The 144179-nt window shown below is 42.8% G+C and overlaps 2 protein-coding genes across 4 annotated transcripts; both read right to left on the bottom strand.

The window, feature by feature from the left end:
* Nucleotides 1-94566: 94566 nt before the first annotated feature.
* On the bottom strand, nt 94567-121190 carry MAPK9 (mitogen-activated protein kinase 9). 3 transcript variants are annotated; one of them, XM_041397407.1, is made up of 12 exons: nt 121105-121190; nt 116961-117135; nt 112979-113108; nt 111778-111836; nt 110636-110774; nt 110254-110419; nt 108934-109005; nt 104962-105144; nt 104330-104454; nt 103741-103804; nt 102165-102236; nt 94567-101432 (listed from the first exon to the last, which is right to left on the bottom strand). In XM_041397407.1, exons 2-12 carry the CDS (start codon nt 117080-117082, stop codon nt 101416-101418), a joined length of 1149 nt encoding a protein of 382 aa, XP_041253341.1. In that variant the 5' UTR covers nt 117083-117135; nt 121105-121190; the 3' UTR covers nt 94567-101415. The 3 variants fall into 3 exon arrangements, with proteins under 3 accessions (XP_041253341.1, XP_041253340.1, XP_041253342.1); XM_041397406.1 differs by having other exon boundaries at nt 94567-101427; XM_041397408.1 differs by lacking the exon at nt 121105-121190 and adding an exon at nt 116304-116538 and having other exon boundaries at nt 94567-101427; nt 116961-117071.
* Nucleotides 121191-122617: 1427 nt separating this feature from the next.
* GFPT2 (glutamine-fructose-6-phosphate transaminase 2) lies at nt 122618-139501 on the bottom strand. The gene is made up of 19 exons (XM_041397972.1): nt 139432-139501; nt 134841-134948; nt 134149-134247; nt 133341-133466; nt 132721-132779; nt 132079-132213; nt 130615-130676; nt 129316-129395; nt 128922-129039; nt 128056-128219; nt 127433-127528; nt 127237-127334; nt 126773-126893; nt 126441-126598; nt 126196-126310; nt 125459-125586; nt 124662-124829; nt 124071-124232; nt 122618-123476 (listed from the first exon to the last, which is right to left on the bottom strand). Exons 1-19 carry the CDS (start codon nt 139436-139438, stop codon nt 123432-123434), a joined length of 2049 nt encoding a protein of 682 aa, XP_041253906.1. The 5' UTR covers nt 139439-139501; the 3' UTR covers nt 122618-123431.
* Between the last annotated feature and the right edge of the window lie 4678 nt (nt 139502-144179).

Genomic DNA, 144179 nt, shown 5'->3' with positions numbered 1-144179 from the left:
CCATTATTAAAGGTAGATGGTTGAGATCTGGCTCCACCTTGTTCCTCAGATATTCCAGGATAATCTTCTTCAAGCTTTGCCCTTTTCTGTGTACTTTTTGTTTCTGTGCCCCTCTGCAAATAGGTAGATGTTGTTTCCTGAAAGCATTGTCCTTGTATTTTTCCTGGAAGCAGAAAACAGGGAAACTTACAGTAAAATTCAACCAGTAACAAGTCAATAATTGATTCTATTCTTTATTTCATCCCATTTTTAGAATAAATGTTTTCTTAATAGGAACAAGGTAACATAACTGTTTGATCTTGAGCAAATAAGAACAATGCCTTTTTCCCCAGTACAAGGCACCTGTCCAGCATTTTATTAACTTTGCTAATTGCATAAAGCATCCTGCAGTGCTGAACAGCCATCAGCTGCTAAATCCCAGATCACTATAGTTGGGCTGCCTGTCAAATGAGAAAAAAAAAAGAAAAAGACATTTTAGACCCAGAGTAGTAACCAAATAATCATACAGTTCTGAATTCTGCTCAGCTCCTCACAGTGATCATATTTTATGAACTACTGGAAGATGGTGTTAGGATTCACACAATAAATATGAGCTGTAAGGGTACTAGTGAGACTGATTAATAGATCTCACATGTTCAGACATTTCTACAAACAAGAAAAATTAGATTTATCTATGTGAATATTTTATGCAGATTTTTATGTAGATAATTTGTACCTGCTCTTTCATTTTGTTACCTGTAGTATTACATGTGAACATAATAATAATAATAATCTAAATTTACATACACAAATTACTGGAAGGTCTGGATCTGGCACACTGGGGAATAATTTCTGGCTTGAAACATTAGCAGTGTGATAACTATTTAGACAACTATATGAAATGAAATAAGCACTTGTCAAAGGAAAAATGCATTGTTATGAAAACTGGAATTGGTGTAGTCTCAAATAAAAATGGAGCTTGTGAAAACGAGTTAATCAGAAATTCTCTCCTGCCACTCCCCTGCCTTACTGCTTGTTCTGTTTCTTTCCTCCTTTTGTTGGGGTGAAATCCTGCAGAGCAGAGAGCTGGGGAGGCAGGAGCAGCCAGACCATTGTGAAGATGTGGAACAGCATAAATCCTGGCTCGCAGCAGAGGGCTGGCAGGATCCCTCAGCCCAGGCTGGTGGCTCTGCCTGCAGGGATCAAACATGCCTGTGCCAGAGGGGGACCTGCCCCACACACAGGGACTGCTGCTGCACTCACAGCACATTTGACATGGGAAATCTCGGCCTTAATTTTGGTCCTGATGGTGGTTCAAGACCTGAATTCTGCTCAGGATCTAACCAGAGAAGCAGCAAGGTTAGAGAGGACAGACAGAAGAAGCTGCAGCTGTCCTGCAGGCACTGACAGGGAGTGGGTTCCAGCTGAACTGCTTCCATTTTTAAGAAGCACAAGGGCATTTCAACCATAGCTTTGTGAAAGTAATATTATTTCTGCCTTTCCTTATTTGTTCACCAGGAAACCCATTCTACAGCCAAACAGAACAAAACTGTGTGGAAGGAAGCAGGGGGAAAAAAAAGATAAATGAAAGAAAAAGCCAGTCAAGCTATTGCTAATCATATTAATTTATATATGTTGTATATAATTAGCATTTTTTAAGCATTTATTTTCTTTCTTCAATAAAGAGCACATCTCTCCAGGACCCTCACCATGTCCATGGTTTTTATGACAGGCAGTAGAGATAGGTACCATTTACTTGGCTCTTATTTAGTGAGTATTCCAAAGTACTTTGATGTAGCAGCATTGTAAATTCTCTGTAGCAGCTAATTGTCTCATTTTAATTCATTTTTAATGAGACACCTGGGAGAGTGAAGAAACATCACAAAACCACAAAAATCCCAGAATATTTTTGAATTGGTCTCCCAATCTCTCCTTATTTCTGCCTTCCTACAAAAGGACTTTTTGGTACTAGCACATAAAGGTGCAGCTTCACTCAGCTGTGTGACAGCATTGCTCCCTGTCACATCATAACCTTCTCCCACAGGTGAGGGAGGATGGAGGTAGAATCTACAAAACACCATGGCAAAAATCCAGAGACAAGTCTCTGGTCTTCAGATGTTCTACATCTTCATCACTGCTGTGTCTCTAGACAGCTGAGCCACATCTGCTCTGCTGCCAGATAGAAGTGCAGGGTTCTGAAGGAAGGGCGGGCTTCTCGCTCATCATTTTGCCATGCAGATGTGACTCTCAGATAAAAAGAAAAAAGGTGGCAAAGAGGTATATTTTCTTCATCAGCAGCTGATTCATTGCATGCTTTTTTGTGAAAGGAAAGATGTGTCCTCTGACAGTCACCAGCATGGCTTCCTCAGTTAAGAAACCCTCTCAGTTCTCACTCATGTGGCTCAGAGTTACACTCTGTGCTAACTTCAACATCCACATTTTATTGGCTCAACAGGGGAATTAATTCCAGTAAGACAGAACTGCCCAAAACTCTTTCAGCAGCTTGGCTTCAGCAAGTCCCTGTCACAGCATCCCTGATTTCTGCTGCTGTGGTGGCTGGAGGGAGATGGAGCAAACTCCAAGGCAGCCTTTAACCAAATCACATGAGGAGCTCCTAGATCAAAAGCAGCACTGCAAATGGAGAAAGAACACTGGACATTGAGAAATGTATGTGGGATGTTGCCACTTTAATCAGAAAGGTGTCTGTGGTGGCAGATTGATGATGTTTCCACTGAGGGATTTACCATAAATTGAAGGTACACCCAGTGAGCTGTGTGGTTTCACTAAGACATTCCCCTCTCAATTTTGGTAATTAGCTGTGCTCTTTCGTTAGTGCTGTGATAATTTTTACCAGGTGAGGCCCATAGGCAGCCACAGGGCGGTGTGGCTGTCCACAGCCACCACAGCAGTTATCATCCCTGGAGCAGAGTCCCACCTGCCCCCAGGGTCAAGGTCTGGAGCACCTGGTGGTGACTAAGCCCTATCCTCGCCCCACATTTTACCTGACATTCCTCATCTTTGGCTCTGACACCGTAATGAGGATCTGGCGAGTGGTCAGGGCTGTGGGAAAGCCCACAGGTTCCAGCCGTGGCTGGAAAGCAGCTGTGGATGCTGATTCTGTGGCTGAGGACTCCCAGCCAGGCACAGCCAGCAGATGTGCCCCTCTGGATAGTGCTGGCCCGCCCAGATGTCACAGCCTGCAGTCACTGACTGCTTTCAGCAAGGGAGAACTCTGGTCCACGCTCAGTTCCTTTGATCTCTAACTGCATAATGACATTTAATACTGTTAGCATGCCAAAAAACTGGCTGCTTCTTTTGTCTACATTTTAGCTGCTTTAATGCATAAAGGAGCCTTGCACATTTGGAGTACTGGGACAAGGGGCTTGTTGATTCCAGCAGAAGAGCTCTCAAGCCTTTGCTAGGGGCATGGTGGAGTAGGCAGCTCAAACACTCCAGGGTTTTATCCTCCTCAGCTGCAAAACTCCCCTGCCATTTTGCTGCTTCTGGGAACTGAGGAAGGGTAAGGTGAGCTGGCCCCTTGCACAGAAGGCTGCCAAGCTGCTGGATTTGTTTGCAGCGAGGGACTGGGGGTCATGTTGTGACCATACGGTCAGGGAGAGCACCACTTTTGGGAAGGAGCATTCATGTATTGAATCTACTGTTACAGGAAAAAAACCCCTGAAAATCCCACAGCATTTAAGAACTCTTTGTTGATGAAGATTATTTTGACAAGAACTCCAGGAAACTTTCTTTCCCACTGAAAACCTATTTTCAGGCTATTTTTGTCTTTACTGTATTTCATCTCCTTTTCTAAGATGGATTTTTTTTTCGCCACAGATGAGATCCCAATTTCTTTTCAGACTTGGACAATGGTGCAGTTGAAGAGGGTGACAACAACAAGCTGCTTCTCAAACTATCACACAAAAGACTTCAGTCAGGATATTTACAATAAATACAGGCACCAAGTGTGAGGGCTCCTGTTTCCTGGCAGCATTGCTTGACCAGTTTTTTCTCTGGAAGGAATCTATTACATCAGTGGCCTCGGGAATGTATATTGAGATGGTTTAATCAGAGTTGAAAATCACAGCACAGAAAGGGGCTTCAGTTCTCCTGGCTGGACACGATGTCCTCAGTTTGGGAGCTGCTGAGGAATGTCTCTGATATCACAAAATCCTTAGCTCCTCTCTGTCCAGTGTTAAAGTGGCTGGTGGCAGCATTATGGCCCTGATTCAGCAAAGCACTGAAGCACATGCTAAACTTTAATTTCTTCAATTAGACTTAAATACATGCTTAGGGCTGAGGATATGCCACAATACCCACAGAGATCACAGCGCTGTTCAACAGGTAATTTGTTTTGGCCAGTGAATGCCTCTGTAGATAAAGGTTTTGTCAACTTTCCTGTGCTCCTGTCTGTGGCTTGAATCTCCCTGTTGCCTTTATCCTTACATTGCCAGGCAGTTTTTCAAGACACACCACTTCCTCCTCATTATATATTCATACAACATCAAGTATAAATAGGGCTGTAGTTTCTATAGCTCTCATAACACCAATAATTACAACAGGAATGGATTTAAGCATGGGCTTTATTGTCCTCCTAAATGGAGGTTTATATTTAGAGGCCTTATCTTTCTTGTGTTTTCCTCCATGTGTGAAATGGGTCTTTACTCAATCCAGCTTGCTTTAGATCCCCACGAGGCAAGTGTCTGTGGGTGGAATGACATCTATTTGAAGGGAACAATATTATGTGAGGAGTAAAGATTAAAAGGTCTGGAAAACTTCTAAGACTCCAGCTGACATATTGAGTAATGCCAAGGCTGTGGCCAAGTTCCTCTGTGGCTTGGAAGCTATGGAAATGCAGAATGTTTCTGCAGTACGTTAATCTGCTGATAAGAACCTGAAACAGAGTTAATTACAGAGCAGGTTCAAGGGAAAGCTCGGCTGAGCCTCCAGAGTTATTGCATCAGTGACACAGCCTGGGGTTTGGGAAGCAGCACAGGGCACAGGCAGCCTGGGAGAGATGGCCAGGGCCCACTCTGCTCCAGCAGGGTCGAATGATTGTCAGCAGGAGCAGATCCAGGCTGGAAACTCTCTGGGAGTTCCAAGGAGTGCTGGAATCAGCTGCCTAATTGTGTGAGAGCTGTGAGGGAATGACAAAGGTGGATCTAACTCATCATCCAGGGGCAAGTTCTAACACTGCTGGACAAACATTTTGCTGAAGGGTCTTTCTTAGCTATCAGGTTTTAATCTGAATTCTGTCGACTGCATTCCTTGGAGGAGGAAAAAAGCCTGCAAGGGCAAACCCTCACCCAGACAATAGTATCTGTTTGATTGACAGTCATGTACTTTTTTGTTTGAAATTAGATTTTTCAAAGGAGTAGGGTCAAGGGCTTTTTCTTGCAGAAGATCAAAGGTTACATCCTTTGCTCATCTAAACCAACTTGGCTTCAGTGACTCCTTTGTTGATTTGTAGCAGCTGGGTGATTCTACCAAAAATACAGCCCAGACATGGAATCAGCAGCACACCCATGCCTGCTTTCCAACTATGAAATAAAACATGATTCATACCCCAAGCACAGAAGTGGAATGCAAAAAGCAAACAGAACACAAGGTGAAAAGTAATTATATTCCCTTAATTGCAGATTAAAAAAAAAAGTATAACACCAAAAATTGCTCATGAAATTCTTTTCTTTTAAAAACCTGTAAAACATGAAGGCAGCCTCTTTATTGAATCCTGGGTTTTGCTAGAAAAATAAATATTGTTGTAGGGATTATTGGAGCATACATCTGATTAAAATCTTCAAAAAATGCACTGTAAATGGAAGAGCTATTATGTTGGGCTGAAATATATAGATGATATTTAAGCTGAAAGGAGGTAAATAATCCATTGCTATAATATGATTGCCATTGGCAGAAAATAAAATAATGTGGAATTATGATAAATAGTGCAGCCAGTAATGGAAGCCATGGCCAGCATTCCCAAAGGAGGCACCACCCACAAATGGCAAGTAAAGAAAGAAGTAAAGTAAATAAAATAGTGGCAAGACCGGATGTACAAACTCTATTTTATAAACCACAGGTTTGAATGTGGAGAGAGTTCTGTTTTGATGGCTGAAATCACAGCACAGAGTAGCAGTGTGGTAGCAGAACTTCCTCTAAGTTGACATTCTGATTTGATTCTGAAATTTTTACCATTTCCTCCTGCTGTGTGACAGGCAGGGGACTGAAGGGGTGTGTGTACATTGGGGCAAAGACTATTCTCTACTTCAACCCAGCCTGGAAGGTGATGGTTTGCTTTAATTAGTTTTAACTGTTTCAAATTATGTAAACATTGATTTTCACACTTACAGGTTGAGTAAGTAGATACTGTCAAAAGAAAAATTAAAAGAAAAATGAGTGCTTAAGGGTAAAAAGGGCTGAGCAGCAGAGAGGAGAAGAAAACTTTGAAGAGCTCTGTGCAATGAGCACAGCAGCCACCTTCATCAGGTATTGCCCCATTTTCTCAGTGAGAAGAGAAAGTGATTTTGATTTTTGCCACAGAAGACATTTAGGCTCAATGTCTGTGATGGAGTCTGCGTGACTTGAGAACCAGCAGAATAATACTGTGTGTGTCCAATATCATAAAAAACAATTTATTTGCTTTTTCCATCAGAACACACTATGTTCCTGTGGGGGCATAATTTTGGAGCTCAACTCTCATGCTGGCTCTGAAAGCTTCTATTAAGACAGAAATCTCCCAGATAATAGAAAACTGTCTCAGGCCCATTCTCTTGCACATCAGGCTCTGTCTGTCCATTCGGGAGTTTATAGCAAGCTCATCTTTGCAATAATAGAGACTTTAAAAAAGGTCTTCAAAGGCCAATGATTTCCAGCAGCATCCCTGTTTCCTTCCTCTGCTGTTGTCTCTTTTTCCTCCTCTCTCTGACAATCTCTTGTCAGTGGTGGCAGAGAGAGGGATATTGCACTGGGTTTGGAGGGGGGCAGGATTATTCAGTGGGGAGACTAAACTCAGGGTCCTGAGCAAAGCCCACTCTGTCAGCAAAGCTGAAACTGCCAGGAGCAGCATTCTGTACCTCCACATCTCCCCAAAAGCAGCCAGGCTTTCCCCAGAGGGGAACCTACTCCTGCTTTTCCCAGAGGAGGGGATCACAGACCCTGGGCTCTTTTACAGAAAGATAAATAAATGAAAGAGGAAAGAGGAACACAGCAGACAGCCTCATTTCATTACTTTTTGATTTAGTCATCCAGAGTTAAAAAGTGATAGTAAACACTGTTATCTCTGTGTTCTGGGTGGGTGTGAAACATAGCTTTAAGGACACACTCAAAGCTGTTAGTGGCTCACTTTGTGCTCTAGACTTTTCTAATAGAGCTGAATTAACTTCTCAGTACTGTATCACAGAAGGAGACCAGTTTTATTTAATATCTGAAAATATTGGCCCAAACAGGTGGCAATACTGCCCTCCATCAGCCAGTGGAGAGGAAAAATACAGCCCAGTTTTTTTAGTCTATTATTAGTTTTAACATTTTTCATACCCAGCATTCAATTAGTCAGCAAGGTTAATCTTTAGCCAGAGCTCGGTGAAGGACTGTGTTTCTTTCCTCCTTTCTGCTGGAGTTCCTTGTGCACAGAGCCCTTAGTTTGTACATCCATACAGGCAGGGACTGACCTGGGGAAAATGCAAAGCTGTGCCCTTGTCCCCCAGATTGTCCCTGAGCAGGTAAGGTGAGGCTGCCTTAGCACATCCCCTCTGTCATTGCATTTCCCACTGACCCAAGCCTAGCCCAAAACAACAGCAGCCCCAGCCAAACCACCAATGATGTTACATTTCCTCCTAAATATCAAGCTGAGGAATTTGCCCCAGTCATGTCACTTCCTGTGCTGAAATCGAATTTCAGCAGCCTCACTGTCTGCACCAGGCAGATCTGGCTCGTGGTGCAGTTCTGAGTGGGTTTATTGCGGCTCAAAGCTGTGGGGAGAGGCAGAGCAGAGACACTTCAGGAAAAAAAAAAAAAAGGAAAAAGTAATAAACAGCACTCATACTTCATGCATGAACTCATTATTTTTTCTGAAAAAGAAAAAAAGCTTGCTAAGCCTCAGAAGAAAGACTCCAGATTGTGAACTTCAGATCTCTTCCCAGCAGAGCTCCTTTATCTTGCCCCAGACTGAAACTCAGGCGTGAGAGCCCAGCAGAGCTGAGATGGGATCGCTCCTTCTCCTTTTGCTATGCGGAAGTTCAGGGAAGACCAAGCCAGGAGAGATGATTTGCCGGTGCACGAGTCAGCCAAGGAACTCGTCCTCTTGCAAAACAAAACCACTACCAACAATAATTCAGGCTCTCCAAGGACCATGCCAGGGAATGTAAAGGCTGGAGACCAAAAGGAAAGCTGGGAGGAGGGGGAATACTTTCCTCCCTTTGACATGAGCGAAACATTCACATCACTCACCCCACAGGGCACCGTGTCCAGGTCATGAGAAACCTCTGAGCAAGGCTGCACGGGGCTGGGCAGAGGGGCTAAAGCACCTCAGGCCAGAGCTGTACTAACCCCAGCACCTGGAAACTAAAATCAGGTGAGATAACAACACCGTTCTTGATTGCACCACAGGGACCTGTGCCTTTGTATTTCAGAAATGTATTTGGGAGTTTATATTTCTTGACATGTCAGAAAAATAAGCCCTGCATGACATTGTTGGTTACATACAGATGCAAAACATTGAGCAATGGGAGAGGATTTTGAAAAGCTCTTTACAGGAATTTGTTACAGGTGCTCTAAGCAAGGAGGATAACTGGACTATCAAATAACTTGTCAGTACAAAAGGATGCAGAGTGGCCAAAATCCTAGCAATGGATTTTTATCCATCCAGGAAAACCAGAAAGCACCATCAGGGAAAATTAGATTGGAAGTCTTTGGGTTTGGTGCTGAATCATGTTTTTAGAGCTAAAGCATATCCTGGAATGACGTTGTACAAAATTTAATCAAGCAGTACAGGGGCCAGACTGAAGTTGGACAGAAGGGGCAGAACTATGTACAGGCTAGAGAGATTTTAAAGGCAAACTGCACCAACAGAGAAAAACAACCCTCTGAAAGGCAGGCAGGCAGGCAAGATAGTTTTCCAAAGAACATTATCCTGCTATCAATCTAGCCATGATGTTATTTATTCCCAACAACATCCAAAACTTTTATCTGCATTCTTTACAAAGTCCACAGCTATTTGGTAAACAGAACTTAAGAAGTGTCAGCTGTAAGGGGCTCCTGCTTTGAAGACAAATAGACAAGCAGACAAAGAGTCAAGGAAGGGCTCCAGTGTTTCAGCTGCGTGGCCGAGAGCCACTTCTTTGTAGCATATGGCACACACTAACAGGTTTATTTTCCCGGAGGAGGATGTATAAACTGTCTGCAACTGCTCTTCACACTTGTCACTCTAAGTCAATGATTTTCCCAAGGTCTCCTGCCGAAACAGCCCCCCACCTGAAGATGAGCAAAGAATTTGTGGGCGCCTTGCAGGTTCGGGGGGCGAAGGGCTCTGGCTGCACAAGGGTGTGATGAAGCACACGGGGAAGTGTGGCAGGGACGCCGACAGAGATTCCAAATGGGAGCAATTAAATGAGGAGGGGCAGGGCTGGAGGGGGGGCACTGCTGGGAAGCGGAGTTAAATTCGGGTCAGCGAAGAGAAGCAGCAAGTGGCAGCGTGTCTGCAGCTGTCCCAGCCCCGCCGGGTCCCGTCTGTGCCGGCAGCCCTGGGGCTCTCTGCCTGCGCCAGGCTGCGAGGGCTGGCCAGCACCTGCTGCCAGCCCCACCGAGCTGCAGCCTGCCCCGGGGCCCATTACACACCGTGATTAATATGCAGAGACCAGAGCGACTGGCAAAGATAATTACACAGCGAGTCAATTGGCTGGCAAAGTTAATTACGCGGGGAGTCAAATGAGTGGCAAACCGAGTGACTGAGGCAGAATAAAGAAACATTTGGCAGTGACAAATGGCAAAACAAGTTGCTCGGACCGGGGGGTCAAGCGGGCTGGACACTGGATGCGCTCCCCGGCAGCAGAAGCTGGCGCGGTGTCAGCGGTGTCGCTGCCGGGCACCGAGCCCGGCCGGGCAGGGCAGGGCAGGGCAGCCCCGGCTCCAGCGGCACCCGCAGCCTCCGCTGCAATCACCCCGAGCCCCGAGGCGCCCAACTTCCCTGCGCCTCAGGACTGAGCGCTGTCCCCACTGCGCCACACGAGGAAGTGTTTTGCATTCTCTCCAGCCGAATATTAAGCAGATGCATCGACCTGGAGAGCAGAAATATGAACTGACCCGGAGCGAGCTGGGTGCGCACCAGCGGTGCCCTCGCAGCGCGCTCGGGAGCTACAGGGAAAGGAAAGGTTTTCCTGCTGCCATTACCAGTCCAAAGCAGGAAAACCCTACTGACTCAGAGAGATTTCTACTACGACGGACTAACAAGCCACATTTTATCTGGAACCAGCTAGATCTTCTTTTCCTGACTGTGAGCAAATGTGTGTTTTTCAAGGACTTAGTGAAAGAAGATGGCACAGAGCTTTGAGATCTCTTTGGGAAATGTTACATACATTCTATTCTATTCTATTCTATTCTATTCTATTCTATTCTATTCTATTCTATTCTATTCTATTCTATTCTATTCTATTCTATTCTTAGTAAGACCCCTGAAGTGACCTGTAAAGGGCCAAAGGTGAGCACATAGCTCTGACCTTTTTGTTCCTTACTAGGTATAACCAATCCCCACAACTGATATCCTGGATGTTTGGGATGGTTCCTTGCTTTCTTCTGCAATAGTAAACTTACATGAATGTCAGAGCCAGAGTTCCCAAAAATTATGTTATGCCTAGAAGTTACTGAAACAAACCACTGAAGGAAAAAGAATGTTTAATCCTTACATCTGCAATAGTTTTGGTTTGTTAGCATCTACTTCATTCTGCTGGCCAGTTGGCATGGTGGGACAATGAAGGGCTTTGAGACCACACCTGCTAGGAAAGCGCAGGGGTCTATAATTCACATTTACATAAAAGTTCTCCAGTAAACTGAAAGAAATGAAAGTCAACTTTTGTTAATTGCTTACAAAAACAGTTTTCCCAAACTATATCTAGTGATTGCCAGATAAATTCTGTTCTTTATGTGCAACACTTTCATATCTGACTCCAGCATTTTATTTGAAACCAATGTATTTCTTCTGAGTTGTGCTACTACAATCATGAGGAAAAAAAAAGGGAAATAAAAAGAAGGAGAGGCAACTCCAAAACACCAGGCAGTTTAAAACAAAGAAGAACAAATAACAATAGCTATGCAGAGAGTCAACGTGGTACATGAAAAATAAGTCCTTTCTAGGTCACGCTTAAATTTGCATTAATGGCCTTCTTGTCAAATTATCTCAGGGGAACTTCAGATTAGCATGCAAAAGAAGCAGGATACAAACTAGAGCAGTAATACTTGTTTTATTTACCAGACCATTTTTTCCAAAGGAACTAACTAAATATTAGAATTTTGAGGGATCTGACTTTCATCTTTTAAAAAGGAAGCACAGCCAGGAAGAGCTCACCGTAATTAGCAGCTAGTCAAATAACATATAATTCCTCTCTGTATTTACTCAGCAGTGTGTACTTTAATCATGGCAAATATTAAACTGACCCTAGCCACCTCCTTCTATAGACTGGCTCAGAAGCCCATTTGTTCAGTTATTGGATAAGCTTTTAAGAAAACAAATGTTACCAAGTGCATTTAAAAGTAAACACAGGGTATTCCCAAATCCATGTCTGAAAACTCATTTGATAAATAAGATAGAGAGTGGAGCAAAAAAAAAGAAGTCATAAGCATTTAATCTGCCAGTCCAATAGAGATGTAATAGAGGTGAGGAGGCCACCTAAGGGTTGTTGCTGTTGTTTTGGAGGAGCAGGGCAGTCTATTGGCAAGATTTAGGAATCAGTGGAGATCCTGGCTTTTTTTATTGTCTGGTGTGCCAGTGAACAGTGAGGAACCTCAAATTCCTGCTGCTTCAGCAGATCGTGTGGGACCCTCCCCCGTCGGGCTTCGGCTCACACACCCATCAGCATCCAGGGAGACATTTGGGCCTCTCTGTGTCCCCTTCAGCAACTGAGCAGGAAGCATTTACTGAGGATGCTCCACGTCTCCAGCGCTGGCAGGAGGTGGAATCTGGAGATGGTTTCATGCTGCAGCCTCACACCGGGAGGGCCAGGGTACCACACATCAACTCGCTGCTATGGTTTGCTACAAAACCAACCTACTCTTGCACAAAGGCAGCCTGGAGATAACAAATGGACTTCTGCACCCAGCGCTGAAGGGTGTGTGGGCACACAGACACAAAAGCTGTCTGACCTCTAAAGGGAGTATCACTCATGTCATCAAATCTCTGCTGTCAGAGCAGGGAACCGCACCAGAAAACCTTTCCTGAAATGCTGAAATCTCAACACTGGCCTAGCAATGTACCAGATACAAGAACAGTGCCATTATCATTTACTTCAGGACGAGAAAAGTGAAACAAATCTTTTGAATTAACACTCAACTTTACAAATAGCCCAGAGCAGTTAAGTTCTGGGACTTTCTTGAAACTCTTCTGATTTTTAAAGCTCATCAAGACTTTGCAGCTGGAATGGGAGTAGATAATGCAGCCCAGACGCTGCTATGGGAAAGAAACTCAACAGGGTGAGACAAGAAACTGCAGCTGGCAGAAACTATTTACACCCACTTTATGGAGTCACCAATTGCTACCGGGGGCACAAGGTACTGGAAAAATCATGCATTTAAGGCACCTAGGGCAAGAGACAAGCAAGCTGCTAAAATAATTTTTTTATAGATGGTGCCTACAGTGAATACACAGTTACCTGTTTGCATCCTGGTATATTCAAATGCTGATTTTCAGAATTACAAGACCCACAAATTAACGTGGTTTGATCAGCAGTTTTACACTGCTCAGCCGCGGCTGCTTTCATTATCTGCCACCCATCTGTACTGTTGGTATGCTTGGCTCTTTTACAGTGTTGATCATGTCTGATTTAACATGCCAGGTTACATTAACAGCTCTGAAACCCAAATGGCCACACAAGTCCTGGAAAAGCGGTTGGGCTGCTTTGCTGCTGTTACACATTACATTCCCCTCCTCATTGTCACTAAATCCAACCCGAGAAGCACTTCTAGGGGGAGAGACCATTAGCCACCAAACACCCCAGGGCATCACAGCAGTCCGCAAAGCTGATACTTTCTGCCAGCAGCTCTAAAATGTGCAGAGCTTGTCAGGTTTCTGGGCACCCCTCCTCCCCCCAATTAGTCATACCAGTGATTTCTCTGTGCAAGGAATTAGGAAGAGGGAGGAAAAAAAAAGAGCTTTTCCTCTGGCTTCCAGTTTAATGAAAGGCTTAAAAGTTCAGTGAATCCAGAGAATGTAACCTTTGGGGTTCTCATGAAGAACAATGAAAATAATAAAAAAAATCTAGTGTTTCTTAAGCAAGTATATATCTTAAAACTCTTACAAATCTTAGCCTTTTTGGTGGAAAAAACTTAAACCAGAGGCAGATCAGAGTCGTGTCAGCCTGCTATAAGATTAAATAGTCTATTAATCAAAAATCAGATTAACAATACTTTGTTAAAACTAATTATGTGAGGAAAGCCAGCTTCTTGTTGCATTGCCAAAATATTGGATATATATTTTTTTTTATTCATTGCATCATTTTAGACCAAATGTTTTGGCAGCTTAATTAGAGGCAGGTGGTGCCATTGCCATAATTACACAGAATTCCTCACATTTTGTCATCATGCTTATTAGAGCCCTTGATTCAGCATGAAAGGGAAGCATCCTGGCCAACCAAATATTGCAGCAGTTTTTATGGGAAATGCAATGCACCTTTATATGAGAGCAGCCTTGCTTAGAGGATGCCAAATATTTATTTCAGCTGTGGGACAATAGTGCCTTTTCCAGTAGGAAACAGTTAAATGAGACCAAAAGCTCTCAACCCCAAATGAAACCCAAACTCACTGCAGTCAGTGGCAGCATTCCCATTGACTTAATTGGGACCAAAACCCAGCTGGCCTTGCTGAGCAGGGTAAGACTGATTTATATAGGATGGATGTGGGACAAGTCCACAAACACAACTGAGATCAGAACTTGGCTCGTTCATCTCTCGGGAGTTGGTCTGGCTGTGGCCTGGGAAAGCAGAGCTGGATTTGGCTTTCAGGACAGCTCAGGATCACAGACAGCCCTCAGCCCACTCAGTTCCAAAAGGTGATAATGCTTTTTTCCCGTGGTCCTGATAAGGTTTATGCTGAGGCTGTAAAGAGAGTGGTCGTGTTCAGTTCAAGGTCACAGAGTCATTTCCTTTACCTACACATCTGAAAAAATGATAAAACTTCAACTGCTACTGCCACCTTCACAGACTCCTGCAGTTAGAACAGCCCTGGGACTTGCACTGCACCAGCTGGCACAAAGGGGGAATTCAGATCTCATGCCAGGCACAGGACTGATTTTTCAGAGTGACAGAGCACGTGTAGATGGCAAAGTTACAGTCTGTGCATCCCTGGGAGTCAGATGACCTCTCAGCCTTGGATGGTCCTTCTGGGCCAGGGAAATTGTGCCATGGCACACAAAGGAGGGGTGCAATCTGTATCACCTCATGGTTTTCAGCATCCCAGATGCAAGTCCATTCCAAGTCCCAGGTTAACAACCCAGACTGGCACCTCTGAACACACAGCATGCACCACAGCTGAGCCTCACTGAAATGGAGCTAAAAGATAATCTATATCTGCATTTTTGGCACCTTTGTCCCCTTTCCCATTTCTACCATCTTATTTTTTCCAACCACACAAATTATTTTAGGATTGTGCCCCTTAGAGTGAGCTCTGAGGTCTCGGTGTAGCTCATGTGTGGAGCTCCCTCTGATCTGGATATGATGCTTCCAGCATGAGAGAGCTATTAATCAAAATCAATGCTACAGAATGTGAGCAATAAAGTTCTTTAGGCACGACATTTCCCTTAAGTCTTCTCATTTATCCCTGAGATCTTACACTGCCTGTTCAAAGTTAGAGATAGGACTGAAGTTCTCATCTGTTCTAGCCAATTTCTTGTTGATCTTAAAGGTTTTAGACCATTCAATCCATGCTCTTCTACAAGGAATGGGGCCAAGACAAAATATATCTCAAAGAGCAAACCAGGAAATTCACTGGGGGAAAACAAAGATTTCCCCATGCCTGGTTGGCCATTTGGGAATCAGCTTGAGGAAATCAGTGCTGTACTTTCCTCTGCTTTGAATTTGGAGCCCACACCCCACGTAGGTAAGAGAGACAGCAGCAGCAGCTTCAGTGGTGTTTTGGTTCTCCCAGCTCAGGCTTTTTCTGTGGGCCTGATTCTGTTGGGCAGAACTGATGGGAGCTCAGCTTCCCTCAGCAAGGTCAGCAATTTCCTGGTTCACCTGGGCACAGTCTTAAAGAACTGTGAATAAATTCCAGTGTAGCCAATATATTTTATCCCCTTTCTAATGCATGCAACAGTTTTAAACCCTTGTGGCTACTGTTATTTTAATGCCAATAACCTAGCAATAATCATCTTATAGCTGTAGTTTCAATGAAGTACTTAAGATGTCACTGAGTCTCATAAAGTGCAATCAACTCAAAGCCTTAGTAAAAGTATTAGAGATTATCAGATTTTAGGGTGTTTTCTATATACACAGCTAATAAATTCTGAAAGGTATTAGAAAAGACCAACAATAAATAAAGATTGTGAGACCATAAAAGACATTATTTAAGATACTTTTGTAACTAAAAACTGAACAAGTATATCCTGGCCCCTCATGTAAACTCTGAAGCCTGCAATGAAGAAAAGAATCTCCTAAAATGAATATTTGGGCTTCTGGCTTTTCAAGAAATAGAACTTGGTTTCCAAGAAATAGAACTTGAGCACTGAAACGAGTGTTCAGCTGAAAAGGAAAGCAAGACCAAGGGCTTGAGATGAAAACTTGTGTTGTTTTTCTGCACAGGGAGAAGGGATGGAAGGACAGGATGGAGCAGTTGTCAGAAGCACAGCTTGTTCTGTATTTCTGCATTTCTGTTTTGGACGGACTCCAAGCTCCAAATGAAAATACTCTGCCCTACACTACAAGGGAGTTTTAATCCACCCCAAATTTAGCAGCCACAGCATCTCTTCCCCTGTGGCAGTGAGCATTTAACAGAGCACCGCTGCAGTCATTTCTGTCTTTTCCAAACCCGCCACACTGCAGGGGAAACCTCCATGTTTCATTTTTATTATTTCCCAAATGAAACCCCGGGAAGTCTTCCCCAGGGAACACTCACCTCTCTGCTGCTGGAGCTGAGGAGGGGTGAGAGCACAGCAGAGGCTCAGCAGGAGCAGCAGTGCCCGTGGAAGGCTTAGCCCTGGCACAGCTGCCCTTGCCTGGCGCGGTGCTGGGCCAGGCTGGCTCAGGTGCTCCCAGGGCTGCCTGTGGGTCCAGCCCAGGCAGGGAACCCTTCCCTCTCTATGAACACCCAGCTGAACGCCTCCAGCCACAGCAGCCCTGCTGGGAAATGGGCTAAGAGAGCTTTGGAAACTGGAACACAGCTGAAAGCAGACTGTAACTCCTTTAATTTCTTGGAAAGGGAGAAAGGAGACATCAGTGCTTAGCACAATCACAGCTGGATGGCACAGTCCTCACTACAGCATTTTGCTTGCCTTAATTAGCCAGACTTTTTCTATTTAAATTAAAGGTGTTTCCTGGAAATGAAAGGCACAGCACAAAATTTGTTTGTAGATTTTAAGATGATACTTATGACAGTCATAGCCAACGTAGTGTAACAGATCAGAAACACTCCACATAAAGCTCTCTGCTTGTTTGGACCTTTAAAATATTCTGAATTTGTCTGTAATTGATGGAGAATCCAGTCCCACCAGAGACTTTGATCAGCCACCCTAGGATAGCATATCTCTATGTGTTTACAGGGGACATTTTCCAGATAGAAGTAATTTTTTTTTAAAGGCACTGGGAAGCCCAGCCAGCCATAGGGCTGACTTTCCTCATGGAAGAGTCAGAAGCAAAAGCAAACATTGTGCCTGGCTCCATGACACACCCAAGTGAACCAGGATGTTCATTATCACTCTGGCCATTGAGGCTAGGAACACAGCACTTCCTGAAAAACTCCAGTTCACAAGTCAGCGAAAGTTACTTGAGACTGATTCTAAATCCATACATTACTTTATACAAGAAAGATTCCACGAAAGAAACACATCTTGCTTTGCATTCACCAGGACTCAGAGGTTCCAGTTCAGCTCAGCCCTGGGTCTTCACTCCCTGCTTGAACTGGAGGAGCACCTGCCCCCAGCTCTCTCCCACCACTTGCACTTATTGACTTATTTCCAGTTCTGATTTTCAGCAACTCCTGTAATGCTCTATGAAATGTCTCGTTTTCCCTGGCCATTATAACACCTACACTGTGTAAGGTTGGATGCAAAGTGTTTTTAGCTAAAAAAACAATCAAAGCAAAACGATCCCTGTCAGTTTTATTTACTCCATATTTTAAAGGAATAGACAGGCCAAAGTGTGTATTGCTTTGGCAATGCTTATTTCTCCCTTGCCAGCTTGAATAAAATCGATCACTGCCACTCCACAGGTGTGCTGTGGGTAGGGCATAGCAGGTATTCCATTAATTAATGTAATGCTCTTATCATTAGCATTCACCCTTTGATCATTCCCTATTGCCTTTTGTGCTGTTTGATTCAAACTCCAGGTCAGTGACACGAAAGAGCCCAGGCTTTTCCTTGGTGAGGGCTTTGTCACCATGGTGGCTCTTTGCTCAGGGTGTCCCAAGCCTGGTGTCACTCATGGGAGGGTGCAGCAGCCATCTCCCCTTCTGCTGCAAGCTGTTGCCTCCCAGACCAGGCAGCTGAAGGAGTTGCAGGGTGTTTGATTATGAGTGAAGGTTATTTCTGATCCTGCTGCTGCAAGTGGTGCTTGAAACAGCCAAGGGGGGGAAATCTTCACAGTGTGCTCAGCCCTGGTGCTCCACTGCACTGTTCAAGTCAAAATGAATTAAGGCCATCCTTGACAGTCTCTGTTTTTTTCCTAATAATTTTCATTGCTGCCATCCTGGTCCAGTGCTTCCTGACACAGTTAATAGAAGTTCACAGGACAAAAGTGCCCACAAGACGGGGGGGTTCAGAGAGAGCTGCTTCTTGGATAACCAGCCCAGACCTGGCTGTGACACAGTAAACTCCTTCCCACAGCAAGGGGGTGTGGGGAGATGGGGAAGCTTCAGAGCTTTCTGTGTGTGCTGCACAAGGCTGTTGCTCATCAGCTCCCTCAGATTTCAGGGGATGGACATTGGTCCTGCTGCCACAAGCTTGGGGAAGCACAGAGTCACCATTGACAGGGACTGCAGTCCTGAATGTGAGAACCTGGGTGTCCATTTTCCAGTCCCCCAAACCCTGGGTCTGCCTCTTTTGTACTTCAAAACCTTCACCTGTACTTCAAAGGCTTTGACCCCCACAATCCTTTATCAAGAAAATCAAAAGGAATTTTACTAGATTAAATCAAAAGCAGATTTACAGGATTAAAGAATGTAGGATCAAGAATTCAGGTTGAAAAGGAGAAACGCTGAAGTACTCAATGTACAGTAAAGAAATATAGTCATCCTTACATATCTGGGATGGGAATTTCCAAGAAATGTGAGGCAGGAAGGCACCCAAATCCCACTGAAATTCCTGGGAGCCTGGCACATAATTGCATTAGGGCACTTAAAAAAATCTCAGTCGTGCTTATTAACTGTCTGTTATAAAATTTAAGCTATATATTTGCCCTTCTGTTTTACAAGGCAATAACCCAATTAATGTGTGGATAAACTAGGAGGCCAAAGGGCCAAAGGGAATTGGATTATGTCTGAGGAAAACAGAGGAGCAATTAAAGTATCACTGTTCTAGGAGAGATTGAATTAACATAGTAATGAAAACATTCCTGCCTGTTTGGGAAATGGGGACTAGGTCTCCAGTTCTGTGTCTGGGGATTAAGCAGCAAGAGCCCCTTGTGATACTCTATCAATTGACATCTCAGCCATCATTTCAGTGCTTGTGAGGTGGCCCAACAGGGAGACTGAAAGAGCAGGGATTTAAAGAGTAAAGGTTCTTGTACTTCTTTCTGCCCCAAAGCTGCACCTTCCCACCAACCTCAGCCTCCCTCTCACACCCAGCAGCTGCTGCTCTCCTGCTTCCAAACAGTATTTCAGGTTTGAGTTCAAGAGAATGTTTTAATTAACAGAGAGCAACTTTTACCTGCAGCGATCTCATTAAACAGATGAATCCAACAATGGTCATGATTTGCCCTCACAATGAAAATGGTGCCTCCAGGAAAACATAAGACAGTCTTATAAACCCACAGAAAACTATAACCATAAACCAAAATGCCTTGGAGTAACAGAACAGCCTCATTTTGCCCATCCTGCAGCTCTGGTCCACGGGCCTGTTTGGCTTCACCAAGTGTAAAAGTGCTCACAATGGTTAATGTTGGTGCACAGCTCCCCTTCCCCTGCAGTGCCAGTGCCAGGCTCTCAGCCCTGACAGCAACACTGGTGTGCACAGTGGTGGGAAATGAGTTATTACTCAGGGCAATAGGATGGCTCTGAAATCACAGTGATAATGCTTGATCATGTACTCCTCAGACTGTGCTCCCCAGAGTTATAAGGATGCAAATAGTGCTGGAAATACATTAGCAGGAGAAAGAAGAGCTTCCATCCCTCTCATAGCTTTGTTAAAACTCTGCATTTTGCATTATTCTTTTTGGCAGTGTGAGTTTAGTCCTGGGAATACTTAACAAACTGACAAGCTAACCAGTTTTGCCAATGAATAGGATTTAATATTTGAGGCTAGGGGAGGGTTTGATTTAATTGAGGATTTTGATAAAGCCATTTTCAGTTGTGTGCTGAAAAGTACTTGGACACCAGAGAGGATTATTTGGTTGCTCAACCATAAAACCAGTAGCAGAAAATTACTACTCATGCCCCAACATGGATTATTTTATTGCTCAACCAGAAAAGTAGCAGCAGTACTCCTGATTCCCTTGTGTTAGCAACACTATAGCAACCACACAGGGACTGGCTGTGATCATGGGTAAACTAGATGGCAAAAATTTCTCTGTGTGTTTTTCTTTGCTTGGGACTTTCTGCTCATCTGGTTTGAGTTTTTGGCTTTGTTGGTTTTTTTTGGTTGTGGATTTTTTTTTTTTTTAAAGGTGAAGATAAACTAAAATTTTTAGCCAGATGACCTCTGTACTCTTCTTGGGCAATGTTTTCAGTATCCAGGCTCAATTTAGCACATTAGGCTGAACATCAAAGCCAGTTTTGGTTTTTTTTTTTGTTTGTTTGTTTTTTTTGTTTTGTTTTTTTGGGTTTTTTTTTGTTTGTTTGTTTGTTTGGTTTTTTGTTTGTTTGTTTGTTTTTTTAAAGGTGAAGACAAACTAAATTTTTAGCCAGATGACCTCTGTACCCTTCTTGGGCAATGTTTTCAGTATCCAGGCTCAATTTAGCACATTAGGCTGAACATCAAAGCCAGTTTTATGGACTTGCCTACTCAACTGAAAGGCATCAGCCCAACAAAATGCACTTCTAAGAGTAAGGATGATTTGTAGGTGAACAGCCCTCTTGGGGGATGACAGACTGGTCCTTATAGCTAAAAGATTATTTTTTTTTCTCCATTAGAATGTAAGGAAAAACTGTGATGTTACAGAAGTCAGGCTGGATGATTTAAATGGCATAATTCAGTCCCTAAAATTTACCACTATAATTTTCAAAGCCAGCAACACAAATACCTTGCAGGATATTCTTTAGTTGCCTGGAGATCTGTATCTGCCATATCAGCCAAGCAATCTCTGGGGGTTTTGCAGAGTTTCAGAGTTCAGGGTACCTTAATTTGAGGGTCTGGTTACAGAGCTGTTGCCAGATGTCTCCTGTGCCTCCCTGGTGTGGCAGGGTCAGAGCCATGGGCTGCCCAGCCCAGTCTGGTGGTGTGTGCCTGTGTGCTCACAGCAGCTGGGCTGGGACAGGAGCTCAGCTCAGTCCCTGTGCCTGCTCCATCCCCACATCCCACTCAGGGCTTCAGTGGCATTAGCTCAGCCTGTTCTAGCACGTGTACAAGTCAGCCCTGAAATGCAAACTAGGCTAGAACGGAGGCAGATTTCTTGTTTAAAATCCAACTTAAATAAGAACTATATATGAATAATACTAAAAGTCCAGGGCAAACATTCCCCCTAAGTCTCCCACAGAACATGATGCATCTGTCAACAGACTTTCCCATCTGTGTGCTGCTGGGAAATGAAACAGGGGCTTCTTGGGATCCCAAAGCCTTGTAGCTGAATGAATGACAGTCTGCACTTCAAATATTAATAAATCCCCTTCCATATTTTCAGCTCCCCCTTCAAACTCTTAAACCTATCCTCCTAATCCACACTGATTAACAGCAGAAGTTCTTTAATCACATGCAATCTAATTGAATTGTTTCAATACCTGTGCCTGGAAATGATGAAACAAGCTAAGGTTGCACACACATCAGGAGAGTTTTTAAGAGCAAAGGTGTATTGCCACCTTTCCAGAGAGTCAGCTCAGATCTGCTCCTGGGGCAGGATATCTAATCCACAAACAAGTAATATCACCAAAATTAAGACACTTCACTTAACAAATCTTCCTTGTTAACTCTACTTTCCAATGGAGGGAGCAACAGCTGAGAGAGCAGCTCTGGAGGCAGAGGTGCTGCTCCCTGCCCTCCTTCATCTCTGAATTCACTGGAGCCTGTGCTGAGCCAGCTCTGGGGCAATTCTGCCAAAACCAAACCAAACCAAACCAAAAACCAAAACCAAACCAAAGATCACCATTTAAAAATTAATTTTAGTTAATTTTCAGTTGGATTAGCAAAAAGATTCAGCTCCAGGCAGGGTCCTAAAAGCATCAGATCCAACCTAGCACAGGTAGAGAGAGCAGAAGGGAGCAGGGCACAGTCCTTTCCCGTTTGGCACCAGGGGGTTTGACTCGTGGAGAACCTGCCCCTTCCTTTAGCATGTGGCAAACACAAAGAGAGACATCCCAGGCACTTCCCTTGTGCCAGTCTTGGTAGACAAACACGGACTGGTTCTCATTTGAGAGGACTGGCAGTGAACAATGGCAGCTGCTGCCTGTGCTCAGCCCCACAGTTCCTGGGATAATCCAAGTCAGCTTTCTCATCACAGACTCTTATCACACGATGTTCTGGGTTGGAAGGGACCCACAAGGACCATCCAGTCCCAGTCCTGAGTGAGTGGCCATGTGGGGATGCACCACCACCTTGGGCTTGTCAGCAGCAGGCTCTACCCAGCTGCACTCTCGTGCTGAGACTGCCCTGCAGAGCCTGGCTGGCTGCTCCCCAGACAGACAGCCTGAGCTCAGCCCCTGCCCAGGACAGACAGACACAGCCTGAGCTCAGCCCCTGCCCAGCACAGACAGACACAGCCTGAGCTCAGCCCCTGCCCAGGACAGACAGACACAGCCTGAGCTCAGCCCCTGCCCAGGACAGACAGACACAGCCTGAGCTCAGCCCCTGCCCAGCACAGACAGACACAGCCTGAGCTCAGCCCCTGCCCAGGACAGACAGACACAGCCTGAGCTCAGCCCCTGCCCAGGACAGACAGACACAGCCTGAACTCAGCCCCTGCCCAGGCCAAACACCAGGACAGACAGACACTTCTGTGCTTTAGAGCTGCTGGTTTGTCTCTTGTGGTTGAAGCTGTTGTGATCCCATTGGTTTCACCATCTGGGAAGGCTGCAGGGAATGCAGAAGCACTGGGAGAAGCCATCTCTGAAGATGCCCAACCAGAGCTGAGTGATGGCTATTGAGCAATAAATAGGGAAGTTGATTAATTATTGAGATAGAGAAGCCTTTTTAATGCAAAATGTCCTTAGCAAAATTGAATGTATCACCCACTGCTGCCTAGATATTTGAGCACATGATCCTGGTTTTAGCAATCCCAGTTACTATGAGCACATCCATTATTCCTAAATATCCATCCAATTTTGGATCCAGTTGCTGCATGGGACCATTACCAGTGCAATTAACCTGGGCATGTGCACACCAGGTCTGGTGTCCCAATGCAGACATAAAAGACTGATGCTCATAGAAGCAGCCAAACAAATTTTCTGCCTCATTTGATTTTAAAGTGTGTAACAGGAAGATCTGAAAGGACATTTATTTTTCCTCAAATTGAAGTGCTTTTAATCTTCCTTGGAAAGAAAGATTCTTCAGATGCATTCCTTACTTTCTTCTTTGCCTCCCCTCCAACAGCTACCCCTCTGCTATTTTAACAAGCTCTCAGTCTCTTAACACTTCACTGCATTCAAACATTTCTTAACAAGTGCCTAGAGAGAAAACAGGAAGAAGAAAAATTATTATTTTCAATCCAGTCCCTAGTCAACCTCTTACATTTTAACTGCACTTAAGATGAAATTCATTAGGAAATTATGGGTAAAGACTCAAAGCAGCCTTCTCAGAGATTATTCCCTGCAGTCTGGTTATTGGATATAAACATTTGTCCTTTGAAAACACTTTTTAAAAAGGCTATTCCTCTACAACAGCAACGTTTCTCTTTAAATGGTTAATATTAATAATTCACTAGTACTGAAGGAATTCCAGCATTTTATTTCATTTTTGAGCTAGAGCTTTGCTTTTATTTTTAGAGGTTTAAGTCAGCCAGCATATAGCTGAGATTATGTTCACATAACAAGACTGAGATCATTCTGCAGTTAAGGCCCTACTAATACTCAGGAGCTGTAAGTTCAATTCTGCTTCTGGAGTACATGTGAGACCCTGGGGAAGTCATTTAATGGGCTTGTTCTCAAAGGCACTTTTCATCCACCTTTTCTATTAGGTGGTAAATAGAGCTTACCAGAAAACGAGACTTTAACAAACAAAGCAAAAAAAAAAAAAACAACAAAAATTTCCAGCAGCATTTTTGTCCAAGACCCCCAGCCTTTAAATTAAATTGAAAGCCTTTATTATTTATTCCACTAGTATGGGATTTTGGAAGGGCTGGGCCTTCTAGGAAAGCAGGAACAGTGAGCATTCAGACATGGATATGCTCTGTCAGAGGTCCGGGAAGTCAGGCCATTTCCACAAAACCACTCAGGTCTGACTACTGGAAAATTCCCCATTCAAGAAGTTCCCTGTGAGTCTTGTGCACAAGCTGCAAGTTCTCCAGGACAGAGATGAACTCTGGCTACCCAAATGTGCAGCTGATAGCAAAGGGATACCTGCCTTTTGTTGGTACCTCCCTGTGCTACATGATAGCATGTGTCCAGTGAGGAACAGCTTCTTTAATATGCAGGATTTGCACTATGGAATCAGCAGGAACTTGTTGGCAGCAGCCTCTCATTTCCACTGTAAAAGCTGCTGCTTCCTGTGGTGATCAGGAGGGAGAGGAGGCAAAGCCCAGGTAAGCTGATCCTCTCCCCCAGGTGCCCGTGCCACAGCACAGCAGGGTCACACGGGGCTGAGGGCAGAGCTTCTCCACAGAGAACCCACTGGAGCAGCCTTGTGCCCAGCCAGGACCTGGAACATACCTTGTGCCCAGCCAGGACCTGGAGTAGCCCCTGTGCTCAGCCAGGACCCACTGGAACACTCCTTGTGCCCAGCCAGGACCTGGAACATTCCTTGTGCCCAGCCAGGACCTGGAGCAGCCCTTGTGCCCAGCCAGGACACAGCAGGGCTCTGATGTGTGATAAGAGCAGGTAAAAGCACAAGGGGAGAGCTAACAAAGGTTTAGTCTGGGTGGGGAAGGCAGTTACAAGCCCAGGGTCGGCTGAATGAAACTTTTGTGCTTTTCTAAGAGAGCTCAGACACCTCTCAGCCATGAAATTATGCAAACAAAGGAACACTTTTCTGTGTAAGAGGAAGAGAGAATTTAAATTCCCATTTAAAAAAAATCCCATTAAAAAAATAAACCTCATCAAGTTTACGCTGCTTGTGAAGATTCTTATGTCCTAAATAAATTATTTTCTGCTCCTTTTAAAGATATGATTGCTTTGGGAGAAAGAATATGATTACTGGATGCACTTGTTAACAGCTATGAATCAGCCTTCAGTGAGTGACCTCATGCTGGTTTAACCTTCTTAATCCTACAGAAACCAGCAGCAGGACAGTTTTGGCCATCAGCATCACCTCCAGGAGAGAAGGGAGGAAACCAGCTTGACAAGGTAGATGGTAAATAATGGCAGATCCTCCCCCATCTGACATCATCTCTGCCTTTGACACTCAAAACATTCCTGGTACAACTGCAATTGTCACTTGCAGCAGATGACAATTTTTTAAAATAAATTTTGACACCCTGACAAAATTCAGTTTCAGACACGGAGTTACAAAATAGTCCTAGGGGACTACTCTGCATGAGCATAAATCTAATTATAACCTTGGCCTTGTCCAATTAGCTTTTAAAACACAGTTTTTAAACCACAGAATAAATTTGTTTGAAAGGAAAAGGATTTTTTAAATAACAAGATGTCTATCATACAATTTTAACAAACTTCACACAAGAGGATGCCAGCACTTTTCTGAGCCATATGTGGATTTCTGTTGTCAGTTAAAAATCTTGAATACCCCATGTAGTAACTACTGAATAAAGCTGTTTATACTATAGAAGTAAACAGAAGAAATTTGGATGGTTCTCTGTGTTTCATCATCATTACCAACTTAAGGCACTTTCAAACACATTAAAGTTTGTTATGTTCAAAACCCATCAAGTTTTATGAATAGGAACAGGCCTAGATTTAATGGGATCTTTTGAGCCAGCACAGCTGTAGCTGACTGCAGAGCTAAAGCTTGTCAAGCCAAGAGCCATCTTCCCATGTGATTACACAGAATTCTGTTGCCTCTCACCAGAAGTTTATCCTTAAACCCCTCACTCCTCTGATGGAGGTTTCACCTTTAGGAGCAATCTGGCACAGAACTGACCAGCCCCATTTCCCCCTGAAGCAAGTTCCTGGGACCCTGGTGTCCTAGGAAAGCTGAGGATTCGACCTTGCCATCACAGAAAAATCCTGAAAACAAGAAACTCCAGGGTGTCAGTTCCACCCCCATCATCATAAACACACAAGGGCCAGGGCCAACACCACAGCCCACTGGAACTGAGAGCTGAAAGCCACAACCCAGCTGCTTTGGCTGGTGCAGCCCTGTAGCATCTCTGGAATTCCCAGGCACTGCTCTCTCCTTGGAGTGGGATGAGCCTTGTTTGTACTCAGCACACAGAGTCCCCAGCACAGAGCCAGCTCAGCTGGGATAAAACCCACCCACAGCAGCAGGGAACACTCCTTGTGCTCTAACACCACGTTCCTTCCACAGCTCATTATCTGTGCTTCTGTTTTCCTGGGACAGCTCAGCTCATCCCTGAGTGCTGGTGGCACTGGAGCTGCTCCAGGGGCACATTAAGTCAAAATCCTGGCAGCATTCAGGGCAGCTGCCCCTGCACTGGTGGACTTTCCAGACACCAGAGGTTTCAAAAGAGGTTTTTAAAATCCCATGGTGGGATTTCAGCAGAAGCCACTCCCCTGCACCAGCGCTCACCTCAGATGTGGGGGCACATTTCTGCTGGAGCAGACCAGACTGAGGTTAAGCAGAGCTGTAAAAGGTCTCAGCTTGTGTTTTGTAAAATGAGAGTACTGGGATTAGCATCCTGGTTGATACCTGTCTCTGCTGCCAGTGTTTTTCCTGCTCTAACGATGCCCTGTGGTTTCTGGGGGATGTGAATGGGACTTTCCTGTGCTGGGCAGTGATTGTTATCCCAGCTCTGGGCCAAGCTACAGAAAGGACCACTCCTAGTTACCTTCTTGGGCTGGGTCTGATGTTTCTGAGATGTTGCTGGCATGCAGGTGCTTCCGAAACAGGAGCACCTGAGCTCCATTTCCAGGGCTCCCACTGACATTTGGTGTTCTTGGTCACAAACACTTCTCCCTGCACCATGGGCCTCCTCTTCCTCCTGGGCACAGCTCAGTGCTTTGCCAGAGAACTGCCCCTCCTCAATTCCCCACCTCATCTTCTTCTCCATCCTCAGAAATGCAGCTCCTGTGAACTTCCAGCTCAGTGTAGTCTGTCTGCATCACGGGCATTAAATGACAGCAATAAACCAAGGGCTTTATACAGTGGATGCTGCGGTTGAAGTTTAGAGTCACTGTTTCAAATTCCTCTCCTGAACTACAAAAATCCCTCTGAATTTCTGCTTTTAAAAGAATTTTCACTGAAAACAGCTTCCTTCCTTCCTATAAAAAGGAATATAGATTTTTATCAAAACCTACTAAAATGCAAATCAATGAATCTTTTCTATTTTGGAGAATGATAGTTACGAGTTGACAAACAGTCTACTCACCATCTGAGAGAGCTTGTCACAACACACATAAATTAACCCTCCCCCTCACACAAAGTACGGTAATCTCAAAAAATGGATTTTTCTTTTCTTTTCTTCAACTACAGCCCATGGAGAATTATCTTCTTTGCAGAGCTTCTTGTGATGTATTGCCGCTCAATCATGCATGCATCTTTGAAACAGCATCACAAGTTCTTCCTGACAGAAAGGAATGTGTTCCTACTCCAAGGTTACCTTTGTTCAAAATAGACAATAGAAACTAGATGCTAATGAGAAAATAAATGCACAGCACAGTCTTTGGAAATGGCACTGCTGCAGCCATCACCTTGCCTGAAGCAATAAATTCCAGGCAAGCACAGACTGTATTTCTAAAATTTATCACCCCACAGATGAGCAAGCGTTCATTGATTACATGTTTTCCTTTGAGTAATTGCCAATATCATTAATGTGTTCAAAATTACACTTAAAAAGAAAACACATTCTGAAAGCTTTTACAAAGGAGAATATGTTTGAAGAGCAAAGACTAAAATGTCTGCCAGAGGAGGATCCTGACAAGTCCCCAACTACAGTTAACTGGGACAAGCTCAGTAAGGAAGCAGGATCACCACTGAACGTGAAGAGCAGCGAGACCAGGGAGAAGCCCCCAGTGCCCACACTGGGCCAGGCACCTCCCTCATGTGGGAGCCACGTCCCCTCAGCAGCCCCAGCCAGCAGCCCCTGCCCAGGACCTTGCGGAGAAACAGAGCAGCAGCTCTGCAGTGCTTCCAAAGCAGGAGAGTCTCCCACAGCTCCTTCACCTTCTCGTGGAAGTGGGTTGTGTTTTTCCTCTGACTACCTCATTTCCATCCAGTCAGTTTACACAAAATTTGTTCTGGGGACTTCCTTCCCCTTCGTTTGGTGCAGAGAAGCCTGAATAAAACTCTCCTTCGGAGCTGTTCCTACAATAGCATTTAACACTTAGGTCAGCACAACCTGGAAGCCAAGCCAAGGGCACAGCAGTGGCTCAGCTCCCAGCTGCACCCAGGAACACCTCAGTAACAAAGCAAGGAGGGCACAGCACCTTGTTTCTCCCTGCATTTCAGAGGTGTTCCCTGGTCTCTGCCATGCCAAGGTAGGTCTGCACACACCAGCCACATGCCTCCATCTGGCTGGTGAAGAATTGACTCTCAAGCAGTACAGAAGATACTGGTTAAAATTCCAGATCAAACAGGCTCCTCACCTCTGGGAGAATGGAATTAACAGTATTTTCTAGTGGAAGGGCTTGCTTTGCCTTCCTTAGGAAATTCTGGGTCAGTGAGACAGACACTTAGTAGAGAGAGGCTGTGTGGAAACCCAACTTCATAACTCTCTTTTACTCTAATCAGAAGGGTCCTTCTTGATCCTTCACACACCCTGCCCACTTCACCAGGGCTTACAGGATGAAAATGAGACCTGGAGTAGCATTTGTTGCACCTACCTCTGTCATATTTCTCACACTGCCACAGGATGTTTCCACTGAGATGCTTAAATCCTATCTCAAAGAGGCAGCAAAAACAGGAAAGCTCTGGATAGGACTGACAAATTTTTCTCCACACAGCATTATAGATAAGAAATAAGCTGTTCACTTCTTGATTTTCACCATTGTATGAATGCCAAAACTCTTTCATTTCTGAGTATTATCATTAAACATGTCCTGAACAACTAATTAGTATAAAAAGAACAAATTAGCCAGTTCACAGTGCAGAAAAGAGAAGCATCTTTGTGGAAGAGAAACCTTAAGAAATCTAGAGAACATTAGATACAGATCACATATTCTAAATTTAAGACTGAATGTAGTTATTTTAATGTTGAACGTTCAATCACTGCTCACCCTACAGAGCTTCCCCCATGGATTTGAGTTTGAGTAATGTAGTAATGACAGCATTACCACTTGTAATAGAAAGAATCATTACAGCATCATTTTCAAGAAATTACTCTTGCAATTAGTAATAATTCCCACATTCACAGTCAAATAAGTAACACTTTCCCCAATAATTCCCACATTCAGTGTCAAATAAGTAACAGTTTCCTCTTTAATTTCATTTTCCTTGTAAATCTAGGGTAAGCAAATTTCATCACTGTGTTTTAACACACCTGTCTTCTCCTTTGTCTAAACAGTTCCTCATCCTGTACTTTTGAAGAGTGCCATGTCTAGTCAGATAATTTCACAAAGATCAAACTACATGGTCTGTCAGGTTAGCAGGCAGGTAAAAAACCAAATTCCTCATGTTTGACCTGGTTCTATAATGTATTCTACATGGGAATCATGCCCTTCAGATGCATTTACAGCAGGAGAGGGATGATAGCTGAGGACAGTGTAAAACATCCTCCTGTGTGCATCCAGTTGTTTGCAATGGCTCCTAACTCCTGGTGAGTAGCATCTCATGACAGTGTTGCTGTGTCACTTCTGGGAACACATTCCCATTTGCAAGAGTTGATCCCAACCTGCTCAAGCTGTCAAGAAGAGCAGCCCAAGTTCAGAGTACAGGCTCAGACAGGACTTGGAAAGTGTTTTCACTTGTTCTTCTGAATCCACACATTCCTCCAGGGAGGCCCAGTGAGGTCTCCCATGACATTTTATCACCCCTCCATCATGGGCTACCCCTTCCAGTGGAATATCCAAGAACAATCTAGACAGGCAATTTTATAATATCATAGAATCATTAAGGTTGGAAAAGACCTCTAAGATCATCGAGTCCATCCGTTAACACAGCACTGCCAAGGATACCACTAAGCCATATCTCTTCATCTAGACATTTCTAGAACACTTCCAGAGATATGAATTCCACACTTCCTGGACATCCCGTTCCAATGCCTGACCGCACTTTCAGTGAAGAAATTTTTCTTATTATCCAATCTAAACCTCCTCTGGCACAACTTGAAGTGGTTTGCTCTTGTCCTGTCACTTGTTACATGGGAGAAGAGACCAACACCCACCTCACTGCAGCCTCCTTTCAGTTAAACCTGTGCATGAGATCTTCTCTAGCACAATGAACCATTAAGGTAAGGAAATCTCCATCTTACCAATACAAAGCAAGGATACAATGCAGTGCAGAGGAAGGATGAGAGTTTTTCCTGGTACATTCAGTGAGTCCACTGGCAGAGGTTAACTTTAATCTGATGTCCCCAGTGAGTCCACTGGCAGAGGTTAACTTACAGAAACAATCTGATGTTGGTTGTTTATCCTGGACAAAAGTTTGACAATTCACTCAGGTAAATTTTTTCATGCAAAGTTGCCCTGGTCTGTGCCATGCCACACCAGCTGTAATGAAGAAATTGCTGCAGAATTCAAAGCACTGCACTCCCTTTGTCCTGTAACCCCCCAAAATGCCTGTAGCCAGCCCCCTCACTGCAGGCACTGATCTGTGCCCCGTTCCTCTTGGCTGAGTGTGATGAGCAGCATTCCCCCAAGGCACAGCCAAGGAGAAAGTGCTGAGCACAGCCCTCCATTTGAGACCCCAGCTCCTTTGTACAGGGACTAAGTGGGAGCTAAAGTCTTACCCTAGATATTGGTGCTGAATTTCTGAAATGCTTTTGTAAGTTCTAAGCACAGAGGGAGAACAAAACAACCAACCTTATGACACAGCCCATGTAGCACTTTAGATGGATGTGCCAATCTTATGTATAATTCTATTACATTTCCCTTCATCCCCCAGCTTAACTCTGCAGAAGCCCTCCTCAGTGAGATCTTACAGCTGCTTTATATGAAAGCTGATGAATACATTCATTGTTCCTACACAACTCCAAGGCATATAGTTCCTTAGTAAATCAGACATTCAATACACAGAGGAAAACACTGTAAAATAGTACAAGACAGAGTAAGAAGTACTTGGATTACTATCAATAATTAAATGGAAACCATTGGCTAGTAAATCTGCTGATGTTCCTCATGTAGATTTTTCCCCACTGATGTTACACAGTCTCTCTATTTCAGCTCGCATTCCCTTAGGACTACAGAGGATTTTGAGCCATCACAATTCAGCTATCACATATTCTCACGTCATCCAGTCCTTCAGATACTAATCAAAAGCCAGTTTATGGCTATTTCAGGTGCTTTGCCTGAATACTGTGAGCCTTTCCCAGATCCCTGCAGCTCTCATATTTGGAATCCTCCTCACACTGAAACCAAATTTATCTCAACTTGACTGTCAGTGTTCCACTCTAGTGCCAAGCACAGAAGTACCACAGATGCTATGGTCCAAGACTAGAAAAAAAACAGAGTCTTCTAGGAGAAGTAACATCTTTCAATAATCCATTCATACAATGGGAAAGCACTGGGCCAACTGACAGATACATGAGTCAACAACAGAGTTCTTCTCCTTCCCGCTATCTGTTCCTCTTGAATTTATAGCCAACAAGCACATTCTCTCTTCAGCTTTCACTTCACAAAGCAGTAAAAGCTGTTTCTCCAGTGAGAGCCTCAACCTCCCCCCCTAAGGATTAGAAATTCCTTGTTCTTCATAACAAGACCATCCCTCACAGCATACCTGTCCCAGACTGGGATGCAAGTCCTCCACTCTACTCTTTCAAACAGAGAACAGCCCCGAGACCACCAGAGGAATTCTGCCTGGAGGAACCAGAATTTCAAGCATCCTCTGAATTTATTTCTTTTTGTTTTATTTGCACAGTCTTATCACAAAGGAAAACCATGACATGCTCACATTAACAATTCTAATATCAGTAACAGATGCGTGTTGTCTGAGCCTGAGTGACGATTTCCATTGCATGATACTTAAAACAGCCTTGAGTGATTTGCTCCTGCTCTGTAATAGTATTCATAATTAGGGATCCACTTCTTGCCTCTCTCCTTGTGAAAAACAATGTTTCCCAGCTTTAGCATTGATAGGAAGGAGTGGTGAAGGGCTTGTCACAAAAGTGATTAATTAAACAAGTAGGAATTCTGTTCCTGCACCACTTGTAAAAATGAATATGCAGCTTGCTTCATAGGAAGTTCTCATTCCTGGATAATTCTAACTCACTGCACTTTGTAATGCCCTGAGGTCAGGTAAGTTTTGTTGCTATAAGTGAATGAAAAGAACTTGGCATTCCTCCAATCATAGTAAAATGGAAAACATTGAGATCTCTCAAAGCAATTTGTTCTAGCAGAGTGCTCAGGCTATGGGACTTGAGCACAATCCTGTAAGTCAAAGCTCTGCAAACAAAGCCCGGTATTTATAGCAAATCCCCTCCTCCCAGTGTTGGAATTCCAGCTTAGAAGTGCCATAGAAGGACCCAGCTCTGCTGTGAGATGCTCCTGTTTTCTTCTGTTCAGGGCATGGTGTTCATGGCAACATTCTACCCAAAATCCTGGAGCCCACGTAGAAGTAAGATGGAGACTGTGCTTGGGATCAGGTTTCTGTTCTTAGAAAAAACAAGGAAAGGAAGCCCACACCTAAGGAAGTGTGAAACAGTGGCCTCAGTGGGCTTTGATTTTAGCTCCATAATTTGCCTGCCCCCAAAACCAACTAATAAATATTATTACAAAGCAGCTCAGTCGTTTGCAGTCATCAGAAACAAACGCTGCTCTGCCATTGCTTTGCACAGCACCCAGCATGAAGCAGGTGAGAAGGGTTGGAGAATGTTTGTTGTTGTATTTTTGTTGTGAGTATTTTGTTTACAGGGGCAATCACTATGCTCAGCAGGCCAAGCACAGTGTAAAGATCATAAGAAGAACTTGCCATGAATTAAAAATGAAGAATTGTTAAAGATCCCATTTTCCTATTCTCTTGGCAGCATGCAGCACAGCAAGGTAACTTTTCAAAGCAAGCCTCAAAAGTTCTGACACTTTATAAAATGCAGAGCATGACCTGTTCAGCATTTACATGGTTCACTGATCAATTAGGATGCAGCACTAAACAGCAGTGCTTGGAACACAGATATTCTCCACTTCGGCCCTCTTTGACCTCCTCGTACAGTAATGAATTTTCTTCCTGCCTGCCCTGCAGAACAGATCAACCTTAATTATCCCACAAACGACCAACATTGACCCAAATTTATTAGAAAATTGAGGGACTGTCATACTAAACTGAAAGTCTGATGTCACATTAAAGCAATCTCTGGCCCTGTGTCCAGGGCTGCAGTGCAGGGTGGCTCTCTCGGGCTGGAACACGCGGCAGCCCCGCAGGGAATCGACACCACAACGCTGTCAGCAGCCTGCTGTCCTCCTGCCTTGCTCTGGGGTCCCAACACCCTCCAGAGTCACAGCTGAGGCCTCACTAGAACTGCTGAGTGCCATGAAGGTGGAAGACAGCATCCACAAAGCCAATCTTCTGGGACAACAGGGTGTACCCACAGGCACAGGGCACCCGACTCACAGAATGGAAGTCTGAGGACCACTGAGCACAAAGTTGGTGTTGGGAGAGCAGGGCTCAGAAGAGACCTTGAACGGGTATTCACCTCCTCTGTACCACAAAAGCTGAGATCATCTTCAGTAGCTTCTCCATTCCAGAATCTAATCTTAGATTAATTTAAAGCTAGTGGCTACAAGAGTATTTCCATGTACAACTTCCACAAGTGTGAAGCCTAGATTGCAAGGCTCAATTAAGTATATAGGTAGGATCCAGACAAGAGAAGTTAATTAAAACCCAATCATAAATCACTGTAATTAGAAATAAAATAAATGTGAGAAATAGCCATAATGAGAGAGCTGTTCATGAATACAGAAGAGACAAATCATGCAAATGTGTCTCAGTGCAGAGGTCGTGCATTGTCCTATGAAGTGCATTTCCCAATATACAGCTGAAGTGTTTGGAAAAAGCCTCTGTGGCTTTTTGTTCCATTTTTTGGTGCCATGCCCATCCTTGTAGATGCCCAGAGCAGTGGCAGTTTATGAATACAATCAATCTGGGCTGATGCATACAACCATTCTATTTAAAGTATTGCACTTTCTGAGGTGTTGCTGGGACTGAGAGCTGAGCTGGGGGACAGAGGCAGCTGCACAGCAGATCTGAGGTACAGCAGAGCTCCTTGCTGGGAAAATCCATGTTGTCTTATGTATGATATGGGACTATGGCTGGAACATCAAATGTGCACCAAAAGCACAGCTCACTGACCATGCAAAGTAGGACTGCTGCAGCACTGCTCTGCCATGCAGGCAGAGGTGCCTTGATTGAGCAGTGCTTTTTCTGGGAATTGAAATCATGGTGTTCAGTGAGTGAAATAATCTTTGCATACAGGGTCATTCAAGTGAAAGGTGCCAATTTTATGCAAATTACGAAGAATAATTACAAATCCTGTTTCTAAGACAGAGGTGTTTTTTTTTTTTCCTTCAAGAAACAAACATTCTACACACTGAGCCAACAGCATTAAAATGCAATGGTGAGACTGCCTATGAACAAGATCCTGAGCTAGCCTAACCCTCTGCTCTTGCTGGACCCAAGGAGATGCTCAGACCCCAGCAGATCACATTTCTAAGGACATCTGAGGGCCCAAGAAGGTCACACAAACCAATCCAACCTTAGAGCTGAAGGATGTTCAGGTTTGTGTTTAGGTTTTGCACCTCTGGTTGAGTCTGAGGACTTCAAGAGAAACACAACACTGCCAGATGCCCAGCTCTTACTATGAGCCAAGCACCCATCCTATGAAACTATCAACAGTAAATCCCTGGTCCAGGGAACTTGTACAGTGGGACTCAGACATGCTACACAGCCTCTGAAAGGACCCTTAAACAGTGTTTGGAAGACTTATTTCTCATTTGAAAGATTGTTTATACTGTGGCAGTACCCAAAGACTTCACTTAGGATTGGAGTCCTATTGTGGTAGATACTGTATAATCACATAAGAAATTATTCTCCTCTGTGCCTTCTTCCTCAAGCAATTTTACTGGAGATGAAGCTTGGAAAATACTGGAAACTGCCCTAATGGGAACCCATAGGCTGCAATGCAGATGTACAGCCTAACAGCTCTGAAATGCTGACACCTTTAAAACAACTATATAGTGCATATCAGCAATAGCTGCAGCTCTGTGAACTATCAGATCTACCTTTTCAGACAAGGAACCACTTTGAGTCAAACTGCAAAACATTTGAAAGCATTTCTTTCAAACTTTTAATTCTATCTTCATTAGCAATTGTTTTACAGTGGAGTAATGGAGCAGGAAAATTATGTACTTAATATACCAAGTAGCCAACTGAAAGTAGCTATTTAAATTCATGTGCTGCTCAGCTCCAAATCAAATAGCATTTGCTTCTCTTTATTTTTGTCAGCTTCTTTGCTGGGGTGTATCTGTATACCATTTAGGGGGTGATGCCCACTTCCATCGGATAAGAACACTTTATTGTATTTTCTGCCTACCCAGAGGAGCTGGCTAAAATATCTGACTCCCATGGGTCATTCCAGTCTGCAGAAATAATTAAGAGTAAATTGTGATATCTTTGACACAATCCTGTTTGCTTTCAAATTATGTACAAAGCCTCGTTTCGCTTCACACACCGGGAATGAAGCAGCAGGAGAGAGCTCCAAGTGCTTTTTCAGCCAGCAAAAAGCTGCATTCAGCATTTTCTCAAGGCTGTGCTGCCAGTGCTTGTCTCTGGCTGCTTACACAAACGACCTGATGCTGCTCTGCCAGGGCACAGAACAGCACCTTGTGGAGCCCCTACAAGTCCTCTGAGAGGTGGCTGCAGCTGGTGACTGTGGTGGGTGCTTTGCCATGTGGAAGGGGACACCGGGCACTGATGCTGCTGTACTTTCCCAAAATGCAGCTCAACACAAAGGCTTGCTGCGACTAAGCAATGCCTGGATGTCACACAACACATAGCAATACAAATTATACTTTCTACACAGGCAGAGACACAATCCTGGGTGGCTTTCAGGTCACTGAAGGGCTTTGGGGTGTGAGAAGTGTGGAGCACATTGCTCTGACACTGACAGGACCCACCTCTGCAGCTCCTGATCAATGCCAGCTATGTCTGAAGCCTCTCCCCTTGCCATGCCTGACCCAGCACAGGGAGTTGTACTGTTAGCTAAAAGGCCAATATTTTGGCATTGTAACCATCTGACTGAGGCTCTCACACACAAAAATTTGAGGCACTCAGCTGCCTGGCACCAAAATGCAGTCAGCTCAAAAGCACGGCATGGCATGTGCTGCTTCTTTGTGCTCAGCTCTTCTCTTGACAAAGTGCTTCAAGGTTCAAAATCTTGTCACTGCCTTTATTTATATATATATTTTTTATTGTCATCATGTATTGTCACCATCCTAGTTCCATTATAGCCCACATGCTGAGGCAGCATCCCACTGTTTTACTGCTTGTTCCCAGACTGTGGGCTGCATCTCTCAAACATGCACTCACATGCACAGAAGCCAACCCTGCATGAGCCTGCTGACCCTGTGCAAGTTGTTTCAGGACCACACATTCCTCACCACCCCACACTGCTGTGCTTTGCACATGGAAGACATTTGCATTCAGAAAAGTCTTTAAAAGTCCTTTTGCATTTGTTACAAGAGCCATCATCAGAAAGGTGGCGTAAATCAATGTGGTAAGGGTGGGATATATTGATTTCTCTCTGAGTTTTATTTGCAGTACGGCTGAGAGACCTAATATTACGAGACAATAAATTGAGCCATCTCCCCACTCAGGGGCAGCTTGGAGAGGGTTACATGGGTGCAAGTGGAGCTCAACAAAGCAGGCACAGTGTTACCTGCAGCCAAAGCACAAGAGAAACATCCCCAAAATCCAGACAAGTGCCAGGAGCAGCAGAAAATTAGACCCTGCAGTAGAAGCCCTTCCATGCAGCAACCGGCTGGACACCACAGGAAACAAGACAATTTTTTTAAAATTTATTTTTTAAACAAGGTATTTCCCTTGTTATGTTTGCCTCCTGGGAAGGGCTTCTCTGCAACTGCTCCAGCAGCTGCTGCTGGCACAGCCCAGCCAGCCCTGCTCAGAGCCTCAGTGGGGAACAAGGGCAGGACAGGACACCTAACCCTGCCCCAGGAGCCTGGCACAGGGGAGGGGTCTCCTCCTGGCCCCCAGGCAGAGGGGACAGCCACAGGACAGTCCCCCAGAGCCAGCCCCTCAGCACTGTGCCCTGGGCAGGAAAAGCACCTTTTTAATATTCCCTACCTCCATTTTCCTTTCCTGGAGTGCACCAGTGCCTTCCTCCTGGAGGCAGCTGTGGTAATAATAACGAGCCTGACCACAAATGGCATCAGGGGAGTTACCTCAGGTAAAGCCAGGGGTGCCTTATCCACCAGGACACACAGATCTCCTGCATTCCTCCTTCCCATCAATCTCCTCAGCTCCCAGGATGTCTCCTGCCAAGTCAGGGCCCCTTCCAAGGAAAGGACAAGGGCAAGGACGTGCCAGAAACAGCAACATGGGCCAAAACTGGGGACAAAACTTTCCCTGTCCCTTAGACTGGGTGGTCCTGTTTCTTGTATGCCCCTGCTTTTTAAAGGGAAAATGGGTTTATGGTGTTTGTAGTTTGCTCAGTCCTGGAGGAAGGGTCTGGAAGAGGCACCTGGCTGTGCCAAGATGGACAAGCCACGTCCTTTCAGTGAGCCACAAAAACTAGCTCCAAGATCAGCACAGGGGACACATTTCAACTGCTCCCACAGGGAGGCAGAAATGCTGCCAGGGGCTGTGCAAATGTGGGGTTTAGTCTGTTGCTTCAGGAAATTAATTTCTACTGAGTTTTACAGTTTCCCTCTTGCTCCCTGGGTCCTGTGATGGTCATTTGTCACCACTGCTCAGAAGAAAGGCGATTTTCAGGAGGGCAATGAGGCATTTGACAAGCTCTCCAGTTAAGTGTGGAAACATCACAGACTGTCAAATAATAGAGCTGTAAAAGCAGCAACACCTCTCCAAGTTGTATGGTCACATCTCTGGCTAGTGATGAAACCCCCTTTTGTTACGTTAAAGAGAAAGCTCAGGGAGGATATTCTCCAGAGCAGGGAAAAATAGAAATAAGCAGGAGAGGATTAGACACTCACAGACATCATGCAAATAAATTGGTGTAGAAATCAGAAAGCCCTTAATAGAGTCAAATTTTGCAGCCCTGCCTCAGCCCAGCCTCCCTGCAATGGTTCAGCCTTAGATCACATCCTGGTGATAGTATTGCCGTGGCAGTTTGATAATCCTCCTTTCCATGTACGCCAATTTTCATAACTGATAGACAAACCCTGCCACTGACATTTGCTACAAACTTTCCCAAAGCTTATATTGAATAAGCTTTTCTTCCCAGGCAGTCCAGGCCTGTGTTGAAATCCTGCAGCATTTCCTCACAGAGCAGCTGAGTCCTGCCTGACATAACCTGCAGGTGTTTATGTAGTGCAAGAAACAGGCTGCAATGAAAGCAGCACCCTTTTGACCTTCCTGAGTAAAGGGATTGCAAAAATTTATAAATATTCTTTATTTCAGGACCTATTAGTGAATAGAGACCAATCTCCTTGCCACTGAAAGAGAATAGGACTCCCTCTCAGCAAAATGGGATCATGTCTTCCTTGTCCTGGTAATCTCCCAACCCTCTGAAGTCTGCTGCTCTTCCATTTTCCCAACTAAACACCTCCAACACAAAGAAGATTTAATTCATAGCCTGGGTAGCACACAGAGGTCAGTGGGAAGATGTAACATGGTGTATGTTACAGTAAGAATAAACTTAACACCCTGTCTCCAGTGGAGAGTGAAATCTAAAAGGAGGTGCAGCCTCCTTCAGTCAACACTTCCTTATCAGCACTTCTTGTCTTTCTAGATATATCCTGCTCTTCTGGCTCTTCACACAGAAAATCCTCTTGTTCAGGTAAAATGACACAGTGCTGTAGTTATGTGGGAGTAATTATAATATATGTGGGTGTCAACCAAAGGGCAACAGAACTGGTTTAACTGGCACACCTCGGAGTCTGGCAGAAGGTGCAAGTGACACCAGTTTTGCCTCAGTTGTGAAGTTACCATTGTCACCTCCATCACAGTTTACTAAGGCATCTCCACGTTTTCTCTCTTGTTAGCCAGCTCTTTCCAGCTCTGAATGGATGAAATATAGGGCTTATTTCCATCTTGCCTTGTGCAGTTCAAGATCTCATTTTGTGAAGCTCACAAATCACAGCCATTTTCCTTTCATATTCACCTGTGCTTTCACTTGCATTGCACCAGTAAAGGGACAAAGTCCAAGACAAAGTTTGATGTTTGTGATAAATAGGAAGATGCTGACCTCAGACATCAGAATTGTTTTCTTTGGGATCTAAAGAGCATCACAACCTCCCCATCTCCTATCCAAACAACCAGCTCTGTGTTCTCCAGGCTGACTTCAGGAACAGCTGAAGCAAATCCCATTTATAGCACAGCTGAGAAGAGATGCAGAGAGACACAATGAGTCCCTCGTGCAAACAGCACAACTATGGTTACAGAAAGATGCTCCGATAATGGTTTTGGAGGTTTTGCAAGAGCCTACACGGATAAACATAGAAAAATGGAGATTCAGAGTGCCCATAATGATGTGATAATTTTTTCTCATGTTCATGTTTAACTTGTCACTAAATGAAATGTTTTCTACTCTAAGTTTCTGATATTCAGTCTATAGTTTGGGGTGCAAAAGCCACCTCAGGGCAGCCAGTATTTTGTATAGGTTTTGCTGATTCTGGCTGTCTCCAGAAGAGATCTGGTCCAACTCCAAGCTAATGTCTTGTGAACAGGCAGGTTGAAAGATGGAAAGGAAAAACTCAAAGCCTATCAAAAATGAAAGTAGCTGCCTGGAGGAACTAAGTGTCTGAACCTTCAGATTTAAAGCTAGAGATCATCTGTGGCCTTAAATGAGTCCAGAGAAGAACACTTCTAAACTCCTGAGGGAGTAATGCATGAGCACATTAAATCTTTATCTTCCTCACCTGGTTTGCTCCCCAAACATCCACTAGCTCAAAAATGGTCCTGCAGTACATGAGTGCATTGTGCATTCAGTTTTTAATCTGGAGCCTTACAACAACTGAGAACTTGAAACAATGAAAACCAGGAACAGGACATGTTGGACTTGCTCCTCTTCTCAGTCTCTGATTTTTTTTCCTAGCTCCTTTAATTTCAGCAAAAGCTGGAAAAGATTCAGAAGCACCAGTTCAAACTGGGACAATGCTTAAGCAGGTACTGGCTTCACTGGAGTGGGGAAACCTCAGACTTCCAGCTGAACACATCCTTAGGTGTGATTGCAAGCTGAATATCATTATAGAACTCCATGAGAAGGGAATCCATCCCTCTAATCTCAGACATCTGTAGGAGTGACACCTTTCTTGCCCAGGGCAGTATTATGGGTTGTCTCAATTTTTATCTGTTTGCACTCTGAGTGAGATTTGTCACGTTTCCAGCTGTTCAGAACATCACGTCTCACACTGAAATGGCCATGAAACAAGACAGTGTTTGTAATAATTTAAAACAGTCACTTACCCCTAAGCAAGTCATTTGTCTCTGAGCAGAACACCAGAGTAATAACCAGGATTAAAGATAGAGCAGTCAAGGCAAAAAAAAGGTAAATCAATCACTGCATTAGGATATTTGAAGAATCGTTTGCATGTACTCAGAAAGTATGATACTTGCTATTAAGCCCAGCTGTAGCAGAGTCACAAATTCATAAATATTCATCAAATAACCTTTTAGCAAAACTCTGTGACTATGATGGTGGCCAGCTACTGAATTCAATCTAATTGAAAATCTGAGAAGTAATGAAATGATTGCATGTCTGTCTCTTCATTAAATCAGTGTGCAAATTTGCATAGATTAATTTGCGTCAAATTAATAGCTCCACTCTTGGCTTGGAGCCAAGAGGACTTATGATCAATCTATAGTTTTAATTCAATTCTGCACTCCTAAAATGTTGGGTGGCTTTTACCGTTTTAAAGACAGAAAATCAGAGCTGAATATGATTTTCACCACTTCTGTAATTTCTCGCCCTTTTTTGGTTATGATGATTAATTATAATGAAATGTACATTATTTAGAAGCAAGAAATAAACATGCAGTCTCAGCCATGGAGAACTGAGGTCTGGTTTCCTTCTCTGGAAGTCACATTGGAAGGCTCAGCCCCTCAACTACACTGAATTCAAGCACAGGGTGGTGAGTATCTGGGGCTGAACAGGGTTTTGTGGCCCAGGGCAGCTCCCAAGACTGGTGGGGGCCCTGTGAATTTTAGCACAGTCCTGCCTGTCCTTCACCAGGTTCCCAGCCCATCACACTCAACCCTTCCAGAGGATGCAGAATTTGCTGTACCTATGCTTGAGCTCCACAATGTTTTAAATCTCTTTAAACACTCTGACGTTCCATGTGCTGAGATCTGTCAGGAAAACAAGGATTCCTTCAGCCTTCAGTTATTTGAAGTCAGTAACAGCAACAGACAGTGCATGCATTTGCATTGCCAGCTTGCTTTTATTTTTTAACCTACTTAAAAAAAAAAAAAATCAGGCTTTAATTCAGGACATTTGATTAATCAAACTCAGACCATCTGCTGCAGTCCTGTCTCCTGCTGATCTGCATTGCCTGAAGTCAGTGACATGATTCAGGGCTGCAGTCTCACACTGTCTCTTCCCCTCTCAGCTGTTCTACTGCAAATCTGCTCCTTTCACCCAACACACTCTGCCTGGGCTTTGTTTACTGTGATGACCATTTAGGATAGCTCTGGTGCTAGACAATTTGTATCAAAATACAGGACATGTGCAAACACTGGTTACAAAACAAATCATTGTATCTGCATGAAAATAGCACAAACTAAGGAAATCACAGCAAGCCAGAGAAACCCTTTACTTAAAAAAAAAATAATGTGTTCACAAACACTTCTAGTAGCAGTGCAATTTTAATTTTGTCATAGTCTGTACTTTAAGTCAGTAATGAATATCTGCCTTTTTTTCTCCTGCATTCAGAGAGGTACTCAGGAACTCAGAGCAAAGAGCTAGGCTGTCTGAACTTGCACAGCTTGGGGGTTTTAATGGGATTAGATCAGTTTTAGTCTAACAGAGCATGCCCTCACACTGGATATGGCAGAGCTAAGAGCTGTGACTTCCTCATGTTTGTGGGTGTGAGCACTGCACTGACCAGCTGTGTGGGAAGGAGAGAAAGGATATGGCCCTTCAACAACTCAGCTATCCAGGGATTCATGGCATTTTTCAGACACATGTGGGGATAAGGAGCTTGCTTAGACGGCACTAATGAACAGGACAGAGTTCAGTCACCATATTAAAACTCAGTTTTGGTGACATACAGGCCTTCTGCAGATGAATGAATGTCATCTCTGTTGACACCAGATGCTGGAGTCAACCTCAGAAGTCAAGTAGGAACTTGAGCTTGTGAGGAGAGCCAGCCCTCACTTGGTCATCAAAAGCAGCAGGCAGATTATCAGCAGGTATCAGTACATTAGATTTTGAAAATTTGGTACTCTTGTTTCCTGTAATTGCAGGATGACAGAGTATCAAAACAATAGTTCCCAAAAAGCTGACCTGGTTTTCATTCTTGTCTTGCTGGTTGTGTCCAAGATACCTGAGCCTGTTGGGTTCCTGAATGTCTGAAGATGAAACTCAGCATGCAATCGTCAAGTCAGGAAACTCTCCAGGAGATTTATTGCTGCATTATCAGAGGATCAGGGCTCTGCCAAACGCAGCTTGGAAGGAAAGAGCCATGCCCTGCCCTGGAAACATATAGGCTAAATAAACAAATTGAGGCAGGAAAATAGGAGCCCAGGAAGGTGAAGGTTACAAGAGGAGTGACACCATTCTCATTTTCCGAGATAGGTGTCCCAATTCATTCCATCCAGTAGTTTCCTCAGAAGCTGCTTTGCCCACCAGCATCTGCAGGAAAGAAATGGACAGAAGTCTGCATCACACAGACTACACGAGGAATGAATGAGAGGTTGGCACCCACCAGCATCTGCAGGAAAGAAATGGACAGAAGTCTGCATCACACAGGAATGAATGAGATGTTGGCATTCATTCCTGAGCATTAAAACCAAAATAAAAATGCAGTGTTGTTTGCTATTTGCCACAATAGTGATCAGCAGAGCTTGTGGGTCTCTGTACCTCCACAGCCAGTCAGAAGGCACGAGAGGCAAGCAAAGCCCCTGATTTCCAAACAGGAGCAGTTTTAACAGGCCACGAAAGTACTACAAGCTTTGAGTCTGGAGTCTCAAGCAAAACCATCCAGATAAAATAAGTTTTAGCAGTGGTCATTTCCTGCCATGGGGAAGGCACAGCTCTGCACATCCCTGGGTGAGAGGCAGCCCTGGCTGGTACTCATGAGCTCCATCAGGAACTGCACACACTCTGCTCTCTGCAGGACCAGGACGAGAGATTTCTGACTGCCTGCAGTAACAAGCATCCTCCAGCCACCAAGGCTAATGCAATAAAGTGAATTTCATTTTGGCATAAGAAAAATCGAGGGAACAACATGATGTATTGGCAAAATTTTAATCACAGAAGGCCAAAGAGGCAGCTTAAAAGAGTTAGGCTGTTATTGATTGGGTCATAGTGATGCAGCATTTCAAAATAGGCTTAACACCTGCTAATTTCATTTCAGTGCTGCTGAAGCTGAGTCAGCTAACAAAGCCTCTTCTGGATCAAGCACGTTCAGAGCAGTACAGCAGTTCCTTGCCTTCATGAAAGTGCCTCCTCTCTTTGGTAAAGGCACTAAGAGGGAAGAGGGGAGAAAGGATGATCTGCTCCCTCCTTTAAGCCTGCCTGTGCAGCCAGAGCTGAGAGGAAAGAGGATAAGAAGCATCATGGTATTGAAGAAAATCCCTTAGATAAGGCTTATTATATTTGCTGCACTGGTGAAGATGAGGGAATGTTTCCCTTTCCCTGCAAATGGGGACTGAAGCAGCTTGAGTTTCCCAAAGTCAGAGCAGGTCAGTGAGGATAGGAACAGACCCAGGCCCTGATCCCTGCTATTGCAGCAGACCACACTCTCATCGCCTCATTACTCTCAAACCCCTCCTTAAGAATTATCTCCTCGTTGCTCCAGTTACCTTTGCCCTGCCCTTGACTTTGGGAAGACAACATTGATCTCTGGATTGCTGTAGTGAAAGCAAGATGCTGATGTGAAGGAAGCTGCCCTAGAAATAGAATGAAAACTGACACATCAACCAAGCAGTGTGGAGGCATCCAACCACTTCTTCCACTGCCCACAACCAGCTCAGCAGGGCAACCATTCCAGTGGGACAGAGCAGCCCTGGGCAACAAATTCCTTTCTTCTTTTCTTTGTGAAGGGAACAGTGAATGGGAATGTTCCATTCCTAGTAAACCCTGATCTTATCAAGAAGCCCAGGACTGAAAGAAGTCAGTCACACCTCTTGCATGTTCCTAATCCTGATTGTGCTGCTGTAGCTGCCATACAGGGCTCCAACACTGCTGTCCTGGGTGCCTTATGGACGCCCAGGACAAGCATGGACAGATGTGGAGCCAGCCTGAATCTGCTGGGGCTCATTAGCAGAGGTACACCATAGTTGGAATATGACAATCCTGGTGGCTTCACAGGACCATCCTGGCTCAGAGTATCCCAGTGACTCCTGCCCTCCGGCGAGAAGCTGTTCTGTATTAGTTCTGCTGCTTGCAGAGTATCTTGTTGCAGTTCCCCATGTTTGTGAAAAGTCAAGGTTTCAATAACTGGGCAGAGGAAGCAAATTTTGCAATAGAAGGACTGTCATAGGGAAAATAATTTATTTTCTTATTACTTTCATACTGTTTGGAAACAACTTCCATCCCAAGGCTAAAGATGAGAACACTGAGTCAGAATCTTATGATGGAAGCCATTTTGCATCCCTAACTACAACATTTGCTATCAGTGGAAATGATAATGCTAAAGCTGTGAAATAGCTCAGTAGCTGGCAATACAGCATCCACCTCCTCCTCCTTGACAGAAATGTATGGTAACAGCAAGAAACACTGCAAATCAACCATAATATACTGAAACAGGTCTCACTTTACCAGGATTGGCACTTACTACAGCCTTTCTGCTCCATTTACACAGTACAAAAGACAAGTGTGAAATTACTAGAAATGTAATATGGAAGAATATAATTAGTTTTGCTGGAGATAGATGATAGAGGATCTTTTATGAAAAGTAACCATCAGAAACAAAGGTTGGATTGTCTTCTCAGTTTCACCAAGGTAAAGCAACCTGATTATGAGAGTAGAGACTATACCAGATATTTACTGTCCAGAGAGATTAGGCTGATATAAAGCAAGTGTTTCAAGAGATAAACTTTTTGGATGCTCCCACAGTCCTTGCCAGCCAGCTGGAATTTTGATATGCACATGTCTAATTGAGGGCCAGAATTCTCACAAAGTACCTGATTCTGATGGATTACTTGTGTTTTTTCAGCCTATAATTTCAGTGCTTATCACATATTGCTTTTGTTGTTCAAATGCAGATTTCTGCAAGTTCTAAGTAGGGGAATAGCCTGAACACCTCATGTGAGGTTCATTCCTAGCATCAAAACAATAAACTTTGAGGTTCTAGGCAAAGACCTCAATTTTTACTTTCTGATGTAATTTCAATTAAGTTAGCTAAGTGACAGTACCACCTTTGCAAGAATCCTAGGGTTACAGGGCACAGAGCCCAGGCAGCCCCTGCCTGGCTGCCACACACCTGAAATATGCAGGTGAGTCACTGGGAAGAAAGTAATTTCTATGCAGTGAGACACTGAGCCCTTTGCTCTGGGGCTGGAGAAGCTCTGCTGTGAGCCAGAGGTCCTCACCAAGGCAAGGAGAGTTACAGTAAATATTCAGGTCACCCCTTAGTCACTAGCTGTAGACCAAGAAACACTTCTCTGCCAATTCCACACACCCCACCCTGACCCCCCCAAGAAACACAGAGTCACAACAAACCAGGTAAAGATTTGCTTCTTCTCCAATTTTTTTTTCCCTCCCCTGAAGTCCTGGTCCTATATAAAAGTTGTCTGTTCCTATACTAGGACAAACCACCACAAACTGCTATGAACTCCACCAAGAGAAAACTGTTATAAATAAAAGGAAGACCTGAATAGCTTAGAAGTTCAAAATATTAGGGAAGAAGCAACAAAAAAACCCTTTCTTATTTCAGGTGTAGAACGGGTCCTTCATAAATCTGTCTTGTATCCTACAGCAGAGACAGCCCAGAGTGACAGGAGGGTGCAGCAGACACAAAAGGTCAAGTACTTTCCCACCTCAGGATCAAACATCTTTCTTCATCTGCTCAACTTTTTGTGTTTTCAGAGTTGTCAGCACAGTAGATGTTGAGCACTTCTGGAAAATCACTAGGTACCTGCCCCCCAAGAGCTACAAAGTACTTTCGTAACTTCAGCCACATCCCAAGTGATCGTTATTTTATAGGCACTGTATCAAAGTTCAAATATAATGATTGTGGGCAAGAAGCCAGTAGAAGCATGACAAAGAAAATTCCAGTAATACATTAATTAATTTGACCATATGTCACTAAGCTTTATTGTATGCCCCAAGTAATCCACAGACAGTAACTGCTTTTAGCTTTACAGAAGATAATATGCAACCATAAAAAAAAGTAAATACAAGTCTCATGGTTTTTAGCTGTCCATGAAGAACAGAAGTTCATCCCACTCTTACCTTTCCTGGGACACAGACATGCTTCCCTGGCAGATGGTCACAGAGACCTCACATGAGCCCAGGAGCAAACTGTGGGAAAACAACCCACTTGATTTCCCACAGGAGTGAAACACTCAGTGAAAGCTCTCAGCACCAAATTAACCCAAGAACTGCTGCTTACCCATGACTGAAGAGCCCCATGTGCTGCAAGAGAGCTTCAGAAAGCGCAGAAGTAAGGGGAGAAATCTCTCTCAGACACACACCCCCTTAACTGCAAGGCCACTGAAGGCATACAGCATCTGGGACAGGTGTGTGGCAGGTGGGGACAGTGCACAGCTGGCAGTGATTCAGGGCTCCTCCTCATCTAAAAGATGTTCCCCCTGCACCCCCAGATGCTGGGAGGGAAATGGAGTGACCCAGGTGAGGGATTGTTCACACCTGGAATAATTTACCCAATTAATAGCTCTCAGAGGCAAAATGTAACCCCTCTTAAGATACAGCAACCTGGAGAGGGGGGTTCATTGCCAGGGTGAACCTTCTGGGCTCTCTGTGCCTGGCTGTCCTATGCAGCAATTAGAGCAGCTGAAACTCAGACACGGTGTCTGACCTGATTTCCAGCTTGATCTTTGGTATTTTATTGCCAGCAGTGCACCAGCCTGGGCTGCAGGACAGCACAGACGAGGTGCAGTGATGAAACACAAGAACTAGAGCAGCCACACACATTCCCTTGGGAGATTTTCCTTCAGCCTCTATCAGAACAGACAAGATGTGAACATGAATGAGTGTCCCACCAATACTACAGCTCTGCCTGGGAGCAGAGATTTCCTGGGAGAAACAAGCTGATCTCTCTAGGGGGAGATTTCTTTTTTAAAATGACTTTTAAAGACCACATGACCCCTTTGTACTTCAGGTACAATAGCTAAGCAATAATATTAATGCTTTGAATTTGAACTTCCCACCAGCAGTCTTAGCATGCTTGAGAAACACTCTTAAGTCACCTTTTCCAGAGTATCTGTAGGAATTAATAGTGTAAATTACAGAATCTGTAATGCCCTAAAAGGAATTACACTCCTAATGTTAACTTCCTTTTGTGTGACTTTGGTGTAATCAGAGCCAGGGTTCTCATTGCTGCTAAAGTTGGGACTAGAATTAGAAGCACTGAATGGCTCCTTAAGAGGGAAGTGCTGGTGGGATGAGACGTGATGCTCAGAGCTCCTCAGGACATGCTGTCTTTCCCTGCTCCTCTCTGAGGGGCGACTCCGCTCCCTCTCTTCCCACTTGTGGAACAGCCAAGGCCACTGTGGGGGTTTCTCAGCCACCCCTGCAGCAGCCAGGCACAGAGAAATCCAAATTTATCACTGAACTTAGGGGCAGTGAGCTGCTGCCTTCCCTTTTGTCCTCATTGTGACAAGCACAGCTACAATCTTTGCTAGAAAAATTATTTTTCACCACGTACCAGTTGCTTTGGCTGCTCTGCTGGATCAGGGCTCTGCATGGAGCTGGGAGCTCTGGTGGGAGCCAGACCTTTGCCAGGCTAATTTATATATTTTGTCAGCATGCTGGAAAGGAGTCTTTGGATATATTTTGAGCTCATGTCAAAACAGCACGCATGTTTTTCTGATCCCAGCACTTATGTTCTAAAATGCATTGAATCTGCTTTCATACTTGATATTTTTAAAGAAGGAGTGTTTACATACACAGCACCATGGAGACAGGAAAATAAACTCAGGGAAAAAGTGCACTAGTGCATCAAACCCTGTTTAGAACACACACACAGTTAGCATATCTAAATTAATCAGTAGGATTCAGATGTCTTGTCACTACCATTTCAATCAATAACAGGATAGGATAATGATAAACTCCCATTACAAACCTTACAGATATTAAGGTCTCTATCCGGTCCATCAGCATCCACCATGTAATTAACCCCAGAGAATGTGAATCAATCTTTTCCTCCAGAACACTTTCTCCAAGATCTTCCCCCTCATCCTGAGCCCCCACCCTCGGACCATGGTGTTCCAATACAAAGCCCCTGTGAGGTGGTGATTCTTTCTTGTGCCTTGCTGTTGGGAGCACTGAGGTACCCCAGTGCACGTGAGCGGAGCTCCCAATGCTCAAGAAACACAAACAACACAAGTACACTCACTTATAACATGAACATTTGCAAAACATAAATAAATGTCCTTAAAAATTTCCCAGGCATCTAAGCAAAAACTCACTTTCAAGACAGTTCTATTTTAAAACATGAGAAATACAAGAAAAAAAAAAAAGTAAAAAAAATTATAATAATAAAAACCATTGCTCCACAAAGTCCATTTTCATTGAGCCCTGAAAGCACACTGACTGCACTTGCAGGCAATATTTTTTAAAGTCTGGTAACAGGATTGAAAACACAACAATCATTTTCCTCCCACTGCCATTTGGTATGGGAGTAGTAGACTACAGTTCTACTACTACTTGGATCTTAGCTATTGAAGTCACAGCCCCTGAGGGCTGTAAAAAGTTGCTGCTGTCATATATAAATCAGTCTTCTTCATAAAAATGACATGGTTGACATGTAGGGATAATATTATAAGGTAACTACCATGGAGGTTTCATGCTTGGATATGTTCAAGAAGATGTTTCTCTTTATCCCTGACCACAAATACTTATTGATGGTTTCTTGTCAGCTGTTTGAAAGCTTTAAAGAACTGCTGTCTCTGCTGGGGTCTGCTCCTTGGCTGAACTTTTCATTAACCTTTGATCACTCTTCAGAGCATTTTTTTTAGCAAGCAAGTGAAGAATTTCAAGTCCTGCAGTGAGCCCGTATGTGTGGGGGAGAAGAAGAGGAGGTGAAGATTTTTATAGATGTACACATATATCTTGTACAAATACACACCCAAGTCTTTAACTCTGACAGGACTAGAGGAAAAACAAATGGGTACTTCTATTTTTAAGAGTTTGCAAAAATGTGAAAATAAAGAGGATTTCCTGTCCCTAGCTAAGTTACCTCTCTTCCAGCATCTTCACCCCAGGGAAAAGAACAGGAATGGCTTAAAGAGACTTGATTTAGCAGATGCAACTGGTGATGCAAATCTAATTAACCCAGCTCTCCTCTGCTGAGGGGATGAGCACTGGCAAGGCTGTTTCTCTTCCCCAAACTCTCAGGTTTGCAAAAAGCTAAACACTCACACACACTTAGATAGCACCCAGCTACACTTTAGCGTGGAAATCATGGGTGAGGTGCCTGTTCCCTCCGGGGGCACTCGCTGTGCCCTGTGGTGGCAGCTGGCTGGCAAGACTGGCCCCGAGCTTGGCAGCAGCAAAAAAACCCTTTGGGGAGGTCAGCACGTGTGTCACAGAGCTGCAGCTTGCTGGCATTGTCCCCAAAACGTGGAACACGGGTTCATTCATTAGGTGGAACAGCTCATTAGTGCGCTGGGGATGCCAACACCCATTGTGACACAGTTCAGCTTTTGTTCTGCTCCTTTGCAAGTTTAACTTAAAGCACTATCTCCAAAGCACTAGCATTTGCTCACAGAGGTGCTTTCTTTTTGCATTTAAGTACCTTTCTGGGATATCACAGCATTTACCGAGCCCTCCACCAGTCATTTTTAGCATCCCTTTTCCTCCTGACGACCAGCACATCAAACAGCTTGCAAATTTTCACTAGCTGAAAGTGCAGGGTTGCTTTGCAAGCTGGCAGCTGCACTGAATTTTCAGGAATACGTAGCAGCTGTGGCCATGATTCTTCCCACTCCCCCCTGTTTTGCCAAGGCAGGTTAATTGCTTCTTCATGCAAGCTGTCACCCTGGTTCCAGAAATGCCACTGGATTTGGTGCGTGCTGGGGGCTGTAGTCTTTTGGGAGGTTTGTGTTTGCAAGGAGGATATGAAACTGCAGTGCAGCTTTGGAGACTCACCCTGGACTGTGGTTTAGATATAAACCTTCAGATGTATCTACAAGTACAGGGCTGTAATGAATTTAAAATGCCTGAAAATAAATATGGCTCTTCTTTTCACAGCAACTCTACTGTTTCTAAAGAGGATTAAATAAGTAACAGCATGCTGCTTAATCATAGCAAAATGTGAAAGATTAATTGATTTGAGGATTTAAGGGTGTTAATTTTGTTTGGGGAAATGCCTAAAGAGAGTGCCATTAAAGATAAATAAATGGTTCTGGTCTCTAGCTGGCTGCTGGAGAATTGTATGAAGGTTTCAGGTCAGGTTTTTCACTGCTTTCAGGCTTTGCTTTGGGAAGTGCCTGTAAGCAGCAGAAACAGCCTTTAGCTGCGTCTGAAGATGTGGTTCCAAGGACACACTCCCCGTCTCCATGGCAGGGGTCAGTGCCCCCTCTGATGTGCTGAGACATGTGTTTTCAGAGCACTGGGTTTAATCCACAAGGATCATATTCATGGAGACCCCCCTTCACTCCCCCTCCAAGGTACACGTGCGGGGATGGAAACTGTACATGTGGGCAGAAACAGGTCAGGAAGGTGGGAATGTCTTAGATTGGCTCGGCTGCAAGAGAAAATGCCTGAATAGCTGTACCAGAGCTTCCTTCTGATGGGAAAAGGCTCCATTTTAATGATGTATTTGATATGAAAGGGCACGGTGCTTCAGTGCATAGCTTGCAATAAGAGGAAAGCAGATATGACAGCTGAGGCTTCACAATGCTAGAAATAGGCCTTTCAGACTTTAAGACAAGAAAAATAAACACTGAAGGACAAATTTATGGTTGGAATAATAGACTGGTGGGTTTGGGGGGACAGGCTTGAAATAAGCTTCCCTTGACAGCTTCTATATTTGTCTCATGCTGCCTACTTTTCATGCAGCATCCCCACCCCCACAAACTCCTCAGCTCTAGGTAGAGCTGGAGGTTTAACTAATTCCTCAAAGCACAGCTAAATTGTCTTGGGAATTATCACTGCAAGTGCATACACTGCGCTGCAGAGCAGGAGACACACATCAGTTACAGCCTGGCTTTGCTGGGGTGGCAAGCAGGGCTTGTGGGGTGCTCAGGGTGTTAAGGGCCAGAACTAAAATACACAGAAAGTTGTTCACAAAAGGTACTAAAATATATTATGGTCACTGACAGGGAGAAAATAAAATAAAATAAAAAATCCAGCTTGTATTCAGGGAGGGAATCACAGAAATGGGAAACCAGTTCAAGAATTTGAGCCAGGGTGCTGTTACCTATATTTATATATGGGAGGGAAAGGAAGACATTTAATATATAAGTGTGTGTGTATATATATAGATATATATATGTGTGTGTGTGTGTGTGGAGTTGCTTGGTTACTCAGGCAGCTTGACAGCCAGGCACAGCTTGGCATTTGTGCCTTTGGGAGCTAGGAAGCATGTGGAGAGATGGACAAGCATTTGATGGCAACAGAGGAGGAGAATTTTTTCTCACTACCCTTCCCTGCCAGGCATTCCTCTCTTCCACAGGTTCTCCCAGACACGTGTCACATTGCTCTGCATTACCATTAAGCCCAGAAATTAATTGCTGGTAGCTCTTTCTAGTACACTCAATATTCTATTTACTTTGAATATGCTTCTGTCTTCTTTTTATCCCCTTGAACCTTAGGGACATTGTTAGTACTCAAAGTCACTTAACCTACCCTGTCTTAAAATTGACTTGTCTATATCTGAGTACTTTCCCTTTTACACATTGGCAAGTTGTAGCCATTTAAGCATCTTCTTAAATGCATTAGAAGAATATACACCATTATGGATTTCTTCTACTAAGCTCTTGATTTCTTCTCTATTTATTTTCTTTCCAAGAATTATACATATGCCTTTGCTTAACAAACCCTCAGCTTCTGGTTACTAACTTTTTAGACACATCTCTTGATGAGCTAATTGCTAAATGTTCTAAAATTGAACAGAATGTCATTCCAATTTTTAAACATACCAATAAATTCCTTGCATATTGTGGCCTTTTAAAATAATGATGAGTTTAATTTCTATATAACAACACAAAGCTTTATAAAGAAACTGTGTCATGTTCTACATTTTCACAAAGTTGAAGGGGTAGAAAAACTACTAGGGTGACTGCTGAATAAATGACTGTACAAATATAGCAGCTCAAGCGTGTGACACACTCAACTTTCAGTATCTCCTGGTATGCCATAGACAGTTTTCCATTAATAATTCTTTACTGTCTGGACTCCCCATAAAATTTTCAGAGTTACCCATGCTCAGGATTTTTTATTTCTACAAAACAAGATTTTCAGAGAATATGACTGCATAGAAATGTAGTTATGGCTTTTGCAAAGAGTCATACATTTTTTCAGGTACTGAGGCCTTTAACTGATTCAGATTTTCAGGAATGGGTCCTAAGTATTTCAAGCTGTTTCTTTTGTCTAGCAGAGAGATCAGAATACAATAGAACAAGTCTAAAGATAAAAAAAAAAAAAACAACTCCACCACATTTGGAATTACTAAAGCTTTGCATTCCTTTACTGGACATCTTGGGGATCCAAAACCAGTGAGTTCCCTGTTCTTCCAGTTTTCACCCTTACCATTATAACTGTACTTTCCAGGAATACAAACTCACTGTATCCACCAAAATGTTTTCTGTAGTAGCAGCTATTTACAGCCAGGGGAATACATTTGGCTGCTCTTTCTGTCTGGTTTCCTCTGACTCCAGGGAGTCTGTCCACACTGTGTTGTCAGAGCAGGGTCAGTGTGGTGCATGGACAGCCAAGCTACTGGAGATTCATTTTAGTCCCCCTGCTCCCCAGGATTACCCACGTGCTGTGATTAGCTTTTCTGTCACACAAACCTGAACACGATGCTGCAGCCTCTGGCAGGAGGGAGAAGCCCAGAAACTGCCTGGAACACCAGTGCCCTTCAAGGACAGCACAGCTAGCAGAGATAATGCACGCTCTATTATCTTCCCAAATGAAGGACTGTATGTGCAAGGAATATTTTGCTTTTGTAGTATTTAATTTGGGGTTTCACTCTTGCTGTGTGTGCTGCTCCCTTTTCATGTTAGATGAGACAAGTCAGTACAATGGGCTCTGCTTCCAGAGCTGAGGCAGGGAGATCTAAGCTGGTGCTCCATTCCTGGGGGGCACAGCCATCCCCTGGGAACACTTCAGCCATGTGGTGGGATGTTTGACTCTGCCTGAGGACAGGTGGTGTCAGCTGTAATCTTTATGGAAGGGTTTTCAGTGATGTCTTCCTTAAAACCAGTCGAGGGTGTAAGCTTTTCAAGATGAAGCTTAGATACTTCAAAGGCTTGATGATGCAGGGCTATTTCAGTAGTCAGGAAACCCTGAAAATACCTTGTCTTTTTAAAAAACCTCTTTCTTACATAACTGCCTTGCAAAAAATATACTTGAACTTTCAATAGCAGCAACCAAAAACTAAGAGGAAGTGAGTGCATCAGCTCAACTGCTGTTGTGACAGGTAATTTTATATATTGGCTCGCTAAATAATAAAGTAAAATAAATTAGTTCCTATCAAAAGTTTCCTGTATGCATTCAGCTGGAGATTATTGTTATTTATTCATCTGTTGGATTGCTTTTGTAAAAGCCAAAGCTGCTTTTGAGAGTGTATGTGACTGGAATAGTCTAAATAGAGAAGCTGTGAGTTGGGAAGGAAGCCAGCAAGTCATTAATTAAGGAGCTGTACAGTTTGCAGTCAGACTTTGTGTATCGTGAAAACTGCCTAAAAATCAGTGACTTAGCTGCTCCAGTTGCAGAAGTGTCCCCAAGGGCTGTCCCCAGGTGAGCAGTGCTGAATGTGCAGCTCCTTGTGCTCAAGGTGCAGGAGCCTGAGCTCAGAGCAGCTCTGGGTGAGGGCAGGACTGCTGCCAGGCAGGAGTGACCTGTCCAGGGCTGCCCACGAGACTGGATCACCCATCCCACCCCACGAAGCCATGCAGTGCTCAGAGGAGTTATGCTGCAATGGATCAGCTTTCTGTGTCTAGCTTGGCATGGCTTTATCTTCCTCTAAGATACAGAGGAATCTTTGCACCCAATCTGTGCTGCCAAGTCTGCATTTCTGGCCACATCTAGTGGCCACCACTGCAGAAATAGCTGGGAGGGAGATGGGGAAGCAAATGACAGAACAGCTGTACTTTAAAAACTAAAACCATTTCAGATCCTCCAGGTCTTATTTCATGGTGTTACTTTTCTGTCCTCTCTCAAAATCCTTGTGTAATGCAGTCAGGAGACATGCCTGGCTAGCACAACTGGCCTTTTCTGTGTCACTACACTTGTAACCCTTCTGACTACAGTATCAAACTCTGGTTGGTGCCATTTCAATGGCAACAGAATTATGATTTAAATTATTCCTTATCTTTGTCATTTGAAATATATACAGTTAGCCAATTTGCATTTAAAAATGATGGAGAGGAAGATTCACCAGAGAACAACAGCTGCTCAAACAAATGAAAAGCATTTTCTTCTTTTATTTATCCTGGAACAGTGAGTGTGCAGACAGCATCTGGTCCTCCATGAGGTCTTTGCTTCTTGCCCAGCTTCCAGCTGGAATGACTGAGAGTCAGTGTGATCTGCTGACCTTCCTCAAGGTCTCCAGCGATGCCACCCAGAACAGAACAAAGCATCCTAGCTGGATGCCTTTCATGCTAATCCCCAAATCAATACATTTCCAAGATCATTACTGGGCTTTCATGCACTGCCAGAAGATTGTGTTCCAGCAGTTCTCTCACTCTCTGTGTTGTGTATCCTTTGGAGCATTCTACATTATAAATCATTTTAACTCTCATTGTATGTTGCACTCCCCTTGTGTAATAATCAGAAATGTGGGAAACCATTCCTTCATATCTTCCCAAACAGAGAAATGCTGAAGATAAAGAAAGATGGAAGAAGAAGTTGCAGCTCAAGTCCTTTTGAGTCCTTGCAATGAAGCAGAGTGTTTGGAGGGTGCTACCGTGGCCTCACCTTCTGCCACATTCCTGTCAGGAAAAGCCAGGTTTCTCTGGTTGCCTAACAGAAAGGCACCTGAATAACAATCTCCCACGGCTGGGATATTTATTTTATGTTTAAAAAACCCCAAAGACATGCCAGAACGTCAGCATCCTACAGGCGCGGAGTGTGTTGCAAATCCTCGTCTGTTCACAGGATGGGTAAATCCTCCACGGCTGAACCTGCACCCTTGGGGCGGTGACTGCTGGCAAAGGACCCGTGGGAGGAACAATGCCATTGTCTCCTGGGACATCAGCAAAAACAAACTGCCTGTTATTGTGAGCGAGAACAAAGTCCGGGAGAGCAGCAGGCACCTTTGTCTTCTAATTAGCACCGATGGCTAAAGCTCTTTAGAGAAGGGACTTTCCCACTGTGTGTTTGCACAGAGGGAGCTGATCCGATGAGGGCAGCTGAATACTGCGGTATAAATAATGAACTACACAATAAACACTATGAGACTGGTTCAGTTGAGGGAGGAAAATAAACACAAGCAAACAAAAGCATTCATCATGTTAGTTAGAAATGCCATGTCGAGACCCAGCAGATTCTTACAAGCTTTCTCAAGAGTTCAGGTTAAAAACTTCATTCCATAAATATAAAAAAAATACTTTGCACACCAAACTTTGTGATGTCAAGTATCCACCCAAAGGAAGAATTAGCACTGATTTCCTTTTCCATCTATATTCAGTGTCTGGTGTAAGTCTGACCTTTTGAAGAGCTGGCTTTGCATATTCTTTCCGGGTGGCAGTGAAGAATTACTGCTTGATCTCTCCTCCAACAAGAAAAAATTAACAAAATATTTATTTCAACAATGGCAGTATATTACCCAGCCAGGGAACCTCGTGATGCACAGGGAAAACATTTCTGTAGTAAACCACGATAAGGGCTGAGAACACTGCCAGTGCTGCAGAGCTCTGGGCTCAGAGCCACTCTCCTGGCTTTATTCAGAGCTTGTTACTGATCTGATCTACAGCGAGATGATCACAGGAGACACTCCTTACATTATTTAACTTGGATGGGGATTTTTTTGTTTTGTTCTTTATTCTTCATTTGTGCTGTTATTAATGCAACACATCATTAGTGAATTTCACAGGTAAGTGACTCTTGTCTCTCTTGACACATTATTAATCAAGAGTGATGAAGATGCTGCATCCCTCACACACTTGAGCTACGTGACCATCCCCAGGCTTGTGAACTCTCTGCAGTGCACTGCAGGGATGAGCCACAGCAGCACACGGGTGACAAGGGCACACAGGAACATTTTGTGGGGCAGGCAGCAAAGCAGGCAGGGTTTCCCAATTCCTACACTCCTCTAAAGTGAGCAGGAACCAGCAGACCCACTTCATGCAGACACATAGACAAGCCAAAGCCAGGAAGGATATGTGAGATACCAGCTCTCCATGAGATTGATATCTGACAGGAGGGAAAATACCCGCCCTGCCAAAAAAAGACCTGCCATTCTGAGGGCCTGCTCTGCAGAGATGTGATACTGGCCATCTGTTCAGCTGCACATGGGTGCCTACCAGTCCTGAACTGAGGAGGCTCAGCATGCTGAACCCATTATTTGGGTCTGGCATTCCTGCCCCTGCTGCTCTCCAGTCCAATTTACTCAATTTAGGCACTCACAAGCAAGATTTTGATGACAGCTGCAATCATAACACCATAGATGGAGGGAATAAACAGACCAGCTCTTAATAGCTACTCGTGTTTGTTTATTTTTACAAACAGGCATTTCTCCTGGAACTCATACTGCAAGCAAGAAAATCCATGAGATCTCCAGAAGCTAAGGATGAAGTTAAGCTCCACAGAGGTCCCTTCTAGCCAGGTCACTGAGCCAGTGGGCAGCCTGTGACCCTGGTCCGTGGAAAGGACAGCCTTTTTTTTCACATGTGCTCTCAGATAGATGTGGAAATTGAGCAAGAATAAAATGCACAACTGAGCTTCCAAATTTTAACAACTTATCAGACTTTGTGTGTTGGCTCTTTGGAAGAGTTTAATGTCCTTGGGTGGTACGGCATGTGGCTTAAGGGGACTCTGGATGTGGTGGTGAATCTGCAATAGAAGCTTTATGGAGAGCACACAAGGTACCCCATCAGTGCTTGCTTTTTTTTCTGTGTTTATTTCCCCTTTTATCCCAACTAAAAGTTGTTCATAATGAAAATACCAGTTTGCTCTTTGTCTGTGGAAGGCCCTAACACATACCTGTGCTGCCACACTGCCTTCCCTGCACACTCACATCCAAAATGTCCAGCTCATCTCCTGAACCTGTCAGAAATAGTTACCATCATAGCCTGGGCTCTTGAGCTTAGGAATGGTAATGCTGAAACCTCCAAACAGGAGATGTCATCCTGTCACCACGAATGACAGATGATTATGGCCCTTTCTAGATGCCTGTAATTAAGGTTACTTTTAAACTTGGACATGAACATCCAGGAGCACAGTAAATGGGGAAATTCTCCAGCAGCTTTGGATTTCTTTTCCTCTCTCTGCTTACTTACCCTACAGGTCTTTCCATAAATTAAAGAAATCACTAGCTGTTGCCTATAAAACATCCTAGAAGGGGAGATGAAATTCAGAGCTCCAGATAAACACGTGGATAAACATCACAGCTAAGACTGAAGCCATGGGTTGGGCACATTTCATCCCTCCCTGTCAGTGTTCACACAGAAACAATGTGGGAACAGTGCCTCAGAGACAGGCTGTTATCTTGAAAATCAGGACTGACTGCTACCAATCTCTCTCTTTGCCCTGTGCCTCCTCGTTCCAGTGCCACTGCTGGCTTTTATCACCTTTTTGCATCTATTTGTTACCATTTTTGTTCTCAGCCTGTGGCAGAAGGTTTTGTTAGGACCATTCAATTTAATATGAGGTAGATGAGTGATGTCAGCAGTGGGCTCAGGTACCTGAGGACTGTGGTTCAGAATAACAACTTACTGCACATCCCATATCCCTGTTTGACTACGTGACACTGAACATCAGTCAAAGGAGGATTAGGACTTTCCTGGTAACAGCTAAACAGCAAAATGAAAAAGATGCCTAAGCTTTTCCAATAAAATAATGTATTTTTAGTCTATGGAGATTCACACCAAAACTCAGCCAGCAAACGGGGAAAAAGGAAAACAGAGATTATTGAAGGCTTATGTTTAAACAGTTTCAGCCCAAATATTTACTGATCACACACACACACAAAAAAAATGCTGGTATGTTTTGCAATGAAGAGCTAGAGCCTTTAATTGCATAGGAAGCCAGGCTTGGGGATTCAAGAGAAAATAAACATGCCCCCTGCAGTATTCACTGTGAAGACTTTACATTTATTTACATTCCTGTTTTTCTTTAACCTACATTCCCCCTGACAGAGGGGTTGTTTTGGGTAATAATCTTTTCATATAGGCCAAGTCTACTAGAAACTATTTGCAATTCATTTAAAATATGGATTCTGAAATATACTGCAAATCCCTTCTACTAAGATAAAAAAAGCAGAGAGAAGAAATAACATGCCATTTAATCTTTGGGCTCATCAACTCCTGGAAGATTATTTTGACAGTTAATTTGATGTATTTAACTGAACTTCCAGTCTACTCTCCTTGAAGAAAGCCATCATTTATGACTTGCTGTTGTGTAGGAGCATCCCAGATAGCTGTAGTGTCTTTTGAAGAAATATTTACGAGGGGAAAGAGCATATATTAGTGTTTCCTTGCTATTCAGGCTTAGTTCTAAAATCCACAGTGCATCCCGTGTGCCTCCTCTCTGGCTCACATCAGCTGCTCCAGGGAGAGGGCAGCCAGGGAGTGCTGGTGGATGGCCAGCAGGAAAAACAAAATGTATGTGCTCAGAAAAAAAAGGCTGATGGCCCCCATGGGGACACTGGGACACACAGAGCCATGGCAGGCTGGTGCTGCAAACCAGGAGCAGCGTGTGCTGCTGCCCTGCACTGAGACACAGCCACGGGAACCACTCCTGCCCTTCCACTTGCCCCTCTCCTCTTGGCAATGTTGTCTTGCCAAGTGATGCTGCACAGGGACTGAAGAGCTCCCCCACCCCAAGGGGGTTTAACCATCTCTGTCCCTGCAGAAACAGGGAGAGGCTGTGGCCACACAAAGCATGATTTTGCAGGATTTATTGCTGAGGGTTTGCACTTTTGGATTTTGGGAGCAGAAAGGCAGCAATCGCCCCACCCTGACAGCCCTGACTGTGAGAGGGCTGGCTCTGAGCAAGGAGAGGCAGGACAGAGATGCCAGGCTGGGGACATGTCCTGGCACTTAGCTTCCCATAAACCACCTTCCTTCCCTTGGTGGTTTTTCTGAGGTGAAGCTCATTGCACTGCAAGACACCGGGACTCTGCTGGAGCTGCTGGGACTCAGGCACTGAGCACTCCTGCAGAAGCTCCCTGCAAGTCAGAAAACCAGGGAGGCTTTTGTGTTACAAATAAGAAGTAGGTCAGATCCCACAAATGCAAACAGACAGGGAAGAAGGCGCTTACAGTTCTTTACAGTCATCTTTGGGATCAGCTTTGTAACAAGCACCAAAACCCCGCAAAGCACTGCACCCAGGCACAGAGAGCTGGATCTTGCTGGGGTGCTCCTATCTGGGCATCACTTGTGGCTAGCACAATCTCCTTGCACATCCACAGGCTCTGCTCCTTTCACATTAGTGTGAAACTCTAAAAATAAACCACATCAGACTGTAGGAGCTGGGATCAGAGCCTTCACTTGGTTCAACAGAGCTCCCTGCTCAAGGCGATGTTCTGCAGAGCAATCCAGTGAACAGCACTCAAAGAAACAGAAGCATTTCTGGACACAGAGAGAAAAGCCAGGCCCAATTTGAGCTCATTAGCATTTTTAAAATCCAATTGATAAAGCTGTGTTATCCCTGTGTCAGCTGTGTCTGGAGGGCTGAGGAGAGCAGTGACTGCCCATTGGTTTAACACAGTTTGGATTGTACCTGGCATGGCTGTGGGGAGAGGACAGGTGGCACCAGCCTGTGACTGAAGCACCGTGTCCCCTCTCCCTGGCTTGCTGTAGGTTCAGCCTCACTTCTTTGCCATTTATTCCCCCTGTTGCCTGTTTTGGACCAGCCCATCCCACAGCCTCTAGGCTCAGGCAGTGCTGCCCAGGTGGGACTGAGGGCAGTGTCAGCTCTGCTCTCTGCAAACCAGCTTTGTCCCTGCAGGGACAGAGTGAAGGAGGCCCAGAGGGCAGGGGGCACTTAGAGAAGCTGCCATCAGCAGAACCAGGGTCATTCTCCTAAAGCCCAGCCAAATGCTGTATCCCCTGACTGCATTTTTAGGAATTTTTGACAAGCAAGTTTTTGACTGTGCATGTTTTTATTCTTCCCTTTCTCTAAAAGCACAATTTAGAGGAAATAAGCAAATTATTTTCCCAGGCAAGATTAAGACTGTAGTACCATTTAATTAAGCCGTTGTTTTAAATGTTCTCTGATGTTTTACCAGCCTGTTGAAGGCCTGGGAGATGATAAATACTTGTCTACAACCTCTTTCTGTGTTCTGAGAGTACATTTTAATTACAACCCTCTATCCCATTTGCAGCCAGACACTTTACAAGCTCTCCACCGTGGTGCAGATGAACAATGGCACTTTTTGCCCTCCAGACAATGCCAGGCACTTGCCTGGGAAGCAGCTGAACAAAGAAGGCTCCTGGAGAGAAATAATTGAGGGCACCAAACAATTTACAGGACAGCATCCCCCAGCTTGTCTCTTCATGACATAAGAAACCCATAAATAGGTCAGATCTTCCAATACAGAGTTGTGTGGAGCACAGATAATAAATAGGAACCAAGTAACAGTGTCTTAATCATGTGCCAAAATCTTTGGGCCAAATTGTTTTGTTGCCAGACTTTGACCTCCCAGCCCCAAATCACAGCAAAGCCTGAAACACCATCAGCTGCAATTTGCAGAAACCACCCCAAATGTGGAGGCTCTCAGGAATGTGTTTCTCTTGTGAATATTTTCCCTCCAAATGCTGAAGTATCAAACAGTTAAAGAGCTGACTGTGGGTACAGTGGCATGAGAACAAATTCACCTGGCTGCAGCCTTCCTTGATAGAAATATCCTTCAGGCCTGGTTGCAAATCAGTAATTGCAGCAAGAGAAGTCAAAATTAATGAAAGGCAGCAAGGCAGCAGCCTCCAGAGCATGATTTGGGATGATCCACCAGTGAAGTCTGGGTCAGCCTAATTGGCAAAAAAAAAAAAAAAAAAAATTTCTGAGTTCTTCTCCCAGCCCACAGACACTTCCAAGCTTTTCAGGATCAAGGAGTGAGCATCCAAGGGAGGTGCAAGTGCCCCAGAGGTGTCTGAGCACCAAGGGGGTTTGGGAACACAAGCTCCCCTCTTTTCCTCCCTTAATTTGTGACCTTAGCCACCTATGTGGCAGGCACTTGGAAACCCTTTGGGCTGATCTAAGCCCATTAACTCTTCTTTCTGCTGTCCTGGGACTATTTAGGACACAGCTCTAGCAAGGCAGAGTCATCTGGTTGAGAAAAACAACCCTCAGTGCCAAAATCACACCTAGCCCTTCTGCTGATGCTCAAAGGATAATGCCAGGTAAGGATTGGTCCTGATCAGTTTAACCTTCACTGTGCTCATCCTTGGGAAGTACCAAATTAGTTAATCACAGCAGCAGTAAGAAAAGAACAATTCTCGTCATAAATATTCACAGCATCATGTGCAATACAGAAAATCCTGTCTAAATGTAGGAAAATAAATTAGGAGAAGATACTGGCCTGCTGATTAAAACTTAGCACACACTCCCCACCATCAGCTGACATTTGCCTGCTCTTCAGATTCTGCAGTCACACAGACACAGTCCCTCTGGCTGCTGGTGACATTAAAGGATGAAACTTCCCAGATTTGAGGAGGAACAGGGATGATGGGAGCAACACTTGCCAATGTTTAGTCCTGAGATTCCTCCAGGCACCTGCTGAGCCCAAATCCTGCCTGTACCAGGGCAGAGCATCAAGGCAAGGGAAACCTGCAGGAAGGGCCAGGGCCGTAAGAACCAGCTCAGAATTGTCTTGCTGATGCCAGAACCCCAAAGAGCAGCACCCTTCAGGTAATGGATTTGTTCTGAAACTCATACCTGAGAAATATATTCAAATATTGTTTGGCTTGAAAAATCTGATTCCCCTTTAAATTACCCTTTGGCATCTGTCTGTACCTTTTCCTTACTGTAATTAAAATCAAACTTCATGGCAATTGTAACACTAGACCCAAATTTGATTCAAAGAAAGCAAAATTATAAAACAGGAGGAAAAGGAGCACCCCTTGTACTCCCTACCAAGCCCTGATTAATTTTTCATTTACAATTATTTTCTGTGCAGCACTCGAGAGTTCAGGTAGTAACATTAAAAATTCCCTGTGCCCTCAGATTTCCCTAATTAAAATTGACAACCCTCATTTTGAACCACAAACATAATTACCCAGTCCTCCTCACTGACTTGATAGCTGAAGTTGTTTGTTGATAATTTATGAGCACTGGAGAAGATGAACAACAAAGCTGAGGCTCTGGAAACCTCTCAGTTCCTGCCTTTGAAGTCAGGGACATGCCAGCAGCTCGGAGGCTGCGTACAGGGTCCCCTCCTCAGGCTGTGCTGTGCCTCTCACCTGTGACAGTGACACCCACAGGACTCGTGATCCCACTACAGGGGTTGGGAGAGATCCCTCTGAACTGCTTTTCTGGAGCATTTGCAGAAACATCAGGGCATGTTCTAAATTCCAGCTGGTTTGGGGTGTGGAAGGTGAGCTGGGGTTGCCTCAGGACACCCCAAAAGGAGAGGACATCACTTGTGTGGTCACTTTGGTGTTTGTCTGTCCCTCTGAGAAGCTCCTGCCATCACCCCAGCTGAGCTTGGCTTTCTTTAATGGCATCACACCACACATGCCAAGCCACTCTTTCCAAGAGTCTGAAAAACAGTTTCCACACATAAGTATAATTAAAAAAAAATTCCCCCAGGTTTTCCAGCATTTCCTTATCACCTACAAACTCCCCATGTCTCAGCACCTGCACAAAATCCTGGCTGCAATGAATACTTTGTTTGAGGTGAAGTAAAACCAGCCCCACACAACCCATTCATCCCTCCTAGTCTGGGTTTTGGGGAATCTGAATTTCCCCCTTCCCAGGAGCACAGTTATACCTGAGCCACACGATGCAGCCATCCCTCCTGGTGCAAAGGATGTTAATGGCACACAGGATGTAGGTGACAGGCACAGGTGTCAGCCAAATAACAGTTTACATCAGAGGTGGGGGGTAGGGAAGCAGTGAAAAGAAAAAAAAAGAGATGCATTTCAATGACTGTTTACTCTATGTCTAGTTAGAGTTTTTTCCCAGCCTTGCTCTCAGGGAGAAGGATAGAATCTCATTTTTGCGATGTGAAACTCAAATGCTGCTTAATGCAGAACAGCAAAGCTTTTTCTCCAAGCCTATATTTTTCCTGTGTTTAAAGGTGATGAGAACATGGTGTTGTTTTGTCTACCAGCTCTTGGACAGCCTAGCCTACTACAGCTGCCAGGAATGTGGGGACTGGGGGGAAAAAACTAAAATGGAGAAGAGGCTGAAGCACAGAATGAGGATTATTAGAAATGCATGTATAAATGAAATAGCATGCTGAGAGCTAGGCAGCATCACTGAGCAGCGCAACATGCAAACAGACAGAGCAAAGCATTATTATTCCCTTTTTGGTCCAGGTTTTCCATACATTCACAGCAAAAGCAATTCAAGCCCACTCTGTTCTCCCCTGGACTTTCCCCCCAATCAAAGGATGTTGTAGCTCTGCATCTTTAAAGAAGCTGTAACTCTATCTGTGAAGGGCAAAATAATTTGGTTTCTTCTGCTGTTTATAGGAAATGAATAAATTTCATTGAATATTTGTACCTACTCATTGCTCCGCTCTGAACCAGGAGTAGCACTGAGTGCCACTGATGGCAAAGAAGCACTGCCTCTTCAGGCTTATTATGCTAAATTGGAGGAGTGGATAAATGAAAACCTAACCTGGGTAATTAAGATTTCTCTCCCTACAGCTGGCCCAAGATGATCATAATGATGTTTGGTTGGATTCAGCACACACCAAAGCACCAGCATTTTTCATCTAAGCTTTATCCACTCCACAGTCTGCTGGACCCACCATTTCCACTGCAACACAGGAATTCATCCACAGCAGAGAAAGTAATGGCATGATTCTTATTATTTTAGTTTATTTGCAATCCTCCAAAAGAAAGCAGATGTGCTGAAAGAAAGACAAAAAAGAGAAGTTGCAAAACTTTCAGGAATCCACCACAATGCTCTTCTCTATTTAAACTAAAGTTATATTGTTCTGCTCTCAATCTGGGGCTGAATGAGATTTAGATTTTGGGGGTTTCTTCCCCCAAAATTTGTGGCTTTCCTCATAAAAGGAATGTAAAGTGATGGAAAGAATAGTCAAAATGTCTCATTTTGAAATATTGAAAGGATGTTCTGACCTTCAGAAGTTTTTCTTCCAGCAGTGGTATGAGGCAGCAGCGTGGTGAGGCCAAGAGTTGATGAAATATTTGGATATTGGTAAATCTACTGGAAGGAGCTCAGTTTAAAATGCAGCCTCGTTCTGCTTCCAGCCAATATTGGGTTTCTCCTCTGACTTCAGGTTGTTCCTAACATTTGTGTCTCTTCTGCTGTATTCCCTCAGGCCACTGCTATTTCATCAATAACCAACAGGAAGAATGACAAACTGCCAAAGAGCAATTAATATCCATCCATTTCCTCCTGCATTAGCAAAACACTCCATTTACAAACCAGCTCTGCATGCTGAAAGCAGGAAACGTGCCACCATTGTGCCCATTTGTCATGAACCCAATACCTGCTCAGAGAGGGAACGGGGACACTGCCAGTCCAGGGTCTAATCCCAAATTGAGACCCTGGAGAAAGAAACGTGCCACCATTGTGCCCATTTGTCATGAACCCAATACCTGCTCAGAGACCCTGGAGAACCCCTGGAAAGATAACTGAGATTAGGGTAGCTCAGCACCACTCCAGCTATGGTGTGGATGAATGAGGATTGGGATTTCCTCTGGAGACTTGAAGAATGTAGGTGTGTGCAAGCAGCAGGGTATAGCTCAACTCCCAGCTCCTGAGTGCTATCAATCCTGCACAGCAGAAACCACCCAGACCTGTATCAGAGCTGCAGGGGAGAGATTCTCCTGCTCTGCCAAAAACCAGGACAGGTGGAAGGTCACAGCAGATGCTTTGCTTTTCCCACAAGCACAGGAGAAGTAAAAGGAGTTGCAGAAGTTTATGAGATGGTTACAGACAGGTCCTGGGAGAGTTTTGGGAAAGGACTTTTCTTCATGATCACATGCCTGTGTTGAATTAATAAGCAAAAGTCTTTGTGTGCACAGCTGCTGTCACCAGTTCTGATCACAGGTTTGTCATCAGCACAAAACCCAGCTTTAAGAACATCTCATTAAAAACAACATGGGACAGGATTTCCCCAGTCCTCACAAACAAATTACACATCTCTGCTCCTGCTGTGTGGATGAACAAAAGAGCTTCTTTCTGGGATTGTTCTGCTCCTCAAATGTATACTAATATGGCTGAAAAAACTAATCCCTGAAGTGAAAGCACAGCAAGGGAAGCAGAGAGCTGGGCTGCAGAAGTTCCCACCGAGGTGGTCCCTTGCTCACACTGAGAGCAGGCACTGACCTCCCCCTGCTCCTGCCACGGAGGGGACTGAGCCATGCTCTGCCCATCCCATCACTCCAGCACACAGCTGAAAGTAGTTATTCAAGGTTTTACCACCAGCACAGTTGCCAGACAATTATTATATTTTTAATTCACCCCATACAGCATTTTGACTGTGTTAAATCCAAAACCTCAGGGATTTGGCAAGGGGGGTACAAGGAGAGTGATACTGCTGACAGTGAGGCAGGAGTGACACCTCAGCATCTTGATTATGAATGGAAATACATGTGTGCTTTTGTGCTATTTAAGTGCATGTATTTTGTTGTTGAGGCTTAGCTATTATTGATTTTAGACATTTTTTAGTCAGATGTGGTTTACTTCAGCAAAGTGAGATGGAAGAAAATGTGCTTTTTAGTTTTTATGTCATATTTACACTGCTCTTGTCATTTAACAGAATCCATTACAGTCACCAATTACTTCTCTTTCAGCCCTTACTCTGAAATAGGAAATCCTTGTGTCCAGCAAAGGATGATGAACAGAAGCACTGGACAAACTCAGCATTTTGCAGAGCCAGGGGACTGCAGGCAGTGAAAAACAGGACTAGAACCAAAACCTAGTCCTGTTTTGGTTTTGGTGCTGTGGGGACCCCTCCACTCCTGCCTGGCACCATTCCTGAGCCTTCTTGTGCCACCAATGGCAAAACTCCTTGTGAAGCAGCTCCTGAGTCACACTTCACAGCCCAAGATAATGAAATAAACTGGCAGCAATTTTACAGTTTTCATCTGCAGACCATAAGTTCAGGGTGACCAGGGAGTCAGTGAAATGGGCACAAACACCTTTCAGTCCTGCTGATGAGAAAGGCATGGAGAATTTGGAGCACATCCACTGCCTGCTCTGCCTCTTTGCAGCAGGAATTTTTTGCTGCTCCTTCCTGGACAAACCTGTCTGAGCAAGGTGCACCCTGAGGGCATGTTGGGCAACTTTCTCCTGACTCATGGTCCGTAGGAGTGCTCCAAAAGCACCACTGACAGTGTCCAGGTGAAACACTTCAGTGACACATCACATTTCCCTACCACCCAGGAGCTCCCCGGCCCTGCTCCCGAGCTGGGAAGGCCACAACAGTTTCTGCCAGCCAGGGATCATGTCCTGCTGTTTGCCACAGAGCTGATCTCACCCAGCTTGCTCTCGTAGCTAATTGGCAATGACAAATCCATCTCTCCATTTCTAACAGTCCTATTTCTGCTGCTCCTAAGGAGAGCAGCTCCCCTCAGGCCTCAGCTGGGGAACCATCACTGGACCTTGCCCACAGCAGAGCAGCTCACCCCTAGAAGCTTGTTAAGTTCACTGAATTGGCATCTCCCAAGAACACCAGTCTCAGCAAAACCACCCCACATGACCCCTTGCACTCCTGCAGCCTTCACAAAATCTGTGTTGTGGTAGGAAAGTCCCACACTGGGATGCCACAGCACAGACCCACACACCAGCACCGCCAAGCACCGCCTGGCTGGGGGTTCTACGAGTCAGGAAAAAATGCAAGTTGCTGAAACCGCTATAATTCCAGACACCCAGGACTCAGGTGGGTGTTTTTGCTGGCAGGGTAAGTCACCTCCTCACTCCTGCCCCAGGCAGGGGGACATGCAGAGTGTCCCTCGGGTGGGGACAGGCTGTGAGCAGCCAGGTGCCAAGAGGAGTGCGGAGATTACAGCAATTTGGGCCTGTCTCTTTGATGCACAGTGTTTTGCTTTGTGGTCACAGGCCTCTTTCAGTAAATAAAATCAGGGATGATTTCCTTTACCCCATGGGATTTCTTGATGCTACAATTAGCATGTGAGAAGGTTTTAAAACTCAGGAGTGTGAATTTATGGACACAGCTGTCAGAAAGGCTGAAAAACTCTCATCCCCTAAATTGCCAGCATCCTTGGCTGTTCAGTACTGATACAAAACCACAGAAGGCTGCGCTGGCAATGCCATTCCTTGTGTCCTCAGAACAACTAAAACAGGATAATACATGTAATACAAATAAAACTGAACATAATGCAGTCTTCACAGTTATAATTTATTTTAAGATCTACACACGGGTTAGCTTTCTATATAATTAAATCTATAGATTGCCTTTGAATGCTTACCTTGCAATTCCTCAAGCTCTGATGAAAAGTGTGCTGTTTGAAATGACAAGATTTATTGCATCTAGCACTCTATATTATAGCTGCTCCGCTAACCACAATAAACAAGATATGAAAAGCAATCATACAGATAATGCCATGGAGGAACAAGTACCAGCTTTGTCTTTAACCCCTTCGCCTGCCTTTCTGCTGGAAACTCCATTCAGCATTGCACCATCCAGCCCTGGTGGATTAAGGATTTTGTTTCTGTAGTAACAGACTCAGGGCCTGCGTTCCTTTTCCCTCATTTCTAAAGCTCCAGTATTGCTGGGAGAGTTTCCCTCTGTCACTAGGAAAGGTCACAGTCCTTGTCTGGAGGAAAAATAACTAAGCAGAGCCAAGCCAGCTGCTGTGGTGGGTGTTAGTGAGGAGTAATGGGACAGAACCATGGCTGTCCCTGTGGGACTGGAGCTTCACAATGCTTCAACACACACTTAAAAGCATCATTGTTTCTGAATTCAAACCCCTTCCCAAAGGCTGGAGGTGGGTTCCCAGCAGAGCTGGGACATCCCAGCACTGCTCTAGGCTCAGCGTTTTACAGCCCAGCAAGATGTTGTCAGCTCAGGACACAGTAATTTCATTAGTCATGTTTTGCATCACAGAAGCCTGGATTTGACCCTGGAGACTTATAAACATTATTTAAAGGGGGAATTTCCATGTCAAGGTCACAAGGAGATATATAAGCTTAATAAAGACACAGCTCAGATTGAATAGTCCTTCACTACCCACATGCCTGAGAATATTTTCTCAAATCCCGCTCCACACCTTTAAATCATCACCAGATGCAGAAATAAACACTCCAGAGGCCAAGGAGGCAACCAAAGGCAAGAGTAGCACTGATAAAATTCTATTTTCTTGCCATCCTTGTTCATGCAGTGCAAACAATGAGCCCATATTCCTTGCACCTAGCCAAATAAATAAAGCCCTGCTAAATATGGCACACAGGAGGACAAGAAAGCAAGCAGCCACTTGTTTTGTGCCTCACACATGAAGACCTTTGGTAATTTCAACCCAGAGGAATGAGAAATGGTCCACAAGTAGGAATTCACTGCTCTATTACAAAGTTTTCTGTCCCAAAACTCAGTTAACCATTTACAAACAGAATAAAAAATTTCTGTGCTCTTTATTACTCCTTTGTGTAGGCACAACTGATTTCTTTTTTTTTTTTTTTGGCCCATTTTTTTTTCTAGTTTTAAGTCTGTCTCCAGTCAGTCAGAAGCTGGCACAGTCCTTGTCCATACAGAAGTACCCCAGAATAATAAACTCCTTGTAAGTGATGCCAAAATGAGGCAGTGGCAGGAGAGGGGGCAGCAAGGTCTTGAGTTTAAGAACAGACCAAATTGTTCTACCCAGGGTAGAAAAATTAAAATATGCTGGAAATAAATATAAAAATAGACTAAGGTCTGCAGTCCAAACAGAGAATATATTTAGTAGTTGTGAATGGGAAAGAGCAGAACATTCCTGGAAATTGTTCAAAAAGCATCCAAGCAAGATTACAAGATTTCCAAGCAGAGATTCTTAAGGCAGGTTGCTATGGATGCTGGGAAGGGTGTTATTCTCTGACCCTCATAACAAAATATGTTTCCCAAAAGCCATTAATTCCAGGAAATGCAAGGAGGACTTTTATTCTGGAAACCTCCAAAAACAAGCAGTTTGGAACACAGCACCCTGCACAGCACAGGACCTTCAGCACTGGTGACAAATAACCCTGGGAAGGACCAGGAGAAGTGACCTAACCCTTTCCTTGGGCTGTCAGTCAGGGAAAACACTTCTGACTAAACTTATCCAGCTGTTCTTAAAAGTTTCTCAAGATGAGACTCTCCCATCCAACCAAAGAAACCCTGCCCACACCTCTAATGCCCAATATATGCCCCAGGTACTACAGCTGAACCCCTCTGTCCCTGCCCCACCCACCAGGTGTAAGAAAACCAACCAGGTGTAAGAAAACCAAATGCATATAAGTAGGTAAAATGAATTTTTTCAGGATTGGAGCAGAAGGAGACTGATCTATGAAAATGACAATAGTAAGGATCATGATTTCCTTGTATTTTTTCTAAGATCAGGTTTTGTGGCATCTGCTGCTTATCAGCTCCTGAGCTTCTGGAGACAGGACTTGTGAGAGAAAGTGAAGGGCTGGCAAGTCTCAGAGCCTATCAAAACCTGCTGGTGTCCAAACTCTTGCCTTCACAGACAAGGTTTCCTGTGACAGAATTACAGAATGGTTTGGGTTGAAAGAGACCTTCAAGGCCACCTTGTTCCAAGCCCCTACCATGAGCAGTGACACGTTTCTCTAGACCAGGTCGATCAAAGCTCTGAACAACATTTCAAGAATAAACAACCTGTTGATTTTTCCCCCAGATGAGAAGTCCAAGAGGTGTTTGTAGAAATGAGTATTGCAACATTAAAATATTAATGACAAAAACGTTTGTGGCAGGCCATGTGTCACTCTGGGCTGCTCGAGGACAGTCAATTCATGGCATGTTTGCTGCTGGTGGCACTTGCTGAAGAGCTGTTTGAGCTCTTCATGCCCCACCAAGCTTGGATCTGAAATAAAATTGGCATGACAAGAAAACTTCTATGCTGCAACCAAGGAAGATTAGACATTAATGTTCTTGGGGAGAGAGCATGAATTTATTGTCATTAAATGATCCTCTATGGTAAATGTTTGCATAAACAAACACTAAGTACCCCAGAAAACAGCTGATAGGCAAAAAAAAGTTTTGTTCTTATAGCCCAAGGAGTGAAAAATCAGCCACCAGAGGAAGCAGCCCAAAGGTGATATTTGCAGAAGTGCACGTGCCTTTTTGACCAAAGTGCTCCCACAAGCATTTGTCCTGGACATAAAAGCAATGATCACTGCCACCTGGTTTAGGGGGTTAGTCTATTTGTAATTTAACACAAGAATTTCACAGAGATTTCTGCCTTATTGATTTTGCCTAATGGAACAAGCTCGTTTCCTAGGGGCACTGTGTACTCCACTCTGCACAACACATCCAAAGGGCAGGAGAGTACCTCCACCCCTATTCTAGTAGACTGTCAGCATTTAATTAATCCAGGAGCTGCAGGGCAAATTCTTAGTGCAATGAAAAAAAAAGGCAAAGACAAAACATCAATTTATGCTCTGAATGCCCCTGTGGATTATGATCGTACTCTTGGAGCATTTAAACTGGAGGCTACAAGGCTGGGCTGCTTGTAGCACTTGAGAGCCTGTCAGATTTCCCCCCTCTAAGGCCTCTCCCAGATACTCTTTATCCTTTATAACATCAAATGGTTTCAGTAGGAGGCTCTCTTTGATGCTGATTCTCTCACTGATTCTCCAGGCATGGATAAATGAAGGTTTCCTTTCTATTTGGAAGTGTAATGAAAGCCCTTGGCATTTATATATGTGAATACCATGCATTCTCACACAGCAAAACAGAGCTGGGCAGGTTTTTTAGGAGCCTCCCATTGCACACCAGTGGATCAGCCCTGGACATCACCACCCCATGTACACGCAATTGTCATCCCTGAACACAAATAAAACCTGCGTGGGTGAGGGGGTGCAGAAGATCATGAACATATTTTTTGGATTAACACACATTTTTCTCTGCCTGTGAGATCACTGACCATTTGTGCCATCTACCCTTCTTCTATAATCTTTGAAGCTAAATTTAGAACACTAACCTTTAAAAATCACTTGTGCTTTGCTTTTTGTTAAAGGTTTCACTCCCTGTTATACTACACACTGTCAACTGCTGGACTGTTAAATCCTGTCCACGTGGCTGCCACTGGGAAACACACTTGTTTGGTTCTCTGCAGGTCAACCAAATAAAACACTTTTTTTTAAAAGAAAATATTTAATAAGCTGTAACAGCTTATCCATGCCAGAGCAAAGCCAATGCCTCCACACTCTGCCAGGAAACCACACAGATCAGGCCAGGGTTCTGCAAATTGTCCAGCAATTTGAGGTCCTTGGGAGCTCCCTCCCAGATGCACAGAGCTCTTGGCAAGGAGCATCAGCTAACAGAATGGCAAAAACCTTCACAGGGACACCACGCTGCCCAAATCTGTTTCCTGTCAGTCTGAGCACAGGGTACATCGAAAACCACCTTTGGCTAGGAATTAACCAAAGGGGGAAAACCCTGTCAATACAGTTTTGGTTTCAATCTCCAAGACTTGACAAGGAGTATATCATCTAGGGCCATGTCCAGAAAACAAGTGATTTTGCAGCCTGACACGGCATACTACAAATTTAGGTGACAACAAGCCTTTTCTGGCACAAAACACAGACCAGAATTTGACACCAGAAGTTGATTCACTGTGAAAAATGGGTGTTGATTGCCTTGGCTTCTTCCAAGCACATTGCTACCCAGAGACTAAAGAACACATGGTGGGGATGTACAAAACTGCTGAATTTTATGGCAGCACCTCTCAGCTGCCGAGCAACAAAACTAAAGTCAGTGCCTTTAGTGTTTTCAAACTTGTATGTGCCTTTCTAAACTTTTAGAATCAGGAGGTTGGGAAGGTGTTAGGGGTTTTTTTAAAGTGTGATAGCAAAACTTATCCCTGCACTGCTGCAAGGAGTTCAAGAGGGTTGTTCTGGTATATTCTGGTATATCAAGCTGAATTCTCCTTTGTCTGGGGCACATTCATCACTGCACATTCACCCACAGAAAGTCTTCATCCTTCTTTGGCTTTGGAAGAAATAGGGCAGCATGGGGACCCACAAATACGAAGAGGCAGAAACCCAACACCCAAGTACAGTCTGGGCCATTAAGAAAATTTTGGGTTCAAGACTAGTGTTTGTTTTCCTTACTGTTTAGGGAGAAGCTTGATGGGACCCATAAGGGCTTACTTGGGCTAAAACCTCAGCCTAAGTGGTGATTGATGAACAGTAAGAGAACCATGTCACCAATTGCCATTAATAGTTCCTCTGTGGGGGCTCAAGGATGGTCAAACTGCTCCTTCAAAGGTTACTTTGTGTTCTACCACGTTTAAATACTTGTGTACACAAAATATTGACCTTTACCAGGAAGCAACAAAGTTCTTGAACATCATGGGAGAATGAGCCATTGCAACCAGGATCTTTGTCTCCTGACCACTGGCTTGGGACAGGCTGCTTCCCTTTCTGCCCTGTTTGATGAGACAGCAAGAACACACACACTCCAGAGAAGCAGATGGACAACAGAGACACCTCAGCCAGAGCACACATGATGCCCAACAGGGCTGCCACTATCCTAGTGAAATAACATGAAACAGCAAGGAATTCCAGGTGTACCCAAAACCCTTCCTGTTCTATAATCCCTGCTACCCATCACCACAACTGGTGGAATAAATAATGGTTAAAACAGAGTATTGGGTGCCTGATCTTTAGTTCTTACATTAAAAGTGGGTGTAGGAAGTGTAGGAAGGAATTTACCCCAAGTAAATTCTCTGCCATCCATCTGCCTTCCCACGAGTTAAATCCCAGAGACACCACCAGCGTGCAGATAACTGGATATTGGATTGCAGCCAGCCCTGCACAAGTAAAGGCACATTCAGGCCCAAGATGTTTTCTGGCATCAGTATCAAGCTTCCTTTCTAGCAACTAAAGATGCTTAAAGGGCATTATAATTGCTGCCTGAATATCAGAGACACTCCCATCACTGTTTGATTTCCTTGTGCAATAATAACTAGTGGTCAGATTCACACAAGGTTTGCAAAGGATCAAATCTGCTCTTTTCAAAGACAGCTGGGAATACCCCTGGAAAAATGTGAAAAACACAGCATGTGTTGGGACCGGTGCCTCTCCCTCATTATTCCATGTAAATACAAGCAATCTGACCCCTCCAAAGAGACTTTGCATTTCTCAGAAAATGACCATCTGTCAGGCAACAAAGGGCGCTCATTATTTAAATTAAGAATCTATTCCCTGCTGCCATTTTCACTCACTTCTCATTACAGCAGTCTCAAACACCCCATTCCCTTAGCTCAGAGAGCTGAGGTCACCACTTACCCCCCCTTCTTCAGCAGCCATCACCCATAAACACCCAGCTAAAGGATGCCAGAGTCTGCAGACCAAGAGAACCCCGGATTTGCCACCCAGAGGAGTCACGTGAATCAGAAAACATACACAAAGGGCCCCATAAACCAACTGTGTAATAGCGACTTTTAAGCATATTGTTATAAAATCTAAGTTTCCTTGAGTGGTGGGACCACAGAGATCCATCCTCAGGCTGGGCTGGCAGGGGCTGCTCCTCAACATTCCCAAATAACCCACCCTGTACTGGGGAAAGGAGGCAAGGCCACCAAAATATTGCATAAGTCATCATCTATGAGCCACAGCAACACCTGCCATGAAGCTACAGAAACAGAGGTGGAGGAAGCTCAGCAGAGCCCCAACTCCCCGGCACAGCTCTCTTGCTTTTGCAAGTATTTGCTGCCGAAGAAGAGTTTTTCTTGCTAGTCCTTCTTGTTAATCAAGAGGCTTCCTCCTCCCCACCCCCTCCCATCAAGCCAGAAGAATCATATCAACAAATCCTCAGTTTGACATGATTTGCTAAATGTCACTTGTCACAGGGATGCAGAGCTCAGGGGAATGTTAGTGAGAAGCCAGAGCAGGATGAGGCCACAATGCCACTGCACCTCCGTGGTGTCCTGGCTCTGCCTCGGGCTCTCTTGAGCAGCCCCCTCCTCTCTCTGGGCCTCAGTTCCCAGCTGGACCAGAGGAAACACAGAAAAACCTCGTGTCCTGTCTGGGGGAGGTGAGTAAATGAACAGCTATGAAATACACAGATACTTCAGTGGTGTAAATAATGGAGGCTGCTCTTAGAAACACCTAATTCCTGTTTGGTTTGTGGAGTAGGTCCAGCTTCTAACAGGCTGCTGTCTCCATCAGGAAATACCCAGAAATTCAGTGGGTATGGAAATGTCTGACTTCCCTAGGGCTGGAATGACAGCAGGGCCAGCTCCTGCCAGCCACGATTAGAGCGTGCTGGGCTGGGGCTGACAATTGCACGTGGTCGGGAGGTACTTTGTGAATTGAGAACTCTCTTTGCTGGAGGCAACTCACATGGCCAGACACAGGAAAGGATTGGGGAGTACTCATATTCTCTGCTGGAAAGAGCCTTGGGACTGCAAACTATTTATTAAACAATAAAACCCATCAAACTGCTTTTAATATTTTATGTGAGGGGAAATGCATTTCTATTATTTTTAATAAGGCAAGGTTTAACCGTCTTCAGAGGAAAAGGAAAGGAGCTATTCAAAATAAGGGTAGATTCTCCACAAGCAATCCCAGCCTGTGTTTATTATGGATATTGTCACATCCCAAGATGCAAAAATAAGACCCAAAAAAGCATAGCCTGTTGTGTTAAATTGCTTTATGTTTGGTGGGGGGAAAAAAAAGACCAACAAAAAAACAACAATAATTAAAAAAAAAAAAAAAAAAAAAAAAAGCAAACCAGCTAAAAGGGAGGGTGAACTTTAGGAATGATGCAATGACATCAACTCTTCTCCTGATCAAAATCAAGACTGAACAAGTAGAAGTATGTGAGCTTTCCCAGAGCTGGATCCCAGTGACCCCATACCAGGAAATCCTGAGAGCTGTGTCTTAGACTGAGCCTGGCATCAACCAAGGTGACACAAACATTCAGTGACTGTATGGAGGTTGGCTGGAGCCTGTAAGAGGTGACCATGAATGCTGGTCAAAGTCCAGCATTGCTGAACAGCTCAAAAGCATGAGAAGAAATCCCATTAAACGTGACTAATCAAAGATTTGGAGGGAATGGTCTGGCAGTGCCTGCTGTTTGCCTCCAGCATGGCTTTTTCATGCTGCTGGATGCTTTTGAAGATCTGCAGCCTGGTCATTTGTGTGTTCAGTGTCTGGCCACAAAAGCATCCTCTGCATGAGCTTGTTCCTGCTGCTGCCAGCTACTTTCTGGGGGAAAACAAGCAAGCAAACAAAAAAAAAAAAAATTCTGGTACAAATTCAGAAGATCTGGACAAAAATAAAGCACAGAGCTCGTCTCTGGAGCAGTCTTCAAAAGAAATTAGTTGAAAGTAAATCAAAGATTCTCATCCAAAAACAGCAATGAAAAAACTGTTATAGAGACACCATTCAAGCAGTCACTTGAAGAGATGGGCAAATATTGGCAGGAGAATATGGCACTGTGAGCCTTCCCTCTGGAAGTCTTTGTTTCTGTCACAAGATGCTTTGCCCCAGGGCCTGCCTCTAGGAACCTGCTGTGGAAAATCCCAGAAAGCCCCAGCTGCACACACAAACAAGGTTTGCCTCTCGCAGCCCAGATTGCCCACACCAGCAGTCACAGATGAAGCTCTGCTGAAAATGTGGGCTTTCTATTGCCTGAACTTAACCCTGCAAAAGGGACCTTCCTTCCATCTTGCACAGGAAAAACCTCAGCTCAGTTACTCTGTCTAGCTGGCCAAGACATAGCAAAGCTGTGATCCCGAGGAAAACAAAACCTGCCTGAAAAACTCATGGAAAAAAGAGTGAACAAATTTGGATTATTTAGATGGGGGAAAAAAAGAGCAAGCAAGGAACGCGTTTCAAATGCATAGAGGGCTTCCCTGCTAAGATGGAAAATAGGACCTAATTTCCATGTTGAAATTGCTAAGGAACATTTAATAAAATAATGGAATGATTTGGGCTGGAAGGGACCCTAAAGATAATTCTGTTCTGACCACCTGCCATGGGCAGGGACACCTTCCACTAGACCAGGATGCTCCAAGCCCCATCCACCAGCCTGGCCTTGAATATTTCCAGGGATGAGGCACTTGCAGCTTCTCTGGACAACCTGTGTCAGTGTCTCACCACTCCCACAGAGAAGACTTTCTTCAGTTTAAAGCAATTCCCCCTTCTATTCACATTTCTCCATGTAGATGTGAGCTTTTCCAGAAAAAGATGGAAAATTAAAGAGTAAGATGTGCAAAAGGGGTCAGATGTGCCAGACAGGGGGCTCAGCAGTGTCCAGCCTGCACCTCATGAGACATGGGGACACTCACAGTCACACACAGCCCTTCAAGAGCCCCTGTGCTGTGCCCAGCCTCTGGCACCAGTGTCACTGCGCAGGTGGGGACAAGGGAGCTTTGACACCTCACAGCACAAGAACTGCTTCCACCCCTCTCATGGCCACAGCTCCTATTTCCCCAGGTGAGCAGAGGGGAATGTCTTGGCCACTCCATACCCATGGCCCTCAGGACTTGCAGCTGTCTCCTAGTTCTCCTTCCAGCTCCCATTTAAAGCAGCAACACATCACATCTCCCAGCCAGCACAGCACCTTCACTATCAAATAGGTGGTTAAATGAAAATCCAAAAGAACATTTAAAAATTTCATCAATGCCACTTGGACATATGCCTTCAGGCTGTTTATCTTTAAATGAGATGTCACATGTAATTTAGTGGCTATATTAAGTATTGTTTTTCACTTTTAGCTGCATTGCTGTGGGCAGCCCTGTATCAGTGCACACCTTCATTCTTCATTAGGGGAGATAAATGAAAATGGCATCATTTTTCTGAATTAAAGTCCAAATACCTGACATGTCAATACCATCTAATGGAACAAAGCACTACAGATTCCTAGAGCAGGTGTTTAATTTGCATGTTATTACTGACAAGGAAGATTAATGCTTTGTTAAATAGTTATGGTGCAGTAACAAGAAAAGCAGAGGGGGGTTATACTTAAACCTGCAAACAAGGACAAAATATTGTAATTCCCTTTCTCTCTTCAAGTGATTCAGCCTTTACAACAGAACTAAAATATTACAGCTTTGTATTTGTCCCTATCTCTATGCTGCATCTTTGCATTTTTGGGTTGTGCCACCCACATGTTTCACAAATTCTCCCTATAACCCAAAGCTATGGAATGGCAGCAATGCTCTCAGTGGGAGCAGGGATGTTACCTACTGCTCCTCTGGCCCATCCCTTCCTTCAGGGAAGGGCTTGGGAGAACTCATGAAGAAACTGAGTTTAAACCTTGTCCCAGAGACACTCAGGCCCCCAGGACATTTCTTTTTGCACCATAAACTTGTTCTTGCCAGACTGTTACCTATTTATACACTTAACACCTGAATAGCACAGGAGTCCAAGCTGCTTCTGGAATAATAACAATAAAAAAAATCAGAACTGCAATTAAATTACAGCTCAGGGCCATTTGCTGCACAGGAACTCTTTGCTCTGCAAAGACTTGCTGCAAAGATTCATCTTGTTCTGAGTAACACCATGTGAAACTGGAGTCTCTGCCACTCTTCACGAGATATTCTGAGTTTGTCCTACCACCATTGTTTTGACAAGGATAGTGGGAACTTGCTTACAGTTTTAAAATTTTACACTAGAAATTTCAAATTTGAGTAAGCTTATACATGTTGTGTACCCAGCTCCTTTTCACCCCAACCAAGCTAGAAGACTTGTGCATCATCAGATGTAGGAAACTTTACAGGACAGGGCTTGTGTCAAAAACCTGCTATTTTATAGTAAGCACACCATTTGTCAACCAGAGCACATGGTACCCCCAGGCAATCAGAACATGAAGAAAGTGGGAATTTCTCAAACCCCAACCCAGATACATCCTGTCCCAGAGCAAACCTAAACCAGTAGGTCAGACTCTTCCCTTGACACAAGCCAGCAAAGCTCTGCTGTCTTCAGTAGGGATTAAGAGCAGGGCCTTGGTTTTTCAGTGCCTCACCACAGTGCTCCTGCAGGACTTTAATAACCTGATCCATTCGTTTTCCAGAAAAGGACTTCTATCGTTTTGAAAACAACAAAATAAAGGCCACTACTCACTGGCTGTCAGGTTAATGGGTCAGAACAGGTCTGCATGCTTTGAAAAAAACCAAAAGTTCAAGGCACAAACCCAGCATTAATTGCAAATAAAAAGCAAGAGTGATGTTCACATCCATCAGCTGCTCTGTCAATAGTGCAGTGATGCTTCAGCATTGCTGGGAAACATCACCCCCAGCAAGCAAGTCCAGCCCAGCAGGCTGGCACACGGCACATCTGTGTGGACAGGGCTCACCGGGGGACACCAGCCAAGCCCCACCTCATAAATCAGACAGCAGGGAGAAAAGCAGCAGGGACTGATGGACCTCAGCAAGAGGGGGAGGCTCTGAGCTGCCACCTGCAGCAATCTCCTTCCAAGGTTTCTGAAAGCCTATGACAGCACCATTTGGCCACTTCCACCCCTGCCCATGCCAAATGTTTCCAAAAGGAACCCAACCCCTCAGCTCCATGGTAGCTTCAAGCTTTAAGGGAGACTCCCAAGCTTTCAGGATATGCCAGCACTTCCCCCATTCCTGGCACCAGTCCCCTCAGAGCAGTCACTTGCAGCCTTTTAGCAGAGCCAGGCACACACAGGGAACCCCTCCAGCAGCTCTCCCTGGGGGCATGGGACAGGCAGTGCTGACAGGACACTGGGGGGATCAGGGGCTGCTAAGGACACCACTGTCACCCTGCTGTGTTACTGACACACAGCTGTCCCCAGGGACACATCCTGTGTGGATCCCACTCTGAATGTTTCACTGTGTGGCCACCAACCCAGGGAGACCCTGGGCCCCCCACCTGAGCCATCCACAAGCCCAGCACAAGATTGCCAAGTGCCTGGTGGGACACTTAAACACCTGCAGCTCCTCTGTAGTTTCCTATGTTAAAAAAACTTTCATTTTCCTTACCTGGTATTTCCTTTAGACAGCTTAAGGGTCCAACTCAGCAGCTTCACAGCATTTCAAATCAAGAAAAAACTCTTTACTCACAAACCATAAACTCAACCCACCTCCAACCTCACTGCAAACCTCGGATTGTAGGGACTGTCCCTTATTTATAACCACCCCAGGGCCATCAGGTGGAGTGCTAAATTGTAGCAAGCTCATCCCTGTTGCCGGGCAGTTGATGGTAAATTGGGCAAAGGATTTATTGGCCCTGAATGGATTAATGCAGCTGAGAGCACCCCTAGGCCAGAGGGTGCAGAGAGAGGATCCAGCCCCACCTGTGCCTGATGTGCCCCATGAAAGGCTGGTGGAGGGAAGGTGTCCCTGTTTAGCAGCACCTTAGCCACGGTCAGCATTGTGTGAAAAGCCTCGGTCAACAACCAGCTCCTTCAGCTGCTGCTCTGCCACTGCCTCACAGCCTGCGAGAACTGATTCAGAGTCATTAAACAAAGTAGAAACCTGTGCTGCTGGGTTCCTGCTGCATTGCATATCATAGAAAAATAAGAAAAAACACTGCATTAATTACTCTTGGCTTAAATAAATGTGCTTATGTGCAGCAGCCAGTGGCCATGGCACAGACATTCCTTAGAAGCTGCTCCTGCAGAGCTTCCCAGGGGCTCAGCAAAACCTGGAGACAAATGTGGCATTCCAGCCTCCCAGCCCTAATGGAAAAAGCTCATTACCAAGATCAGAAACTTCAGTGTCTTCAACCTGTTCCTATCATGAACGTGCACTTTCAGTGATTGCTTTAATGTTTGGGGAAGTAAAAAGGATTTTAGCAAAAGCCCATCTGGGCTGTGGCACTGATTTCTCCCTGGAGCTCCCATGTCAGGGTGCTGGTGGCTGAAAGAAGCACTTTTGCCATCAGTCATTCACAGTATTTTATTATCCTGGAGGAGCAAAAATAAGATGGTAACTAATTCTGCAGCTTTGGTTGTGGTTTTGCTTTTATTTTACTTAAAAGTAATTACAGACTGAGAAAAATGAAAGATAGCACGTGGGCTGTATCTAAATAACTCCTTTGCCCACCACTGCGCCCTTGCTGTAATCTGCAGGCCTGTCTGCACTCTCAGTAAACTATTTAAAGATTTAATCAAACAAATTAATCCCTTAACTCGCCCATTCCCTCATAGCTGTCATTCAGGAGGCAGCTTATTTTCTGATTTCTAAGAGCCTGATTTCTGCCAAGTGCAATTTTAAATGACACAGTCCTTTAAAAATGGCCAGATAAAAGATTTGCTCTGAAACCCCCATTTTATATCCTGGAGTTTGCTGTAAATGAAATTGAGATCCATTTAAATTCAAGCCCATGCCACTGAGCTCTGTGAAAGGCAGGGCCTGCCCACAGCTGTGGGAGGAGGTGATGGGATTGAGCAGGACTGGATCTCCTCCCAGCCCCACTGCTGCCTGCTCTGACCTTGGCCAAATCATTTAAACTCTCTATGCTGTTTAGTCATCTGTAAAATTAGTATATTACTATTTACCCACCTCCAAGAGATAAAGTGAAGGTCACCATTTGTGAAATACTTGGAGACCTTTGGGGGAACAGAACTCAGGCTGTGTCTGCTGGTTCCCAAGCAGCACCCAGAGCCAAACCCTGCAAATCCCAGCTCTGTGGCTGCTCTGAGGGGGGAGATGCCATGGGGTGAGCAGTGTCTGGATGGGAGCCAGCAGCTGAGATGGGTCTTTGTCCATCTAGCAACAAATTACTGTTTCTTGGAAACTAACCTGGATCAGCTCTGCAAAGAGCTCTAAGGTTTAAATCATGAATTGAAATATTTTCACTTGAAATGACAAAATAAACAGTTCAATGCCTGATGGAACTCTGCAATGTTCATAATTTAAACAGGAATAAAACTGGAAAACCTTTAATTGGTTCCACCAGCCATTTTTCCTGGAAACATGTCCCACCCTACAGACTGCACGGGCACTGCTTGAATTGCTGATGGAAATGGCCTTGGAATCTGATGTACCTGGTGGCTGCTGAGCCATGTCATAGCTTTTCCTTTTTACCCAGATGTTAAGGATGCAAAGAGATGATAATACCTGCTAATAGGCAATTTGAAAAAAAAGCTTTATATAGAAAATGTAAATTTAAATCTTCATGCTTCAGTATCTTTCAGCCTTTTCTTCATAGCTGCACCCAAAATGGTGCTCAAAGGGATGAGCTGGGGGCAGATACCTTGGGCCTAATGCTGTGCTCAGGTCAGTCCTCTTAAACAGTTTTCTACAAGGTAAGGTTTTTGTCAGACAAATAAGGACTCATCTGGATCAGATTTAGGGCTTGAAGTGCTGGGTTAGGATTGAACCAAATAGAAACAAATACATGACAGAGGTGGGCAGGCATATAATAAATGAAAGGAAAAACCCCCTCACACTGCACACTGAGCCCAGTCTGCCAAGGACTCTCCTCTTTCTCCAGTGGGTACGGATGGAGAACAGGCTGCTGGAGAGGCAGGTGGACTGAGCCACTGCTGCCTTCACATTTGTGGCCTTTCCTCCATGCTTTACAGGCAGTTGTCATGTTCCTAAATCCCCTGGGTTTCTGTTAGAAGGGCATTACACCACTACAGCATTGTCCATGAGCTTCTCCAGAAGCTGGGTGAGAATGAGGAGACTTCCTAAGTCCAGAAATCATGAGAATGTGCTTAAAACCAAATGCAGTGCCACCGGCACCTGCCCACACAGACCCTCTGTGTCCAGCTCCATGGGGCTTTTGCAGGAGCTGCTCTATGGGACACCCAGAGCTTCCCACAGAAATCCCTGTATCATTAACCCTAGCTTGGCTTTGAACCAGGGCTTTAAGAGTTTATACAAGTAGTAGCTAAAAGGCATTTAATAGTGCACTACAGCCAGTAAGCAATGAATTATTTAGAATATTTTACTAAGAATAATTGCTGGTTTTAAAGAGATTTTTTTCCCCAGTCTTCCCTGGGGCCTAGAAATGCTTTCATGGTAGTAATAGCAAGTAAGAAAAAAACCCAAAATACAAAGCTACCTAATAGAAGCTGCCTGGGATCAGCTAAACCACGGTACAGAGGAGGAAGAGTATCTTGAATGTGGTTTCAGCATTTGTTTCTTAATTAAAGTAAATGCAGAACCACAGACAATAAAGCAAACAGAGTACCAAGAGCCAGGCTCACAGCCCAGCCAGTCCAGGCAGGACTGTGTACACTGTCACGCATTTGAAGTTGTTGTAACTCCCCCAAAATGATAATAAAAAATAAATGTTGCTGAGGTCCTCACCCTCAGCCTGAGATCCAGCGGGTTCTCCCCAACACAAAGCCGTGGGCAGTCCCTGCCCTGGCACAGCTTCACTTCAGCATAGCCATGACACAGCTGTCCCTCAACACATTTGCTGCATTTTGTCTTCATTTTAGCTCACACAACTGTCAAAAATAAGCAAAATCACTGGACTTTTTGCAGTTAATTTTGTGCTTTCCTCACTGCTGATCTGTAACTGCTCTTTGCAGTGGGTGGGCTGGGGGCTCTGCGGCTGAATTTTGGCACAGAGCCATTTCCCTTGGGTCAAGGAGGAGCAGCCAAAGGCCAGAGCACCAACCATGCCGTGGATGGTGCCATGAGCTGGGGATGGCAGATGCCACAGCCTGGGGACAGCGGGGGGAACAAGGCTTTTTCCTGGGGGTTCCATGAGAGTTACTCCAATTGCATGGAAGCCAAGGCTGGTGTGCATTTAACCCCCTAGCTCTGCTCCTGCTCAGGCCAGGGCTGAAGCTTCCAGCAGCACTCACAGAATGCTCCCTGCCCAGAGCCCCCTCTCCTGGAAATCTGTCAGCTGCTGTTGCAAAAACACCAGAAATGTTTCTTATTTGTGTGCTACACCAGGCTGTGAGCAGTGCTGGGGGAAAAGGTGCAGGAGAGGAGGATCAGAGGCTCACTGCACAGTGATTTGAGAGGTTAAACTCAAGCAGGGCTGTCCCTGGCTTTTGCTCACATGTTTTGGAAAGTCATCCTTTCCCATAATTCCAGGTGAGAAAACTCTTTCTCCAAAGCACAGGAGGGAAGGAGATGCTTCACTCAGGACACTGACAAATCCAGAGGTGAGAGGGAAAACAAACCCACCTCCAAAAACTCAGTTTAAAAAAATCCAAGGATTTTCCAGCTGCCAGTCATTTCCCGTGGACTGCCAATGCTTCCTCTAATTAATAGCACTCTGCTCTGTGAGTGTCTGCTAATGATAAGCTCCAGGCAAAAGACCCAGAGCAGGGAGCTCTCCATTGATCCTCGTATTGATTTTTTTATCTTTTTCCCTGTTGTTATTGTACATGCAAATGGCTGGTAATGACTCAACATTACGACCACTCTCTTCAAGTGACATTTAGGAAAAAATGATTGAATCAGAGGCTCTAATATGCTGCTGTCCCTCTCTGTCCCCCAGGCTGACCCTGCAGCACTGGCTGTGCCTCAACCTTCTCCTCCCTGGCAGCATCACAGAGGAACAGGGCTCACTCACTGTTTATCTTTATTCTCACCAAAATTTTGCCCTCATGTGGACTGAACCAGGCACCCCTGGTTCCTCATGCTCCTCTCCAGCCATGAAAACCTTCCATGGATGGGGGGTGAGGTGAGAGGGAAGCACTGACCCACCTCAGCATCCCCAACCCTGCAGGGTCCCCAGCTGAGGGGAGATTCCAGCTCTGCAGTGAAGCACAAAGCTGCAGCACTGGGTGCAGAGAGGAGCAAAGTCATGTTCACAGGGCAGTGCTTGCACAGGAACCACCTCCAGTCATGTACCTTCACACCAGTAAATTGTCTTTTTGGGGCCATAATTTTAAGCCCCCTAAAGCAATCACTCACTGTGTTTTTAATATGCATCTTACTTATCAGTTTGAATAAGAACATGGATATATTCCTTCCACTGTTTTCTGCTACCTGCTTGCTTTGTCTAGGAAAAATAACACATTAAGTGAGGTGTCTCTCTCCTTCCCTCTTTCTTCAATACCTTTGTTTGGGACTAGTGAATTTTGTGCTGTATTTTCCAAAAATGAGTGCAAAGAGCTGCTAGTTTTCCATATGCCTCCCCATTTTCTTGCTGCTTTTCCCCCTGTAACATGCAAACAATGAAGCTGTGTATCCAGCCCAATATGCTCCTGTCAACACAAACCAGAAGACTAAAAAACACAGAAGCACCAAATAAATTTTGTTGAATCTTGTCAAAAGAAGAGCCCTGTGAGAAATGCCAGGTCTGGGTGTTGGAGGAGAGGCAGGACACCTGCAGTGTCTGGTGCTCCTCCATCCCAGACAGCTTTAGAGTTCAGCTGGAAAGTCAAAGGCTACAGATATTCTTGGGAAATTCCTGACATTTTCTCCCTCTGGATGGGCCAGAAGTTATCACGAAAGCTGTCTTTCCTCTGGTGTTTTTGTATTTCTTTTTTGGGAACCTCCTCAGTGCAGGCAGAGCCAAGTTTTCCCCGTGGCATCCATCCCACAGCTCAGCTAGTCATGAGGGATGGCAGAAAACCCACTTAGATCCCTGGCTTTGCACTCGAGTAAATCACTTGCTAAAGAGCAAGCTATTGGGTTTTTTTTTCCCAAAAAATTTTGTAATGTTTTACAAATTGAATCCTGCAACTTGGACATGGTTTATTCCTGCCCCCAAGAGCAGCCTGGCTCAGGAGGTGGTGGGGACACTTGACCCAGAGCTGGTCCCTGGCAGAACAAGCTGCCCCATCTTGGGCTATCCCAGCACAGCAGTTTTTGGAGCAGAAGGAAGAGCAGCTTGTGGCTGGGGGAAATGTTGGGAGAAGGGTCAGAGCTTGGCTCTGTTCCTTCACCACCCTGAGGAAAGGCCCAGGGCGGGGACAGTGGAGGTGTCCGACCTCCTGACAGTGTCCCTGCAGCTCCCCCAGCCTCAGCCCTTCCCATGGCCCAGGGCTTGGCCTGAGGGAAGGGACCACAGCCCTGCCCCAGGAGCATTTGCAAAAACCCCTGAGGTTTGAGCACAGCATCAGCGAGCTTAATGACACTAAAAGAAACTCATCATCACACTGTACCTCATTGAAGAGGTGACCTCTGGCACCCCAACCCAGGCAGGAGAGAAAGCAATGAGTGAGAAGTGGGGCAGGGGACAGCAGGAGCCCTGAGGAGCTGTGCCCATCCCTGGAGGAAAGCTCCCTCTGCCCAGCTGTCTTTGAGGCACGCAGAGCTGTGAATGCCTCACGCACATCACATTGGTCTGATGACTCTCTGAGATGTCTAGACTGCTGCTGGAGATGATAGCGAGCTGGCATCATCCGAGCTCTTTGAGCCTTTCTTGCTTTTTCTTTTTTTTTTTTAACTGGTAATAAGATTCTTTTCATATTATGCACTGCTGGAAAGTCCCGTTTGCATGCAGACAGCTGCTGTGTTTATAGACACCATCCAAAATGCAGCTAAACACGACAGCTCGCCTCGAGCCGAGCAGCAGGCATTTGTTACAGTGATCATTTCCAGAGGGATCCCAGGAGCTCTCAGCATTTTCCCTAGTTTAAAGTCAAAGCCTCGCCCGTATGCAAAGACAAAAGTCCCACATGGAAAAACGCCTTGGGATGAACCTGAAAGGGAAATAAAATCCTTAAAACTGAATGACAGCCTGAACACCAGCAGCTCCCATCAGTGTTTATCAGAAATACAAATGCTGAACTAAACAGGCTGTTCCCTGTGAGGGTTTAAGGTCATTCTGAGAGCACAAGAAAGTCTTGAGCTTGTCTTTAGTGCTGAACAAACCCAATACTTCAAATCCTTCCTTGCAGATCTGTAGAGCTAAAATAAAACTAAAGTAGGGAATTGCATCAAAACTGCCTCCATTAAAAACCAAGTCCGTGAGGCAGGCAGTTTGGGAGGGTTCCTTCCAAGCAATTTTCCCCCATTATAACAGAACAGGAGTTACTTTACACAAGAAAACAAAGGATAAGAGAATTAATTTGAACACACATTTCCAGTGCAACTCCATTTCCCCCAGATGGAAGCCCTACATTAAAGTCAACAGGTAAATTATGGTTATGGTACAAAACACAGTTAGTGAGGGAGAAAAGCATCTCTAATGAAAGGTATTTGCATACATTTGGTGAGGATGCTTTTCTTGCAGAGTGATGCAGATATGAAGCCTTGTTTCCCACCTCCCCATGAAAATTCACTCATCCCCACCGCGCATTGCCTCGGAATAGCCGAGTACACAGTGCCCTCTCCTGCCAGGAGCCCGTGTTTTTCAAATATTCCCCCACACCTGTCTTTTTGCCCCCTTTTTAAGGAACGTAAATAATGTATGTCTTGTTTTTGTAAGATGTTGGTTACAAACTGTCACAGAGCCTGAAAAAAGGATGGGATTTTTCCTCTCCGGGCGTTTTGAGGAGGAGGTAATTTCCCCCTTCCCACACACCCCTGTCCCAGCGGGAGGGGCTCCGGGCAGCCGCAGCCCCGGGGGCCGGTGCGGAGCCGTGACCCGGCCCTGGACGAGGATGAGGAGGGTGCCACCTTCAGATTCAGCCTGCGACGAGCCAGAGAAGCCAAAACGTGCTCACGGCTCTTTGCTGGGGTTACAGCAAGGAGACTCCAGCTCTATTTTTCAAGCAGCTTCCATCTGCCCAAAGGCAAGCACCTTTATTTTCTGTGATGCTGTCTGGCTGCAGCCCTAGACCTTTTATTTATGCACAAAAGCATTATGTTATGCAGACAGGCAATATCCAATATTCCTGACAAGTCCCAAAGCTTAAAAGGCTCAGGTCCTTATGGCATCGAGCCACACACATACCTGTTCCTCCTCTTCTGGAGTGGGGCAGCACCTTTGTGTAAGAACATGCATCATAACAAGCCAAACTAAGATTAAAAGAGTAATCAGATTTCAAAATCAAGTTTTGAACCTCTGCTTGTTATTACTTTGTTTCTATTCCTTTTTGTAAAAAGATTGCTATCAAACAATACAAGATTGCTGCCAGGAGTTTAACAGAGGTCAGACTCAGGACATGGGCAGGTGCCTGGTCCAGAGCCTATCCCAGCTAGGGTTGGTCCATCCTGATTCTCTTTCTGCAGGTGCACAGAAAACATTTTCTTTGTTTCTCTTTATTCACCATATTTAGCACAATAAAAAGTTCTTTCGAATTAAAACCCAAGTGGGATTTGGAAAAAAAAAAAAAATAAAAAAGCACAGGAAACTGTTTTTATTTTTAATTCAACTGCAAGAGGAAAACAGGAGATGAGGCTATGACATTCATTATTCCAACATCTGGAAGTCCAGGCTGAAAAGAAACCCATCAAGAACAAAACTTTCAATTCATCAATGGCAAACCAAGAGAGCATTAAAGCCATTCATTCCACACACAGCTCGGACTGCATCCTGCAGAAGGGGGCAGCAGTGTTTCCCCATGCCAGGACATGTTCTCCAGCCCAGATGCACAAGGGGCTCCTGGAGAACAGGGTGGTTTGGGAGCATAGTGCTGGGTTCAGGTCATTCCAAGCCATTCCAGTGCACACCTGGAAGTGCATTTTGGGCAGCTCTTGGCTACCTGCACAAACCACGTGGCTACTTTAACAAACTGGAAGAGCTGAGCCTGGCACAAGGAGGTGCCCTGCCAGCTGTGTGCAGCTCTCTCTGCTTTCTACCCTGCTGGCAGCTGAGCTCAGCTCCAGCCCCAGGCTGAAGGTGAGGAAGGGCTGATTAACCCAGGTTACAAGAACACTCCAGTGGTGTAGCTGAGAGGGACTTGGACAATGACAGGTGGTGACTGGACAGGAGGGAATGGCTTCAAATTGGCAAAGGGTGGGTAGATTTTACATATTAGGGAGGAATTCTTCCCTGTGAGGGTGGTAAGGCCCTGGCAAAGGCTGCCCCATCCCTGGAAGTGTTTAAAGCCAGGTTGAACCAAGCTTGGACCAACCTGTGATAGTGGAAGGGTGTTCCTGCCGGTGGCAGAGGTTGAAACTGGAATACCTTTGAAGTACTTTCCAATCCCAAGCATTCCATGACTCTCTAACTCTGTCATCAGTTTTTGTGTGCAGGAAGTTGTGAGCTCTTATCTGGACAGTGACCCCACACATGCACAGTCCTGGGGCTGATCGATGTCCCTTTTGGAACAGTCACATCCCATCGGTCTGCAGAGCCAATGATACCCCACAAAAGGCACAGCAAGGGGACTCTGGTGTCTCTTCTAGAGCTCAGAGGAGGTTCCAGGGGAACAGGCAGCTGGCACAGGACCAGAACTGAGGGAGGCTGAGTCCCACAGCTCGCCTGGAAGAACTATTTCAAGCATGTTACATTTTAACCACACATGGCAGCATCTCTGCGCTCCAGGGAGAGGTCATAACAGAGAATCACAAGCTCCATCCCAAGTCAGTCCAAAATAAGAAACAATTTTTCAAAACATCCCAGCTCTCTGCAAACTGAGAGTCTGGAACAGAGCTCTTCCTCTGCCTCAGGGCAAAAAAACCCCAAAACCACAGCTCTTTTCATTGGTGACCTTTACATTGTCAGGAAACTAATACAAGCAATCTTCTCGGAGAAGCCATAGGGAAGGTGAAAGGAGAAGATGGCATATGAATAAACATAAATCCAGAGGGGTGTGGGGGAGGAAATCAACATTATATGGTGCTGTGCCTCATCAAGATCATAACTGGGAGAGGAAGCAGAGAGTAGATGAGATGCCAGCTGTGACACCCCATTGATGTTGCTCTGGGGTACTTTGAGCTCCTAACCTGCAGCCACTGTGCAAAAGAGGCACGGGACTAAGGGCTGCTTGTCCCCAAGGCCCAGCCCCATGTGCTGCAAACCTGCTGCCTCCAGTGGCCCTCCCCATGTGAATCCAGCAGTACACAGGCCTGGGGACCAAGAGCAGAGGTCAGCTCTCTGTATTTCCCACTGAACTCCCTGATTTCACCCACACCGTGTTGTTTTAAGTGTGACTGCAACGGGGACCATGAGGTTGGACTCCTCCCAGTGCCTCAGCTCTCAAATGGGGATCCCTGGGCTGCCCTGCTCCTCCATCCTGCCTTAGCACAGGCACCAGGCCAGCTCCCTCCCAGCCTCCCCACGGGATCTGGCCAGGCAGGCAGATGTGCCTGTGGAAATCAGGTCTGTGCAGGAGCAGCTGCTGGTCCACACAGCTGTGCCTGTCCTTTGGGGCAGGGAGAAAACAGATTCATCAATGAAACCAAATCTGCTTCATCAGAAATTACAGCCATCTGTCAGCTTATTAATAGGAACAGAACGCCTGTAAAGCACTGCCATGAATACTCCAGGAAGATCTTTTTTTGGAGGAAAAGTTGAGGTTGCAGCAACTGCAGCATTGGGTGGGGAAGGGTGGTTGATGGTGGAATTTAAACCAGTTTATTATTTCACTTCTGCAAAATCAAATTAGTGGATTCCTCCCCACCTTCCTCCAGTATAGCATCTTCCCCCTCAGCTAAAGCCTTACTTACTTGGCTTTTACATATTAGGCCTTCTTTAAATTCCCAAAACACTCATATGCCTGCTCATTTCTAAGGACTCTTCCTGCTGAAGGGAGTGCAGGTTAAGGTGGGAAAGCATCTCAATAACCTCCCAAACCCAATTTCTGCCAGGAACACATCCCAGGTTTGTCAGGCAGGCAGAGTGAACCCTGAAGAGGTTTTCAGAGAGAGGCCTGTAAAACATTTACAGAAACACAGCAGCACTTAAAACAGCTCATTTTAATTTCTTATATCATGAGACTGAAGAGGTGGGGAGGAGGGAGAGGAAACATGTTTCCAGATTATTTTAAACCATCTCCATTATTTCTGAGACATGCATTTAAACTGCAAGGGTTGCTCTTCCTTTAGTAATAACCAAGTTATTTTTGTTCTGTACTTGATTCTCCTGTGAGAACAGGCAGCTAAAATAAACACTGTGTATCTATTCACATCAAAGTTTTTCCAAGAGGAATTGAAACATCGCTGATGTGGCCTATTTTTCCTTAACCTCCAGCTTCTTGTCCTTGAAGCAGCGTGGCCGGGGGAGTCGCCTCCCTTGCTGCACCGCTGCCATTTGCTCGCGGTGGATGCTCCAGGGATGAGCAGCCTGAGCCATTTCACATCCGTGCAATTTTTCTCATGCCTCACCAGCTGGGTGTAGTGCAGGCAAAACACACATTACAGGTCTCTCTCCTGAAGTGTGGGAAGGGGAATGCAAGGAGCCGTGTCCCTGATGCTGCAAAGGGGGCTCCCTGCTCCCCCTGAGCAGCCCTGGGACTGGGACAGCGCTGCAGGATTCCCCTCCCAGCCAGGGAATTGAACCATTTAAGGGTGCCCAGCTCTCAAATGAGTCACCTGCAGGTGTCAGACAATCTACAGCCAACGGAGCTGGGGTAGGAAAGCAGCAGCAGCTCCCGGAGAGGACAATGGGAGTGGGCAGCAGACGGGAACAGCAGCTCAGGACCTCAACCTGCTGTGCACAAAAAGCAAAGCTGGAGGCTGAGATAAGATCCCAGCTCTGGCAAAATGGGCCCTTTCCAAGTACTTGAAAAGTTCCAAACAGCTGCGGGGAGGAAGAAAACTCTGAGGACCTGTGGCAAGGCAGAGCAAAGCACACACACAAACAAGGTCCCTTCTTGAGCAGAAGAGGCAGCGAGCTGGTGACAGCACGGGAGGGCTCGGGGACAGCAGGCTGGGCAGCTCACAGGCTCCTCCTGAGGAGCCACAACTGAGGAAAACGCTCAAGGTATCTGACACAACTTGTCTGGCCAGAAGACTCCCAAGAAACCAAGACAGCTCTAAAATCCATGTTTTGTGGGATCAGAAGAAGACAGGACAGGTCCCAGGGAATGGCAGTGACAGGCTTGCCTGCCCTGGGGACTTGCCAGCAAACCCTGACAGCACCAGCTGGCAGCTCTGGGGATGCTGATGGGCAGACAAAAGCTGAGTACGAATCTGTAATTGCAAGGTAAAGGATTTTAAACACTGAGGCTTCAGGGAAAGCATCCCTTCCCACTGTGTGTAACCAGGAGCAGGGTCTGTGGATGCTGCTGCAGTCAATGCCTCCCTGTTCCAGGATCCAGCATTACAGGATTAGGTAGGCAATTATTCAGTCATCCAAACTCATTTTCATGTAAGATGCTTGAGGAACTCCAGAGCATCTAAAAGATTTTTTGCAGGGCTGCACAGAGCTCTTGAAAAGCCTCTGGTCTATTGTGTATTTCCCCTTTTTGCCTTAATCCAATATCAAGCATTTCTCCAGGGAATAATGTGCAGGCTGCTCAGCAGCATTAGCAGTAAGTCATTATTCTTTACAAATTGCAAGTCATGAATTTTAACAACACTGAGGAAAGTGTTCATTAGTATTTTCCCAATTTCTAAAATTAGAAATTGAATGGAGATTTACCCATAGCTTGTTATCAAAGCCAAAAGGCAGCAACATTTCCAGGCTTCACTTTCCAAAGAGTGCTGCTCTGCTATTGTGTAGTTAAAAGGAGTGAATGTTTTAAATATAACATTGTTAATTAGTTAAAAGTTACAAGTATGTCACGCAAATTGACATAAACCAGAAAATACCTCAACATGCTGCATTTCAACAGATGGCAAGTGGGTAATGTCAAATTACACTTTGCCTTGTGTAAAGAAAAAGATCCATTTATTTCCTTGAAGTATTCCTCAATTTCTTCTTAGTAAAGGAACTGTTTGTAGGATTTTGGTTTTTTTTTTTTTTTTTTTAATATCTTTGCTGTAGTCTTCTATTTTCCCCTGCAGTACAAGGGAACTGCAATTTAAGCAGAATCACCAGTGTCTCCTAAAATATGTTGCACTGCCATTTGCTGTTACACTACTGGAGTATTCCACTATAAAAACAAAACCCTAAAAAAAAAAAACAATCAACCCACAAACTGACTCCTTCGGCCATATGGTTATTTATACTTATTATAAATTAGGGTAACTAAAAATTGCAGCTTTTAAAACATAACACTAAAGACTGGAAACGTATTGGGGGTGCCAATAATTGTATTTATGGGAACATATGTTTAAAAAGGCTAACTTTAAAAGACCAGAGCTTTTCTAAGAGGGAAATTAATCTTGTGCTTTACAATGTCTGTGTTTCTACCAGCCTGGAGCAGAACAGAGCACTGCAGTTGGAGTTTCAGGGGATTCTTTGGAAACTGGGACAGCAGCCTAAGTAGTACAGGCTGGGGGAGATGGGGATGGGAAGTGCAGAGAGAGCAAAGGAGATGCAGAGGGTTCTGCATCTTCCCCTTCTATGCACTCATGTGTGTGCATTGCTGAACAAGAGCATGTTTCATTGCACCTTCACACCAAGCAGTCACAAACGAGCAGGTTTTTCATTTGAATTCCAGCATTTGCATTCTCTTTTTTAGACCTTATTAGTATGAGAAAAATCAGCTTCTGAAGTCCCACTTTCCTCAAAAAATATTTGAGTCTTGTTTAATCACATCACTCCCTCCTTTTTAAAAACTTTCCTGCCAGCATCACGAACTTAGAGGAAATATAAAGAGAAGGTATTGCATAAGTGAGGAATGTTCTTGGGTAAAGCTTTGCAAAGCACTTCCCTGCTCACACATCATCATCCTGCTTATTTTTTTTGCTGCTGTTAGTTTGTATTTAGTGGATTAGATCTTCCTTGTAGCTCAAATAGCAACTTGAAAAATCCAGTGATGTTTTGGGATGTACTGGGCATCCCTGCTTTATCCAGATACTCTGTTGCAAAGCCTTGTAGGGAAGAGATAAAACTTCCACACACGAAAGAAACATTGCTGTAAAAATAATTTCAGACTTTCCCAGGTGAAGCTTTCACAACACCAAAAGCTGGCTGAGAGCCCTCGCCCTGGATCTGGGAAGGCAGCTGTTAATCCTCCCTTTAATATCAGAATCCCTTCATTAAATCCAGTAGATCAAAGCTGCAGTTCAGTTTTAGTTCCCATTCCCTGGAGTCAGAGCAGACAGCTCTGCAAGGTGGAAACCTCATCACTGTCTTTGCAAAAATACTCACATCATCCTGAAAAGAAGCATAGTGGAACTATTTTTTTCAAGCATCTGCCATTTAAACAACAAACCCCCCCAAAGTAGTCTCAAAACAGTTGGTAGTAAAACCAAGTGCTGTTAACATGTCCAAACGATCCAGTTGTTCAGGAAAGAGATGCTCCAATCAATTTCTTTAAGTTTTTTCATTCATTTTTCATGCCAACACCTACGCTTCCATTAACTGGAAGCTAAAGTGGTAACTGAAACTTCATACATCAAACATACATCATTGGATACATAAAACATTCTACTTCAACATAGGAAGAACCAAGTAAGAAAAAGTGTAGTAAATAAGACAGACAGCTCAAATCTTATGTATACATATTTATTTGTAATTTTACAGTGGCTTTAGTACTGTTTAACAATAACGGTTTTGGAAAGAAAAAAAACAAACAACCAAAAAGCTTCAGAACAAGGCTTTAACTAGAACTACAGAACTAGTTGTTGACAGTTTTCCTTATGAAATTCTAGTTTCCTAAAGAGTATCAGTCCAAAAAACCAATGAAGCATGACTGCTGTCCATAAAAAAAACCAAAACAAACAAACCCAAAAAAACTTTCTAGTCATCCTGAAACCAAAGTCCAGCATCAGACAAAATAGCCACTGCATTGAGAGGAATATGTTCCTATTGCACAAGCACTGAGAATGAGATATGACAATCAAAGCCTAATTCCATAGGCAGAAGAGGCCACATGTATCTATAGTTAGACTTCAAAGCACATCTTTCTTCTGAAATTATATACCAGGCTAGAACTAATGTTAAGGCCATAAAACCAGAACACTGTAACAATGATAGGGCTTGATGCTACTTTTGGTGACATTTGGTAAACAGAAGGTGGGAAAGAGGACACCAAACCAACAACTGATTCTGAGGGGAGTTAAACTTGAAGGCATTCAAAAGAAATTCTCAAAGAACTACATTTTGGAGGGGGTTTGAGTCATTGGATAAAACTGGATTTCAGAACTAATCACTTAATGAGCCTATTACACTCTTTAATACCCCATGTTCTGTAATACATTAAATAATATATTTTCTGGAATTTACATTTAATTTGTATGAAAACAGTTAATTATTTCTGCTTGTTATTCCCTCTTTAAAATAGATGAAGATTTGTATAATCTTTATAAATTATCTTAACAATCAGGTAAGGCTTCAATGTACTGAGTTAACTGCACACAGGTATCTCTAATTTGCTCTTCATTAGGCATCTTAAAACTGCTAAAACCACCTGGGGAACCACGTTGTGATTTAAAGAAAGGGATAGTTAGGTATTGCTGTCTGTTCTCATGGTGTTCACTTGATTAGTGTATAAAACACCTGAAAGCAATGGCTCCAAAGAAGCAGTAGCTATCATGGAAGTTTAAACATTTTACTTTAGCAAAATCTGGGAATCTGATGAAGCTGAAAATGCACATTAGTCATTTTATAAAGTTTGGCTTGCTACCAGTTAAGAAAATATAGGTATCAAAAACAGACAAATACAGTGCTAACCATCTGTTACATTTTCTTTTAAAAAATTAGCACCAATTTAAGCATCTGAATTCATAGAAAATGTGACACACTTGGGTTTTCAAAAAAAGGTTTTCCCCATTAAAAGACAAGACAACAGCACATGCTCAGGGGTGTAAGGAGCTCTGTGATCAGCAACAAACACAATCTCTGCTTCAGGCAGCCAGCACCAAATGCTCTCTGCACTGACTCCTTCCTCCCCTGCTTCTGTTATCCTCAGGAGCCTGTGGAGTGCTGAGCTCCTGCCCAGCAGGGAGAGAACACAGCACTTGCCCAGCACACCCCACACACCAGGGCTTTGGTGTCTGGAGCCCTGCAGGGCAGGGACACTGACATCTGCTGCAGGGGAGTCCCACAAAGCCGTCCTGGCCTCACCACAGCACATACAACTTCATGATGCATAGCCAAGAGTTAAGAAAAGGTTTTTTGTTTGAAAAAAGAATCCCAGTGCTCACAGCGAGCTGCCCTTGCTACAGGAACAGACATTGCACTGTGTTCATGTCATAGATGGCCAGGCAGTCACACTGCCAATCAAGTCACCCACTCAGAAGGTATTTCTCAAATGATCTCTTACCCCATGTGTTAAATTTCAGCCCCCTAAAGGTTTCTGATTTCTAATCTCTGAAAACAGTTTTAAAGAAACACGCTGATCACATCTGTCAGAACAGCAAAGGCTACAACCAAAATTTGAACACATTAAGCATGTTATGTCATTCCTTTTCACACCATATATGGTTATATTTAAAAGAATCCTAAAGTGCTTCAAACCCAGCAATTAATAAAGTTGATTTCTTTTGTGCAAAACTGCAAGCACCTTTTAAAAAAATAAGCAGCAGTATCACTGTATAAACTTAAATAGTTAAATGCATTTTCTCTATTTTGTCTTGAATTCTTGGACCAGAATGATTTGCCATGTTTTCAATAACAAATTGCAGAAGAGTGCATTTTATTAGTTTAATTTTACACCGGACTTGTTATACACATTTGAAATAGAGGACCCAGGAAATTTATATCCACAAAGCAACACTGTGGGATTGAAATACAACAACTGAAATTTTAGCTGCAAAAATAATCATTTTATAAAACACAAACAAAAAAAAAAAGGTTCTCTCTCCAATTTCCTCCAAAGCTGACATGAGAAAAGATGGTTTACTTAAAACATTATTTTAGCCCCAGACATTATTTTAGCATGCAGAGTGGGCAAAAACCAAAACTGATTTGACAACTTGTGTAAGAAGCTTTTAGAACATCACTCATGTAAAAGACAATCTAAAATACATAAAATAATGAACGAGAATACATTTTTTTTGTCATATTTCAACACATTAAAAAAAATAATCCAAGACACTCTGGAAAAGCAAAGAAATCACTAGATTCATTATAGAACTCAAATCCAAATTCTCCATCTGGATGCAGGTGTCCCTGGATCAAAACCAGTTTTGAGCAGGAATGACACAACACACATCCCAGGAAAGAATCTGCTTCCCAGAATCTGGTCTCACTAGGTTTAGCATCAAGCCCTGCTAGAATCCATATGACACGTGTAGAACATGCAGACAAATGCAGTTCAGCACTTACCCAGACACTCAGTGCTGCTGCAAGGCTGAACCCACGCTCCCCAAGGACCACAAAGGTCAGTCTGCACCTGGAGCTGTCGCCTCCCAGCTCACTCCCAGCTGGAGGGTGGCCCCTGTGACAACACAAGGCTCACCCACCCCATCCTTGGAGACTCCATACATCAGCTGTGTTTGGAATAGCTAAATCCTACTTCATTCATAAAATTATAACTTTAAGGAAAGTGATTTAGCATTTAAGGTCCTTCCTTTAAGAAAGAAAAATTAAACATATGGAATAATTTTTTTTCTTTTCATTAATTTGGAATAAACACATATGCTCTGTTAGCATGTAAAAAAAGATAAAACCTCTTTCAAGAGCCCTCTGGTTCCTAACAGCTTTTGAAACTCTCCAACCAACTAGTTAATTTCTAGTCAAGGTTGAGTTTTTCGTTATTTTGACAAGAAAATGCAAGCCCTTGCTGGCAACATTACACAACTTCAAAGGCTGTTTGCAAACTGCAGTTTCCAGTCCTAAGACTAGTTTATTTTGTATGAGCCATGCAGACAAAGCCTTAATTTTGACATTAGTTTCTTGTCTTTTTCCATAAAGACCTAGACTTGTCATATCACAGTATTTCCTCAAAGTATGCTTACAGGCTGCTTACCCAGATTGCAAAATGCCAAGCTTCTCTTTCTAAAGGCTTTTTTGAGGAAAAATGATGTGAGCACAGATGAAATGAACTGTTTAAAACATACTCCATTTCTGCAATGCCATTCAGCTACTCAGTGTTCAGATGTTTAACAAGTTTCTGGTAAAGTCTCTATTGACAGCCAAAGATCCCTTTCTTTTTCAGGTGAGCAGTTAAGATTACAGATTGTACCTATGTTGACCACCATTTATTTTAGTCATAGCTCATAAATTGTCTATGTATGCTGCACTAGTGTTAACACTATACAAAGTCTCTCAAAGGAAAGTAATGTTCATGTTTACAAAACTGAGCTGTTTTCTTAATATATATATGTATACACACACATATTCTTAATTTTTAAATACATATAAATATTTATAAATGCCAAAGTGCAAAAACACGGTCAATTGCATCACTTTACATACATAATTTTAGTATTAGGAATAAAAGTGATTATATTGCACACCAAACTCTCCTAATTTTTAAACCCCTGTCAAGTTACATTGGATTTTATTTTCCACCTGCAAGGAGGTTCTCGTGGCATTGACAACCATGTCACAAACCTGGCACTGCATTTCCCCTGCAGTCAGGAGCAGTGACATGGGGAGAAGCTGCATGCAGTGCATCGAGGGCCCACAGGAGCACCCTGGGAACTGCAGCATGCACCTGCCTGGGTTTGGTGGGTACTGTCTGCACCTGGGTCCTCTGGAGATCCATGGTTTTGAATTAAGCTGGAGTCAAAATCCACAATATTCACAGACATTTCATGCATGCTCTGAAGGCATTCTGTAATTAAGCTTCAATGTATGCCATAGCAAGAAGACATAAAAAAAAATTTAGGTATGAGACAGCTTTTCCTACAAGATTTACAAATAAACTCATTTAATCTCAAGGCTGGGGTTTCTTTTCTTGTTCCAAGAGTTTATGTTCAAGCTAACAGTATGTACTAGGAGGAGGACAGATACCAGTTCAAGTCATGAAGACAGGACACTGTTGTTAAAAACATTGAAAGACAATTCGAATCACAGAATAATTCAGGTTGGAATAGACCTGGAAGTTGTCTGGTCCAACCCACTGTTGTGCTGAGCAGCCCAAATTCAACAGGAAAAATTCAACTCTGCAAGTATTCAAATCACTTGGGGAAAAAGCAATAAATCTTTAACTCTTCTAAAGTAGAAACTGTTAAAATGAGCATAGCACAGTGCAACTTCAGCTGAAAAATTTAGGTCTTGAAAAATGAAATTCAGCAGATGAATCACTAATTGTTCATTGTTAATAGGTGTCTTCAGCTATTTTAACATACACAAATAACATGGACTAAAAAAAGTAAAAGAACAGCAAAGTGTACTGTTCTGCTATATGGTAAATAGGTATTTTTAAATGGTTTTCCAGTGACAAGAATGCACTAAAAATATTTCACATATACCATCAGTATCCAAAGATAAAAGTAAGTTATCCATAGGTTGAAAACCAAACAATAAGAAAAAACACAAGCCCCAAATATCTCGCAATTCATTTGAGAGAATTTTAAAAAATCAGATATGCCAGAATACAATTCTTAAGTTAATGTTAACTACCTTGTCATTTTTTTTTAGTGTCTTCTGGGACACTAAAAAATCTTGGTATTTCTACTACAGCAAATTAAGCTATTAAAAAGGGGTAAAATTTTAATATAAAAGCAAGGTTTGCATAAGTACAAAGTGCTGCTTTTCGAGTCATAAGGTCTGGAACAATGGACAATTGTGTTTTACATGAGAAGTATGTCAGTAATGCAGTGGCTCTCTGGGCCAGTGTATTTTACAGGTTCTATTTATATATTCAAGGCAAGAGTATCTGATCAACAGCTAAATATAGACCACCTTTAAGAAAGTGGTGTTTTCCCTCATCTAGTACATGTCTACTACTCTTACAGTTCTATAGCTCAGTCACACACATGCACACATGAGATATTTTAGCAAATTTCACACCTGTGCACTCCAAAGTGGACGTGCACAAAGTCACAAGCGTGTGTTACAAAGCAATTTAAGCCCTACCCTACCACAAATGCATTTTCTAATTCAACAGACTGTGCAATGTAACAGGCAATTTTGTATTATCTGATTCTGAAAACTGTATTGATAAATCTGTATGGAAACAGCAAATAACCTCCTCCTCTTGTCTGACACTGCATTTAGAAAATCTGTATTAAACATGTCTTTCTTCTCAATACAAATAGACTTTCCTAGGGTGAGAATAGGGCTAAGCTCTGTTACCTAAATGCTTAATTTACAAGTGACTCAGAACTACTGTACTTTTATTTAATTACTCACTAGACAGAATGGACCCATTAAAAAAATGGAAAATATTTATGCAGCTTTTTGAGGGCTGCAAGTATCTCCAAGTCATCTCTCCTTTTATCAGAGCTTGCAGTTAATTAAGAGCATCACAGATAAAACTTCTTTCTCTGTTTATCTTTGTTAAAGGATGAGTATCACGAGCTAGAAAATACAGAACATTTCAGCACACTCTCCTCTTCTAAACAGGCACTGCTTCACAGAAAAGTCACTCGTCCTTCCTCACGATCAATTTAAGCCACTGTATCTTCCATCCACATTTAAAAGGCTGAAAAAGACACTCAGGTGAAATACAAAATAATGGCTTTATGCTTTAAACTTCACGTTTATCTCTTCTACAAGAAGAGAGAATTACTGAAAAGTGAAGATAGGGTTTGATTAAAAGGAAAAAAAAGTGCTTTGTGGAAGAAAAACTGCCCTTTAAACACAGTACTGAGAGCATTCCACATGTGAGCTCACACTTACACACAACACTCAGGTCGTTAAATAAAGCAAACTGCCACAGTCACACAGTAAAACAAACTCCATAGGGACTGTACATTCAAAAAACCCACTGATGAGCAATACTGTACTAAATGTAAACAACCACTGTGTCACAGAAGCCTGCCAGCTCGGACTGGAGATTGATGAAGCCACTTAAGAGGAGTTATTGGTTAAAAGTCTATTATAACTGCTCACCTGAAATAGGCTGAAACAAAGAAAAGCCTGTAATAGTGTCTAAATTTAATTTTTTTTTTGTTCTTTAGACATTGATTTGCTTCCATTCTACAACATTAAGCAGGCAATTTCATAACAACTGAGTAAAAAAAACAACAGGCATTACTTTAGCAGAACATGCAGAACATGGAGTTTTTCTACTTGGTTCCATTAACTTACAAGCAATTCAGGCCCAATAGAAACTAAGAGTTCTTTTCCAAAGTCAAGTCTGCAATCACGGCTGATCATCGGCATCCTTCGAGGGGTCCTGTCAAGGCATCCAGGCTGCTGTCTGTGTCTGAGGCCAATGTTTGCTCTGTTGACATGGATGAAATGTCATTGATAGATGATGACTGGGAAGGACTGGTGTTGCTATTCACTGCTGCATCTGTGCTAAGAAAACCAAACATAATAAAATCTGAGGCAAGACAATATTACAGTCACAAATAACCATGCTTCTGGGCTGTGAGCAGCACTTTCCCCACAGAAATCCTTAGAAAATCAAGGAATTAATAAAAAAGGAGAAAAGCAAGCAGTAAGGGCCCTAGCACTCAAAAGCCAAGGTGACCTTTTAAGAGATTTTTATTTTTCTCCCTCTCTGTGGAGGAAATGAAGAAAAGACTAACAATCATAGTGTGAATAGTGACTTGAGTGTCAAGAAATCTAACAGATATAGTTAATAAAAAACAGTACAATATTCTGATTACTGAGCTGTGAGAACAGCAGCAAACACAAGGATTCAACCACGGGCACAAACACTTAGCCCTGTTAAGTATCCTGAGGGAGCCCTAAAGCTGTTCAGCCCTGAGGAAAGGGGCTCGTGCTGAGCCTGAGCGCAGCACTCAGCAGTTACCTGAGCTCCAGGTGAGCTACCTGCTGCTGATACTGTCATTTGATGACTGAGCCCTCTAGGGACAAGGCAGCTCAGGGTGTGGGACATGCAAGACCAGTGAAGTTTTTCTACAAGTTCAGAACAATTAAAAAGCAGAGCACGTGGGTCTCCAAAGGCAGATTGGTCTCAAGAGTCCAAACAACAAAAGCTTTGCCTACCTGCATTATTGAGCAGATTTCTTCATTCACAGGGCTATGTGTGACAGTTACAGAACTACTGAAACAATGACTAACCTGAGGGCTGATCTTTTACCACACCATTCTTGCTCCTTTCTTCCCAATCCATAACTTCTTTGTATATTAATTCTTACAAGAGAACAGTGGGACAAAAGAAAAAAGAGACAGAAAAGCACTGTAAGATCACAAAGTATTTGTAAATAATTCACATTTGTATCAAGGTACAAGGAAATGGTTAAGGGTTAGTCTGGAAGTAGAACTGTAGAGGTATTTATTTGCCACCTTGCCTACAGCAATGATAAGAGAGTTACACAAATTTTCTCAAGCATCACAGAACGACATTAGGACTGTACCAAAATCAACATATATAAATAGCATAGCTGTAAACTTAAAAATAACAAATATCTTACCCCAAAATTTTATGTATACCTAATATGCACTAATATTAACTTAAAAAAAATTAAAAATCAGATTTGGATTCAAAATCTGATTTTATGTAAACCTCCCTGGAAATTTTACTTTGATAACAAAATTATACACAAATTTTTATTCTTCAAGAACCATCTCCATAGGTGTATTGAGGAAAGTCTGGATATTTTGAAGATGGTTAAACAGTTAAAATATTGTGTGAAAACCCTCATTTACTAGTCAAGGACAACTTAGGATACAGTCACCTGAACAATACCCAGAAAAACCCAGAGCTGTAACTTAAATCACAGAAGCTTGTGTGTGTACCCACAGTCTTAAAGTAACTTAGATAACAATATCTAAATAGATTAAAAACTCTTCAATTCTGAGCAACAATGTTTAGAAATGCATTCAATTACATTTAGTGGTCCCATTTTACTTTTCCACCTTGCAGTAATCAAAGATGATTTGAAGCCCACCTACCTGTGCAGGCATGCCCTAAGGATAACGTAGGTATAGATCAGCCAGAATCAATATCTGAAATTTACAATGCTGTTTTACAAAAGCAAGCAGCTTTAAAAGTGGTCATAAAAGATGTCTATTACCCTTGGTCTTGTGATGGCAGATGTTAAAATTTTAACTGCCTCACCATTTAATGGTTTTGACTCAAAATGTAAGGTGAAATTGATCTTAATACTACAGTGCTGTTTATTCTTTGGTTTAAGTCAACAGTTTAATCTATGTGGCCAATAAATAAGCAATGAGATTAGAGAAAAAAAACTACACCAAAGGACTCTCCTGCTATTTAGATTTCTAAAACAAATGAACTAGTAAATATTGTCAAGAGATATGGCTTAAACAAAGCACACTGAGAAGAGGCATGTTTCTTTCTCAGAGAACTCTCTATCAAGGAAAAAGCTCTATAGGTTACAAGCACTCTAGGAACAAAAAGGGAAGGAAAAAAAGAAAACTGCAGCATTTTGTTGAACAGACTTCAGAATGTTCCATGTATATTTGAGCATTCACACACCTAGGTATGTATTCACTCCACACACAACATGCTTCCATCCCTGATTTCTTTTCCTGTTGCCATAGGCAGTACTGCTTATCTGGAACAGTGGGAATTATTTGGAATAGTCTGTTACATAATCCAGCACACGCTGCAGCCACTCACTAATAACACAAGATACTACAATAAATGTAATTTGTCATGCTCACTCCTTACCTTTCCATTCTTCAATTGCATGTTCTCTTTCTTCCAATTGTGCATCATAGATTTGAGGTGGAGGCTACAAAGAAAAGAAAAGTCTACAGTGCCTACTACATCAGGTTAACACACCCAATCTTAACTAAAAAAAATCTAAAAATGACAACTTTTTTAGCATTTTTTACCTTCATTGTTGGCAGTTTATTCCCTATACTTCAAAGACACATTCATTTTACAACTCCAGAATCTGTTTTTAAGTCCTGCCTCAAACTGAAAGGCTGTTTAAAAGCATCAACCAAAATTAAATTAATTGCAAGGGTTTACGGGGCCTTAGAGCAAGGCCCTGCTTCAAAAAGCCCAGGATTGCCACCAAACAGGCAACTCTTTCTGTAAGTGAAATGAAATATTAACAACCACTTGCAGAATTGTATCAGCTCCCCACCAGCAGCTGTCCTTCAGGTGATTCTGCCCCTAATGCTCATCTGAAGGCTTCCTGTGTGGCTCCTGCTAGCCAATGAATTCAAAGCATGCTCTTGACTAAAATTAGAGGTATTTTGAAAGTTATTGAATTGGAATCTTAGAAAATTTATTTTAATTGCAAACTTACAGCTTCTGCTTCAGCTGGATCATACCAGACAGTAATATAAGGATGACGTAAGGCTTCATCTACAGAAATTCTCTTGTCTGGATCTACTACAAGCATTTTTGACAATAAATCTCTAGCTTGGCTGGCTAGAAAGTAAAGGTGAAAAGAACACAAATGTAAAAGAGCTGTAGAATTTAATGTCTGACACAGGAAACAAATATTGGAAACACAGGACATGCACTGCAAAATTTCACTTCTGTTCTACAGAATATAGTAAGGTGGATTGTTGGTTTTGGTTTTTTTTTTATTTTCTCAGTAATTATCTAAAGATAAAATATAACCCACATGAGCGGTATGCACTTAGAACAAGATGATCAGTATTAAAAAGTATTACTTTTGGAGAACACTAAATTACAGACATTATTCAATGGATTAAAATTAAGATAATTAAACAGAATCCTGGGACAGACAAAGAGTACTTAGTAACTACTACTAAGATCTGAGGACTTGTCATAAATGAAAAACAGAAAGCATGCAGCTTTTAATGTTGACACCTACTTCAATAAATATTTTTATTAGGCTTTAAATTAAGTGTGCTGCAGACATTTTAAATTAACTTCGTAAGAAAACAGAGAGAAAAAAACTCGCCTTACTTTTTAACTTGTCCCGATCAGATTCTGATGGAAATATCCAGTCTGGAAAGAGCTCTTCAAACTTAATACCAGGATATTTTGGCCTGTTTTCTACATAATTCCTCACTGTAGGCTGCAGTTTCTTCATGAAGTCTGCTGATGGTGTTCCTAATTGTTCAATAACTTTATTCCATTGATCAATATCTGCACCATATCTTTAGGAAAATCAGCTGAAGAATTTGAAGTCTGCACTCTAAAAAAAATACCACTTAAAAATCTGAGAAGTTAACAGGAATTTGAACGGAGGACACAAAGATGAACTTGACTGCAGCATCAGCAGTATTCTGAGCTGCCATGCAAAAAGCTACAGAATCTGAGTCTTATTTTTGTGTCAGTGTGTTCTGAAGGACAGGCTGGAAGTGCTGCACAATGCATTATGCTTAAGTATCTTTTTCTAATTATAATATTTTTCTAGAATCCAAAAGAAGCTTTATTTGGCAGTTGTACCCATAGCAAAACAACTCTAAGGTCAGAAAAGAAAGGCTGCTGTGGAATCTTCTGAAGTGCAATGTAACATCAAGAGCACTGAAGATTCTTGAAGGTAGAGAAAAATACACAAAAACCCCTAAAGCACAAACACATCCCACCCAAAGTAAGGAGCTTTGTACCTGTCTCCTAAGGAAATGAAACTTTGAGTTGGAGCATTTTGCAGGGGTGTGGTTGGATGGTTGGGGTGGGGGCTTTTTTTGGTTGGTGTTTGGGTGGGGTTGATTTCTTTTTCTTTTTGAACTTCAGAAAAGCTCCAGAGGAGTTCTGAACAGGAAATCCATATTCCAAAGGTTCTATAGCAGGTTTTTTTGTTCAAGTGTATCAACCATCATACTCACAGATAACTCTGTTCTTATAATTCAAAATTTACTATTTTGTAAGAATATTATTTACAAGTCACAAACTGAAATTGGGCCTCAGGACTGTCTCTTCTCCCCCTCTCAAGCGAAGGCATTTTCCCCAGCCATGGTGACACTTGTTACAGAGGTGGCAGAGCCTGCTCTGAACCAGCCCAGCTGGGCAAACAAAGCTCATTTATCACACTCAGGAGACACTGCATTAATATTCCTAACATTTAAGTCAACTCAGATCTACACTTTCCAGTTTTTCCTGATAAAAAGAATGTGCAATTCCAGCAGAGCCTATCCACTGACCTTGTAAAAAAATTCATTGCTAAATTCACCATCTAGCACTTCAACCTATCCGTTCTCATAGACAGAGTATGCAACTAAACAACAAATATGCTGTACTTTGAATTAAGATGTATTTAAAAAACACTGAGGTGCTTCTACTGCAGTTAGTGTGTCAAGAAAACAATTATGAATATAGGCACTGCTCCATGCTAAGATTTTAGGCTTCTGATAAAAAGATTGAAAATTTTATTTGCTTATTGAGTGCATTCCAATGGAAAAGCTATATTAAAATCAAAATTCAGAGCTGATATTGTTAACTGACATGCTAAAACAAAGTACAGACAAAGAGAAAATTAACATACATCAGGAAATTTTGTTCCTAGCTGAGAAACTGAATGTGTGAGAGCTCCACCAATCTAGATTCAAGAAGATGCTTTCCCTTTGAGTAACAGCAGCCTCATTAGTCAGATAATCAAATTAGAGTCCAGTTTATTGAGGCCTCGGAAGACTGCAGGGAAGGGCAGAAAACTTAATGACCCATCCCACTTTAGAGATAAAAACAGGCAAAAAAATTACCTCAGTTTCAAAGTGCTTTACAGATGGTGAACGTTGAAAAAATTTTCAATATAGGATGGACTTAAAATAAGCCTCTTATCAGAAACCCAAGTTGGATTTCAGTATAAAGCAGGCAGAGTAAGCTCTGTGACTGACCTGGCAGCCTTCACACAAAGCCACTCTCCCCACTCCGGAGACTTCAGGGTCAGAGGGGACCAGGCATTTAATCCATGCCAAGTCTATTTGCCTTTAGGGACTCTGGAAGAAGAGAAGTTGAAAACAGAGTCCTTCCTACAATCACAACAAAGCATGACTTTTCCCAAGAAAGCACAAATGCCCCTCGTGCTTTTTGCATTGGTCAGGCCATCAGTTTCCTTCTCCATATGGGCAGAAAGAACACCAAAAACACATGGCTGCTGCCAGGCTTTTCCACTATGCCACCTTAGGTGCCTGCATTCCCTGGTTTTTCTCCATTTCTCATTCCCAACAGCAGCTGGCAGTAACTCAGGCTTTCCCAGCACAGTCAGGAGCAGGGCCTGTGCATCCATCACCCTGGCAACACAGAGCATCTCATTCCACCCAGAGCACTGCTGCAAGTATCCCAGAAATACCCATCCACCATCTGGGAAAATATAAATTACTGCATCTAAGAGAAGGTTTTCCTGAAGATAGTCAAGGGCAAGCGTTGGGCAATATGCTGAACTTGACTCCCTTCTCTAAGTGCCCAAATACTAAGACGTCTTAAAATTTTAAAAAGCAACCAAACAAAAGAAACCCCAAACACAATTAACAAAAAGAATGCTTCATGGCCATGCACAGCAGCACTGCCCATAAACCACCCTGCCAAGACAATCCTGCAGCTGAAGGTGATGACCTGACCCATGCAGTGATCACCCAGGAAAAGCCTCAGCAACACAAACAGTTGTCAGTATCTCACTTTAAAGAGAACTGAAACTCCTACAAGAAGCAAAAATCCCTGTAAGCACAGCTATGCACTTCCCCATCAGGGGAGGAGCCTCCTTGAAACATAGACTGGTAGAGCTTCAGTGGCCCTGAGAGAATCACAAATGATAACTTGGATATTCAACAAGCACGAACAAAATTTCCTTCATTTATTCATGAATAAATCAAAATAGCCCATGCTAACAACATGCGGGTGAAAGACACATAACATCCATGAAGAATTGTGTTAGGTTGGTCTAAAGGCTTCAAAAGGTAAAATAACAAATATAGAAAGGAAGAAAGGTAGAAAAAAAAGATACTTATTTAACATTTAATCAATTTACTACTAAATAATGTATGATCAACTGTTGAAGATTAGTGTCAGGAAATTTAGCATTAAAATTGGAAATCCTCCTCTATAAGATTCACAAGTATTTGTGAACAGGCACCTGATGTTTCAGTGGTGCTTGCTCCTTGCTGATGAGCAAAAATATGATATTGGCTTCAAAAACTTGGAGCACAATTATGAAGAGAAGGTGCCCAGAGAAGCTGGGGCTGCCCCATCCCAGGAAGGGTCCAAGGCCAGGTTGGATGGGATTTGAAGCAACCTGGGATAGTGGAAGGTGTAGGGGGGTTGAAACAAGATGGTTTTTAAGGCCCCTTCCAACCCAAATCATTCTGAGATTATGGTTCTATTAAATCCTGGAAGGAGAAATGGAAGAACAACTGTCTTATAGAAGAAGTCAGTCCAAAATCAAATTTTTATAAAATGAGAAAAAAAAGAACCTCCAGAAAGTTTTTTTATGTTAAATAATAATAAAAAAATATCTCATGCAGTGTGCTGGCCATTAGGTCACCTTTGCCCAGCAAGCCCTAATAAACAAGGAAGATTAAAACTCAAAAAAATGTGCAATGAAAAAAAAATTAGTCTACTGTTCAAACAAATAATCAGCAAAATCCATGCATAGTTAAGAAGTAACTTTGTAGGTTTTTGCTTAAAACACTTATCTACAAAGAACAAGAGTAAAAAATAAGTTATTTTCTATTTTTCAAGCCTAGCGGTATCTGTCTTTTAAACTACAAAAGCTGGAGCTCGTAACACGTTGGATTCAACCATTATAAATTACACGAAATATAGGCTACTAAGAAAAGAAAATGGAAAGCTCAACAACTTGGTTAATGACACTAATTTCAAAGAGTACAGTGGATCTAGTAAAACATTAATAAAAATATTGTTTATGCTTTTATACAGATCTAAATAATTGTGTTTCTGTTGGAAGTGGAATGGGACTCAAGGATGACTAGGGAAGGATACGATCAGTGCCTTGGAATATCACACAACCTTTCACCAATTCTCCCATGATGCACCCAACTGACCAGATATCAACTGAAAATAAAAGTGAAATGATCAAATTATGGAGTATCATGAACAAATGTGAGGAAAACAAACAAAACAATCTGCATCTACAGTAAGACACAACAATGTGGAAAACCAAACTGCTCACATGAATTTTCAATCATATCAACACCAAGTGAGTGTTCCTGAATTTTGTATTTTGTAAAACATAATCAGTGTTTACACTTGTGAAACCACCATGAAGAAGGATACAATCTCTTCCTGGGAACAGGACTTTATGGAGGACCATTTCTGCCATAATGCACCCAACAGACCAGATATCCACTATCATATGTTAGGTGCAACAAGGACAAAAGATTAAAGAGATTTTTTTTTTAATACCACAATTATTTATTTCAAAACTCACACTGTATCCCTACAGTCCTGCAGATAATTTATTTTTGTCCCAACCAGAACAATCTTTGCTGAAGTTCTGATCCACATCAGCACTTGCTGTACAACAAGCTGCCTTCTGCACTAAATAAAGTGTTTTTATCATTACCAAGGGCACAGCAAGGTCCCACAAGTCCCTTGTTTTACACACCCAAAATTACAGATACTCAAAACCATCCACAAGTCCTTGTGATAAACAGCATACAAGTCCAGTGCTAGTAAAAATCAGCAGGTAAAACCCCCGATAATGCAAGGACAATTCCTTGGGAGCAATTTTATTGGCTGAATGTTCAATATATTACAGCTGTGTTGGTTTTAATAATGTAACACCCAGCCTCTTTGAGCACCAAGCAGACTTAAGAGAATATCAGACATGGTTTATGGTAGGGAACTGCAATGTATTTTAATAATCAGAGAGGCAAAAGCGGACACACTGTAAAAAGATGTTTCAGAATAAAATTACATTGATTAAAGGGTTTATTATTCATATATTGATTTTTTTGTATGGACTTTTTTAATACTAGCCACCATCAGTGTCTCAACAGTTTTTCTGAGAATTAAAAACATGGCAAAAAGATAATGGTGAATATATGACAAGATATAACTATAGCAGGGGAGAGGGAGCTGTTAATGTTAAATGAAGAAAAGCATACAGAAAAGGATCACATTTTGAACAATAAAATTATACTGTAATAATTTTAATTTCCAATACCATGATTAGACTACTTTAACAGCACACTTGATAGGGGGAAAGCAGCTCTCCCTCCCTCCTCTTTTTACAGTAGTTATGTTCCAAGAGAAACATACTTGAGACAGGAGATTTAAAGCATTACTCCAGCAGCTTACCATTCTCTTTGTATCCCATTCCCAGGATAACCTCTGGTGCTCTGTAATACCGTGTTACTACATATGGAGTCATCATGAAGTTAGTACACGCTGTTCTTGCCAGTCCAAAATCAAGGATTTTTAGCGTGCAATCTGATTTTACTACTATGTTGCTGGGTTTCAAATCCTAACAAGAAATTACTTCAGTTAAGGAAGGATTTACATACAGAATAATACCCACACACCCCCCTCCACAATCAGGCTAAGCCAAAAAGTAACTGTACGAACAACTGCATTTTCCTGCCCTGGTGTATGTGCTTATTTATACAGCCCCCTCCCTTCCTCCCTGTTTCATAAAAACTGTGTTCACAAAGAGTATTGTTAATGATCTACTACTACCTACTCTGTGGATGATACCAGCTGAGTGGAGATGCTTGATCCCACATAGCATTTGGTAAAGAAGATAAGACATTCTTTCATGATCCAATTCCATATGAATAACCTGGCACAAATTTGCATCCATCAGCTCCATAACCAAATATCTACAGCATAAAAAAGAAAGTATTAAGAAAACTCAAATCTTATTTTTCACAGGTTTAAGTTTAGCATATGAGATATTTAAGAAAAATCACCTTTGCTAACCTAAGTGTCAAAAAAACCAATGATAAAAAAACCCATGCACGATCACAGTTACAAAGTAAAATTATCTATTCAAGAAGTCCTACTATTAACAATTCAGTGTTCAATATTCCATCACAAAATATTAGAATTCCACTAGTTTTATGAACAGTAATACAGAGAATAATTCTATCTTTATGCATCATGAAAAACTAAGACTGAGCAAAGTTGATGTAGAGATTGTAGATATTGCAACATAAATGCTCTTTCACTGTATTTTACTCTAAAATATTAGGATAACCACAGTGAAAACTAAGAATCATAAAATAATTTTCAGTTGTCATCTACTTACCCTCTTCAGACACAAACACTCCCTCATTTACCCAAGCAGCCTATTCATCAACCACAACAGCACATTCACTGGAACCTAGGCTATCCCACCAGTCAAATGGCCATGAATCCTTTCTAGACCAATTGATAATGCTTGAATAAAAAAGAAATATATTCAGTTCTGAATTGAGGCCAAAATATTGTTGTGCTGATGTGACTGGTACACAAAAAATTGCTCCCATGTTATCCAGACCATGTTACTTTGATAATGCTTGAATAAAAAAGAAATATATTCAGTTCTGAATTGAGGCCAAAATATTGTTGTGCTGATGTGACTGGTACAGCAAAAAATTGCTCTCATGTTACCACCCTGAGGTGATCCATGGAGCTGAAGGACCATGCACACAAAACAGATGCATGGGCCAGCAAAGTATGGCAGACTAATGAATAAAAGGTAAATATCCCTTTTTCACTGCTCACTTCAGCTTTCAGCTACTCTTGATTTTCAAAGCACAAAGTCTGTAGGATACTGGAAATCCAACTCTAAGGTTTTGGCCAGCATTTGTCAGAGAAAATGAAAAAAAGTCTAGTACTTACACATCCTGAAATTCTTCTAGTGACTTCTGTGGTGTAAATACATTTAATAAACTAATAATCTATAAAATAAAAAAAAAATAAAACATTAGAAGAAACTTCTGCTTTATGGTTTCACATAAAACTCCACTACTGCAGAAGTTACCAAGCAAATAAAGTGCACACTGTTACTATATACACAATTTGAAAGTTACTTGCCTTCACTTAATTCACATATGCTGAAAAACTGCCAATTCAGAAATAGTTCCAAACTGCAGCGTGTGTGCCAAGGGAACCAAGACAGGACAAAACCACTTTTTTTTTTTTTTAAAGTTATATGACACCTTCTAGCTCCCTCCCCAGTGTCTGAAATATATCCCATTTCCCCCCACAAATAATCTCTTATTTTAAATCACATGCTGTGCAAGGAATTTTAACCAAGGCTGTCCAACACCACGTGCACAGAGGTGCCCCACACCATCCCATTAAACTTAGATTATGATGTACTATTTCCAGAACTGCTAAAATTGCCCTACTGCCATCTTTAATAACCACCTTGCTTTTATTCTGCTACATCTGGGCCTCAGCAAAAGCTTACTTAAAAAGCAGCCCTGAAAGGCTAATCGACTGCAGGAAGTTTGAGATTTGACTGCACAACTTCAATGACCAGCAATGTTTCTAGTTCATGTTAGTACCAGCACACAGCAGTCACATAAACCTGATATTCTTGTATTTGAATAATGAAGTGTTGACATCATGGCTCACTTTAGAGAGTTTAAAGAAGTTCAAAATTCGCAAGTATTGTCCATAGCATTTTAATTTTGTAGACAGTGCTGCACCCTTAAAAACCTCAGTAGTTAAACACTGTATTTAATAAAAATCTGCCTAAGCTCAGATTTAAATACAGTGAAGTTACAATGGTTAAACCCACAAACCACCCCAGTGCCAAACAGGCTTTGCTGCACGTGGCTTACAAAGGGCAAATGCAACAGAGCAAGGTCTCTAATGCTGACACTGATGGCAGCAGAAATCTCCCCATGGTACTTCAGGCCCCCAGCAGCTCACCCAAAAACTGAGCCATACATTGTGGAGAACTGCATTGCCCACAGCAAATCTTTCCAGCCCACCACTATTTCCATTCCTATGGTTACTAACAAGTGAGAGAGCAAATCCTGAGCTTTTTAGATAAGGCAGAGTAAGGAGAGCAACACAAAGCCCGACTCACATTTTTGTGATTGACGCACTTTAAAAGAACGAGCTCTCTGTAGGCCCTTTTGGCGTGGGTTTGGTTCTGAAAAGGACGACTCAGCTTCTTCACAGCAACATTGATTCCAAGCACTGTATCAAATGCAGCACTAGAAGTGTTCAAAGACAAACAAGTTGAAGTCTGTTTGAGGGAGAGGAGGGGGCAAAAGGGAGGCACAATGAAGAAGGAAAGAAACCGAGATTTAAGACAAAGTATATCTGCTAGCCTGTTGGTACTACATCTGATTTTAATTCAGAAAAGAAACATCCTTTAAAAACTACACAACCTTTAATAAATACAAGTAAGTCAAACAGAAGCACTGACATTCATCAGAGGTCTTCCTGCTCTCCTTTTTGTCTTTAGACTTGAAACTGCTGACTCAAGACTCACACCCAAAATTGCAAGATCTAAAAATATTTTAGGCTTGTTTAAAATCAAGAAGCATTGCAGCTGCTTAATCTGTATATTTGGAATATTTTTTGGGCACTTCTGCTGACTGACAATCATTTAGTATTTGCAAAAGACATTTCTCTCAGCTAAAGGAGAGTCACAACCATGTCTCCATGATCACTTCTGCAGGGATCAATATTCTCCTGTACATGGATAGCTCGCAATGATAAAAAAAAATTAGTGCCTAGCAGAAAATTACATTCATCATCTGCTTCTGGGTGGAAAAAAATGCATTGAATTGAGAAATAAGGAAAACTCAGACTGAAGAGTTTAAAAATGTTGTTTAAAAGTGACCATGACCATTAAATTTACCCTGGTTTTCACTTGGGTTTGTTCCTTCCCTCTGCAGTTTGAGGTCAAAGTTACACATGCTTTAATAGCTGAAAGAATCTAAAGGTAAAGTATCTATATAAACAAAACAAGATTAAAGTGGGAATAGTCTTCATTAGTAACACAGACTATTTGGCAAAAATATATGTGAATTCCAGCACATGCTACTCAGGAGTTCCAGTCTTTAAAGAGTTTCAGTTTAAAATAAGGATTCCCACGTTACCCTATTTCCATTTAATGTTACTTTCATAGGGTAGGAAAGAATTCTCATTCACATTTTTTCCAAGCACATTTAAGCTCTTTGTGAGCTCCCTTCCCATCTCATGAAGTTATATGTGACACCAGACCTAAAAGGGCCATCACACTACACTACTCTAACAAAAAGTACAGCTTCCCTGTGAGTACAACAATACTCAAATTGTATCAAGTTTCCCAGCATAAAGTCACTGTTTTCCCTCCTGGAAAAAAGCAACACCACCACAAAGCAGGGAGACGCGTTTTCTTGGGACATGCCTCCCAATTTGAACCAATGTGCCACTTAATTAAAGACCTGCTAGCATTTATTTCAGCTTACTTCTGTGAAGTGCACAAGTCATTACCAAGTGTTACAGTAAGTCTCTGATTTAAACCCTTTATGCCTGTGCAAAAGGAAACACCGAGTGGGAGAAAAGCAACTGGCCAGACAGTTGGAGAAATTATTTTCCTCCTAAACATAAACAGCAAAGCACTGATATTTCAGTATTCACCCAAAAGATGTTACATATAAATTAGTTTTTATATGTTAATGCATTTAATGTTTAATGACTTCCCTAGGCTGATGACTGTACCTGTGAATTAGTATCAAATCAGTAATCAAGAGGGTCTGCATGAATTAGCTGTAAATCACAGGGCAGCAGCAGATAGAGGAATAATTTTAGGGGAAGTGTCCCTGTGTGATGTGACAATCAGATGTATGACAAGCCTCAGTTTAAGCACATATGAAGAACTCCATCTAAAACTCTTGTTTTGGAGATTTACTAGAAAATTTAGGAAATCAAGGACAAGAAAGGAAAAAAAAAAGTCAGGAAGGTAAAGACAAAAGTTATTTTGAGTCAATCCAAAACAGATTAGCAGATTCAGATGCATTAATACTTAGGAACAAAGAAGTGCAGTAAGTTAAATATGTGTACTTTGTACATAAAATACAAAAGCTATATGCAGTTTCTCTCCTGGCCTGTGTTCAGTGTGAGCTAGAAATATCCTCTACATAAAAACTGAGTTACTTTTTCAACTTCCTCGAGCTCTCATTTACCATTTTTCCTAAGTATGTATTTTTAAAATTACTTATTTTCCTACATTTTAATATCAAAATTAAAACTACATGGAGCAAAACCAATGGAGTTTCCCATTAATATAATGAGAAAAAAAGCACAAATTTAGACTTCTAGCTAAAGTGACACAGGTGGTATTAAAAATTCCTCATAGAATAAATTAAATCCAGACAGAAAACTCCAGAAAAACTTTTCATATTTTTTATATTAAACACAGGATGATAAAAAAGCCATCACCTCTGTGTGTTACCCTAATGTCTTGACAATTTTTTCAGCCAAACACAGCAGGATAGCGCTCATCTTACACTGAGTTTTCTACAAAAACTAGGAAGTAAAATGTATATTTCCCTTGCATAAAGATTTTAGGAGAAACTAAGATGTTGCACCTTGTTTAATTTGAGGTATTTCACAGGAAGATGAAAATTCATGCAATGTTTCACTCTGTTGTTCCATAAATCAAGTAGTTTCAAAAGAGTGAATAAATCAAATAATTTCCTCTTCCTCCCAACACAATGACCTTAACACTATCTGCATTTCATTCTGAAGCAGAGATCCAAAGTAATTTGTCTTAAAAATGCTCTGATTCTAATGAAAGGAGAAACACTTCCAAGCACCCCAAATTCCTGCACACCATCTCAACCAAGCACAACTCTGAGAACACAGACACCTGGAAAATGTCAGTACTATAATAAATCTTTCCCAAATACTAATGACCAAGATCTAGGACTCCCTCATCACTCAACCCACTGAAGAAGAATGAAATATGGTGTTCTCACTTTGATTGTTTGTCACCTATCAGCAGGGCAAGAGGGGTAGCTAAAAATTTTTAAAATAAAGGCCTGCTCTCACAGAAATGCACTCTTTCCCTATTTATATAATTTATTATGGTTATGAAAAGGCCAAGAAGACATGGGCAGGTGCTGTTAAGGAGCTGTTCACAGCACATGAGTCATCACACTTATTCTGCAGATTTTATAGATGAAGACAAACTGCAGGCTGGATTCAGAGCACAAACAGCCCACCATGTGTTGTGATGAAGTCAATATCACAGAGTTCCTGAGTACATCTGTTTGCTCCCCTGATTATGGAATGAGAACCCACATCAATAAACATTTCTGCTGTTACCAAGTAAGTTTTGCCCAACAAAATAAGGGCTGACACTAAATTGCGCAGAATGGATTGCTGCATTCTAAAAAACATTTGAAAGTGTTTACCTTTAGCTGGCCCAGAGGTGTGGTGCCATACAAGAGACTAAGGTTCAGGATCAGCCTAAGACTCCCACGTCCTGGGCCAGTGGAGGCTGGACACAAAGCTGGGGTGACACACCAAGGGAGAGCCGGCCAGCCCAGCCCCTCACACAGCATCCCTTTCTGGTTAATCCATGGAGTGACAATGACACTGATTTGCCTCATCCTGCCACTTAATGGCAAGGCACTGCATTGATGGCTCCTAGAAATGGACAGGAGTGATTGGGAATAAAAGAGGGGGAAGAAAGGGGGCCATGATGAAGAAACGAGTGAAACCCAGAATCTCTCACCATTGTCATACCTTACACTGCAATATCACAACTGCAAGGGCAATGGGAGAACTAGAAACAGAAATAAAGTGATTAATGAGAAAGGAAGAGGTTTGTTGACCATTCTAATTTACGCAGTTATCCAAATATTAATTTTCCCTAAAAACAGAACAAAAAAATAGGACTGCACATGAACTATAGCAAGCAATTGGTTTAGAATTTATTTAGTCCATAACCCTGTAACAAAAGAATTTATTATCAGTGTTTTATGTTCTGGTACCTCTATCAGAAATACATGCAAACTTTGCTTTATATTTATAGCTTTTAATATTTAAATAAAGTATTTATTACTCACCAAACAATGCCCTGTGCCCCTGATCCTATGGGCTTCAATTGCTGGTAACGTTTCAGCACAGTGAATGTTGAATCTGCAACTTGAACACTGTAAAACTGACTATCACATTTACTGTCAGTCATGGTGTAGTGTCATGTAGTTCTCTCTCTCAGGGACCTGGCAAAGTTTTCAAGATCTTAAAGAAAAAGAAAGAAAACAAATGTTCAATATCTCACTAATTTCAGGCAGATAAGATGGGAAATATTATACATATTTTAATACATATGAATTTTTCAACAGCATACCATTAAACATTCATTCATAAACAAACATTCTTTCAGTTTTGTGCATTACCACTGCTAATGAAGTATACTTGCAGACAGACAGCAATTACAGCTTTTACAGCTTTAAGGGAATGCGTGCTCCTACTCCAATCCCTCAAACAAAAAGTACCTAAGTAAACAACTCTAAAAACAAAACCACCCAAATACAACTCTCCTTGAAGGCCACTCCATAACTTAGAACTACTGCTATGTGCTAGTACTGTAGTGATCTCTGTATTACAGGAAAAAAAATTCAAGAAGTATGTTATTCAAACACTGAGAACAAAGATAAAAGTGACAACATACATCCATGGAGTTCATGGACAGAAGGAAACAGGGTTTTAATAAAAGATTTAATTAAAACAGCAAGTTTAAAACAAAACTACCCCCTAAATCCCTGTGGCTGCTGCAATTTCTCCAACATTCCCTCCAGCCTTGTTCAGCAGGGAATTTCAAGGAGGGCTCTGCCTTCTCATCTCTGCCAGGCAACCCTTCCCTGATCCAGACCTATAACCACACATTCTCCTTCCCATGTTACACACACCACACACCCTGCACTATCAGTCAGTGTCCTTGTAGTACTACAGAATAAGACTTTTGTGCTACAGTTTAGAAGAGACTTTCCTGACACAATAGAGAGTAAGCTAAATTCATCTGTCAAGAATGAATAAGAGCTAAGTAACTACATCAGAGAGCACAGTAATGGACTCAACCTCTTTAGCTCTGGAGTGCTACAGTAACAAGAACACAGACCAACAGTTTTCCTGGGCGTCCATCCCTCTTCCAAACCCTACAAGTAAATTACCTCAGTAATTACTGAAGAGCTCTCTAACAAATTTTTTCCTTCATAATTTCGCATTCACTATGACAGATAGTGCCATTAGAGCCCAGAGTGATTTGCACAAGAAAATCACTTGAAACTTGTTCCTTAAAACAGGAAATGCAAGCAGCCCCTTCCCCCGGAGCAGCTGTGCTCTGTGCTGTCTGCTTTGGTTACTGAAAGAACAGCTCGTCTCTCTCTTCACTGGCCCCACCAGTATCTGTGAGCCAATGCAAAACAGAAAAGCCTCAAGGGCAACCCAGACACCCACCCTAGAAGGGCACAAAGCCACACAAATAACTTTTGGTTGCTAAAAGAATTAGAATTTGGATTTCTGTCTTCCTCAGTGCGTGTAGGAAGGAGCAGCATCTTTTCCATGTTTTAAGTCAGCTGACAAACTCAAGGAATCTGCAGTAAAATAGATGGAAGACCTCCAAATCCTAGTAAAGACTGAGTTTAAACCAAACTGTAATACTCTTAAGAGATTCTCAAGAAATGTCTAGAGTCTCTTTTACCTTCCAGTTCCTGAAAATCTATGCAGCATTTTAAGAGGCAGACATTCAATTGGGTCACCTCCAGCAGCAATTTAGACAGTCAGTTTATTTGACATTTCCTCATAGAAGCTTTAGAAAAAAAGCAGAGGAAAAAGGATCAGCAAAGGGAAAATGTGGGCTACCAACTTTGTGCTCTGTCACAGGGAGAAGAAGGAAGAAAACAGTATCTCCTACACAATAATCCTAGAGGCAGTCAGATGCAGCTCCACAGCCAGCTAGCACTAACATGAGAGCACAGGGTGCCCCAAGGGCAGCTCCAGACTTTCCCAGTACATCCCACTCTTCTTTCCAACCCTTTTCATTACTCCAAAGCTATGCACTCTGAGGTACCAAGTGTTTTGACGAACAGTTTCTGAGCAGATATGGTATTTTCACTGAATCTTCAATATTGTAAGAAAGATACAGCTGAAAGGTCAAGATACTCCCTCTGCAAGGACTTAGAGACAAAACCAGAAAAAGTACAGATTTTGCATATACTGGGTATCAAGCTACAGGATATCAACTTGTTAGCTACACAAGAGCAATGCTGTACCTCTTCAGGAGTTAAGGAAACAGTTTTCTGTAAAAGGGATAAAGAAATATGGGAAAATAAAGTTATCCTGATCCTGAAAAACTTCTCCCTTTAAGAATCACTGTCTGCACAAAGCCACCTTTCAAAAATCACTTGGAGAATCAGCATAAGCTGTTTAGAAAAGCCCCAAAGAGAGAAATGGGTTATCAGAACACACAAGTTTTATGTGTGTCAACACATTTGCAATTCTCTGTGCAAAGCAGCTCTCCATGAGTCTTGACTTTCACTAGGGCTTCAAGCTGCTTGAATGCATCAGGACATATATTACTTCAGACATACACATGATGTACAATTAGGTGCCAGGGGATTGTAGCTGTTCACAGGACTTCAGGCAATCCATTCTGGGGACAAGAGCCCCCAAATAAAAATAGATTTCCTGTTGTGCAAGCGAGACATATATCTGTCAAATAAGTTTCTTAGTACTTACTTGTTATTCTCCTACTAAAAAAATTACCAACACACCAAACTTGCCAGTAGTAGGCTTATATAGAATTCCAGTGAGAAATCTTTAGAAGCTGAAAGCAACTGCCCTACAGAATATATCCTGCATTGAACAGGCACTTCCCTAAAATATATTTATTAAAATGGCAACTTATTATTAACCAGATTTGTACTCTGGATATCTTCAAGTCAAAAGCTTATGAAACAGACTGGGAACACATTCCCAGGGTTGTTTTGGTTACAGAAATGTCATACTGACAACGAAACACAAGAACAAATGAAGCTTGGCTTGTTTTTTAAGCTAAAATTCTAGGGCTGACAAGATTAGCAGTGAAAATATATATATATATATATATACACACACACACGTACTCATGAAAACATATGGGAATCCTTTATGAAACAGACTGGGAACACATTCCCAGGGTTGTTTTGGTTACAGAAATGTCATACTGACAACGAAACACAAGAACAAATGAAGCTTGGCTTGTTTTTTAAGCTAAAATTCTACTGCTGACAAGATTAGCAGTGAAAATATATATATATACATATATACACACACACACATACTCATGAAAACATATGGGAATCCCGTGCAGAAAATCTCCCCCTGTTTTCTTATTCAACTCTGCAAAAGCATTTCTAATTCAGGTGTGTCCTTTTAAGGACTATCACCCAATAGTATCAAGGGTGTTTTTTTTTTTTTTAATCTTTACAGCAGTATATATCAAAAGGAAAGAGTCCAACTACGAAGTCACACTTACACCTCACTCCTATACAGACAACCTTTAGAACGAAAGTGTAACAAAGCACTAGCTGAGAAACGCCGAAGGATTACAGCAGTTTAAAGGTAGCTTGCAACTGGAAACTCTTGGAAAGCAGACCTTATTCTTTAAGCAGCCCACACTACTACTGACCAAACGAAGATTCCACCACTACCTGTTATAGTCTGATTCAGCTATTACATACAGACGCAAACACTGAAAGGATCTCAGAACTCTGTCAGGGCAAGCTGGTGTAAAGAGAGAAAAAGTTTAAACATGCGTGTGCTGTGAGCAATTTCGCTGTTCGTGTAAGAAGCGTGCAAGAAGAGTCTTCTCAGAGCTTTCCTAAAACTTCTGCTAAGCAATCGCTTCGGCCCCAGCGAGCCCGGGCTGGCCGCGGCCGCAGCGCTCGGTCCTGCTGCCCTCCCGGGACGGGGCTCTGGGGCCGGCCCGGAGCGACAGGGCAGCAGGACGAGCAGAGGCGGCTCCGCGGGGCCGGCACTGCGGCACGGGCAGGGCGGGGGGCTCGGACGGAGGAGGAAGGGGCCGGCCCTGCCGCTCCCCCGCGTGTCCTTGTAGTACNGCTCTGCCCGCGCCGCGGGACAAGCCGAGGACTCCGTCCGGCCCAGGGCCCGTCCCGCCCCGGCTCCAGCCCCGCCGCCCCAGCACGCCCCTCGCGGCCGCCCCCTCACCTGGGTCGGACGCGGCGGGACCAGCGCCGGCCGCCGCCTCCCGCTGCCCCAGCCACAATGGCCTCCCGGTGCTCCGCACGGCGCCGCCCCTGACTGACGGCCGCCGCGGCCAATCGCAGCCCCCACGGGAGGGGCTCAGCCAATCGGACATGGGGGCGGGACTTGCTGGCCGCTATATAAGGGAGGGCGCTGATGGGCCGCAGTGACGGGGCAGTTCGGCCTCCGCCCCCGGCGTGGTGGTGTTGTGTGACGTCAACATGTCACTGTATTCATGACGTCATCGCATGACGTCACGGGAGTTGTTGTGTCATTGCCTGACGTCAGCCTGTCACGACAGTCGTGATGTCACCTCACAGCAGTACCGTGTCATGACGGGCTGTGGCACTAATCCTGCTGCCGGCTCCTCACAGCCCCGGCTGGCCGGGAGAAGCCCTCGGTGAGGCAAACACCCGCCCTGGACAGGAGGCCCCACAGTGGCACGATGACATCACTCGGTGACATCACACAGTGACATCAGACAGTGGCCACCTGCCACCATGGCACACCACAGCACTGCAGGCCCAGCCCCTGGAGCCCGACAGCCCTCAGCTTTTCCACAGGGATGGCTCAGGAGGGAAGGGATTTATTCCCTCCCCGAGCTATTTTCAACCCCACGCAAAAATCATACGCCTTCTCTCCATTACGCACCCCCGGCCCTGACACGAGGACTGCTTGTTTTTAAAACAGGTGCTGCCTAAAAATAAACTCAATTTGCCACCTCTCCTAGGACTGATGAGAGCTTTCATTTCTGTGATTTCTGTTCTCACAGATGATTTTAGAAAAATGCGCCTGTAATTTTTTAATCAATCAATTTAATGTTGCATATAGACTAGGTTACCTCAATATGCTTTCATAGTTCACTTTTTAATATGAAGGGAATATTAATTCTAGATCAAGAGTAAAAGGGGCCTTCTTATCACTTACCAAAACATGTTAGATACAGAGTTACATATTCTTGGCATTTAGGTCAGATTAGTAGTATATTTTTTGTTATTTTGGTTCTATTATGTGGTAATAAAAAGTACTAGGGTGGTTTCCAATAAGTAGCTCCTATTATAACAAGCGGGTGTAACACTTTCAAGCTCTTAACCCAAGTAAACATTCAAACACCTCCATTTAGAGCCAAGCCTGCAGAGGAATATCATAAACTTCACTAGTGAAGCATTAGTAAATAAAATGCAGAAAAATTAAATCCTATGCTTTCTGGCCATTTGGAAATAAAAACCAAACAAATGAACAGAGAACTTCTTGTGTGTATCTGCCTTATTTTGCTGCAGGTTTACAGGTTCTCCCCTACTGCAAGTTGGTTCAAAACTAGCAAAGTTTGCTTTTGCAAATATGTATGGTACTAAAATAGGACTTTCTTCAGACCTGAGATAGAAGTAATCAAGGTAAAAAAAAACAAGAACAACAACAAAAATTAAACAAATAAAAACCCAAACACGCACACACACAAAAAAACCAAACCACAAAATAAGAATTATATAATCTTTTAATTGCATTGTCATTTCATTGTACCCTCTTCAAACAAAAATATCACTTGAAAGACATCCAGTTCCCCTATTCTGTTGCACTATACATGTTATGCAAATAAGAGCTGGGATGGCATACAAAACAAATGTCATTCTGGCTTTTCAAAACAGTTAAAAGAAGCAGAAATTGAAAACATAGCTGGGAATTTACAGCCACTGAAGAACTTTGCAAATGACTGTTTAAATATGAAACACAGATGCAACGGGGGAAGGGAAGCTGGGAAAGAAGAGGGGACAACAAATTTCCAGTTTGAGGCTGAAGGAGGAAAATCCCTATCAACTGTACAGAAGTATCAACACGCTCAGTATTTACATTCTGAGCATTACCAATGTTACAGATAAGCAGTGTACTAAAAAAATAACTTAAAAAAAGCTATACAAATTGTACTCATAAATACTATGTCTTTGAAACTAGTTATGTAGTGTAGGCTAAAAAAAGTTCACAGTTACTCTGGAGAGAGCTGTATATATATATATATTGCACAGTAAAAAAGTTCATTCAGTATACCATGTGTAAACAATTTTTATCTTCTTTGGTAATTTCAGGACTTGGAGGAGTATTTGCTGTGAGCAAAAGCACTTGGGTACAAGGCACATCAAAAGCTTTTAAAGCTGCAAGATAAATCCTTCTGACACTTTCCAGTTAGCACTATCATTCTTTTTAGAAAAAAAACATTTACCTATCAATTCAGAACAACACATTCTACAAGTATAACTCAGAGGTCTGGTGACAAAGGCATCAGCTGTTCTTGGCTGTTACTCTACAGTAACAGATTTGGCCAAATTTCTTGGAAAGTCCACCTAGAATGAAGAGACAGGCTTTCAGTACGACAGAGGAATACTGACATTCTGCATTTGACAGTTCATTTAGTGTGTTTTTTCTGACTTCCTAATGAGTTCTGCTTGATTCTAGGCACATTAACACACACAACAGGCTATAGATCTGCAGATAATGACTTTCAGCTGAATTAATTTGTGCTTCCAAAACCCTCCTAACAAATACATATTTGTTTTGCACAGGATACCTTTTCAAAGCAGTCATCAGTGTCAAACTGACACATCAACAAACCAAGGTGTACAAAGCACTGACCTATTTTAAAGTACAATATCACATTTCAAGATTAGGTTCTCTGAAAAAGTCCCATTTGCACTCTTAACTAACCAAACAGCAAAAGAGCTTTATATTTTTTTTAGAAGGATACTAATTAAAAATACAAAACTGAAAAATTGGCACTGAAATGTTACCTCTATAATCACACTCACTATGAGATTGACTAGCTATTTTCATAGCTAATGAATCTTAGATATGCCATATAATTGGGTTTCTCACTTTACACTGGTAGGAGGAAGTTCAAAACTGCATTAAAAGGAGTGTTAAATATAGAAAACACTTACATCATATCCTCTGAGAACAGCCAGGTGAAATGAAAGTAACTGAAGAGGAATGACACTCAACACTCCTTGCAGGCAGTCAACTGTATGAGGCAGCTCAATGGTTTTGTAGGCAAATTTTGAGCTTTCAGTGTCTTCTTTAGAACACAGAATGATTGGACGACCCTGAAAATAATTTTTTGCATTGTTAAGTGAAGAGGTAGCCTAGAACTGCTTTGAAGTATTGTTCACAGCATGCCTGTATGTGTTTGAAGACACTCAAGTAGCTTACAAAGGCAACGCCAGTCTTGCATAATGGCTCTTGACTTTTACTATATTGTAATATTTGAATGTTTTCACCCTGTACAGTTTTAACATTGTTCCATTTGCTTCAAAACAGAAAGACCCCAAAACAAACAAGCCGTATGAAAGCACTTTTCACTGCTGATTTTAACCTGTAATAACAACCTCCAATGCAGATGTAGCATCTTATTTGCAACTTAATTAACAATAACCAGCAATACATCCCTTTCCAGGTGCACGGTCAGCAGCAGTGCAGTGTGCACAATCTCTTTTCCTATGACACAGGGGAAGTTAATTAGTTGAACACTGTACCTGCCGAGCAGTGACCTGTTGCAGAGCATTCTGGCACTTGGTGAAACAAGGATCCTTCATGATCACCATGATAACAGGCATTTGTTTATCTATTAGGGCCAAGGGCCCATGTTTCAGCTCACCAGCCAGGATACCTTCCGAGTGCATATAGGTGATTTCTTTTATTTTCTAAAAAAAAAAAAAAAAAAAAAGGAAATTACTACTAAATCAGCTGAGAAGAAACAGCCACAAGAATCAAAACACCAAGGCTGTACCTCTGCCACTTAAATACATGTACCCGGTATCAAGTATTAGTGAAAACACATGGGTGGCTGCTGGGATTTCTAGCAGGCTGTGGGCAGCAGCAGAGCTCACCCATGCACATGGAGTAACCAACAGGAATTTTGGGAACCAAACACCCAGCACAATCTTGGCTCCTGCAGTCTACCTTTAACAAACTCCTCTGAGTGATGGGTATGTGCCCATTTTATCAGGATGTTCATAACATAATTAATGGCTTTCATGCATGAGCATCTCTTCTCAACATCAGCACATTGTGTTTTTCTGATATTGTTTTCAAATGGGTCAGCAACTTAAATTGTTAGTTTCTTGGTTTTAAACAGACTGATTAAAAACTGTGTTTATTTTGTGAAAGAAACAAGAAAGTGGTATCAATCCAGGTTCACCTTATGTATGTGTTTAAATGCTTCTAGTTATAAATAGTTTTATTGCAGTAGAATTAAACTGTAATTAAATATTAGAAATAAACTATAAAATATCATTTTAAATAATATCAAAGAATATAGAGAAGTTCCTACCAAAGCCCCTTCCAGACATGTGGCGTAATTATACCCCCGGCCCATAACCAGCAATGATCTCTGTTTGTACAGTTCAAGAGCCAAATCATGTATCTTCTCATCCAAGGACAAGACTTCTTTAATCATTTCTATTGAGGCACAGGAAAAAAACAAAAATCAATTTTTTTTTAAACTGGAAAAAATAGTTCATTTGTACTAGAATGTTCTAATTATCTAATAGAACAAATACACTTAATGCAATTCAACCATTAACTTAGCAATTTGGACTGCAGTTTAAGGATATTTTCTTCCAGCCTTACTTACAGTAATAAATTTAAAACAACTATTGGTTTAAGCAGTGCTCATATATCCCATTTGAATCTCTAAAGGAAGTCGTGAAATATCCATTTAAAATCACCTTGAATTAGTTTCATTTTATCTATCCTGATTTAAAGTGGGAGGTTTTAGAAATTTCAAACCATGAATTTAGGAGATCAAGTAATATGTCTCATACAAAACTACCTTATTGTAATTAGAAAACCCAACCCATGAAAATTCCGATCTTCCTGCCAAGTTTCTTGGAAGGGCACTTGTAAAATTGGCAAACAGTGCAGAAATGAACAGTCCATTTTTCTCATATTGTTTGCCTTTCAGGATGAGGGGGAGAGTGAAACTTAAATGAGAAAGAAATATCCCTGAGTAGTATTTTATGCTGGCAACATCCCCTATACCTCCTCAAACCCAAAATATCAATATACCTGGCAATGATTTTAGTCCACTTATAATTTCCTGTCTCCTTTTCTGCAAGGAAATTCTGTCTTCAGACATCATTAGGCCAAACATTACAAGAGACACGAATTGGCTGGTATAGGCCTGGAGACATAACAAAAACATTTAGCAGCTAATTCTGCAGAGAGTGAATATGATCTCAGTTTGAACTGCTGCAATTAAAATTCGAGTTGTATTCCACAGGACTGAAAGTCAAACCCTGAACAGCAATTACCTTTGTGCTTGCCACACCAATCTCAGGCCCTGCATTGATGTGCACACCACAGTCAGTCTCCCTGGATATTGAACTTCCAACTGTGTTTGTGATGCCAACTGTCAGAGCACGGCGCTCTTTACAATACCTCAAGGCCATGAGTGTATCTGCAGTTTCACCTGGAAAACATTCACACCTTCATTTCAGGTTGGCAGAGGATAATAATGATTCCCAAAAAGCATCAAAGTCTACACAAGTGTGTTCTAAATAAATGTACCCACACTTACATAATGCAAAGTACGATATAAAGGAAAGCAATCTTAGAGCAGTCACTCACAGCAAATGCAGCTCACCTGACTGGCTTATAAAAAAGCACACATCATCCCTGAATACAGGTGTGTTTCTATCCAGGAAGTCACTGGCAAGTTCCACCATCACTGGTAATTCAGTTAATTCTTCCAGGACTTGTCGAGTCTGTATTCAAGCAGAACACAGTATTTGTTAATATTGCCACCCACTAACATTTGGACATTTGACAAATCAGAGAAAATCTAAATGAATTCTTATTAGAAAAGCTGGTAATTACAGCTCACCAGAGTTTTAAAAGCCAAGGTGGTAAAAGTTAACTTCTAGCATGGTGATTAATGGCATTGGAGCATTAATAAAGAATGTGGCACTAAGGAAAGCTAAATAAAAGTGTGAGACCCCTCAATGAAAGACAAAGTCTGAGACAGAAGAAAAAGCAGATGAAAAGCTGTTGTCTGAAACCCCAGCAAAGTAAGTTATAAATACATTTCAAGCAAGGTTGGGAACATACAGCCACTGCAGCGTGGTAACTGGTCCCACAGCCAATAATGATCAGTCTTCGGCATCTTCTGATTTCTTTCAAATGATCCTTCAGCCCCCCCAGCAAAACTGCAAACAAATAAATACACAATGGTGGTTTTCATTTTCTAGATAGGATATTTACAAATTTCAAACTTAGTGCAGTTTGAAGGACTGTTCTCCTTTACCTGTGCTGCTCTCAAAATTCACCCTGCCTCTCATTGTGTTGACAACTGATTCTGGTTGTTCAAAAATTTCCTTTTGCATGAAGGCACTGAAGTTACCTGTTTATAAAAACATGACATGGCAAAGCTTAGGTTTGTTATTTTAAGTCTATTCCAGTTACAAAGAGAACTTTTAAGACTAACTTGACTATGTTAGCCTAAATAAAAGCTTATAATAGGCAAGAAGAAAGGAAGGATGGATAGGTCACTTTATTTGGTTGGTTCGATTTCCCAATACTAACAAGGTAAATAAATTCTTTCATAAGGAAACATCTGTGCTCCCCTTCAATTCCTAATTTATAGTCATGCTTTGCCAACAACTACAACATGTTAACATTAGTTACATTTTCACTGGATACTGAAATGAATAGAAGTATCTATGACTTTTCCAAATCTAAAATGGATAGGGTCCCAGACTGCCCATTCTCTCTCGGTCTCAAAACTTGGAATTGTCAGGTCCCAGTACAAACAGCTTGAATAAAATGTAATTGTCACAACAAACTAGCAGTTTGCTGCCTCAATTACTACACAAACAGTGTAGTAAAATCCATCTTTGATGATACGCATTTACAGATGTTTCAACCCACCCTTCATGATTTGCTGCAATTCCATCTGCAAGGTCTGGATGGCCCGGGAAGGATCATCACTAGCTGAACGCTCCAGACGGTGAATTGAGAGCTTCCCATCAGTTACAGCTGCAATGTCATCATCCTCTAAGAAAATCACTCTGTTGGTGTGCTCAATGATGGCACTACAGAGAGAAAAACAAGCAAGACAAACCTGACACGTCAGAGTTGGTAATAGCAAAGCAATTAAATGTGCCACAAGAGCACTTCCAGCCCTGCTTCTCTCTTCCTTTTGGACCTAACTGCAGACAGAGCCATCCTAAAGGCAATGGCTCCATCTGCTGCTCCTCCTGCACTCTCACAGCAACCCACAGCAGGAGGCTCAGCAGCCACTGCATCCATTCCTGCTGGTCTGAAATGCCTCCCAGTGTCCTTGATGGATCCTGCTAAGGTCCTGCTCTTGTTTCCAAGATAAATGTGTGCCTGATGTCCAGGTTCCTGCCCAGTTTGGAACCACACTACTATTTTCTTCCTCCAATATCTGAATTGAAAATATCACAACCCCAACTAACCTATAGTCTACCCAAATGCTCAGCTGATGAGTGTCCATTTGTACCCAAATTACTTTCCTACACTGGATATATTTCACCTAGACGTCAGCAACTGGCAGATATTGCACTTGTGAAAGTTTGTCAGCAGCATCTGAACTGCAAACATTTTTCAAGCACCTGAGCCTGGGGGCTTTCTGATGTTACCTGGATTAAAAGCTCTTCTTTCAGAAAGCCATTGTACAAGAGCAAGGCAGCTTAAATTTCCAGAACTATCTAACTATCTCATTTTTAAACAAAAAAACAATATTTTCATCAGAGTTGAAGTATTTTTACTACCTTGCATCTGAAGCAAAGAAGAATTCTACTGCCTTATCCCCAACAGCATGAAGGCAGGTTGAGCTATCCAGTCTTTTCACTTGGGAGTTGCAGATGTTCTTCACATTCTCAATGTTGCCTATTAAAGAAATGAGACATTTTAAATGCAAACCCAGTTCTGTTCAGTTAAGATTACAGACTGTACAGGTTTAGGGTATCACAGTTACAGAAATAGGTTGGGGCATGGGACTTTCTGAACTACACATTCAGTAGTATAAAAATATCCCCAGCCAAAAGTTATTTGGGGCATCAGCTGGTAGTTTTATGGTACAAAACCCAATTAACCTAATTTCTAATCATAAAGTAACAGCAATTTTAGTTCTTAAAAATAATGTATTTTGATTTATCAACTTACATGTTCTATACAAAACTGGAATCTGTTCAGTTGAGAGTTTGTACTTGCTCCTAACCCCAATGAGCAAAGGACTCCCTCTCCTAGAGAAAGGAAAACACTGAAGTTTATAAAGAGAAATGTGCATACAAAGAAGTTACCAGACATTGGTGAAGCTGAAAAGACAATATCCCATCTAGCTTCCTAAACAGGAAGAGCCTCCTTCAACCATGATCCTAAGGTCATTACATGGCAGGAGTTATATAACATATAATATTATAATATATGTATTGGTTCTTCTTAAGATTCACCAAATATTATTATATAAGTAATTACCATGTGCCATGGTGATTCTTTACCTGTAAACTACATCCAGGTAGAGGAAAATGTATATGAACCAGCTGTTTTCTTTGCAGTAATCAGAAAATGTCTTAGTACAGGGACCAATTTGAACAAAATCTTACTTTGCCTCTAAAGTGAGACAACAGTAAGCTCCTGTGCTCTTTAGAATTGAAGTACTGTTACACTCCTTAGCCTTTCAAACTCAGAAACATCAACCATCCCTACTGCACCTCTGAAACTGTAGAATATTAAGACATTTTTTTAATTATATGGGTTACATGTCACTGAAGACCTTATTAAAAAAATATCACAGGAATAAAAGAACAAGTCACACTCAGATTACAAGATTAGCTTCTCTTAAATCCCTAGCCCTAAAAACCCAAACCTGAACCACATATAGAATAGCTCATTTCAGAAGATGTTCTCCAGTTGGAGTGATGATACAGCTGGCTTTTTCAAAATTTTAATGCAGTCTTATTTTAGACCACCGAAGCAATGGGCTTTTGGGCTGTAATATAAAACAGTCTCTATTCCCATTACTTGCTATTTTGATCACTTGCTATGTCACTTGCTATTTTAATATCTTTACATTTCCTGAAAGTTGTTTTTCAAGTCATAAATAAAAGCAGAACTTACACAGAAAGACACATCAATGCTGTGACAGTTATAGAACTCTATTTGTATAACCTGTTACTATGATGGTTTTTCAGCCAACATGAATGTACTTATCTCAGTCTTTACTCAATGGGAACTAAAACTGAACAATATCCCTTCCCTCTCCCCTTTTTGACATAGGAAAAAAATTAGCATGCTCTTAATACAAATTTAGAAACACAAGATACATTGAGATTCTTTATTGACTCACTCATTTTGGTTAATTAAGCACTTTAAACATCAATATTTTAGTATCTTTAAGAGGCTGGCTTTTTTTTTTAACCTAATAAAAAGCATGCATTATGTATAAAATGGACTTTTACTAACCTGGTAGCAACTGCTTCACCTGGGTAATGGATGCTCTTGAAAACCAATGCAAAAGCACCTTCCTGGAAAACATGAATACAAAGGAGAAAAAAAAGATCCTAAACAACTTATCTCAAATAGTTGCATCTCATTAAACTGGGGCCCCTCTCTGAAGAGGCACTGAAGGAGCTGCTATCAGGAGTCTCTTCCTGGAGGGCAGACTGCACCTTTAAAGGAATTGGCCATGGAGAAGAACAAACTGACATGCACATTAACGGTGCAACAGCTAAAAGATCAGGAAGCAAACACTTAGCCTCTCTTTATAAATAAAAACAATAATCTTGAATGCAAAGGTTATGAAAATGTCAGAGATGCTACTCATAATCAACATGAAGATTGTTAGACATTTACTCTCCGTAAGACCTTCAATCAGAATTTTACTTGCAGTGCATTACTATGCAGTTTCAACTAAAAACCTGGAGTTACTATTTCTAGTTCAAGCAGCAAATTCTCATTAATGTATTTCAAAAACAAAACACAAAAAAAATCCACAACACCAGAAAAAAACCCCAGAAACAACTGTACAGTACTAACACAGCTGGCAAACTCCTGGAGGAGGATTCCCAAAGCAGGAGCCAAGGCCCCCCACCCTGCCAGCAGGACAGAGATGGTGACATTCATTCCCTCCTCTCCCAGGGCTCCACTCAGAGCACTCTGCCCCTGTTCTGGGTCAGGTGAAGCCTCCCTTCCTCTCAGCTCTGGGGCTGCTCCCTCTTGACCCACACAGGCCTTGCCTTGCTGTGGATTCCAGCCCTGCTGCAAGGAATCCTACAGAGCTGCTTTAAAGAGGAGACGGGAGGTGAAAAGAGCGTCAGAAACTGCAGGAAGGGGAGGGAAAACATCTGCCTGGAGACTGGGGGAGGAAACAAAGCCAGCTTTCTCCAAGTTTGCAATGCATCTATCAAAGTTTTTAAGCATTCACATACTGAGTAACAGTAGATTCCCACTTCACAGTTTGGAAACCAGTCCAGCTTGTTAGATCTATTTCCAAATAGGAGAGCCAAGGCATTGGCCAAACTTGAATCACAGCAGTGTTTCAACACGATCAGAATAACCTTTAGGAACACACTGCCATTTATGAGAGATTTTGACCCCCAGAGGCTCCTATTACTTTTTTTAAGTTAAACTCCTTCATTAAAAAGCTGTGTTAACTTCTTGCTAGAAACAAAACAAGACAAAAAACTCAAAAAACTAAATCCGCTGCTACTGCAATTTAAAGATTTAACAGTAAAAAGTCTTTGAAATCTCCAAAATTTTAATCTCATTTCTTGGTCTATTAAGTATTATTTAGAAGCCTAAAAGTGTTATTTGCAGCACCTTCTAAGAACTCCTGCAGAGGATCTAAATGCATAAGGCAGAATGCTAAGGAACCCCAAAAATAGCTTATACTGTTGTACAGGGGAAAAAAAGTAATTTCCCACTTACCAGCTGTTGAATAACTCTCTCTACCAAGGCTGAAAAACTGGTGTCTTCACTCTCTCTGTTGTCATACATGTATTTGATCAATTTGGGGATTGTTTCTGTATCTGTTTCAGATTCAAATTCATATCCTTTGCTCTCCTGAAATATCATACAGAAGAGTAAAAATTGTGTCCATCCTCAGGCAGCAAACACTGAAGAGCCTCTCAGCTGCCTCCCACCAGAAACTGCGGTCAGAGCTTGGAGCACTACATTGGACCAGTGCATATAAATCACTATAGATAAAATACAAGGACTTATCATATCACAGATACTCTTTGGGAAATACTGGAATAAGACACACAGTAAGACTTGTTTGGCATCTGTCAAGCACCAAGAGACAGGAAGGAGCCCACTCCACACACCCTCTCAGAGAATCTCAGCACAAACTGCTACTCTGCTCATAAACACTTTGCATTTAGGATCACAGGAACATATTGCACTTCACCAGCTCCTGAGTATCGTTATTAGGCAGACCCTTTCACACAGTTTTTTTATAGATGATATCAAGAAACTTGAATTCATGCTCCACTGAAGTCATGAACGACCTGATGGTATTTGGGAGACTATTAACTTTCTAGTTTTAGAATTGAGTTGCCACAGACTCACCAGAAATTTTCTCAGGTCCTTATAGTTTGTGATGATTCCATTATGGATGACAACAAATTCTAAGAGAAAAAAAAATACATAGATATATTCATGAGCAACAAAAAATTAAGATACTTAATTCAGAACACAAAATTACAGGGGGAAAAAAAGCTTAGAAGTACACTTGAAACCACCTGCTATAGCTTTCAGTTTATCACAACATGGACAACTGCAAGGAGAAGCTTACAAATTCTGAAAGTATACAAAGGCAGTTCCAAATTACTGAGAGGGTTCTAAACTACACTTAGTAGAGCACCAAGCCATCTCAAATAAAGAATGATATGAAATCTCCCTTTTCTGGACCAGGCAATATTGACACATTCATATTTTCAGTCTTACCTTTCAAAACAAGAATGTTGTACTTCAATTAACTTGCAATTTTCAGAGAACAGATGTCATTAATTTTTAGTGTTACTTTAGCCTGAGGCTATTTGATTTTAAAAATGTCTGAGCTAAATGGAATGGCAACAGCTTAGCCTTACTATAAAAAATAGATACCATAACAACAGTAAGAACATTTGTGTTCTGTGGATTGAATCATTTCAGATTTGTGTGGTTCAAGTGCTGCAGAGATTACGTACCATTCCTTTTATCTGATCTCTGAGGGTGACTGTTTATTGCACTTGGTACTCCGTGCGTCGCCCAGCGAGTATGAGCAATTCCAAAATGTGTTTCAAAATCGGTTTTTGAATCCAGGTCATCTTGTTCTATACAGGAGAAATTTAGTTTACTGAATAATTAATATTGTCTCTCTCTCTCACATGCACACGATTAGTAAAACACAAAGACAATTCCTACAGGCAAAAATCTAAAAGCTATCTTCTGGGGTTTTTTTTTAACCATTTGCTTTCTTGACATTACACTTCTGAAAGTTCAAGCTACTGTGATTAAAACCTTGTTTTCCAAGATAGGAACATTTTTAGCCAATACTAGCAGACAGGCTAACAGACCCCATTACTACAAATTATAATGTAAACGTATTAAAACACAGCTTCAGGCTTTCACAGATGGAAGCACTGCATAAAGCAGATTGTGATGACAGCCAGCTGCTTAAATGGTCATAAATTCTGTCAGAGTGCATGTTTCAGCATTTCAGCCATGCAGCACAGAAATCACATGAGCAAAGAGCCAAAGGAGCCCAGGTTTTGAACAAAGGAGCAACCAAAAGAAGGGAGAATAGACTGACAATTCCACAGTGCTAGATCTGAAGATCAGCTTGCCTTTTAAGTGCAGATTTGAAGGGCACAAAAAATTCAGCTGCTTGGATTTCCCAATGCAGTTATTGCTGATGCAAAATCATAACTGCAATTTTATGGTCTGATTTTCTGCTGAGATGCAGATAGTATCTGACTGGGAGGCCAAAGTAAAGGGGTCATTTTTAACACTTACTGTACAACTCTTCTTCCAGGGCCTTTACTTTTCCTCTTTTCTTAACCAGTTTGATGAATCTTTCTTTATCTTCATTATTATTTCCATCAATTGCCACTCCTACAGCACAGGACACAGTCATAAGTGTTATTTAAAGCATGAAATACACTAGAATGAGGAAAAGGCTGAGAAAATACACACAGGCACACACCACTGAAATCAATATTTTTATTGTTGTTGCTAGACCTGTGCATGTTCAAATGAAACCACATTAAGTCTATATCCACTACACAGATTAAAACGTACATGAGCCATCTCAAATTGTATTTGATAACAGACTGAAATATTTTGCCTATGAAATGAGCCAACTCAAATTTAAGACAAGTTTAATCTTCCCCATCCTTCACTGTGATTCACATTCACAAAAAAGGCTGAGGTACAAACTACACGGCCCTTTATAGAGATCTTTTTCCACACCCTGTTTGTCTTGCTTACATGTACAAACCTCAACCATCTAATTACAGAGCTAAACACCCAATTTTAAGTCCTGAGGAAAGCTGTAGCACTCCAAGAATCAAGCTAATTAGTTCTGATCTGTTAATCTGTAGAATAAAGAAAGAAAAATCCAAGAGGCCAGACACTGAAAGTACCCAAAAAAGTAATGGAATGAGCTATTGGTTGCTAAAATTAACCTGTTGAGTTGGTTAACATACCTGCAGAGTCATAGCCTCTGTATTCCAGTCTCTGTAATCCTTTTATCAGGGTTTCATATATTTCCTTCCTAGTGCGAGGCACTCTGTAGTTTAGATAAGCAAAAATTCCTGTTTAAGGAGAAAGGGGGAAGGAGGGGGGAAAAGAAGCAAAGAGGTTATTTTAAAAATTTGCATCACTTCAGACTCAATTTAAAACTCTTTCAGACTAGTGTCAGGGAGAAGTCCTAGGGGCACCCAACCTCCCATTTAGTACAATTTCTTCTAATGCATTTTGAAATGGAAAGAATTCAAGTACAATAAAGGACTCAGAAGCCAAATTTCAACACATAACACAAACTTTACTGGCGAGTTTCACTCTCCTCATGTTACCCACCAAGAGTTAAACAGTTAGGAGAGGTTAAAAAAACTCTACTTTTCACGAAAACCACAGCTGAAAATGGGAACATTGTGATCTATTTCATCTCCAGGCATTCAAAGAAGGAATATATTCACCAGTACTAACACAAGGAGACTTTTGTAATCCAAGTCATGGCCTTAAATACCCATGGGTAGGTACGAGGCACAACATCTATTTCTGAAAGGCTCCAGCTTAATCCCGCGTGCAACCCCCACTTCAGCAGAAAGAGAATGGAGAAGCAAACACGAGGAAAGGGCAGAAGTCAATAGGGTAGGACAACAAAGGAAAGAATCGGAAGGTACCAAACGGGGTCACCCACAACGCGAGCTGCGCTGCCTGAGCACAATCCCAAAGGCAGAGAGCCCGTGCGTGCCCCTGCCAGCTCCTGGGGCACCGCAGCGAGCCCCAATCACTCCCTGATCCCTCTCCTCCTCAATACACCAGTCATCCACCAAGAAGAGGCTTTTTTTTTCAGCTGGGGGTTGGTTCCCCCACCCTAATTTTTTTTTTTTATTTAAGTACACAGGCATTTTTTTATTAGAAGGGCGTTGGGGATGTTGTTTTATCTTTAGAAAAGGTGTAATAAAAGAGTCACCTGCAAAGAAAAACACAGCCATTCCTTTTCTCTGCCTACTGCTCTTCCTGCGACTCTGGTATTTATATGGATACATTAGGGCTTTTTATTAACTCTTGCAAATCTGTACCCCAATAAAACAAAAACAACTAATTTCGCTGTTTCAACAGTTTCTCCGAGTAACAAGTCAGGACTGGAGACTACAGTGAGAAAAAAAAAAAAAACCCAGACTTTAAGAGCTCTACAGATAAGCAGTTCAGACAAGTGTTTTAGATAGAAAGCCTTTGTTTGAAATGTAACACCCTCTTCCCCCTCAATTAAGGCTTTTGAACTGTAAATGGCCATAGTGAAGAAGCTCTTATGATGATACACCAATAAACCTCCCTAACAAATATTACTGTGAATTTGGTTACTCCACTGGTTTATAAGACATTAATACTGTTGATTTGACAGTGAGACAAAGAGAGTATTACATGTGCCTCTGAATTTATTTTGGAAAGATTAAAGGGTGGATAATACTTTGCTGCTTCAGAAGTGAGATTTATGAGGAGCTCAGCCTAATTATTTCTAGCGCATCCAACATTAACGGAGACATTAAGACAATAGTTGCATTTAAGGAGGTATTTGGGAATTTGAACTGCTTAATACTGTTCTTCATGGATGCTTTGAAAAATAATGCCTCTGGTTATAAGCAGTCACTTCAGACTGAGAGCCTGTTGATCATTTTTCCAGACAGATATTTACCGTTCTCTGGCACTAACCACGAACCTCAAAAGCAGCATTCTTCAATTTCTTCAATACGAATTTCTCAACATCATTCCAAAACATTGCCACACCTCATTTCAGATCCAGCTCTACTTTCTAGGCCAGATTTCACAATGAATTTAAGCCTCAACATCCTTGTATGTTCCATGTGGCATCTTTCACTACACGGAGCTCCAGGAAGAACCTTCCTCTGGGACCATCCTTACAATGCTACCAGTGTGCTGCATTTGTTAAAAAGATCCTTGTTTCCAGGGAATTGGAGCTGCACTTCCACACACGTGCATTAGAAGATGCAGAAGTCACCAAAGGCCATTTAAAATGAAAACAATAGCTGCAGCCTGACTTCAAAGAACATGTTATAAACTCTTCCAGTTAAGGGAAATAAATCTTACTCTAAGCACTGAGAGTAACACTTTCTCTAGTACATGTCTGTTTCACGATTTATCCACTCACGTATTTTTTCCTCCTCAGTCATCATTTTGGCCAGATTTAAAGCACATTACTCAACTCATGTAGAAACAACTTGTGATAAAGACTCCTTGTATCTTAATTCTTTCTGGAAGCACACCAGTATGACTGAATCTCAGTTGAATCATCTTATGATAAGAGTTTTGTGATGCACACAAGCTCCTTTATGATGGCCTCCCCAAGGTATTAGATGCCATTTCCAGATCTTGCTTCCTTAAGAAGACTCAAAAACATAAAATCCAGGAAAAGCATCCAAGTGTTTTACTAGGACATTGTCATCTTGATCTGAATGTTAAATCTATTTTATAACTTTCCATAATCACAGTTTGCTTAGAAGGATGAACTAGGTCAATCGTCTATGGCTTACCTTTAGAAGCAGATGCTAAAAACAGAAAGAGAAGGTTGCTAAAACATACCTAAAACCAGCTTCACTCACATGCAGACACTGAAAGCAAGGCTCTCCCTTTACATGTATATCAAGACTTCAGAGCTTCCCCTTTCAGGATTACAAGCAGAGAGAGCATCAGAAGAAGGAAAAATAAATTGAGTATTTTCTGTGGGAAAATTCCACAAGAACTCTTGCAATTGCAAGACTTCACCAAAATCAGGAAGGGGGCAGCCTATACTTGAAGTTTGAACGAAATTATTTACTTTTTGAAAAATAAAAGGATACCCCTAAGCACATTGTTGATGCCAGAAACTTAGCTTTGAAAAAGTCTCAACTTCATATCCTGATGAAACTAACTTTGATTTAAAAGAGGTCATCAGTTTAAGTGCATCTTGACTGTTTTTTAAACCCTGAATACTTTTGCTTGAATACTTTGGCTATACTGCCTTACATGTGAGAATGATAACATCTTGACTTTCCTTCCTTACGAGCATGTTTATAGCAGAATTTATGACCTGTGTATTTTCAAAACATAAACCAAGAGCTATAAATCTTCACGTGCTACCTGAAGCCAAAGAAAACACAATAGAGTCCATTATCAGCACTTAAACCTGGAAAGATATGAAAAAATAAAAACAACAACAAAGAAGTAATTTCAAAACTGCTGGTTGCAATCACTAGAACTCCAACACTCCCTACAGAGATCAGCATAGCAGGCTGAGGGATATCTTTCATGAAAACAAATGTAATATATAAGGTTTCTAAGTGCTGATGGGAAAAAACCTAGCTCAGTTCTCACTTACCCTTCATGAACTGCTGCTCTTTGCCATTTCGAACTGAGTCACTTGCTCCACCCCAAATTGGATGTTCTACCGAACCCCTTGAACACTGTTAACTTCCCTCACTTCCCAATCAATACACAGCCCAGACATGCAAAGTTTTTGATATCACCATTACGTGTCTCAGGGCTTGCCGTGGATACCCCAGGGTGGCTCAGGCGCTGAGCCAGGTCTCTCACCTGGAGGGATTTTGTTTAGAAGGCACCGAGTTTGTCTCATTGATAGTGATCTGTCACGTAGGAGCTCACACAATAGGAGTTGAAACAATATCACCTCGTGTTCCAGTGAAAGAGGATTCCAGAGCTCCTTGCTCCTTCTGAGGTTACAATTAAAAAGGATGAGGAGGCAAGGAAAAGATACCTAATTCAGAAAGTAGAATTCTGGGAGCAGTAACTCAATTCACTTTCAGTCTGCAGCCCACAAAAGAGGTTTTGTTGATGACGACTAAGAAGTACAAGTGCAAATTTTTCTATTTTCGTCAGACCTGAGAGGAGATGTCAGTGACAGATTGGCAAAGTTTCACCAAACTTTCCTCCATAACCAAATACAATCGCGTTAGCAGCTTCCGAACCCACACTTTGATTTCCATCTGATCCGAAGCATATCTAAGCAATTGTGTACACGCTATAGGAATTATCTTTTCCATCTCATCTTTATTAGAAGAAAATGAGGTGAATAAACTCACAACCGCTAAGAATTAAGCTCCTTCACTGCCTTTGTTTGAAAACCACAAACTCTCCCTTATCGCTGCAGCTCGGAAGTGAGTCACGGTTAATCAATCCCTAGTCCCGGATCGGGAAAGGCAGAGCCCGGCGCATCCCGTGCATCCGAGGCAGCGGGACCAGGAGCAGAGGCGAACCAGGCACCCCGGGCATCCCCGGGGCAGCCGGGCGGTGGGAACGGGACGACTTCCATCCCAACACGACCCGAGACACGTCGCCAGGCACGGGGGGATCGGGGAGGGAGGCACGGAACGGCGATCGCGTCTGCTCGGGAGAAGGGCCGGGCGGAACGGCTTCACCTTCACCTGCCAGGCGCTCCCCGTCCTTCCCAGCCCCGAAAGGATGCAGCGGGGCCAGTCCGAGCGGCACGGCCGGGCTCGGGGACAAAGCCGCCCTTGTGCCTTGCTGGCCGGGCTCAGCCCGCGCTCCGTCACTCACCGCACATGGTGGCAGGCAGGCACGCTCCCTCCCGCTCCCGGCGAACGCGGCTGACGCCGGGCCGGGCCCGCCTGCGGCTCTTATGCTCCGGGTGCGGGGCCGGGCCGGGCCGGCTCCGCCCGCCCCTGCCCGGGGCCCCGCGGGGGCACAGCCCAGGGAGGGGACAGAGCCCAGGGAGGCAGAGCCAGGGAGGGGACAGAGCCCAGGGAGGGGACAGAGCCCAGGGAGGCAGAGCCAGGGAGGGGACAGAGCCCAGGGAGGGGACAGAGCCCAGGGAGGCAGAGCCCAGGGAGGGGACAGAGCCCAGGGAAGGGACAGAGCCCAGTGAGGGGACAGAGCCCAGGGAGGGGACAGAGCCCAGGGAGGGCAGAGCCCGGCGGGGACAGAGCCCCGCGGGACGCGGCGGATCCCGCCCTGCCCGGCCCTGCCGAGCTCCTGTTCTCAGGAGTCACAGAGCCATTAAGCTCGGGGAAGACCTCCCAGATCACCAGTCCAGCCTTTGACCGATCCCACCTGGTCAAACAGAGCACTGAACGACACGTCCAATCAGTTCTTCAACACCTCCAGGGATGGGGACTCCACCACCTCCCGGGCAGCCTGTTCCAATGCTTGGCAATGCTTTCCTTGAAGAAATTCTACCTGGAGTCTGACTTCAACCTTCTCTGGCACAGCTCCAGGCTACATCGTCTGGTCATGTTAAGACAGGACGAATCCCATGTCCACCTCAGGCCTGCTCAGGGATTTTCCTGTCAGTAGTGACAGGGAGCCCAGAGAGACCTGGCTGTGTGACCATGGGCAGCACAAGGAGCAGTTTCTGTGCACCGATTCTGATTTTCCACCTCACGGTGCCATAAGGAACAGGACAGGTCCATTTTGTCAGGAGCTGGTGGAGCTGGGCAGGGGAAGGTGTCCCCTGTCCTCCAAGGACCGACAGCCACCCTCAGCAGCCAACTGCGCCTGCACAGGCAGGACAGGAGCACCTGCTCCGAGCTGAACGTGCTCGCCAGGCTCACCCGAGGGACAGCTCCAACTCCTGCTCAGCCCCTGTAGTCTCTTCCATGTACTTGGCAAGGAAGAACTGCTCCAGGAGCCTTGTCCAGCTCTGCCTCCTGGCCCAGGCTCTCTCCTGAGGACAGGCACAAGGAGCAGCAGGGAGACTGACGTGAGGTCAGGTCTGCATGGTCCCTGCAGAGCCTCGAGTTCTATCTTCTCCAGGAACTCATCTCATCTCACAGAGCTCCTCCAAACCAAAGGAATGAATGGGGGCTTTTAAAGCAGCACACTTGGATTGACAGCGTACACAGAACAGCTGAAACCATTATTTGAATAAACATGACTTTTAAAAATACACAAAGTTTCATTAAATAGTTTCTTCTTCCTTATTAAAAAGTACCAAAATATTTTATAGACATGATCCTAGTTATCTCATAGAGTTCTTGAAATTCAAGCGCAAGGTGTCTTATTTAAGCTAGAATTTAATGACTCTTTCCCTCTTGCATTTATTTTGCAGGTCATTGTTTACCTAAAGTAGTGATTCCCCTAAACTTTGTCACTTTTTATTTGATGGAGAAGTTAAATGAAGGATAAAGATTGGTACATTAACATTTCAGTTACAAAAAAAACACCCTTTTGTGCCACTTTAAGAAACTTTGTCTCAATTTTAAAGTAAAAAACTAGGTTTTAAATATTTTCTGGTCATAAATTTAAAAGTGTTTAAATTCTCTTTAAAATTAGTTATTAAAAGGGATAAATTAAGTGAATGTTTCACTTAATGTGTGGACACCTATGCACACTGTGCTCCTTAAAAACCAGTATTGTTTTCCTTCCCCCAGCCTCCCAGAATAAGACCAAACAGGCCCATGATTTGTCACCACGTCAGTCCCAGCTCTGTCACTGACCTGCCACGTGACATCAGGCAAGTCATTTTGACACTCCATTCCAGTTTTTCTTCTCTGTTTAGGTAACTGCTCCTCCTCCAAAGTAACTTCTGATCTTGTTTCCCCCAGCCCAGCCTGAGTGAAGAGGGACATTCCTAATCACAGCTCTGTGTGTTAAGTAGCATTGCAATTTATATTAAATTATATACAATAAAGGAAAACTTTTTACTGGAGCATCGTGGAGCATTTTAGCTAATGAGTGATGCAGACAGTAGGAAAGAAACACTTTTTTTTGACATTACTGCAATGCTAATTGCCAAAGATCACGAGTTAGAGCCCGAAATTCCACTCATGTAAGACATTTCATGTTTCCATGTGACATTCCCAGGGAGAAAACTAAATAAAATGAGATTCAGCTGCTAGGAAGAACTGCATTAATTAGTGGTTAATGCATCACCTTGATAACTTATCAGTCAACACTTCCCAGAGGCATCTGTCTGATGCCATTTGGCTTTTTCATAACTTTTTGGAAGTGCATTAGAGAGTACACTAATTCTTTTTTGCTAGTGGGTTTGCTCGGCTTGAAGGACACATTTTACAGCACTCAGATGCGATGATCAAACTGATCCCATCTCACAACTTCTTAAACTCTAAACACCAAAATATTTTGAAGTATCACCTACTGTATTCAACATAATAAAATTATGCCATACTTTGGAAAAGTGCTTTTCTCACAAGACCATTGAAAAACCCAAACCAAAACAGAGCAGTTTTGACAGAGTTTGCAAATTGAAGGTTGCAATTTTCCTGTCACAAGAGACAGGCAACTGATGAGCAATAAGGAGGTCAAGGGGTGCAACTTCCCACTAAGCTCTGAACACAAACCTGAAGGGGCACCCAAAGGCTCAGGAATTTTTGCCCAGCTACATCTTTATCTTTCTTTTCCATCTTTATACATGTGATCAAAAACAGAAGTAGGAAACAGTGGGGTACAGGACGGAGATCACTGTGTCACTGTTTTAGTGTCAGAGGAATTTGCTTGGGGCACCAAAAGGCAAAGGCAAGGTGCAGTGAAAATCATGGAGCATGTGGCTGGAAAGAGGAGGGATTTATGTTTAGGCTCCCTCTGAGCTTAATACAGGTACTAGTTCTCACAGCATTTAGGATCTGCCCTGAAGAGCAGCCATCAGCATTTTAAGAACAGCTATTTCAAACTGCATTTGCATGCTCAAGAGCTCCAGATACATCTCTGATTACCTTGTTCTGGTCCTTGACACCCATGGGGACTGAATTGCCTGGTGAGGAGTTTCTGTACATACCTTTGTCCCAGGGAGTGAAAGGACCAAATCCCTCTCATTAGTAAACAGGGGCAGGAAAAATTAGTGGATGTGAAGTGCAAAAGGGAGCTGTGATAAATATCAGGAAAAATTAGGAGGAGCAGTTATGCAATGAACAGGCCCCAGAGGGTGGCTGATGGGCCTTTCCCTGGTGACACCACTGGAATAGACCTTGTCCTGTGAGTGACCACTCAGTGACCTGTGTGGGGTGTGAAGGAAAAGGGGTGACCAAATGGCAGTCCCTTCCAACTCCAGCACTTCCATGGATATGACTGGGTTATAAAACTCCTTTTAAATTGCCTTTTTGAACTGCTGTTTGAGTGGCTACAACATTTTCTGAGAACTAGTAGGCTGTCTCTAGATTCATACTAGAATGCACAGCACAAGTTCTTATATTAACAATGAAATCCATTCTTTTAGTTTATATTATATATATTCTTTTAGTTTATATTATATATTTATATATTACATATTTATATCTTATATATTTAACATACATATATTTAACATTTATTTTGCATATAAATATATATTACATATATATGTAGATATTACATATTATATATTTGTATATTACATATAATAATCTATTCTTTATTTAGAGATTTCTTACTTCAAAATGTGGAAATTGAGAGCCTAAAGGCAGCAATTGTACATTACAGATCATCATCCCCCACAACTAGGCTTCTGCATGTCTGCTATTTTTATATATTACTCCAAATAAAAAATATTTAAAACATGGACAAATTCTGAATATTCTCATCACCATCACATTCATTTTAACAAAATGGGACAGTGTTATTCCCTACCAAGGCTCTCAAGAATATTTGGTCTGACAGCTTGGTCTGGATCTCTCTGATTTCTTCCCAGTCTGATAACCATGACTGCTGTTAACCAGGAGTCACTCCAGTGAAGATGAATTTCACCAAGAGAAAATATAAAAAGGAAGTGCTGACCTTGCTGGCATATGAAGAAGGTGAGGCTGAGCTTCAGGACACCCTCTGCATCCATCTCAGCTCCACAGCGAGCTGGAAAACAACCAGCAATGCTTTTGAAGTGAAAACAGCAACACCTTTCTTCTGCTGAGAGGTTCAAAAGAGAAGAAAGAGAAGAGAAAAGAAGAAAAAAATGTTTGTAATTTTGGCTCTCAGTGGAGGTGTCAACTAGCTGCTCACCTAGGATCTGTGTAGGGCTAAGGCGTTGGTATTTCAGTTTAAAAGTATGAAATAGTAATTAACAGCTTTTCATTTGAGAACAGGGAGAGTTAATTGTCATTTGTCACTGTCGAACAGTCGACTTTGAAATTATAAAAATTATGTGTGGTAGGAGGAGTTACACATAAATGTGAATCAACATCATACCTTTGACTGAGGATTAAGTAACCATGATTTAATTCAGTGGTGGCTTTTCAGCCGAATGTCGTGAGGAACATGTGTCATGTAAAACCAACCCAGCTAATTAACTAGATCTTAAATTCTTTAAAAAACATGAAGGCACATTTAATAACAATTCATCTAAACCATTGTGTTTTAAA

The sequence above is a fragment of the Onychostruthus taczanowskii genome, unplaced genomic scaffold (assembly GCF_017590055.1).
Source record: "Onychostruthus taczanowskii isolate IOZ18803 unplaced genomic scaffold, ASM1759005v1 scaffold14, whole genome shotgun sequence".
Classification (NCBI taxonomy): domain Eukaryota; kingdom Metazoa; phylum Chordata; class Aves; order Passeriformes; family Passeridae; genus Onychostruthus; species Onychostruthus taczanowskii.
The sequence above is the reverse complement of the archived record's forward strand: the minus strand, read 5'-3'. Positions and strand labels throughout refer to the sequence as shown.

Bases quoted from the DNA above. Each gene is read 5' to 3' on its own strand.
- MAPK9 (XM_041397406.1), bottom strand. From the start codon at position 117,082: ATGACTGACAGTAAATGTGATAGTCAGTTTTACAGTGTTCAAGTTGCA. The intron at 102,237-103,740 runs GTAAGGAGTGAG...TTCTCTTGTAAG, and splicing joins TGCAATTGAAGAATGGAAAG to AATTAATATACAAAGAAGTT. The intron at 101,428-102,164 runs GTTAGTCATTGT...TTCTTAGCACAG, and splicing joins GGTAAAAGATCAGCCCTCAG to ATGCAGCAGTGAATAGCAAC.
- GFPT2 (XM_041397972.1), bottom strand. The intron at 132,214-132,720 runs GTGAGTCTGTGG...ATGATATTTCAG, and splicing joins AGGACCTGAGAAAATTTCTG to GAGAGCAAAGGATATGAATT. The intron at 126,894-127,236 runs GTATGTTCCCAA...GCTTGAATACAG, and splicing joins GTTACCACGCTGCAGTGGCT to ACTCGACAAGTCCTGGAAGA.